General features: G+C 39.7%; 1 protein-coding gene, 1 long non-coding RNA gene and 1 pseudogene across 8 annotated transcripts; 1 reads left to right on the top strand and 2 right to left on the bottom strand.

Annotated features, from left to right (window-relative positions):
- Nucleotides 1–37,288: 37,288 nt before the first annotated feature.
- On the bottom strand, nt 37,289–106,260 carry LOC114108472 (uncharacterized). Its single transcript, XR_003585483.3, has 7 exons — nt 106,162–106,260; nt 89,353–89,440; nt 49,561–50,003; nt 46,661–46,737; nt 46,183–46,268; nt 42,704–43,142; nt 37,289–37,435 (listed from the first exon to the last, which is right to left on the bottom strand). It is a non-coding gene; the product is annotated as an uncharacterized lncRNA (long non-coding RNA).
- Nucleotides 37,808–38,762, bottom strand: LOC114108462 (dolichyl-diphosphooligosaccharide--protein glycosyltransferase subunit TMEM258 pseudogene; annotated as a pseudogene).
- Nucleotides 42,774–134,048, top strand: Shld1 (shieldin complex subunit 1). Of its 7 annotated transcripts, XM_071608768.1 has the most exons (5): nt 42,774–42,862; nt 45,315–45,467; nt 52,775–52,956; nt 117,611–117,653; nt 121,318–121,402. In XM_071608768.1, the coding sequence occupies exons 3-5, from the start codon at nt 52,776–52,778 to the stop codon at nt 121,328–121,330; spliced, it is 237 nt and encodes a 78-aa protein (XP_071464869.1). In that variant the 5' UTR covers nt 42,774–42,862; nt 45,315–45,467; nt 52,775; the 3' UTR covers nt 121,331–121,402. The 7 variants fall into 7 exon arrangements, with proteins under 7 accessions (XP_071464869.1, XP_027811860.1, XP_071464870.1 ...); XM_027956059.3 differs by lacking the exons at nt 117,611–117,653; nt 121,318–121,402 and adding an exon at nt 131,087–134,048; XM_071608769.1 differs by lacking the exon at nt 117,611–117,653 and having other exon boundaries at nt 121,318–121,430.
- The last annotated feature ends 10,131 nt before the right edge of the window (nt 134,049–144,179 follow it).

Below are 144,179 nucleotides of genomic sequence, written 5' to 3'. Positions count from 1 at the left end.
TTGAATCAATCAATTGTTGTTAATTATTTGGTAATACCAGTCCTATTCAGTAACAACAGAGAGATATAAAGTCAACATATGCTGACCAAACCCTTCTTGATTTCTTTTAATCCAAAAGTGATTTGCACATTGTTGTGAAGTTGATATATTGTCCTCTAAAAAGATGAACCAATCCAAGTTTCTCTTAAACTAAGTTAAAAAAATTATCAAACTATTTTTTTCTAAAAATTTATATTTTATCTTGATCAAAGGTTTGGGACTAGATTTTTTTCACTGTAGAAAAATTTTAAAGGAGTTCTTTAAGGAAGAAGGGAAAACGCAGGGAATGTTAGTGAACAAATAATCATGGGGCATGTCATGGTGCATGTTTGTAATCCCAGTGATTTGGAAGGCTGAGGCAGGAGGATCACAAGTTTGAGGCCAGCCTCAGGAATTTAGCAAGGCCCTATCTAAAAAATAAAAAAGTGAAAAAGAGCTGGGGATGCTGTTCAGTCTCTGGGTTCAATACTCAATGCAAAAAAAAAAAAAAAAAAAAAGAAAAAAAGAAAGAAACAAAAAGAAAAGAAATCCCTCTTAGGCTGTAGTTTCACAGAGTTGCCTAAACCAAAGTATTAAAACTTACAACTATAAAACTGGGTGTTTGAAACTATGGACAAGTGGACTGTATCATACTCATGGAGTGCTTCAAGAACAGACCAGGAAAGGTGAAGGGAGGGAGGGATTGTAAAACTAACTGTCTTAAAACTGTCCAGGGCAGCTCAAGAAGGTTTGAGATTAGAATTCTATCTCTTATATTCCATCCTGCAGTAAGATCTCACTCCTTTCTCAAAAGCAGTTACTCCCAGTCAGTTGATATTCACCTGATGTCAACTTAAAAAAATGTAAAAGAAAATATGCACTTTTAACGACAGGAAGTGCAGATTTGGGAGATACAGAAATCTGGTGTGCATAGGCTCTAGGACATTGTTGCTTGTCCTGAACACAGAGGGGGTCTTGCAGCTTTCCCATCACATGCTGTAGATATCCTTTTGAAGTCCAGTCCATTGACTGAGCAGATAAACCAGAAGGCCTGCTGTAAGCAAACCTATTGTTCAAATTGCAAAAAAACCCAACTGGGTTGGGGGTGTAGCCCCCTGGTAGAGTGCTTGCTTAGCATGTGTGAGGCATTGGGTTCAACCCCCAGCACTGCAAAACAAACAAATAGACAAAACAAAAATCCACCAAGCTGCTGCTCAAGGTTAGCCTAAAATAGAACACTCCAGTAACATGATGAGCCCAGAACAAAGTTCTGCATCAGAGAGGGCAGGACAGAGAGAAAGTGACACCTCTGGCCCGCAACCCTGCTGAGACTTCCAGGAATAAAAAGTAGCAGCTCAGAAATGCTGCTGATGTCCAGAGTGTCATCTATGCCTACAGCCCCTGGTGTTCCTTGAAACTCGTTTGGTGGTGGTTGTGGTTTTTGTTTGTGTTTTGTTTTGGTTTTTGGTACTGGGGATTGAACCCAGGGGCAACCTACAACTGAGCTATATCCCCAGCCCTTTTTATTTTTTGTTTTGAGACAGGGTCTTGCTAAATTGCGGAGGCTGACCTCAAATTTGCAATCCTTCTGTTTCAACCTCCTAAATCGCTGGGATTACAGGCATGCACCACCATGCCGGCTGTTCCTTGGTTCTCTACTGCTTTTTTGTGTTACTAAAAATGTATTTATATAGAACAAGTTTCTGAACAGAAATTGAATAGAAACTCGTTAAGTGGCAAGGGAACATGAATTGCAATTTACAGAATGTGGACTCAGTGAGGAATTGGCATCTATGTGAAAGAAGGGATGTGAGCCCAGTATGGGTACTCACTTTGTCTGTTGGGATAGTTGTTCAGTTGATATCCTTTTGTTCATATTGATGATGTGGACAAGGCTGTATGTGATCTTATTCCGATTTGAATTCCTAAAAAATTTGTCTTTTGTCCCCTATTTTTCTAAAAGTGGATATTCAAATTAAAAAGAAAAAAAAAGTTAAAAAGACTCAGGAGTCGTGGAGAGTACCTGTAATCCCAGCCAATCAAGAGGCTGAAGCAGGAGAATCTCAAGTTGAGGCCAACCTCAGCAATTTAGTGAGACCCTGAGAAACTTATTGAGACCCTGTCTCAAAATTTAAAAAAATCAGAAGAGTTGGAGATGTGTCTCAGTGGTAAAGGACACCTGGGTTCAATCCCCAGTACCTTAATTAATTAATTAAGTAAGTAAGTAAGTAAAAAGTAATTAAAAATGGTATATATAGGAAGTTAAGACACAGTTCTTACTTATGGAAAAAATATGTAATGTAATCAAATATGGATTTGCTCCTTGATTTTAGGTATAATAATATTACAGCTACAAATAAAATTACTTTGTAAAAAAATATTCCTGTTATAGAATTGCCTAACTTTGCTGGGTATGGTGGTGCATGCATCTAATCCCAGCAACTCAGGAGGCTGAGACAGGAGGATTACAAATTCAAAGACAGCCTCCATAATTTATCAAGGCCCTAAGCAATTTAGCAAGACTCTTTCTCAAAATAAAAAATAAAAAGGGCTGGGGATGTGGGGATGTGACTCAGTGGTTAAGTGCCCCTGGGTTCAATTTCTGGTACCAAAAAAAAAGCCTAATTTTGTAATTGCAAATCAGAAATCCTCAAACCTCTTTATCCCATTGAAATAATTGTTTCTTTTTACATTTTAGTTTCATATTTTTAAGATCATACATGACAGTATTGTTTTGGTTTTGTACAGAATGTTAATCTAAAATGACTCACATACAAATGTATGAAAGATGATATATCATGAGCTTTGTAATGTTTTGAACAACCAATAAAAAAAATGACTCACATAGAGAACTTTGCTTTCAGTACTTCTTTTATCTCTGACCTTCCATCTTAGATTATTTTCCTTCTGCCTACATGACACTTTTTAGAATTTCTTTTATTGCATGTTTACTGGTGTCCAGATGGTTCTTTTGACTTGCCCATAATGTCTTTTGTTTGCCTTTGTTCTTGAAGGACACTTATGTAAGAAATTTGATTCTGAATTGGTGGTTACATTTTTTCAGTCTTCTGAAGTTATTATTCCATCTTTCTAGCTTTTGTTAAATCTTTCAAAGATAACCTCTTTTTTCCCCCTATAAATTCACATAAGATTACTCTCTCTGGTTTCTGAAATTTGTGCACAATACATCTGCATGTAAACTTCTTTTTATTTATCCTACATGGATTTTTTTTGGTCTTCATGAACTTACACATTAATGTCCTTCATTAATTCCCAAGAATTCCTAATTATTTTTTTCAGATATTGCTTTTGCCTCATTCTTTATCTTCTTCTAAGAATTTGATTTAATATATATGAGACCTTCTCACGTTGTCTTATGGTTCTCTTATCAAATTTTCTGTACTTTATAGCTTTTTGTCTGTCTATGGTACATCTTTTACTTTATGAATTCTCCCTTCAACTGTATCTAATACATCTGCCATGAACTGGATTGCATAACTCAAAATTAATTTATTGAAGCCCTAAGCCCCAATGTGATTGCATTTGGAGAAAAAGTCTCTAAAGAAACAATTAAGGTTAAATAAAGAGCTGCTGCAGTGGCACAAGCTTGTAATTTTCAGCAACTCAGGAGGCTGAGGCAGGAATATCACAAGTTTCAAGGCCATTTAAGGCCAGCCTCAGCAATTTAGTGACATCCTAAAATTCAGCAATTTAACCAGATTCTCAGCAATTTAGCATGACCCTCTGAAAATAAAAAATGAAGAAAAGACTGGGGGAGTGTGACTCAGTGGTAAAACATTTCTGAATTCAATCCCTAGTACAAAATATGGATATTATAGTCATCAGAGTAAGGCTCTGGTAGGGTTAATGTCATTATAAGAGATACCAGTCAGGTACCGCAGCACACACCTGTAATCCCAGCAATTTAGGAGGCTGAGTCAGGAGGATTATAGATTCAAAGATAGTCTCAGCAATTCAGTAAAACTGTGTTCCCAAAATAAAATAAAATAAAAAGGTCAGGGAATGTAGCTCAGAGGTAGAGTTCCCCTGGGTTCAATCCCAGGTAACAAAGAAAGAGAGAGAGAGAGAGAGAGAGAGAGAGAGGAAGAAAATGCACCAAAGAATTACAAAAGCCAGACCCAGTGGCCTATATTTATAATCCCAGAAATTTGAGAGGCTGAAGCAAGAGGATTTTTGAAGCTAGCCTCAGCAATTTAGCAAGACCTTTTCTCAAAACGAAAAATCAAAACGACTGAGCTGGGGATATAACTAAGGGGTAAAGCAACCCTGGGTTCAATCTCCACTACTTCCCCCTTCAAAAAAAACAGAATAGGCCAATGTGTGAACTCTTTCTCTCCTCCATTTGGAGAAACAGTGAGAAGGCAGCTCTCTGCAAGCTAGGAAGAGAAACCCAACCCCGCCAGTATCTTTATCTGGGACTTTCCAGCCTCCAGAATTGTGAGGAAAGAAATTTACATTTTGTTTTGTTTTGTTTTTTCAGTGCTGGGGATCAAAAGCAGTCCTCACACATACCAGGCAAGCACTCTATTACTGAGTATACTCCAGCCCTAAATTCATGTTTTTAAGTCACATAGTCTGGTAGTTTGTTCTGGCAATCCAGGAAGAATGATATGCCCTCCACTCAATTAATTAATTAGCTAATTAATTAATTAATTTTTGATACTGGGGATTGAACCCTGGGGTACTTAACCATTGAGCCACATCCCCAGCCCCCCCCCCCCACACACACACACCTTTTTTTTTTTTTAGCTTGAGACAGAGTCTCACCAAGTTGCTGAGGGGCCTGTTAAATCTCTGAGGCTGACCTTGAATTTGTAATCCTCCTGCCTAAATTTTCAGATTCTTGGGATTACAAACATGCACCTGACCCTCCACTAGTTTATATATTTTTCTTTATTTTATATACCCAAATGCTCTATTGAACTGTTTTCATATCTGCTATGTTAGTTTTTTACAGTTTGTTTGCTCTTGAGATTTTCAAGGTTATCTCTTATGTCTTCAAACACAGAAAACAGATTATTTTATCATTTCTGATATCACAAATCTTTGTGGATCTATTTCTATTGGCTGTTGTTGTTGATCTATTTCTATTAGTCCTTGCTCATATCCTTTTGTGGCTTGTTATCTCTGTTGTGTGTTAAGTGTTGAATTGATCTGTGGGAATAATTTGAGGCCTGGGATGATGGTATCTTTCTACTAGTCATCTGGAGGCAACACTAGTCCCCTTTAACTTTAATTCAAGTTCAAGTTTAAAGTTTCCGAAGACTTCTCAAGTGACAAAAGCCCAGCTTCAGTTCCTCAGGAGTTTTGGTTTACCTTTGGTTCCCTCTTAGTTTAAGGTTGTAGTCTTGGTCCCAAGCCAAAGTGGAGCGTGGTCTGTCAGAATCCTCAACTTGGACAACCTCTGATCTTTGACACTTCACCTCTTTCTCTTTGAGACCATCAGAATTCATGTTCAGTTCTGTAGTTGTCACTTTCAGATCAACAGCTAATCCAAGGGCAAAAAGTGTTCTGAGTACCATGCTTACGTCTCTAGATTCTTGCCTAATGGATGGTTTAAAGATATGTTATTATTTCCTCTAACTTTTCAGTTTTTTCTCAGTGAGGGTGTTATAATTATTGGGTTTCCATTATTAGAAGTTGAAGACAAAAGAAAATATTTGTGTGTGTGTGGTATGGGGGATTGAACTCAGGAGTGCTCTACCTCTTAAGTACATCCCCACCCTCCCACCTTTTTTTGTGGTACTGGGTATTGTATCCAGGGCCTTGCACATGCTAGGATATCAAGAGCTACACTCCAAGCCCTTTTTATTTTTTATTTTGAGACAGGGTCTCACTAAATTGCTTAGAGCCTTGCTAAATTGTTGAATCTGGTTTTGAATTTGCAGTCCTCCTGCCTTAGTATCCTGAGTCGATGGGATTGCAGGAGTTCTCCACCAAGCCCAGCCCTTTTTATTTTTATTTTAAGTCATTAAGGTGCCCAGGCAAACCTTGAACTTGTGATCCTCTTGCCTCATCCTTCTTAGTAGCTGAGATTACAGGCATATGCCGCTGCCACCATGGCCCAGTTCTGTAGCCCTTTTCAAATTTTATTTTGAGCCCAGCCTGGTAGGGACACCGATGAACCCAGTCTAATTCCATTTTAAGATTGGGAGCCATCTCATCACAAAATCGTGAAGTTAATTTCTGTTTTACTATGAATTACTGTGATTTCTAAATGTTTTGGAATTCCTGCGTGTGCCTTGAACTCATCCCAGGCCTGGCTTTCCCTGACCAGATAACAACCCTCTCTGAAACCTTAGTGGTGCTTCATAAATTCTGATGTTGGGATCTAAATTTACTCCCTACCTTGAAATATCATGCCATGTAGATCATTAACCTATTATCTGCCTTTGTATTATGCTTGTCAAAATCCTGTTACCTGTAAGTTCTCAAGACACCCCCCCTTGCAAGTTTTTGTGCTATAAAATCTCATTTTTTAAGAGGAGGGTGCTGGTCTCTAGTGTTTGGGGAGACAGTCGCTGATCAGCTCTCTTTGTGTACACAAATACAAGCTTGTTTAATCTGATTTAAATTGAAGTTGGTGGTCTTTGTGATGGGGTTCAACAGCACATGCCTGAAATCTCAGTGACTAGGGAAGTTGAGGCAGGAAATTTCCCAGTTTGAGGACAGCTTCAACAATTTAGGTACACCCTCAATAACTTAGTTGAGATCCTGTTTCGAAATAAAAAATAAAAATGACTAGGGACGCAGCTCAGTGGTAAAGTACTCCTGGGTTTCAATCCCCAATACCTACCCCTTCTGTTGTGAAAGCTCAGTCCTTGTCCCCAATGCCAATCCAATAATGAGACATGGTTTTGAGAAAAAGGAAAGGACAAACATAGGGGACTCCTGTCCCAAAGGCTGTGATTCTGCCTATTAGCAGGAACTAGGGGTGTGGGGGGGGGCGGTGTTTAAAAAGGTGACTCAGAGAAAATGAGAATAGGGAGGAGAGATCAGGAAGGAGAAGCTTTAGGGAAAAGAAATCTGGTAGGAGAAGATCAGGAAGGAGAAGTTAGGGAAAAGAAGATCAGGGAGGGGGAAGGTCAGGGAGAAGAAGGTTGTGTGTGGAGGGGAACACATGTAAGTTTCAAAGCCACAAGAGATAAAGTCAAAGCATCCAGTGAACCCTTTATTCTCCTGCCAATTTTTTAAAAAATTTGAAAGAGTTTCTATTGTAAGAGACAGATGAAGCAGGGCACCAAAGATAGCAGGAAATAGTTTTATTTGGCTGCAGCCAGGTTCACAGGGTACAGCTTTCACAGTAATCAATTAATCTCCTGAACCCTGAGTTCAGGCAGTTCCAGAACTTTATACCCAGCATGTGAGGGGAAGAGCTCAGAAGTTCATTGTTTGTAGAAGTTCACACAAAAGCAGCTTTTTCTTTCACTCTTCTGGGCAAGTTAACCTTTCCAGGACAGCACCTGAGGAAGGGAGAGTTGCTTCTCTCTTTTTCCCTCTCCCCCTGCCAGCTGTTATCAAGGAGCCCAATTAGTAGTAACCTCTTCTCATCTTTGAAATGTATACATCTTTGTGAAGCTCCAGCCCAAGGCCAGAGGCCTAGTTAAAATAATCTGTTTTTTTTTTTTTTATTTTTTTTTTTTTTATCACATTTGACACACTTACCTTGAAAACTTTTACAAATTGTTTATATATATATGATAGTTCATAAATGTTTGTGAAAAAAATAGGAAAGAGGTGTTCAGCACCCGGAGTGCTGATCTCTCTCAAGCCTGTGGCCAAATTTAATTATTGTAAGATAGAGCAATGGGAAATAGGAAGCTTAACTACTACATTGAACTCTTTTATAGAGATTCTTTTGCTGATAGTCCTAAGATCAATTATGGTGAAGATTTATGGAGACGCTTAATTAAGATTTTCTGTGGAGGAGGGGGTGCCACTACAGTTCTCCCTAAGTTGCTCAGACTTGCCTTGAACTTGGGATCCCCCTGCCTCAGCCTTCTGAACAGGTTGAAGCATCTAGCTTCAACAACCCTTCCACCCTGGTACTGGGGATTGAACCCAAGGGCTATCTACCACTGTGCTATACCCCAAGCCCTTTATTATTATTATTATTAAAATATTTATTTATTTATTTAGGGTGCCAGGGATTGAACCCAGGGGCACTTAATCACTAAACCACACCCCAGCCCTTTTTATTTTTAAATTTGAGACAGGGTCTCACTAAGTTGCTTAGGCCTTCAGTAAATTGCTGAGGCTGGCTTTGAACTTTTGATCCTCCTGTCTCAGACTCCCAAGCTGCTGGCATTACAGGCATGCACCACCATGCCTGGTCTATTATTTTAATTTTGAGACAGGATCTCGTTAAATTATCTAGACTGGTCTTGAACTTATGTTCCTCCTCTGAAGCCACTAGGATTACATGGTATGCACCACCATGCCCAGTTCAGTTTTTTTTTTTTTTTTCTCAACACAAAATTTGAAAAAATTTTATCAGGGTGAGATGTTCAGAAATTTAAATATTTGAGAAGAGAATTCTCACTTAAAACTGTCCATATGCAACTCTGGGTCTGCAGGTTCTCTGACATGTTCCTCCCAAATTTTCCTGCTGCTAAATCCCTTGCAAGCTTCCTTGTGCTTTACATAGTCACCCCAATTCTAATTTGTCAGTAGTGGAGGTGACAACAAATAATGCTTCTCAACTGCTTGGATGTTACAGTCCTTCTCCCTGGTGGAGGAATAGTGTCTGTGGCAAAAACCTTGTAAAATGACTGTGGACCCAGGCAGAGATGAGAATACAGACACACTAAAACAGCACACTTGATTTTTCTGTCTCTGATCCCCCAGCTTCTGAGGGTAGGCAGGACTAACTTAGGGGAGTTCACGGACATAACAGTCATGCAGTATGTACTGTTACCCCACCCCCACTGTGGTTTCCTGGATTTTAATCCGCTTCAAGGGTCTTTGATGCTTATGAAGCTACTTTTTTTTTGAAGCTACTTTTTTTGCTAGCTTTGTTGACACTGATAGTGTTACCACGGCTACCACTGAGCTCAAGTCAAACCTAAACCAGACTACACTTAGATAGATTTCCTTCCTACCTCAACCTGGCCAAAGGCATCACAACTTTTTGAGATTTCTGATATATCCATGCCTCCGCTATAAAGATCTGATATAGAAGTTGAAGTTGCTAAAGAAGTGGAAAACTTCCTTTTCTTCACCATTGCCATATAGTTGATGACACAGAGCCAAAAGAAGTTTACACATGAAAATCATGATGAGAGACACATGTCTATTTAATGAGTTGGCAAGATCAAAATGTCTGACAAACTATTAGAGGGGGGATGGAGAAGGAGCTGCTGCCAGTGGACAATAAATTGATATAATCCTTTAGGAGAACCATTTGGTCATATCTGTCACAATTTAAAATGGCCATACCCTCGGATTGAATAAGTCTGTCCTGAAGGGTGGGGGTGTGGCTCAGTGGTAGAGCACTTGCCTAGCATGTAGAAGGACCATGCACAGTATCCCAAAAAAAGGTGGGGGGGCTGGGGTTGTAGCTTAATGGTTCTGAGCTTTTGCCTTGCATGCATGAGGCACTGGGTTCTATCCTCAGCACCACATAAAAAAATAAATAAATAAAAGAAAGATATTGTGTCCATCTACTACTAAAAAATTTCCTTAAAAAGGAGTGGGATAAATTAACAAATTTATCTCTAATTAATACTTCAGTATGTAGAAAATGGCAGACAAAGAACATCAATGCAACAGCGTAAGTTGGAGATTAGAAACAATGTTATAGCAGACGTAGTGCAGCCTTCCTATATTTCTTTGACTCAACTTCAAGTTCACGTGTAGCTAGGGACAAACTGACAAAACTTGCCACTTCTAGCCACCTTCAAAGCCTTCAAGGGAAATTTTCAACCAATGAGAATGGAAGATGGCACAAGAACTAGTCCACTTAGATTTCCAAAACAAAATGCCACCAACTACGGGGCCTAAGTAACAGAAATTCACAGTTTTGAAGTCTAGCAGTTCAAGATCATGGTTCTGGCTGGTCTGATTTCTGGTGGGGGCTTTCATTCTGGCTTGCAGGTGACTACCTTCTGGCCATGGTCTCACGTGGCCTTTCTTCAATGCATAGACAAAGAGAGAGGCAAAAATAACCTCTCTGTTGTCTCTTAGATGGACACTAATTCTATCCTCCACCCTCATGCTTTCAATTAACCCTAATTACTTCCTTGAAGGCCCATCTCCAAATACAGCCAAATAGAGAGTTAGGACTTAAACATATGAATTTGGGACAGAGGCACAAATATTCAGTCTCTCCACTCTTTGGTGTGATAGTCCCAAGACAGTTTCCACCCAGTTTCTCAGAGGGTCCCCAGTGGGATTCAAACAGAGTTACTTTAAGTTGTGACTTGCTTTTATGGCTTCTCTTTCCTCTTTCCAACTGAGCTTCCTGAGGTCACCTCCCAAGGAAAGGGTCTACACCTGGGTCCTTGTGTCTGGAGAACTCAGACTGAGCAATGTTTCAAATAACTAGTGAATATTGGTTTTTTTTTTTTTTTTTTTTTTTGGTAGTAGAGATAGAACCTAGAGGCACTTACCACTGAGCCACATCCCTAGCCCCCCTCCTTTTTTCCCCCTTAGGAATTGAACCCAGTGGCAATTTACTTCTGAGCTTCATCCCCAGCACCCTTTCCCCTTTGAGACAGGGTCTCCCTAAGTTGCTGAGGCTGGCCTTGAACTTGGTATCCTCCTGCCTCAGCCTCCCAAACCCTGGGATTACAGGTGAGCACTACCATGCCTGACAATAACGAGCAGTTTGAACTTGGGCCTATATGTATGTCTGTGTTCCCCACCCCAAGGTCATATGTTGAAGCCTAATCACCAATGGGATGGTATTTTGAAATAGGGCCTTGGGGAGGGGATTAGATTCTGAGGACTCCCCATCATGAATGGGTCTAGTGCCCTTATAAATGAGGCCCTAGAGAGCTAGCTCAACCCTCCCACCATGTGAAGACACAGCTAAAAAGTGCTATCTATGAGGCAGAAAATGGGCCCTTGATGAACCCAACCTAATTCTATCCTAAGATTGGGAGCCATCTTGTGACAAAGTTAAGAAAAGTTCATTTCTGTTTTACTAAGATATTTATTCGGCCTGACCATACTCTGAGGGCTAATCTTGTTTAACTCCAAACTCACCATACCTGGTTCTCCTTGACCAGATAACAACCCTCCCTTAAACCTTAGTGGCCCCTCATAAATTCTGAGGTTGGAATCTCAATTTACTCCCTCCCTTGAAATGTTAAGCCATGTAGATTATTAACCTGCCTTTGTATTATGCTTGATAGAATCCTGTTAGCTGTAAGTTCCCAAGACATCCCCATAGGTAACTTTTTGTGCTATAAAACCTTTTACCTGGAGAGCTGGGGTGCTCTTTCCTAGCCCGGCTTTGGGTGAGACAGTTGCTGACCAGTTAGCTCTCTCTGTGTACACAATATAAGCTTGCTTTAATTTGACTTAAAATTGGAGTTGGTGGTCTTTTCAACACCCTCACCTGACTCCAAATTTGCCAGAGCCTTGATCTAGGACTTCCCAGCTCTAGAGTTGTGTCTCTTCCACATCGGCTTCTCCATGTGGGCTCTCTGCATAGGCTAGTTTGGGTTTTCTCACCCACCACAATCCCCTGGAGTAAGCATCCCAAAGACAGAGCCAGGCAGTGGGATTTTGTGACCTGCCCTTGGAAATTACATAGCATCCCTTCCCCTGGACTCTTGGAATAGCCACAAACCAAGTGCAGGGCCAGGGGAGCCTTATCTGGGGTGGGGGGACAGCCAGCGTTTCATTAAGGGGTTTTTCTTTCTGCCCAAGATAATCCAAGCCACCTTAAGTCTTACAATCTCAAATTAGCAAACAACAAAGCACAAATACTCAGAAATATATTTACAGAGAGTGAAGCCCCTGATAGATCTTAGTCCACATAGGTTCTGGAACTAGACAAAGACAAAATGGCACCAGTAGTTTATTTAAGGGGGTACATCAAAGGCAGGGATAAGGTTTCAAGGGCAAAGTCTTGCTTCAATGATGTCTAGCAGTCAGCAGGTTGATTGGCATCTTGTCAGGTCACACCCATCTCAGGTGCTGTGTGGGATCTTTGGCAGAGCTTAAGGGGGACATTGACCACCTGAATCAGGTGGTCAATCCCTTTGGGGGTGCCATGGGGAGTTCCCAATGCCAGACTTATCCCCTTGGGAGGTTGCTATGCAAAACAGTCCATATACAGCCCACAGGTGGCTCGTGATACTTATCTACTCTTTGCCTTTGTTTCCTCATCTACAAAATGGGAGAATACCACTTTAAGATTAAAAGAGCTGGCTGCCATGGCACATGCCTGTAATCCCAGTTCAGGAGGCTGAGGTAGGAGGATCACCAAGTTCAAAGCCAGCCTCAGCAAAAGCGAGGCACTAAGCAACTCAGAGAGACCCTGTCTCTAAATAAAATATAAAATAGAGCTGGGGATATGGCTCAGTGGTCAGGTGCCCCTGAGTGCAATCCCTGGTACCAAAAAAAAAAAAAAAAAAAGAGTCAATGACTATTAAAATTCTTTGGGCAAATTGCATTTTCCAAGGATGTCTCAACAACAGATCCTGTCCAACCTATTTCTACACAATGTCACCTCATCATTCTCCTATCAAGAGATAATCTCTACCGGGCACAGTGGTGCATGTGCCTGTAATCCCAGTGACTCTGGAGGTTGAGGCAGGTGGATCACAAGTTCGAGGAAGCCTTAGCACATTAGCATGACTTTTAGCAACTTAGCAATACCCTACCTCAAAAAAAAAAAAAAAAAAAAGATTGGGGATGTAGTTCAGTAGCAAAATATCTCTGGGTTCAATCTCCAGTATATTGAGAGAGAGAGAGAGAAAAACTCATCCCCCCCCCCCAGTGGGCTGTGACAGCTCTAACCAATGGCATACATGGAAATTATGTGGTTGGGTTTCCAGATCTGGCTCAGAAAATATCAGGTAGTTCCTGCCCTGTTCATGGAACATCCACTCTGGGAGCCCTGGGCTGCCAGGTAAGAAGCCTGGAAATGCTGAAACTGCCATGCTGTAGCGCATCACAAGGTCACACGTAGACATTTAGTTAGCAATCCCAGTCTCTGAGCCATCCCAGCCCAGGAATCAGGGAAGAGAACAATTCCAGATGATTCCAGCTTCCATCTGACAAGTCCCCACCAGCCCTCAAAACTTTCCAGCTGAGCCTCCATACGTCATGGAGCAGAGACATATTCCCATTCCACCCTGTATGAAATTGATATTCACAGTGTATGGTGGAATATGCCTATAATCCCAGCAGCATGGGAGGCTGAGGCAGGAGGATCTTGAGTTCAAAGCTAGCCTCAGCAAAAATGAGGCACTAAGCAACTCAGTGAGACCCAGTCTCTAAAGAAAATACAAAATAGAGCTGGGGATGTGGCTCAGGGGTCAAGAGCCTTTGCGTTCAATCCCTGGTACCCCACCCCCCAAAAAATAGATATTGAAATTAATTATCTTACCTCTTTTTTTAGCCCAGAGGTATTTAACTACTGAGACACATCTCTAGCATGGTTTTTAGTTTTTATTTTGAGGCCCAAGTTTCTTAGGGTCTCACTAAGTTGCTGAGGCTAGCCTCAAACTTGTGATCCTTCTGCTCACCTGCTTCAGCCTCCCAAGCCACTGGGGTTACAGGTGTGTGCCACTGCACCTGGCTCTTTATTTTTTGAGACAGGGTCTTGCTATGTTTCTCAGGCTGACCTCAAACTCACAATCCTCCTGCCTCAGCCTCCTAAGTTGCTGGAATTAAAGATGTGTGCTACCATACCTGGTCTAGTACAGAGTGGTTTTTCTTGTTGTTTTGTTTTGTTGCAGTACTGGGGATGGAACCCAGGGTCTTGTGCATATTAGGCAAGGGCTCTACACTGAGACCAGTCCCTAGCTCTTTTACTTTCTTGCATTGCTCCAAACAACATATGATGCCACAGGAATCATCTGACAATGTTGGGGATCTAGAAGAACAACACATTTGTAAGTAACTACAACAAATATTACATCATCTATATGCCACAAAGAGAAGCCAAGGGAGCAGAGGTTAGATACTCATCCCTGGCAAAACTACTGTGGATTTCATGCCAGGAGGCAGGTGCCCAGAGTTCAGAGCTAGGCAAAGGATCAGGAAACGATCGATCAGCCAAGCCCAACATGTGACAGCTGAGCAAGGAATTGTTCCTGGGGTTTTCCAGTAGCATGAAGCACTTGGGAACAGGGAGGAACCTAGTGTTATTTAGTCCTGGGGTTTGGACTGTTGCAATGTGGTGATAATTAGTATGAGAGGGAATGGAAACTGATTGTATGATCCACCTCAAAGTGGAAAAACACCATAAACTACCCATTATCTCAGGGAACATGGTGCTAAGGGTTGTTGGTATCCTAGATAATCAAAACCAGTGGTTGAGACAAGGCAGCAAATCCTCATAGATGGCAGGTCTTCCTTCTAGTTAAAGCAGGTATCAGTCTTGTGATTTCCCAGTCTATTTTCCAGCAGGAAACCAATGTCACCAGCAAATGAAGTAATTGAGGAAATTTTCATAGACTATTTAGAAAGACCTTTGCAGGTTAAGGGAGGCCAAAATGAATAGGGTAATATGAGGAGGTTAGCAAGTGTGGGAGCCATTTATATTTCCAAGCCTGAAGGGCCAATGGGCAGTAGCAGTGAGTAGCAACTTCTTGGTAGCTCTGATTTTCAGCCGAAGGACACAGTCTACCTGTAGCAATCTGGGGAAGACTTCGGGAAAATGGAGTCTCTAGTCTTACTATTTGCTAGATCCAAAGGAAAGGCAGGGGGAGGGGGCCCATTGAAGCAGTCCATAGGTTAGCATCCAGTATACAAAACAGAATGGAGAAAGGTTGGGATTGGATTTGGAGGAGCAAAGGTAAGATATCAAACACACTTGTTATCAGAATAAGGTCCAGGCTGTTCACCACTCAAAGGTCAATAATCCATGAAAGGAGAGTTTATAGGAAGGAAACATGTTTATTCAAGGATTTTTTTTTAATTTAGTTGCAGATGGACATAATACATTTATTTTATTTGTTTATTTTTACATGGTGTAGGGGATTGAACCCAGTGCCTCACACATGCTAGGCAAGCGCTCTCCCACTGAGCCACAACCCCAGCCCTAGGACCGGGGTCTTGATTAGATAGAGGGGGTCAACCTCAACGCTCTATCTTGGGATAATCAGGGGCACAAAGGACTTTTATAGGAGGGAAAGGAAGGTCAGGACAGGAAAGCTATGTGCTAAGCAGAGTCTCAGTCATCTGGGGAGGTGTGTCTCCTTTTTCCTTCTTCTTTGTAACAATGCAATGGACTTCCATTTCCTGGGGCTAGTTCCTGTAGCTCTTTTTAGACATATTAGTTTTCTGCACGTCAAATCTCACAGTAATTTACATGCCTTGTGTCAGTTGATGCATAGAACTAAGGAGGGGTATGACTAAGGGCGCCAGATGTTCTGGGTTCTGTAAATCCAAAGAGAGATTATTTAGCAGTTAACATAATAACAGTCTAGGTAGGTCTTCTCTTTAGAATTTAGATTGCTGGGATAAAGAAAGGGGGATGTAATCATTTCAAAAGGAATTAGGGATGGCAAGCAAAAGTAACTCTGCCAAGGACAACTCCCAGTGTAGCAGCCCATCTGCACCAGGTCATCTGCACATCCAATTTAGGATAACAGTTCAATGCTAGAGCAGGAGTTAGCATCCCTGAAAGAGGTTGGTTGGCAAGAGCTAGGCATGGGCTAGCCTGGGTTTGTTTATATGGTGGCAGAAGATCTTCTAGCAATAGGAGGTAAACCTCCATGCACAAGTATTTTTCAAGTCTCTGTATCCTATTGCTGACATCCCGTTGGATAAAGTAATTTACATAACCAAGTCCAAATTCAAAATTGACTTCATCACTAAATGGGAGAAGCTGCCATGTATCCGTGTGGCTCCTCACTGTCTCCAATCTATTGCATTGTGTGTGTGTGTGTGTGTGTGTGTAAAGCAATGGTAGAGATTTTTAAGAAAACCACTGCAGACAAGCCAACAAATGTTGACAATACAAATGAACTGAATTTACCCTATAATTATCTGAGATTGCTCACTTGGCCTTTGCACTAAGTGCATAACCACCAGAGTGGTAATATGTAAAGTGGTAAATGTAATGAAACAGGATCTAGACTCTTCACTTTTGCCTGCAAATGTCCAATGGGTGGCTAACAGCAAGATTAGACTTGGCAGCCCTGCCTCCATTTTTGCATCTGTCTCCTTTGCTCCAAGTCACCTTGGATTCCAGAAACAGGGTCTGAATCAATAAACATCTTGTGATGAGTGGAAGCTACCCTACCCTCACCCTGCATTTCAGGCAATAGCAACTTTCTTATCCAGTAGGAGGCCTTGCCTGACCAATCCTGAGATAATGATGGACAGACCATACCTAATCAAGATCACCTGTTTTGGTCTCCAGCTTCTGGGCGTGGTGGCACACACCTATAATCCCAGAGGCTCAACAGGCTGAGGCAAGAAGATCATGAGTTCAAAGCCAGCCTCAGCAATTTAGCAAAGCCCTAAGCAACATAGGGAGACCTGGTCTCATAATCAAATATAAAAAAAGGGCTGGGGATGTGGCTCAGTGGTTAAGTGCCTTTGGGTGGTTCAATCCCTGATTAAAAAAAAAGAAGAAGAAGAACGAAAGAAAGAAAGGTCTCCAGTTGTCCAAAACCCCCACTGTCATTCCCATGGTCAGCCCCTCAGAAAGGGCTACAGTGTTTCCCTTATGGCTAAACTGATATAAACTGATAAAGTTCCTTTTATGCTTCTCACTTTATCTTTTCTGTTTGGTTTTTGTGATAAGAGGCTGGACCTGATTCATTGGATCCCCAAAGTCAAGCCCCTGGCCAAGGACCCCAGGATAAACATGAAAGAAAGACAGACTGGTCACCTAAGTGACCGATGAAGCCTGCCCATCTTGCCTTGAATATTCATGAGAAGTTAGCCACATTCACCTAAATATTCCTGGCGTGAGCATGATCTCAGGTTTTATTTCAGAAGCCTCTGCAGTTTCTGAAAACTGATTGTTGCACTGGAAAATGTTGTGCAAGCCAGATCCAACAGGATCTGGACGCCAGTCATAAACACGTCCCTTCCAAGAATGTGTTCGCCAAAACAATACGTCCTATTTCTCTTTGAATCAAAATTGAGTACAAAAGATCATTTGCTTCTGACTGTTGATTAGTGGGCAGGCAAGCTTAGAGCAGGAGCCAAATGCACCAGCAATTTGGTCTTCGAATTTTTGTTTTGGATTTTTTTTTTTTTTTTTTTAAGAAAAGAAATATAAACTCTCAATGGCAACATAGTTTAATGACTAAAAGCACAGACTCTGAAGTCAGAGTTCTGGGTTCAGACTCATTGGCCCACTCCCTGTGGACTTTGGATAAATTGTTTAACATAATCCGTGCCTCCCTTTCCTTGCCTTTATTTATATTATTGTACTTGGGATTGAACCCAAGCGTGCTTTACCACTGAGATACATCCCCAGACCTTTTAATTTTGAGACAGGTTATCACTAAATTGCTAAGGGTTTCACTAAGTTGCCCAGGCTGGTCTCCAACTTGTGATTCTCCTTTTCCAGCCTCCCAAATCACAGAGGATTACAGTCATGCAACAATGTGCCCAGCTTCTTTGTCTTTAAAATGAGCATGAGAGACTGGGAGTGTAGCACAACTGTATAGCACTTGCCTACCCTGTACAAGGTCTGGGCTCAATACCCAGGGACTGAACTATGGTGCTTAACCACTGAGCCATATTCCCAGCCCTTTTCATTTTTTATTTGAGAAGTAGTCTCTCTAAGTAACTCAGGGCCTTGCTAAGTGGCTGAGGCTGACTTCGAACTTGTGATCCTCTTGCCTTAGCCTCCAGAGCCACTGGGATTACAGGCATGAGACACCATGCCCAGCCCCCCTAATGGTTTTTTTTTTTTTCCTAATGGTTTTTAAAAGGACTAAATAAGTTAATCTTCTGGAAATTTTGAAATTCTGACATCTGCTTTGGATAAAACTAATGAAACACAATTTGAAACTTTTTTCTTTTTTTTGTACTGGGGATTGAACCCAGGGGTGCTTTACTACTGAGCCACAGCCCTTTTTAATTTTGACACAGGGTATCTCTAAATTGCTGAGGTTGGCCTCAAACTTGAAATCTTCCTATCTCAGTCTCCTGAGTTGCTGGAATCACAGGCGTGCATGGGGGCACCTCACCTTGCCATCAGCTTTTTGAGGCTGATAGGAAAGAGGTGACAGTGTCAACAGTGTGGCTAGAGAATGTCAGAAGATTTCAATCATCCATGCTTTTTCAGTCATCTGTTTCCTCAAGTTGTGCTTTTCAGTGAAGGAGAGTGCTAATAAAGTGTGACAATCACAGTCTGTAGACATCGACCCACACACATAAGCTTGCTTTGGCTCTTGAGCCACCCAATGCAAAAATTGTAAACTGGGCACGGTAGTGTATACCCACAGCTCCAGCTATGTGGCAAAGTAAGGCAGGAGGATTCCTTGAGCCCAGGAGTTGAAGTCCAGCCAGGGCAACATAGGGAGACCCCCCATCTCAACAAACAAACAACGAAAGAGTAAAATTCAAAATAATACGTAGCTGCCATTAAAAAAGAACAAATATTTGATATGCAAAATTATTCAGGAAATATGAGTAAATTCTAAAAGAACTTCAAGGAACACAAATTGAGATTAAATGACTCTAGGGCTGGGGATGTGGCTCAGTAGTAGAGTGCTTGCCTAGCTTGTGTGAGGCACTGGGATTGATTCTCAGCACCACATAAAAATGAATAAATAAAACAAAGATATTGTGTCCATCTACAACTAAAAAAATAAAATGAAACATTAAATGACTCTTCATGCAGGGCATGGTGACACATGCCTGTGATCCCAGTTGACTCAGGAGGCTGGGGAAGAAGGATTATATGTTCCAGGCCAGCCAACAACTTAATGAGACCCTGTCTCCGAATTTTAAAAATTAAAAATAAAAAAGGGCTGGGGATGTAGTTCAGCAGTAAAGCATCCTTGGTTCAATCCCCAGTAAAGGAAAAAAAAAAAGATTAAATGACTCTATAGAAGAATGAGTAAATTCCTTGGGACTGGTGTTGGAACATTTCATAAAATCACATAGCACTTTATTTTAGGTTGATTAAATCAACCGTCTGTCCTACCCCAGATTCTTGTCTCACACATCCTCTCTTCTTGATGTCCTTTCTTTCCACAGAGACAACATGAATATTTTTTGAATGAAAGAATTAATAGTTTTCTCAATGTAACTGATTTTTAAAAAACGCTCTATCAGGAAACGATTACTCTGTGAAGTCTGAGTCAACAGATACTGTTGAAGGGTAGGCAGAGAGTTGAAGGATTTATGCTAGCAAAATTGATGATAAAATTATCTCAGAAAAAGATTCTATTTCAACAGCATTGCTGATATTTTAAGGATGGGGAAGCCTTAGATAAGTGAAAATAAGGATTTTTTTCCCTCCCAAATGGATTATTATTTGCAGTTTCACTCTCAAATTTTGTCATCTGGAAACCCTCCCAAAAGAGGGTTTCCTTCTTGTTTGATGCTTCATTTTATAAAATATATATACACTGGTACTGGGGATTACATAACCTCGTGCATGCCAGGCAAGCACTCTACCAACTGAGCTATGTCCCCAGCCCCAAAAATAAATTTTAAGGAAAAATCTCCATGAAATTATGTAAAATCTCTAAGAGCAATGAATTTTGGCCACATCAGTTGCTGGGAAAAGATGAATTGAATTGGGGGAAAGAGGAAAGGTTAGCTCTGGATTCTATTAGTAGGGTTGAGACATTTGTTATTAAGAAACAAGCCAGGGCTGGGTGTGGCGGTGCATGCCTGTAATCCTAGCAACTCTGAAGGCTGAGATAGGAGGATGCCAAGTTTGAGGCCAGCCTCAGCAAATTAGCGAAACCCAAAGCAACTTAATGAGATCTTGCCTAAAAATTAAAAATAACATGGGCTGGGGTTGTGCTCAATGATAAAGTGCCCCTGGGCTCAATCCCTAGTACCAAGGAAAAGAAAGAATGCTAGGAAGGAAGGAAGGAGGAAGGGAGAAAGAAAGAAGGAAGGAAGCTGGGGAAAAGCTTCAGATATCTTGTTATGGTTATCATGTTTGCTGGGGAAAAAGCGTGCCTGCTATTTTTCAATACTTGCATGTACCTGAGGATTCTGGGAGGGAGTGCCATAGCAAAAAACTGTTCCAAACTTGTTAGCATAAAACAACCAGCTTTTATTTTGAGTGTGTATCCTTGGGTGAGAAATTCAGAAAAAGAACAACAGGGACACATCCTCACTGCCTGGTGATGGGTGGGACCTTATCTGGGCAGGCTCATGCAGCAGGGAGTGACTTTGCAAGTTTGGCTGAAACCGTCTGAAAGTTGCTTACTCACAAGCCTGGCATGGGTCCTGGCTGTTAGCTAGGAACTCAACTGGACTTTTGTCTGGGACATCAACACATGGCCTCTCCATGCTACTGCTTGGGCTTCCTCATGGCACAGTGGCTGGGTTCTGAGAATGAGTTTCCCAAGAGAATCCCAGGGAACCTGTCCTCTTTTATAATCTGGCTTTGGAAGTCCTGTAATGTCCCTTCCACCAGTCACAAGTCCACTCTGATTCAAGGGGAGAGAGCAAGGCTGTACCTGCAAATAGGAGGATGGCCCATTACATTGTAAGATGAGGTAGAAGGCAGGTATTGTGTCCATCTCTATAAAATGTAAATCGCAACATTGGGCATAAAATACACTTCAATTTTTCTCATATAGTGTAGAGCTGATTTTTTAAATTTTATTTTTGGTACCAGGGATTGAACCCAGGGGTACTTAACCACTGAGCCACATCCCCAGCCCTTTTTGTAATAAATAAATAAATACTTATTTATTTATTTTTAAAAATCTTTTTTGGAGTTGTAGATGGATACAATACCTTTTATTTATTTATCTTTATGTGGCGCTGAGGATCAAACCCAGGGCCTTATACATGCTAGGCAAGCACTCTACCATTGAGCTACAACCCCAGCCTCTTCTTCATTTATTTTTATTTTGAGACAGGGTCTTGCTAAATTGCTTAGAGACTTGTTAAGTTGCTGAGGCTGGCTTTGAACTCATGATCCTCCTGCCTTAGCCTCCCAAATCACTGGGATTACCTGCATGGTAATTACTGCGTGGGCCACTGTGCCTGGATCATGTAGTATAGAGTTTAACAATGTCTTTAGCCTTTGTTTCTATTTGTGTAGTTTGAACAAAATTAATTAATATTCTTTTCTGTACACTGGTAAGGGGGAAAATAATCTTTTGTTAACACAGAGCCAAGATAGAGACTGTGAGAATCACTGGTAAATATCCATAGTTCCATAATAATGGGTCCTTTTTGGAAACTAAGAATATAATAGATCTAAGCAAAAAGGAGTTATAGTGAGCAGGGTTTGGTGGCACACACCTGTAATCCCGATGACTCAGGAGGCTGAGGCAGAGGGATTGCAAGTTCAAGGCCAGCCTCAGCAATTTAGTAAGGCCCTAAGCAATTTAGCAAAACCCTATCTCAAATAAAAAATTAAAAAGGGCCTGTGAATGTGGATCACTGGTAAAAATGCCTCTGGGTTCAATTCCAGGTATTAAAAAAAAAAAAAAAAGAAAAGAAAAAAGAAAGAAAAGGTGTTATGGTGAATAGGAGAGGAAGTTTGATTAGATAAACAGCATCCTGGCATGAGAAAAGCCCAATCTGGCAAAGCCAAGTATCAATGAAGCAGGAGCTTCTCGGAAGAATCAGCCCAAACTATAAGAGAATTCTTGGGTTTAAGGTAGCCCTGAGGCCTGCCATCTTTTCCCTCCTCCTGAGAACCAAATTTCCTAAGTGTTAGGGAAGGTCAGTGTAACCCATTTTTGCAAATAGTCCAAATAAACTCCTCTGCCCTAGTATTTCCTCCTCTTTCTTATTGTGCTTTCTGCAGCACCCAATTCTAACTAGATGCGAGTTAAGTTTCAACTTCAAAAGCGCAAATTTCTCTGACAAATTGCTGAGAGAGACTGCTCTTTTGCCCTGCTGCATTTCCTATAAATTTCTTCTAACGACAGACTTGAGATCCTTCCTCGGTTACTATGAGGGGTTCCTACAACCACCTGAAAATGTGCGATCCTCCTTTTTTTTTGTACCAGGCATTGAACCTGGGTGCTTAACCACTGAGCCACATCTCCCGCTCCCTCCACCCCTTTTAAGATTTTATTTAGAAACAGGGTCTTGCTAAATTGCTTAGGCCTCACTAAGTTGCTGAGGCTGGCTTTCAACTTGCAATCCTCCTGCCTCAACCTCCTGAGTTGTTGAGATTACAGGCATGCATCACCGTGCTTGGCTAGAACTCTTCCTTCTGAAACAGTTTGGGATGTTCATCAATTGTCAAGGGAATAACCCTAACAACAATGCAGTAGACAGACTTATGCCCTCTTCCCACCCAAAGGTATTCACATTCATATTCCTGGAATCTTGAGTATATTACTTTACCTGGCAAAGAGATTTTTCAGAGAGAGGTCACTAAGTGAATGAGATAATGCAGAGATTATTCTAGATTCTCTGGATGGGATCAAGGCAATCACAAGGGTCCTTATAAGAAGGAGGCAGGAGGTTTAGTGTCAGAGAAGAAGATGAAATAACAAGCAGAAGTGGTACTACAGGGAAAATGGGAAAGCAGAGAGAAAAAGAGAGAGGGAGGGAGACTTGAAGATAAACTGCCATCTTTCCTTTTTTTTTTTCTTTTTTGGTACTGGGGATTAAACTCAGAGGTACTTTGCCACTGAGCTACATCCCCAGTTATTTTTATTTGTTTTGAGACACGGTTTCACTAAGTTGCTGAGGCTGACCTCGAACTTGCAATCCTCCTGCCTCAGCTTTCCCAGTTGCTGGGCTTGAAGACCTGTGCCATCACAACTGGCTGTCTAATTCTTTATGGGATGAAATTGGTTCATTATTAGGGGAGTTTAAATGAAGCTCTGGACATTGACTTCTGAAAGTAACATATTAAGATATGGAGAAGAGCAAAATTTCTAAGTTTACTGTTCTGAAATCAACACTTTTCTTATTAGGACACAATTACTCACATGAGGTATAATGTAGACATATCGTACCAGCCACCTGCATTTGTGACATTTGTTATGGCAAGCCTAGCTCCTAGTTATATAAATCTAAATATGCTTAAATTCCAGACCAAAATTTTTTGGCACATCTGACTCCAGGTTGTACAAAACAGTGATGAATGTCGTATGGACAGACCATTCCAATCTCATATATGGTAATTGTGAAAGTGGGTGTGCCTAAATGTTACAATTACCTACAATTTAAAAAAATGGAATGCTTTATTTTCCAAATGTGTATTAGGAGCAGGGAACAGTGGCACATGCCTGTAATCCCAATAGCCAGGGAGGCTGAGGCAGGAGGATCGCAAATTCAAAGCCAGACTCAGCAAAAGATAGGTACTAAGCCACTCAGTGAGACCCTGTCTCTAAATAAAATACAAAAATAGGGCCAGGAATGTGGCTCAGTGGCCAAGTGCCCCTGAGTTCAATCCTCAGTACCCCGCCAAAAAAAATGTTTATTAGGATATGATTCTCTTGAGAAAAGCATGCATTATATCTTCCATTTGCCCTTCAGACTTTGGCAAATAGAGAGACCCAGCAGGTGATCAGAGGGAATGAGGAGGGTCCGGTGGGATTATATGTTCTTTCAACTTCTTTCCAATAGACCACTATTAGTCTAGTAGTAGACTAGTACTGATACTTGGATCCTTTAAAAAAAAAACATATTTATTTTTTAGTTGTAGTTGGACACAATACCTTTTTTATTTATTTATTTTTATGTGGTGCTGAGGATCGAACCCAGGGCCTCGTACGTGCTAGGTGAGCACTCTACCACTGAGCCACAACCCCAGTACCCCGCCCCCCGTACTTGGATCCTTGATGTAGATTCTGCTTCTGGGGGAGCCCAATCTAAAACAGCATGACACCTATGGCATCTGAGAATTGCCCCCGCCCTTAGGATGAACCCCTGTACGTTGTTAGTACTACACAGAGTTGGCTGGACCCAGGCTGGGCACCTGATTCAAGCAGAACCCACCAGATTCTCTCTTTAAATTCTCACGTTGGACTGGGAGAATGTCGGTGTCTGCAGGAGACTGGGGCTCTCCCACGTGAACTCAGGAACTTTGCAAAGTCATGGTGTATCACTTGAGGAGGAGAAGCAGAAAAAGGTGGTCTGGGGTGAGGAGGTGATAGAAGGATGGGTGGGAGGATTGGAAATGAGAGCTAGCTTCCTGTCTTCCCAAAGCCCTCCTACTCTGGTCCTGGTCTATGAATTATGTCCATATACCTTTAACAATAACTTGTCTTTCAAGCTAGCTCAACCAACTTTTATTCCATACTGCCAAAGAGTCATCGTGAAGAACATCATAAAATTACATCCTCACTCAGTGTGCCAGAAAGTTCTGCTCCACTACACTCCTTGTAAGACTTTCTTTCTCACTGCCCTGAAAGCACAATGAGTGTTAATCTCCCCACAGGTGAATGAACAACTACCCTCAACTACCCTCCAGCATTTACAAGACCTGACCTGAAAACCTGGCTGGCACCTAAAGCAAGGTGCTTATGGTTTAAGACAGTCTAGAATGAAACAGTTTATTCCCTAATTACCTTAGCTGAGGCAGCACAAGCTCACCACCTGCTCCAGATTTAGAGATATGTAGCAGTAGGAGTGAGTCAGGGAAATCAACTATGCGGGAACAGGAACAGGCTGGGACGCCAGTTCTGCAAACTCTCTGACTCCTACTTGCTTTTCCACCAGAGTTCCCAAATCCTCATTTCTCTGCCTTTGCTATTGAGTCACTTGGATATGTGGGTAGAATAGGCAGCTCCCAGTAAGATGCTGTTATTAGCATCTGTCCTTTGACCAGAAATATCTTTTTTTTTTTCTGCCAGTCTATCCTAGTTCATAAAATTCTCATTACTGAGTTGTCTTTTGATTGATGTATTATTTATAAAGAGGATTGCTACAAAGAACATAAATATACTATAAAAATGCAGAAAGAAGACTGGAAGCATGGTCACTGCCTTTAGGGTACTGCCACTCTGGTGGGTCATGGAGTAGTTCAATGACCAGAGATCTTCCTGCTACTCTAACATCCATAAACATCGATCTACAGATCTGTCCCATGGAGGTCCTGCCACCTTGCAGGAACTCTCATAGAGGCAGGTGCTAGATCTGCCATAGGCCTTTCCTCTCAGTGGGAGGGTGGGGTGAGTACAGTGGAAAATGTAACATCACCTCTCCACACACACTCACCCATACACACCTTATCCTGGAAAAATAAAACCCTTTTCTCCTCTCTCTCTGGAACAATTGATGCAATTCTCCAGGATGGACCAGATTTTTTTGAACAAAGGCCTGAGACCAGAAATGTCTTCGGTTCCTATGTTCTTGTCCAAAGAAACTCAGGAGTCTGTCCTTTCTGATCATGGTAGGGTGGTGACAGAGAGATTTCTTTTTATAATTTTTGGTGATGAGAGAAAGGATATAAGAAAGGAAGAAGAAATCATCAAAGGGCCTTCACTGCTGTTGGAATTAGATGTATTCATTTATTAAACAAGTCGAGTGCCTACCTGTGGCACTGAGAATACAAAAACATTGTGAAATTTAGAGATTAAAGAAGATACACAGAAATCAAAGGGTCAGCAGGGGATGGTGGTGTACGCCTGTAATCCCGCAACGTCAGAGGCTGAGGCAGGAGAATCACAAGTTTAAGATTAGCCTCAGCAATTTAGTGATATCCTGTATCATACTAAAAAACAAAAAGGGCTGGAGATGTAGCTCAGTGATAAAGCACCACTGGATTCATTCCCCAGTTTTAGAAGAAAGAAAGAAAACAGAAAAGAAAAAAAAGTCATTTCATAACAGTGGTTCTAAACAAGGGACAATCTTTCTCTCCAGGGAGACATTTGGGAATAATCTGAGACATTTTTGTCATAATGGGAGGGGCCACTGACCACATCTAGTGAGTAGAGGAGAAGGATGAAGCTAAACATCCATTAATGTACAGAATAACTGCTCCACAATAAGGAATTACTTGGCTCAAAGTGTCAATAGAGCCAAGGCTAAGAAACTTTGCACTAAATCAATGATTCTTGTGTGATCCCAGGACAGCATTATCAGCATTACCTGGGAACTTATTACACATGCAAATTCTTAGGTCTCACCTAAAGCCACTGTATCAGAAACTCTAGAGATGGAAGCTAGCCATTTATGTTTTAATGATCCCTCTAGGGAATTTGGAGGCACACTAATGTTTGAGAATCACTTAATTAAGGAATAGAAGGTATCTGTCAACAGATGGATGCTGAGACAAATACTCTGAAGGAAAAGAACTCCAGACCAACACTTCTCAAAAACGATTTTCCCACTATCAGCAGCTCAGTGCCATTTGAAAGTCTGTTAGAAGTACTACTGAAGGGCAATCTAAGTCATTAAGACTTTACATACTGGGCAACAGTGGCTGTAGGAGTCGGGTTGGGATTGGCATATGCCAGTAATCTCAGCAATTTAGGAGGGTGAGGCAGGAAGATTGCAGATTCAAGGCCAGCCTGAGCAATTTAGCAAGATCCTCAATAACCTAGCAGGACCCTGTATCAAGAAAATAAATAAATAAAAAAAGATAAGTACAACCAGAGAAGTGAAAAATTGTGATCCATTTGTGTACAATGAATCGAAGAGCATTCCACTGTTATGTATAACTGATTAGAACAACTCCTCTAAAAAAAAAAAAAAAAACAACTCAGCCAAAAATTTAAAATTTTAGGAGCACTGTATTTAGTGGGGAGTGGACTAGCATTAAAAGCAAGAGCACAAAGGAATTTGAATGAATTAAAGGGAAAAATGTATTAGTAAAAAATAAAATAAAATAATTAAAAAAATAAAAATGGGGTGTAGCTCAGTGGTAAAGTGCCCTTGGGTTCAATCTCCAGTACTCCAAAATAAATAGATAAATAGATAGATAGATAGATAGATAAAAACTTTGCATACTTGGAAATCAGGAGTCTCTGAATGATTCAGATGTTGGCAATAAAAAGGATTTGGTTGAAAAAAATATTACAGGTAGAGAGACCATTTGCAAAGCTACTGAAACAACTCCATGGGGTTATGAATCAAGGTTGCAGAGATAAGCTGAAGGAAACAGAGGTGAAAAACCTCGGAAGCTAGAGTGAACGGGATGCGACAACTGACTAGGGAATGGAATGAAGGCATACCAGGAATTCTTTTTTTTTTTTTTTTTTTTTTTTACAGTGCTGGGAATAAATCCAGGGTCTCCCACATGCTAGGCAAATGCTCTACCTCTGAGTTACATCCCTTAGCACATTTTCTTTTATTCTGAGACATGGTTTTGTTAAGTTGCCACTCACTGACCTCAAACTTGCAGTCTTTCTGCCTCAGCCTCCCAAGTAGCTGTGCCTAGAATCTCAGGAATTCTTTTCTTTTGGGTGAGGGGCGGTTACTGGGGATTGAACTCAGGGGCACTTGACTACTGAGTCACATACCCAAACCTATTTTATTTAGAGACAGGGTCTCACAGGGTCTCACTGAGTTGCTTAGTGCCTCGCTTTTCCTGAGACTGGCTTTGAACTCACCATCCTCCTGCCTCAGCTTCCCTGAGCCATTGGGATTACAAGCATGTGCCACTGAGCCCAGCTAGGAATTCTTCTGATTGAAAATCCCAATCAAAAATAACAAAGAGAGGGGCTGGGTGGTGGCTCAGTGGTAGAGTGCTCGCCTAGTATGAATGAGGCACTGAGTTGGATCTTTGGCACCACATAAAAACAAACTAATGTATTCACCTAAAACTAAAGATACGTAAATAAATAAATATTTAAATAAACAAATAAATAGTTTATTTTTCTTCTATAACAAGAAGTTTGACTTGAGGCAACTGCTGCCTTTGGTTCAATGAGTCAACACTATTAAGGCTGATTTTATATATATATATATATATATACACACACACACACACACACACACACACACATACACACACACTAGGGATTAAACCCAGGGGCATTTAACCACTGAGCCACATCCCTAGCCATTTTTATTTTTTACTTTGAGACAGGGTCTTGCTAAGTTACTTAGGGCCTCACTATGTTGCTGAGGCTGGTTTTCAACTTGCAATCCTCCTGTCTCAGTCTTCTGAAACACTGGGATTACAGGCACGTGCCACCAATGACCAGCTGCTGACCTTTCATAATGTTTGTCATTTAATGGTCATAAAAGGCTGCTGCAGCTTTAGACATCTTGTCTATTCAGGAATGGAAGGAGGAAATAAAGGCAGAATCTGTTCCTTTATTAAGAAAGCAAAAAAGAATTCACTAAATCAGTCACAGAGAGCTGAGAGTATAACCTAGTGATAGAGTGTTTGCCTAGCATGCTCAAGGTTCTAGGTTTAATCCCCAGCACTGAAATAAAGAAAAGTTGCAAACTTCTATGAGTTGGCCAGTCATCACAGTAGCTTCAGAACTGTGTGAGAAAGGCACATCTATTTAATATCTGCATAATAGAGAAAGGAGATGGGAACTGATATCAAGTTCTCCATCCTATGGTATCTGCTGCAAAGAATGAGAGAGCAGACCTAGAACAAGTCTGGCTGGAGTGAGTGAGTGGTACAGAAACAACACTGGCATGTTCCCAGGGATAGAAGAGACAGGTCTGGAAAAGGAAGAATATTGTGCGTGGAGAGCCAGCCATGGACTGTGTGTGTGAGCTATGCACATTTGAGCATTTTAGGGAACTGGACTGATGTTGCTGCTTTGACTGAGCTACGTGACATATGTGTCCTTTTCGCTGTCTCTGCCTGTGATCCCCACACAACACCTGAGATGAGTGTGGCTTTCCAAGATGTTAGTCAATCTGCCGACCACAAGACATCACCAAGTGACCCCCTGAAGCCCAATCATGCCTTATTCGGGTAGAACTTTCTCGAATGTCTTTCCCCCCCAATAAATAGTAGAGTTTCAGGCATACTCGCTCTCTTTTGCTTCCTTTGTGGTAGCTGAGGTTGAGGAGCCACCACTGAACCCCTGTTTTCATGAGCTTTTTTGTCACTGTGACCAAAGACCCAATAAGAACAATTAGAGGCCAGGTGCGATGGTGCACGCCTGTAATCCCAGGGGTTTGGGAGGCTGACACAGGAGGATTGCGAGTTCAAAGCCAGCTTCAGCAAAAGCGAGGCAGTAAGCAACTCAATGGGACCCTGTCTCTAAATAAAATATATTTTTAAAAGGTCTGGGGGTGTGGCTCAGTGGTTAAGTGCCCCTGGGTTCAATCCCTGGTATGAAAATAAATAAATAAATAAATAAATAAAGTTTGGCTCCATTTATGGATTTTCTCCAATTTTGTTCCCTACAAACTAGCTCTTCTTTTAATTCTTCTAATTATATGTTGGGGCAGAGACTGTTTCTTATACCCCGTAATTCATGCTAATGTTTAACTGGGCACATAGCTCCTTGAATAACGGTTAAACTTCCAAGTGTGTCTTCCACCTAGAAGACAAGGCTTCCTGTTTACCCTGCCTAGAATGCAGGCACAATAATTTTAATTCAAGCAATCATTTTGGATGAAGGAGAAGACACGTGTTTAAAGCAACAAAATGGGAGTTTTGGTCTCATTATCATCTTGGAGCCAGTATATAAACACTAGATCAGCTGCCTCTGGATTTCATTGCCATGAACTTCTATCATGTTTAAGTTTTATGTTATATGTAACTGAAGCTAATTCTGAGTCATTCATACTCATTGATATTCTGTTGATTTCAGATGCCTACTTCTTCCTCAGCTCACACTTCATCTTCCTCTAAGGTCTTTTTGAACATCTACTTTAAGGTTTAACCTGATGTCAGCTCTGCTTGTTTAAATCTCTGAACATAGTTTTGTCATGTTTGCCTTTGGGGCATCTCTGCTTGTATTTTATTTCTGATAAAACTGCAATAGAAATTCTCCACGGTATTCTTCAATTATTTTTAGTGTGATTTTCATAGTGTTATTAATAACAATTCCATCATATATTATGCATCTGTTAATTCATTTATGCACTATTGATTGAATATCTCCTATGTGTTTTGAAGTAATGGTCCCCACAGGGACCCTAAAATCAATAAGACATAAAGTCATCTGTTGAGAATCTGATAACACAGGTGGGAGGAGAGGCACATACCTATAAACTCAGTGACTCAGGAGGTGGAGGTAGGAGGATGGGAAGTTCATGGCTAGCCTGAATAATTTAGGGAAACCCTTTCTCAAAAATAAAAAAGGACTGGCGCTATAGTTCCATGATAAAGTGCCCCTGGATTCAATTCTCAATACTGGAAAGGAAGGAAGGAAGGAAGGAAGGAAGGAAGGAAGGAAGGAAGGAAGGAAGGAAGGAAGGAAGGAAGGAAGGAAAAAGAATCTGAGAACCCAGTAGAAGAGAGAAATACTGAAATAACTAATATAATGAAAGTTAAAAAGAGGCAGCCATATTTTGAATGCCTTCAGGAAGTCCACAAAATTTAAAATCTTTTTGAATTCACCACTGTAACTTATGACTGGTGTTAGAAGTAGAGTTCTCTTATTTTCAATATCCTGGTCACAGTATCAGAGTCTGACTTGCATTCCACGTCTCTTAAAAACATTTAAAAGCCAGGCACCATGGCACAGCGTGTAACCTTAGAGACTCAAGAAGCTGAGGTAGGAGGATCACAAGTTGGAGGCCAGCCTGGGCAACTAATCGAGGCCCTGTCTCAAAACAAGGAATAAAAATGCCTGGGGATGTGACTCAGTAGTAGAATGAGTGTGCACCTCTGAGTTTAAACCCTTGTACCAGGGAAGGAAGGAAGGAAGGAAGGAAGGAAGGAAGGAAGGAAGGAAGGGAGGGAGGGAGGGAAGGAAGGAGATTGATTTGCATATCAAAAAATACAATAAACAAGCAAACAAAAAATCACCATAAACAAAGTCAAAAGTGGTGTAAGCCACCCATGAAATGTGCGCAAACCCAATTGGCATTGAAGCCATTGGGTAGGAAAGTCTGATATCTGGGAATTCCCAGTGGCGCTCCTGCTAGTTCAAGACTGCCCAGTACAAAGCTCTGTCAAGTTCAGCACTGCACAGTAATTGGGGTGACCTGCTGGAGCCACATAGTCACACAGCCTCTCAGAGATGGGTGTGACTTGCCAAGATGCCAATCAACCTGTTGACTGCAAGACACCATGAAGCAAGATTCCACCCGCTGAAACCTCATCCCTGCCTTTGATATATTCTCCCTTAAATAAAGGATCGGAGCCATTTTCTAGCCATTCAGTTCTAGCTTCTGTGTGGACTGGATTTATCAGGCACTTCACTTCCTTTAAATCTAACTCTGGCTCTGTCTCTTATTTCTTTACTAAATTTTTCAGACTTTCATTTTGTCAGGTGGCTCATCATCTTCTGAGCAGGAAATGACCCTGGTGGGCTGCTGGCTGCTCTGGTGGGGTGCTGGCTGTCCCAAAATACAAAAGAAAAATAACAAACTTGAAGGCAATAGATGCAATGCATTGTATCTATTTTTAAAACTTTATTTCCTAATTTTTATTTGTTCTTTTTAGTTATCTAAGACAATAGAATGTATTTTGACATATCGTACATACATGAAGTATAACTTCCCATTTTTGTGGTTGTACACAATATGGAGTTACACTGGTGGTGTATTCATATATGAACATAGGAAAGTTCTATCGGATTCTTTCTACTTTCTTTCCCATTCCCACCCCACCTCCCTTCTTCTCACTCTTCCTTATCCAATCCAGTGAACCTCTGCACCTATTGTGAGTCAGCATCTGCGTATCAGAAAGAACGTTTGACCTTTGTTTTTTGGGGTTTGGGTTGTTTTACTTAGCATGATAAGTCTCCAGTTCCTAAATCTCTAGTTCCATCTGTTTACCAGCAAATGCCATAATTTCATTCTTCTTTATGGCTGAGTAATATTCCATTGTGTATGTGTACCACACATTATATCTATTTTTTTTTAAATAGATATTTTTTAGTTTTAGGTGGACACAATACCTTTATTTTATTTTTATGCGGTGCTGAGGATCAAACCCAGTGTCTCATGAATGCCAGGCAAGCACGCTACCACTAGAGCCACATCCCCAGCCCTGAATCTATTTTAAGTATTATAGATTCAGTGGCTTATCTATCTATCCATGGACCAGATGAGAGGGAGAAATTGGCAAGGTAACAGAAGGGAGGACCAGTAGTGTGAATGTCCTGTGAACATGCTGGGGCAGAGATCAGGCAAAGAAAGACAAGAAGGGGCTGTCTGTTACTTCTGAGATAAAGGAGGGAAGGAGGAGGTCATGGTCTGGATTTGAATGGATTAGGAGGTTAATGGCTTTAGGAAGCAAGTCAGCAACTGAGACGGAGAGGAGGGAAATCTGAGATAATCATGGTGGAGGGGAGAAGCTTATGCTGGCCAAAGTCCCTGTTGAGTGAGCACACCCTGGTGAGAGAACAAATTTACAAAGGAGCTGTTGTGCCCCGTGAGTGATTTTTCTCTGGCTCTTCTCAGAGAACTGAATTTGATTTTTTATGGTCTTCTTGGGAAAAGGAGTGCCTTCTATTTGGACTACCGTCATGGGAACCTGCCTCCTGTAGATCTACCAGGAGGGAGGAAAGGAAGGAATGGCCAGCAAGAAGCACTTGAATTTATGTTAGAAATATCATGTCCAACTCATTAAATTTCTCATATAAAACAGGTGAGCAATGTCAGACACACAGAGAGGCAGAGAAACCCAAAAGATTCTGAGAGGAAGGTTACTGCCAGGAGAAGGCTGGTGATATTAATCTTGTCACTTTCATTCAGGGAATGTATTCACTGCTCTTTGTAACATGATGGGCTACTAACCCCTTGTTCAGGGTGCAAAGTCTGAATGCTATTAATTTCTGAGATGAGCCCTGGAGAGGCGGGGTGTGGGAGTGTCTGCCTCCAGACTCTGGATGTGGCAGATACCTAAACATCAGCAGCTTGTGAATTTCTTCTTTGCCACACCCCAACCCCATGAAGATTTGTTGTTGTTGTTGTTTATTTGTCTTGAGACCGGTTCTCACTAAGTTGCCCAGGCTGGCCTTGAATTTGTGATGTTTCTGCCTTAGCCTCCTGGGTTGCTGGGATTACAGGTGTGCGATATTGTGCCCAGCCTAGCACAGGCTTGCCTGTGTGTGTGTGTGTGTGTGTGTGTGTTTGCACATGCATGCTGGAGATTAAACCTAGGGCCTCACACAAGCTGAGCATGTGCTCTATCATTGAGCTACCCACTGGAACTTCTTCAGTCTGTAGACTACATATGCATTAATAGTTTTCTGTTATGAAAACCTCTTCACATTCACGGTTGGTGGAAATAGTTCTTAGTTTTATGTTGTTGGATTTTAGCGGACAGTACAGTACATGGTAAGAGCAGGAATATGGATATAATTAGTTCTTTTGCAAGAGGGAAAACACATTAAGAACTTGGGATTCTCTCTCTCTCTCTCTCTTAGTTGTAGATGTACGCAATACCCTTATTTTATCAATTTTATTTATTTATGTGGTGCTGGGGACTATACCCAGTGCCCCATCCATGTGAGACAAGCGCTCTACCCCTGAGCCACAAACCCCATTTTGGGATTCTTAATCAGAGCAGAATACTGACTCATTCTCTATGGAAAAGATTAGAAAATCTGTAGTGACAATTTAATAATAGTAATTAAAGAAAAGTCAGTCCTTTGGGATGCAGAGGAAGGAAAAATCCCTAGGTTTCTTGCTTGTCAACATCTAATCTCTGCCAGAGCCCAGCCCCAGGAGTCTGCAGGGCCTCAAACCAGAAGAGAGAAATTATGTCAGTGAGTCTGCTTTGACTGATGGCTGTTTGCTGGGAAACTGCTTTTCAGTGTGCGGAGGGAGGTGACATCAGAGGGAGCCCAGCCTGAGTTGAGGTTTTCATGCAGTTGGAAAGTAGACCATCAGCTTGGCCTTGGTCATATAATGACCTAGAAGTGTGATAGTCCTCAGTTACAGGGTTTGTCCTAAGCAAAATAGTCTGTGTCTCCTGTCTGGGGAGGCTGACACCCTCTAAGTCTCATGGGGCTTTTGAAACACCATTGTCTAAACCCAATCTAGAACTCACTACCCACATATAGGGCTGAAGTGAGACCTTTTGCATTTTGAAGGGGACTCTACAGAATTCAGAGGAATGCATTTCTAATGGTGAAACTTCAATACACACAGTGACAAAAATAATTTGAGGCAGTACCTACCTTGTGCTATTCAAAATACCAGATAGATTGCCATGAACTTCACCCTTTTTTTAGGGGGGGGTAGTGTGGGTTGAACCCTGGGTTGCTTAACTACTGAGCCACATCCCCAACCTCTTTTTAAATATTTCATTAGAGACAGGGTCCTGCTGAGTTGCTAAGTTGCTGACACTGACTTTGAATGATCTTCTTGCTTCTCCTGGGATTACAGGTATGCGCCGGACTTCAAACTTCACCCTTTTCAAAAAACAAAATTACAATAATTTAGTTCACTGTTTTAGTCAGCTTTTTCGCTGCTGTGATTAAAAGACCCAACCAGAACAACGGAAGAGGAGGAAAAGTTTATTTGAGGGTCACGGTTTCAGAGGTCTTAGTCCATAGAAGGCCAGCTCCATTCCTCGGGGCTCGAAGTAAGGCAGAACATAGTGGCAGAAGAGTGTGACAGAGGGAAACAGCTCATGTGATGATCAGAAAGCAGAGAGAGGGACTCTACTCACCAAATACAAATATATACCTAATAGCCACGCCCCCCAATGCCTACCTCCTCCAGCCACACCCTACACTTCAGTTACCACTCAGTTAATCCCTATCTGAGGATGAATTCACTGATTGTGGTAAGACTCTCACAACCCAACCATTTCTCCTCTGAGCCTTCTTGCATTGTCTCACATGTGAGCCTTTGGGGGACACCTCACATCCAAACTATAACAGTTCAGAGATCTTAATTGGCTTTTTTTTCAATTATAGAATTGGGCAACAATATGTTCCATAAAATAGAATAAGTATTCCAATGAGCCAAGCAGAGGAGGTTGATTTTATTGACAAAAAAGAGCTGAAGAAAAATAGAAACAGAGAGCAAAAAGCAGATTGGTTGTTTAAAAAAAAAACTTTTTTTTTCTTTACTGCAATGTCAGGGATTGAACCCAGGGCCTCACAAATGCTAGGTCAGTGCTCAACTCTGGTTTACTTTTCTTGTAGGAAGGGAGATAGAGCAATAGGAAAATAACTGATGGGTTGACATCAGGTTACTTTTTTGGTGTAAGGATTAAAGCAGAGGCAACTTCATTATCTTGACAACTGAAACTGGTCCACTGGGGAAATTTAGCTCTGTCTCTCTAATCCTGATTTCTTGGAAGGCCAGATGAGTGGCTTAGTTATAGCTTAATGATGGGAACTTAAACATGAGTTGACTCCATTTAAATTTTTAGCCTTGTCTGTTAGGGCTTAATAAAGGAGCTTAGTCCAAAATAATGGTCTCCTGTAATTTTTATTAACACTCTCTTGAGAGGTTGGCTCTGCCTTTTGGAACTCCAGAAACATTTGGCTGGCTGTGCTCCTGAGAAATTCATTGATTTCTGCTAGAAACTGCAAGAACTTATTGATAATGAGTATTTATAAGAGATGCTATCAGTAGACAGTAGGTCATTGCTTCTCTCAGAGAAAAGAGAGTAGCAAGAGCAGTGCCTTTGATGACTTAGGAAGACTATGCTTCATGCGCAGGTCTCTACCTTCAAGTACTTGGTGAGATAGTTTTTATTACCTCCATTTTATAGAACAGGAAGGAACATCTGAAGCCATGGGAGCTGCCCACTCCAAGTACCACTGAGGTTAGCACTTTGCCTCTCTCCCGAGTCTATATGGCCATCCACAACAAAGGAGGGAGCCAATTTAAGATAATAAGCCCATGGGAAGGAAGAGCTGTCTTGGTGTTTATTTTCTACATCAATCAGCATGGGGCATGTAAGATTCATAATTACACATTTCTCCTCATTTATCCTTTTATTAGTGATTTTCCCCTCTGTTGGCTTTTAAGCAAGCCACTTTAGAAATGAGACAATCTGACATTGGGGGTTGTATAGCACACACGAGTGATGCTTCTAAAACTCACAGAGAGCTGGGCTTGGTTGTGAATGCCTGTAATCCCAGCAGCTCAGGAGGCTGAGGCAGGAGGATCACAAGTTCAAGACCAAGCTCAGCAACTGGTTGAAGACCAAAGCAGCTTAGTCAGACCCTGTCTTAAAATAAAAAATAAAAAGGGCTGGAGATGTGGTTCACTGGTTAAAGCACCTCTGGGTTCAATCCCTAGTACCGTCCCCATCCCACGAAAATCCTCACAAAGAAGGGGTTGGGGATTTAACCAGTGACAGAGTGCTTGTCTAGCATGTGCAAGACCCTGGATTTGGTCCTCAGGCCTGAAAACATACACACACACACACACACACACACACACAGAATTTGGGTCACAGATATTCAGAACAGGGTTATATGATATATCTTTTTTTTTTTTCCCTGAAGTATTAGGAACCCAGATCCTTGTGCATGGAAAAAAATGCTTCTACCCACTGAGGTACATCACCAGACCTACTGTATCTATTTTAATAATATTTTTAAAAATTCATGAGTTCAGTATGCTCTGACTCAATTGTTCTTCAATTAAAACTTACTTTTATTTTAGTCTTTGGTACTGGGGATTGAACCACCACTGAGCCACATTTTCAATCTTTTTAAAAATTTTTCCTTTTGAGACAGGGTCTCTCTAAGTTGCTGAAAGTTTTGCCAATTTCTGGGGCTGGCCTTGAATTTACCATCCTCCTCTCTCAGCCTCCCAAGTCTCTGGGATTACAGGTTTGTGCCATCACACCTGACTCAAACTTACTTTTAAATTATTTGCTAAAGCTATCAACTTCAGGTTCTTGCAGGTGCCTGAAATCTGTGAATTTCTCACTGTATCAACTTTCCATCACAGTGACAAAATACATGAGATAATCAGCTTATAAGGAGGAAAGGTTTATTTTGGATCATGGGTTTCAGAGGTTTCAGTCCATGGTTGCTTGGCCCTGTTGCTTTTGGGTCTGTGGTGGTACTGTATATCATGGCAGAAGCACATGGCAGAAAAGTTCTGTTAACCTCATAGTAGCCTAGGAAACAAAGAGAGAAGAAGGGTCAGAGTTCCAATGTCTCTTTCAAGGGCACACCCACCCAATGACCTAACTTCCTTCCACTAAGCCCCACCTCCTAAAAATTACATATATATATATATACATATATATATATTTGTCACACATCTGTCTTTATTGTGAGCAGCAGATGGGACACTTCTAGCAATTGTTAAAACATTGATCTACATGGGGCTGGGGTTGTGGCTCAGCGGTAGAGCGCTTGCCTAGCATGCGTGAGGTACTGGGTTCCATCCCCGGCACCACTTAAAAGTAAAAACAAATAAAATAAAGGTATTGTGGCCATCTACAACTAAAGAAATATTTGAAAAAATTAATTTACAAAAACAGGGATTTAGGTGAAGCTACCTGGTGGGTACCTTGGAGAGTTCATATATAGATGCTGACCCAGAGCAGAAAGAAGAGAACTCCATTGCCCTTGAAGGTTGAGGCCATCAAGGAGATGAGGAGCTCTTTGTAGCTATCCCACGTGTACTTGGTGGAGGTAATACCATAAATGAGGAGCCAGGTGGTAAAGAACATGCCAATAGCCAGTAGCACCATGGTCAGATGAGGGGGAAGAGAGTGTTACTGCTGGTTATCGGTGACAAGTCCTGCTTCCTCAAATATGTTGAAGTCTGAACATTAGAGAAGCACGCCGAGGCAAGCATATAAAGCAGGGTTTATTTAAAAAGGGGTAACATAGACTTCTCCCGGGAGGGAGAAGGGGGCCGTAGCTGGTATCCTGGTATCCCAAGAAGCGAGGTGTTCTGCCCTTTTTCTATGTCCTAGGCTTCCTTTGTTCTCCTGCCCTCTTCTCTTTATCTTTCTCCCTCCCGCATAAGTGACTAGGCCCAGGAATGCTCAGTGGGGTGTCCAAAAGGTGGGAAACAGGTGGGCTGAAGGGGGAAGGGCAGGATGGTGCAGCCCAGGACACATTAACAAACTTACAGCTCCCTGTAGGGAGCTGGGACAGGTTACCTTGGCAACAGGTTGGAGCAGGGAGAGATTCTTGATAGAGTGAAGGAAGGGATCTGAAGGAATTAATACATGAGACAATCAGCTTATAAGGAGGAAAGGTTTATTTTGGATCATGGGTTTCAGAGGCACAGTCTCCAACTTATAGGACTCACTCAAAATTGGCCTCCTTGATCTGACCTGACTTGATTTACCTATCTATATTGACTGCCTTTCTAATTCTGGCTTCAAGAGCTGGGTTGACTGGGCTGGTATATCTGCTCATGGTTCCATTTTGCACACAGTAAGCCACTGCTTTGGCCCCACCCCCACCCAAGCCATCACTTCCCATTGAAATCAAATTCTTTATCATCTGAGCTTCTGGGGAACATTCAGGATCTAAACTGTAGCAGTAAATATCATTCTTTTTGGATAATAGAATCATTACAGTTTATATCTCTCATCTAGTTTGGCTATTTATGAGTTCTGTCACAAGTTATTATAATCTCTGTGCCTCAGTTTCTTCATCTGTGCAACAATATAACAATAGTAGCATATCACAGCATTGTTATGAAGATTAAATAAGGAAATTCACATAATTAGTGCCCTTAGTACAGTTTAGAGCACTCTACCAAGATTAGCTATCATTAGCATTATTATAATTGTTTTGAATTACAAAAGTAACATAGGCTTATAGAAAAATACTCTAGCAAAATAAATATAGAACTTTTAAAGTTTTTTAAATTTTTTGGTACCGGGGATTGAACTTAGAGGCACTCAACAACTGAGTCACATCCCCAGCCCTATTTTGTATTTTATTTAGAGACAGGGTCTCACTGAGTTGCTTGCTTAGCACCTTATCCTTGCTGAGGCTGACCTCGAACTTGCAATCCTCCTGTCTCAGCCTCCTGAACCACTGTGATTATAAGCATATACCAACACTGGAAAGCATTTATTGTTCCCTTTTTGCAGATGAGAAAATCAAGGCTCAGAGACAGGTTAAATGGCCTTAGTCATACAATTGGTTGGTAGGAGAGCAGAACTCAACCACTTGAATCCATATTGAGTCCACTTCTGACTCCACATTCAGGGCATTTGCTGCTTTGCTGTTGAGTGTAGACAGTTGAGGGTGGCTCTGGACTGGATCAGACATGTCTGCCCCTAATATCGTGAAATGTTGTGCTCTTTATTAAATGCTTGAATACTTGAGCTGCCAGGAAAGTCTTCTTCCTAGTACCATGGAATGTCCATCAAGTAGGATTTTAAAAGTCTTTACTATTTGCCTAGCATTGTGTTAGTATTGATTTTAGTTTTTACTGTCGAAGCTTTTTGTTCTTTGTAAATATACAAGAAGTTACTGACTGAAACATTATCCAAGTGCTGGGAATTTCTTGGGAAATAAAACCCACACTTCCTTGTAGACCTTTAAGTCTAGCTGGGGAAGTTCACAGTCTAGCTGACAGCTAGCCTGTTCTTTCCTTTCCTGCCCACTGCCTCGGCCTTTCTTTCTTTCTTTCCTTCTTTCTTTTTTGGTACTATGCATTGAACTCAAGGGCATTCTATCACTGAGTTATTTCCCTGGTTCTTCATTTTTTATTTTTTAATTTGGGACCGGATCTCAAAGTTAAGTTGATGAGAGCCTGGCCTCAAAATTGCAATCCTTTCCCCTCCATGTCTCCAGTAGCTGTGATTTCAGGCTTGTGCCACTGCACCCATCCATATTTTTCTTTTGATTGTCAGTTTATTAATTATGGCAGTAGAGTACTGCATGATTGAACAAGTAATAAAATATCTTGAGGCTTATTAATTTTTCAACCCTTGAACTTTTTTTTAAGTATTTGTTTTTTAGTTGTAGTTGAACATAATAAATTTATTTTATCTTTTTATTTTTATGTGGTGCTGAGGATGGAACCCAGGGCCTCACACATGCTAGGGGAGCACTCTACTGCTGAGCCACAACCCAAGTCCCTAACCCTCAAACTTTTGCTGTTTCCTTTCTCATTTCTTAAAGTCAAGTTCTCAAGTAAAAGAGCAATTAGATAGATCGAGGTTCATCATGACAAAGAGTGACAAGATAATTGCAAGTAACCTTACCCTATTTTGAAAAAGCTATTTTGGTTTTTCAACTAAAATGACTTCTTTATGCTGAAAAGAGATTTGTTTGAAGTAGCTGGCTTAGCTGATGGCAGAAAATCAACCGTGAAATATAAAGAGCTTCATAAAATTGTGACATAACTCACTTTTACAACCTTTATATAATCAATGACAAAAGAGCAGGGAATCCAAAATGATTTATAATTTACATTTGGAATGCAACAAACTCGATTTTGCTCTCTCTGCAGAGTTAAGATTTTGTTTCCATAATTACTTCAATTAGTTTTCATTTTTTGTGTACTGAAATCAGTGAGAGAGGATGGTCAGAGGTGTGCTATATGGCAAGGAAAGTCACTCTAGACTAAGAAACATGTTCCCAGAAGCTCATCGGAAAGACAAGCCCCATTATGGAAAAACCACCAGAGAATACCTGAGAGTTCAGTTAGACACAGTTTTTTCCCTCCAGCACAGGTGACAATGGCAAAAAGGCTTCAAGGTTTGTTTCACTGTTAACAAGGTTATGAACAAATCATGTCTTTGAGAGTTCTGGGAAGGTATAATGGTTGAGTAGGGTGTGTATGGAAAATGCCTGGGTGAGATCTATTCATTCATCCACGCAACTGCAATTTCTGAGCAGTTATATGTGAGTCATTGAGCTGGGATTTGGAGTACAAGATAGACCTGATCTTTGCCCCTGAGACAGGTACAGTTTGGCAGGGAAAGTGGAAAGGGCAAAGGAATATAGAATAATCAGGATAAGTAGAGCAACATGGACAACTAACTCCTGTTTGACAAATCAGAGAAAGTTCCAGGAGGCAGAATTTTCTAAAGTTGAGATGTATGAAAAAGACCAAAGAAGAGAGGAATGTTTCTAAGGGAGGAAAGTTGTATGAGAGAAAGATAAGAGAGGGCAAACATGGAGTTTTTAACCAGAAAACAACAACAAAATCCCCCAAACCCAGTCATTGTATAGGTGGAGGGTTGGGAGATAGTGATGGGAATATCTCCTGTGTATCTTCATGGCAGCTGGCATGTGGTTGGCCAAACCCCAGCCAGGGTTGTTTAAAAATATTCATCTTAAATTCAGGACTCCTAATTTGTGGGGTCTTATCCCAATTGTAGACATCTCTGGGAGGCTATGAGTATTTAGGACTAGCTCAAGAAGATACTAAAATAGAAAAATTGCTGTCACTCTTGTTAAAGTTTATGTAAGGCCTTTAATTTGGACTGGACTCTGTAGTGGGCCCCAGCAGGCCAAACTAAATCAGAACGGTATCACCTGTGCTAAGTGCCACATAAACCAACTTGAAAACTTGGAAGTCAATTTTCCCTAAACTGGAAGTTCTAGTCAGACTGTCAGGGTAATAAGGAAGTCTTCTGTTTTGTTTTGGTACTGGGGATTGAACCCAGGAACGCTTTGTCACTGAGCTATAGCCCCAGCTCATAAAGATATATAAAATTATTTATTTATTTATTGAGACATGGTCTCACTAAGTTGCTTAGGGCCTCCCTAGTTGCTGAAGCTGGCTTTGAACTTTTGATGTTCCTGCTTCAGCCTCTCCAGCTACTGGGGTTACTTGTGTGTACCACCTCTCCGGGCTGTCTTGTTTTAGCCCAAAGATAAAAGTAACTCTGAACCCGACAATTCGCAATTTTTTGTTCTTTCTGCTTTCTTCAGTCCTTTTCTGTTTGTAAAGCCAACCTCCTCTGCTTAGCTCTTCAGAACACTGATTAGACTTTGTTGTCATTTTGTCTTTTACAGTCCCTTTTCTGATCTCTTTTGATATGGTCCTACAATTCTGGCAGTTGTGTCCAGCTGTCTGCATGAATTAATGTATTAAAATATTTTCCTACTCTTTATTTAACTTCTAGTTTAAAATTTCTTTTAATAGTAAGAATTTAACTCTTTTTTTTGGGGGGGGGGGGCGGTGCGTGGGTACCGGGATTGAACTCAGGGGCACTCAAACACTGAGGCACATCCCCAGCCTTATTCTGTATTTTATTTGGAGAGAGAGTTTCACTGAGTTGCTTAGCGCATTGCTGTTGCTGAGGCTGCCGATCCTCCTATCTCTGCCTCTGGAGCTGAGGAATTTAACTTTTTAAAGACTTTAAATATTTTTTCCGTTCCCCTGGTATCTACCAAGCATACTTAAAAATAAGCGTCCTCTCCAAATCACCAAAGTGCTGTGATCTGCTTACCTCGGAAAATGCCCTCAGTTAAGATGGCCGCGCTCCCTTCTATTGCCCTCGCCTGCCCATAGCAAGGATGGTTCCAGTAACCTCCTTTCACGCCTCGGTTTTCCCGTAACAAAGATGGTGCCGCCACTTCCGGATCCGGGCTCTGGCTGTGGAGGGGCGGTGAGTGCAACCGGGGCCCCGCTGATTTCTTTTGCGCCACTTTTCTTCATCAAATTTGTTGCGCTTTGGGAAGGGCGCAGGAAAGGGGCCCAGCAGCCTCAGCCACTTGTTCGAGCATTCCAATTTCACAATTGGAAAGCTGTGACGATTTCCGTAGGCCATTACCATTTCTTCCCCGCCCTCTCGCTCCTCTGCCTCAAGGCTAGGCACTCTGTGGCTGCCTGGGCTTTGGGAGTTCCCGAAATGTACAGGCCTCCGGGATGGATGATTTTCGGTTCTTCTGATTTAAAAAAAAAAAAAGGTTTTCTTAAGAAATTTCACATACTGTAAAATTTGCTCACTTACAGTGTAAGATTAATTGGGTTTTGTGCGTTTACAGCCTTTTGCAGCCATTATTACAAGCTACTTTTAGAATAGTTTCATCACTCCAAAAACTCTGTATCCGCAGGACTATAGTGCATTTCTGCACCCAGTAGCATCATTCTTCATTTACCATTAACCCCCAGAGCTAGGCAATTACTGGTGTACTTTATACTTTTCTAATTAATATAAGTGGAATCATATATGTGAGTACGTATGTTTTCAAAGCTTGTCCGTGTAGCTTGTATCAAAACTAAATTTCTTTATTGCTCAACAATATTCCATTGTATGCATATATCATTTTTTCTGTTAATCATTTGATGGATGTCTGGGTAACATTTTGGGGCCATAATGAAGTTGCTATAACATCTGTGAAAAGTTCTTATGTGGATATATGTTTTTCTCTGGAGCACATACCTAGGCATTCGCCAGATCAAAGTGTAAATCTATGTTTAACCTCTTGAGGAACTGCTAACCTGTTTTTCACATTGTGTCATCTATTGCCCATAAATGTATGGTTTCACTCTTGATCTTGCAGTTCTGTTCCATTGATCTGTATGTCTGTCCTTCTGCTAGTACTACACACCCTTGACTAATATATATTTTTAGTAAGTTTCGAAATCAGAAAATATGAGTCTTCCAACTTTGTTTTTCCTTTTCAAGATTGTTTTGGCTATTCTGAATTCCTTGCATTTTCATATGAATTTTGGAACAATTTTGTCAATGTTTGCAAAATAGCCAGCTGGAATATTGATAGAAGTTGTGCTGATTTTTAGGTCAGTTGGGTAATATTAAAATATTAAGTCTTTTGATCTTTAAATATTAAGTGTTCTGGTCCATGAACATGGTATGTCTTTCCCTTTCTTCAATTATTTAATTTCTTTCAACATTTAAAATATAGGTTTTAATGTATGTGCCTTACACTTATTTAATATGTTTCTATTTTTTCTTTTTATACTAATTTAATATGTTTTTATTTTTTCTTTTCATACTATTATAAGTGGAAATGTGCTCTTTTCAGATGTTTATTGCTAATGTATATAAATGCAAATGATTTTTCTATATTGATCTTGTATCCTGTAACTTTATTTAATTCTAGTTTTTTTAAAAAGCAGATTCCTTAGGGTTTTCTATACATAAGATTATGTCTTTTACTGATAAGAGTTTTGCTGCTCACTTTGCAATCTGAATGCCTTATATTTTATTTTTTTTGTTTGATTGTCCAGGTTTAAGCTTCTAGTTCTCTGTTGAATAGAAATGATGAGAGCAGACACCCATATCATGTTCTTGCTCTTAGAGGGACACAATTTAGTCTTTTACCATAAAGTAGTATGTTAGCTATGTGTTTTCAAGAACATCATTTATAAGGCTGAGGGGGTTCCCTTCTATGCCTAGTTTTTTGAGGGCTTTGATAAGGAAAGGGTGTTTGACTTTGTTGAAAGTTTGTGTGTGTGTGTGTGTGTGTGTGTGTGTGTGTGTTGGTTTTATACCTTATTCTTCGAATATAGTGTATTACATTGATTTTCAGATATGAAAACAATTTTGAGTTTCTAGGATTCCACTTAGTTGTGGAATAAATAAATAAATAATCCTTTCTATTTTTCTTTTCTTTTGAGGTGGTGATTATTAAATCCAGGGCCTTGTGCCTGCTAAGTACAACTCAACCACTGAATTATACCCCCAGCCCCCGGAGTGTAATCCTTTTTATATTTTGCTAGATTTGGTTTGCTAGTATTCTATGGAGAATTTTTGTGCTGTTGTTCATAATATCAGTTGGTAGTTTTCTTTTTTTTTTTTAATTTTTATTTTTTATTAGTTGCTCGAGACAATACAATGATCTTGACATATCATACATTTGATTCAAATGGCATATGAATTCTCATTGGTAGTTTTCTTATGGTGTCTTTTTTTCTACTTTTGATGTCAGTGTAATTCTGAATGCATAGAGCCCTTGACTATATCATTGTAATCCCAGCTACTTGGGATGCTGAGGTAGGAGAATCTCCATTTCTAGGCCAGTCTGGGCAACTCAGCAAAACTCTTTTTTTTTTTAGAGAGAGAGAGAGAGAGAATTTTAATGTTTATTTTTTAGTTTTCAGCGGACACAACATCTTTGTATGTGGTGCTGAGGATCGAACCCGGGCTGCACGCATGCCAGGAGAGCGCGCTACCGCTTGAGCCACATCCCCAGCCCTCAGCAAAACTCTTGACTCAAAAAATGAAGAAGGCTGGGTGTCTCTCAGTGGTAAAGGACCCTGGGTTCAAACCCCAATATTAAGGGGGAGGGGAAGAGAAAATATTCCCTCTTTTGGTCTTATTTATTTATTTATTCATTCAGTACTTGGAATTGAACCCAGGGGCACTATACAACTGTGCTATATCCCCATCCCTAATCTTTTTCTTGAAACAGGGTCTCCCTAAGTTGCCTAGGCTGGCCCTTGAATTTATGATCCTGCTGCCTAGGCTCCCAAGTTGCTGGAATTACAGTCCTGTGGCACTATTCCTGGCTCTCTTCCAGTTTTTAGAAGCATAATACAGGAGAGGAAGATGCACTCCTGATGGAAGGAGGGCAAGTGTAGGGGGAAGAAGCAGGATGTATGGGAGAACCTGAAGGAAAGCCATTATGCCTGAAGCAGGGAAGGAGAGGGGGACCGACATGCAAGGAGGATTGTGCTAGAGAGAAATTTACTCATGGTCATTACTGTCCCAGAGGAGGAAAGGAAAGGAGAGAGCTTTGGAGAATAGGAACAGGCAACAAGGTGGGAGAACAACCAAGAGAGAGACTTTGAACTTGCCATTCTCCTGCCTCAGCTTCCTGAGTTGCTGGTATTACAGATGTGTGCTACCACATCCAACAACAACTTTATCCACCATGCGGCCTGCGCAATGGTTTCATTAATGAGGTTCTTGGCATAAAGTTAGCTAGAAGAGATCGAAATAAAACACACAGACTCAGTTACCTTATTTCTATTGCCAGGTCCGAGACGGCTCCCCTCTCTGGCTCCAACCTCTAACCTCCCAGCAGGGCAGCAAGGATTACTCAGGGCTAGCAGGAGAGAGAGAGAGTGAACACGCCAGGGAGTAGCCTTTTATTGGGGAACAAGAAATTCAGGGGATAATTCCATCCAATGAAGGTTGAGGGGGGACTGCACTCCAAGGTCAGGGTCAGTGATTGGGCCCCCGGGGTCAGTGGTCAGTCACACCCCCACACGGACGGGTTCTCTCATCAGGAAAGGGCCGGGAAAATTCCGACACAGCTAGAAGCCTCAGACCCTTAACGGGAGCCGCCCAGTCACGTGTCAGGATGGCTTCCCACAACTTTATATATATATATATATACACACACACACACACACACACACACATACACACATATACACACACATACATACATACACACACATACATACATACACACACACACACACACTTTTATACCTTAACTATGCCTGGAGGCATAGTTCAGAGGTAGAGTGCTTGCCTAGCTGTGTGAGACTCTGGGTTCACTTTCAGCACTACAAAAGAAAAATAAAATTTTCAAGGAATTCCCAAACAACATTTTCCAAATTTGCTAATTGTCTACATTTGCTCTATTTACTTTATCTTTCTCCCTCCCTTCCCCCATATATGATAATAACAATAAAGTATTATTATTATCACACATAATATAGTCGCATTTGTTAACTTTCTTTCCCCATATGTATCTATATTTATATATGTATCTATCTATATATGTATCTATCAGTATATATATATATGTATATATCTTTCTATCTATATATGTATATGTAGGTATATAACTATATAACTATATATATATATATATATATATATAGAGAGAGAGAGAGAGAGAGAGAAGATTAACAAATATGACCATATTATCTATGATAATAATACTTTAAATGAGCAAACTGAGGAAAAGTTGCCACAGGTGACACAGTTAAATAGTGACAAAGAGGGCTTGAGCCTGACTCTTAAACTCCAGGGATGTTTAGGATCTTTCAGTTTGTGTTTCATTCAGCTAAGAGTGAGCATTTGAAAATTCAAATTTGTGGGCTGGAGATGTGGCTCAAGCGGTAGCGCGCTTGCCTGGCATGTGTGTGGCCCAGGTTTGATCCTCAGCACCACACAAACAAAGATGTTGTGTCTGCCAAAAATTAAAAAAAAAAAAAAATAATAATAAAAATTCTCTCTCTCTCTCTCTCAAAAATAAATAAAATTAAATTAAATTAAATTTAAAAAAAAGAAAATTCAAATTGATCATATTACATGCCAGCTCAAATTCCATTATTTTAAGATTCAGTGAAAATATCTATTAAAATAAGATGGATTAATGAATGAATAGAGTTGAAAAGATGGGTAGTTATGAAATAAATTATAATAAAATATGAGGGAATTTAGGTGGTTGCTTTGTGGTGGTTGTTCATTGTATAATTCTTTCTACTTTGTGTGCATGTGTGTTCCTGGGGATTGAAATACTCAGGGTCTTGTTGCTAAGCAAATACTCTACCACTGAGTCATATCCCCATCCCTTCCCACTATTCTTTAAGTTTGAAAATTTTCATGCAAAATATTAGGAGTGGCCGGATGAGGTGGCATAGGCTGTAATCCTAGTGGCTCAGAAAGCTGAAACAGGAGGATCATGAGTTCAAGACAGCTTCAGCAATTTAGGGAGACCCTAAGCAATTTAGCTTAGGACCTGTCTCAAAATGATAAAAAGGGCTAGGGATGTGATTCAGCGGTTAAGTGCCCCTGGGTTCAATTCCCAGTACCAACACCAACACCAACAACAAAATAATGGTGGGGATGTAGCTCAGTGGAAGGCATCCTTGGGTTCCCCAGTACCTAAAAATATTGGGAGGGAAGTGACTTAATTGAAAAAAAATGTAAGTCAAGTTAAAACACTTCTTGTATGTGGACCTTATGGACTTGTGTTTGTAGGTTGTAAGAATCTATAAAGTAATAGAATAGTGGCTGCTTTCTTCTGGTAAATAGGCTTTTATGTAATTAGGGACTTCTTATGCCCAACTCCGGGACAAAGTAGACTTCTAGTATTGAAAAATAATATTTATTTAGATTGTGTAATTAGGGAAGTTTTTTTTTAAATATATTTTATTTAGAGACAGGGTCTCACTGAGTTGCCTAGGGCCTCACTAAGTTGCTGAGGCTGGCTTTGAACTCAAGATCCTCCTGCCTTGCTGGGATTACAGGTGGGTGCCACTGTGCCTGGTGGGAAGTTTTAAGAGTGAAAGATAAGTATTCCTGCTGGGAGAAGTTGAACCATATCAAAAGATTTGGGTGAGAAAGGGCTGAGCTGGGGATTAGCTCAATGGTAGAACATTTGCCTAGCATGTGCAAGGCCCTGGATTTGATACCCAGCCCTGGGGGGAAAAAGTTTTGGTCCAAGGATAATCATTGTATCCTTCTTGTTATCAGGCTGTTTCAGACTACAGGAAGGGGCTCATCTGTCTCACTGCTTGCTTTTTCCTGTACATATACACTGCTTCCCAAACAATATATTTAGAAGAAGAAGATGCACAGATACTTTTTTTGCATTTAAAAGTATTTACCTTTCAGCAGAATTTTCCTCCTCTTTTGGGGGGCCAGTGCCAGTTTGTTTTTATTTGGCTTTTTCGGCGGTGGGGGGTGGGTACCAAGGATTGAATCAGAGGCACTTAATCACTGAGCCACATCCCCAGCCCTATTTTGTGTTTTATTTAGAGACTGGGTCTCACTGAGCAGCTTAGTGCTTCACTGTTGCTGAGGCTAGATCTGAATTTGCGATCCTCCTGTCTCAGCCTCCCTGAACTGCTGGGATTACAAGTGGTTATATTATATATATTATATGCCACTGTGCTTGGCTATATTTGGCTTTTAATGTAAGCGTTTCTAAAAGCAAAGAATAGATATCACTGTGCTAATTGTTGCAGAAAGGATTCCTTTTCTTTCTCTTTACTTTTTGGCTCAGGGGTGCTTTACCACCAAGCTACTTTTATTTTTACTTTGAGATAGGGTCTTGCTAAATTGGGAAGGATTTTGCTAAATTGCTGAGGCTGACCTTGAACTTGCTGTCCTCCTGCCTCAGCCCATCCCCTCCCCCCAGAGTCACTGGGATTGTAGGCATGTGCCACTATGCCTGGCTGATTCCTTTTATTTCATCACACTCTCAGTTGATGGTTTACTCAAGGCAACTTTTTTTTAAAAACTTTTGGTTATATTTTTGTCATTTTTTAATTAAATTATTCTAATTTGTTATACACGATGGCAGAATGCAATTCATTTCATATTACACATATAGAGCACAATTTTTCAAGTCACTGATTGTATACTCAAGGCACCTTTGAAAGCAGGCAGGATATGCCAGTATCATTCAGTGACCTGTTTGTGCCTTTCTGGAAGTCTACAGAGCAGAGTGTTAGGAGGAGAAGCGGGAGCCAAAGGTGCCTGCCGCAGAGGTGTTTGCTGAAACTTCAGAGTTGGTTGACTAATACAGCACGTGTGAATAGACAGGACGTTCTGGCTTCTTTGGGAACCTTGATCATTCCACTGGGTTCAGGAGAAATCAGCTGATATGTTGGCTCCCTCTCTGAGTGAAGGCATGTCCACAACAGCACATGACTGGGTGACCGGGTGTCCGCAAACAAGAAGGATCTCCCCAGGTTTCAGTGTTGATTTGTTTCTGTATGCTTCCTGTCTTTGCTGTCATGTGGAGTTTAGGCTACAGCATTGGGGCTGTACCTGCAAGCAGTGCTCATCCTAGTGTAGCTGTTTCTAAGTCTGGCTGTAAATGAGAGTAATAATAGGATTACTTGCCTTGTAGATTTATTGCAGGTGAAGCTCTTAGGACTATGGCTGGAATTTAACAAGCACTCAGTAAATGTCAAGTACTCTTATTATGCTGCTCACTGTTGGGGCTGCCCTGAACAGGAGCTAAGCACCTCTTTAAGTCTGGAGTAAAGGGGTACATGCAATGCATGTGGGTTTGCCCCTGCTCCGCACGACAGTTGCAGCTCTGGAGTGGGCGTTACCCAGTGAGATGGGCGTGGCCTTCCAAGATGTCAGTCAATCTGCTGACCTAAAGACATCCCAAAGCTAGACTCAACCCTCAGAAACCTGACCCCGTGCCTTATTTGGGGTGGAACTTTCTTAAGTGTCTTCCCCTCAATAAAAGAGCTCAGAACCTGCTCCTCCCTTTTTTTTTCCTTGCCTGTCTTGCCCCTCTTGTGGGTGCTGTGGCTGAGGAACTATCATTGAACCCAAAGAAAAAGGTATTTTGTTTGTCTGTGTGATTATTTCGTGCCAGCCCAGTTCACCTGGAGTCACCCTGACTGATTTAGTCACGTGTCACGGCAGCTCACATTATTCTGAAATTGCTTCTTTTGTTCAAACATGTCTTTGAGATCTTTTAAGTACTGATTAAAAGCCCTGCCCCATGTCCCGTGTTGGGGACTGAACTCAGGCCTCATGCTAGGTGAATGTTCTGCCCTAGAGCTACTTCCCCAGGCCCTGATTATCATTTTTAATAGCAGTGTAATATTCCTCAATTGGACCACTGCATCCTCCCAGCCTGAACCTAATTCAGTTGATAATAAAACCAGCCACTGAAATTGTCTCTCCTCATTAACTCAGTTTCTCTTTAACCTCTCTGTTCATTCAGTTATTAAGTTCTATTCTATGATTGATTTTTTTTTTTTTCCGTACCAGGGATTGAACCCTGAGGTGCTTAACTACTAAGCCACATCAAGTTGCTTAAGGCCCCACTAAATTGCTGAGGCTTGCTTTGAACTTGTGATCCTCCTGCCTCAGCCTCCCAAGCTGCTGAGATTACAGGCTTCAATCACCATGCCTGGCTTAAATGTATTCTTAATCTCCCTCCTGTTCTTGACCTATAGGGCTCTGACCTGGTTCACATGGTTTTCTTCTCACCTGGACTGTATGGGTGAATGATTTCCTATTACAAGACTGCCTGCTACCATAATTAAGCAGGCTTAAATCTCAATCCATCTGCTGTCCAGCTACCAAACATGAATATTATGACTACATAAATTCTCTGCATGATTCAAGATAGCTGGTAGCATTCATGACACCTGGTACTGGACATAATAAAATTATTGATGATAGCAGCTTATGGGGCAGAGAGTAGCAAAGGTCCAGGATCTGCCCAGGCCTGTAGTTACTTCATAGAGAGGTAGACTGGGATGGATACACTGCAGAGAGCCCTCTAGTAAGAATCCAGTGCCCCACAAGTAAACATAGACTAGGAGTGGTATGGAACACAAGAAATGCTAAATACTGAATCCAACAATTCACCTTCAAAGCCTCAAGAGCTCAGAAAGTTTTTGTATTCCAGGTTGCTGGCTGACAGCAGCAAGGCCTTACCTCAATACCAGGAGGAGGGCTCCTTGACAATTCAGCTGAGACAACAGTGTTTGTCCCTACCCACTCGGTGCATGATCAATACTTATCTCTCCCTTGAAACTCCCAATACCCCATGTCACATGTGGTTGTCCAAACTGGTTCTTTTTGAGTTCATGCTTGCTTCTGATCACAGCCATAGCCTGGACTGCCCCATGGTGGTGATAAGTTCTTCCAGAAAGACTATGGCCCCCTTCTGGGCCTGCTCTGCCTTGACTCACTATGTTAACATAATAAGTCTCTGTGTTTGGATCACCCCAAACTATGAGCTCCTTGAGAGAAGTGTCTGTTAAATTCACCTTTTGTATCCTCCATGCTTGGCACCAAGCCTGATATGCTAACTAACTGACTGACTGCATGTTTGAATAAGCCACAGGGGAGCATGCAAATTGCCTTCATGGCATTGCACTTAATTTGTAATATATCCTTCTGGACTTTTTGCCCCTAGCTTTACATCTCTTTATCACACACACACACACACACACACACACACACACACAATATTTTGTTTTATAAAATTCAGATCAAACTTTAAAACCTTTCCATATTTACTATATTATGAACATTTCTCCTCATCAAAGAATTCTTTTTAAAAAAATTTTAAGGTACTAGGGATTGAACCCAGGGGTGCTTTACCAGTGAGCTATATCTCTAGCCCTTTTATATTTTATTTTGAGACAGGGTCTTACTAAGTTGCTTAGGGCCTGGCTAATTTTCTGGGGCTGGCTTTGAACTTGTGATCCTTCTGTTTCAGCTGTTCAAGCTGCTGGAATTATAGGCATGCCTCACTGCACCCAACTATCAAATATTCTTGTGGCCCTTGAATCAGTCCTATATAGTATTTCAGTGATGAAGTGGTTTGTGATTGAACCTTTCCCATTTTCAAATATATAGCCTGTTTTCCAGCTGAAATGATTCATGGTGTCTTTTAGCTGAGAGTGTTTCTTTTCCATGATGACAAAAACATGGTAAACAAATGGTGGGTCTGAAGCAAAAACAAGGAAGACCATTAATAACAGGCAAAAAGAGATTATTCTGGTTTTACTGTTTTTGACTTTAAGATTCTTCAAGCAATAGCTCTAATGAAGGCTTCTGCTATTAGTGCCTTTTGTGTTGAATTGTTATTTTTTTCCCTAGGATGATGGCAGCCCAGGAAGCCAGTCCAGGCAGCCAGTCAGGAGAGAGTTGTGCTTTGGACTTACCATCAGCAAGCGACATAAGAGACTATGTGCTGCAGAGACCCAGCCAGGAGGCCAACAGCGAGGCTCTTAGTTCTGTGGAATGCCATTCTTTTCCTTGCTCTTCTGATGTGGATCCAGGTAATAAAAACAGTTTAAAACAAACTAACATAAAAACAATTTAGCAGATACACTGGTGTGTGATTGTTTCTCCTTCTTCCAGTAGCAGATCTTAGAGAAATATTTATTGTCCTACGTAGAAAAACATCATAACCCAAGCAAAGCTGTAGGGAGAGACTTCAAAGGACAGCCTCCCCGATGTAACAATAAGGAGTTGGTGTTTCCTGGAATTCTTTTTAATCTTGGGTCCCTTTCTGATCTCCATCCAAATGCACTCAGAGACAAACACTTAGTTCAAGAGGGAGAGAGTAGAATTTTTTTTTTTTTTTTTAAATGTGTTACCTTTAGTAATACAAACTATTATTCCTATAGTGAAGCGTACTCTGGACTTAATCTTTTTTTGTGTATGTATGGTGCTGGGGATCGAACCCAGGGCCTCGTGAATAAAAACTAGGCAAGTTGTTACCACTGAGATACACCCCCAGCTACTCTTGATTTTTTAAAAAATATGTATTTATTTTATTGTTTTGTTGTTTTGTCTGCTGCATATGGGTGCTCATACTATGTTGTTTTTGTTTGACAGTGGAGTGTATTTTGAGCTACACTGTATTTGAATAACAACTTTTCTATAAGTTTCCCTGATTCTGACTGAATTGTCAAAAAGTCTATTTTAAGCTTAACGATAATTCCCTGATGTAGCTAGTGACCATCTCTAGTTGAAAGCTCATCTTTTACCCATTCATTATCCAACCCTGAAGGTCTGCAGACCTGTCAAGTTCAGCTTTGCTGCCTACTGCTATGTGACTTGGGGTATTTTTCTTGATTCCTCTGAGTTCACAGTCCTCTATAAAATGGTAATCAGAATGCTCAAGGAATAAGGTTTGACTCAAGGAATAATGTAAAGTACTTATCCTGGTGTCTGCTGCATATGGGTGCTCATACTACGTTGTTTTTGTTATTGCTGTTATTAAGAAATCAAAATATATTATTTTTAATTAATTAGTTATTTCTAGTACTGGAGATTAAACCCAGGGGTGCTCTACCACTGGGCAACTTCCCTAGTTCTTTTTGTTTTTTGAGACAGGGTCTCACTAAATTGCTAAGGCTGGCCTCAAACTTGCAATTCTCCTGCTTCAACTCACAAACTGCCTGAATTACAGGCATGTTCCATTGCACCTGGCTAAAATATCTATTTTTAAAGAGAATTCATTGGATATGAAGAAAATGTATGGCTTTTGTGATGAATTCATTGATGACAGTCACAAGGCTATGTGTATTATTAGCTTTCTATTGCCATAGAACAAATACCTGAGTTAATCAATGATAAAGAGAAAAGGGTTATTTTAACTCATGGTTTTAGAGAGTTTAAAGGTTCCAGTTCACGATTGGGTGCACCTATTGCTTTTAAGCCTCTAGTGAGTGGTTGGGGAGCATAGTATATCAGGATGGGAGTATGTGACAGGGCAGAACTGCTCACCTCATAACCAGATAGTGAAAGAGAGAGAACAAGGAAGAGGCTGGGGTCCTACTGTCCTCAGGGCATGCCCTCTATGACCTAAAGACCTCTTACTACGCCTGACTTCCTAAGGTTTCCGCCATCTCCCTGCAGCACCAAGCTGGGACCAAGCCTTTATTTACCACACGGGCCTTTGAGGGCTATTTAAGATCCAAACTATAGCACATGTGCTTGTCATTGTCTTGAAATATTCTATGAAAAGAATTTTAAACTCCCTTGTGGTTCTATTCTGATATAGAGTAATAAGGATCAGTAAGCTTCCTATTTAATTTAATTCCTGATCAAGAATTAGCTTCATCTTATTTCCTTTAACCTTCTCTCTTCCTCCTCCTGTACTACTGTTTCTACTTTAAACCTCTAAAACTGATTTTATTAATCATCTCTGATAACAGTTTTTCCTACAAGTTAATGGATGTAATTGAACAGAACTTTAGAAATGTTGGCCTATTGAAATACTTCAGGGCAATGATTCTATTCCATATAAAGTACTGCATAACCTTTATGCTTAGCCTCCATAAAGTACCAGGTTTTATGGTTTGGTGATGAGGTGTCCCCCAAAACTCCCGTTAATGCAGGAATGAGGTGACATGATCAGATTAGGAGAGCTATAACCTAATCTGTTTCATTTTAGCTTGAACAGACTGGGTAGTAATGTAGGCAGGTGGGGTGTGGCCAGAGGAGGTGGGTCACTGGGGTTGGGCCTTGGAAGGGTGCATCTTCCTTGTGGCCCTTTCTTTCCCTCTCTTTGTGTCATGAGCTGAGCAGTTTTCCTTTGCTGGCTCTTCCCCCATGAGGTGCTGTCTCACCTTGGGCCCACAGCAATGGAGTCATCTGAATATGGGCTAAGATTTCTTGAAATCCTAAGCCCCAAACACACTTTTCCTCTTCCAAGTTGTTCATGTTGGGTGTTTTGGTCACAGCATTGCAAAATCTGATAACAACATCTCCCATCTTTTAAAAAATACCCATCCTTGACCCTAAATCTCTCTCTAGTTATAGTCTTGTTTCTTTGTTCTCTGTAGACTCTCAAAAGATCTTATCTATGCCTGCAGTCTCCAATTCCTCTCCTCCCAATTCCTTCCTAAACCCTCCAGCCTGGCTTTTATCCTAAGTCTTCTACAGAAATAGCTCTTGTCAGGGTCACCATTGATCTCCACATTTTAAAATTCTTTGGTTACATTTTAGGCCTTATCCTTTCAATACATTAGTAGGGCTTATACAGTTGACTTTTTCCTTCTTTGAGTTTTTTCTTCTTGTCTCCTGGTTTTCTTAATACTTTTCTGGTTGTTTCCAGTCTCCTTTGCCAATTTCTTCTTTCTTATCTCTCCAGCATTTAATGATGGAAAACCCAAGGCTGAGACCTCAGAGCGCTCCTCTTGTTAGCATCACTCACTCCCTGAGGGATCTTATCCAGGCTGGGGTCCTTAGATGCCCTTGGTACCTTGCTCCATTCTGAATTCCTGTCTCCAGCTTAGACATTTAGACCATCTGCAAACTTGATGTCTTCATCTTGTTCTACTTAGACTCATTAAATCTGACATATCCTAAACCAAATTAATAATTCATCTGCCTCCTTCCCAACCCCTTCTGAACACACATACATATTCACCTGCTCAGAAAAGGATTTTCATCCTTCTTTAAACTTAGCCATAAAACCTAGGAGTTAACATAACTTCTACTTCTTTTTTTCCTCTTAAACCTCACATCCTATTCTATTCTACCATTAAAATAAATCTAGAATCTAAACAGACTTTGCCCTCTCCACTTTTTTAAAAAAAATTTTATTTATTTATTCTAATTAGATATATATGACAGCAGAATGCATTTTGTTCATTGTATACAATTGCAGCACAACTTTTCATTTCTCTGGTTGTACATGAAGTAGCGTCACACCATATGTGCAGTCATACATGTACCTAGGGTAATGATGTCCGTCTCATTCCACCATCTTTCCTGCTGCTATGCCTCTCCCCCAACTTTGCCCAATCACAGTTCCTTGAACTTGTGATCCTCTTGCCTCAGCCTTCTTACCTGCTAAAATTATAGACTTGTGCTACCATACCCAGCACAAGCTCTTCTTTATATATATATATATATATATATATATATATATATATATATATATATATATGTGTGTGTGTGTGTGTGTGTGTGTGTATGTCAGATCATGTTAGTCCTCAATACAAAGCCCCTGTGGCTTCTCATTTAATTCAGAGGAAAAGCATCTTAGATCACCTTTCCCCACCACTGACCCTCCTTCCTGGTTTTATTCTTTTCTATAGCACTTACTACCATAGCACCCTATATATTTGATTATTAACTTATTTGTTTGTCTCTTCCCATTAGGATATAAATTCCAGAATAGCAGATACTCAATAAATACTTATATGAGGAATAAACAAGAAAATTTTAACTGCTATTATTATGTCAGTAAGGGATAGGCCTAGGTGGATGCAGTGGTACACGCCTATAATCCCAGCAACTTGCAAGGGTGAGAAAAGAGGATCACAAGTTCGAGGCCAGCCTGAGCAATTTAATGAGGCCCTAAGCAATTTATCAAGACTGTGGTTCAAAACAAAAAGGGCTGGGGATGTCACTTAGTGGTAGAGCACCCCTGGGTTCAATCCCCAGTACCACCAAAAAAAAAAAAAAAGAGAGAGAGAGACAGAGACAGGTATACAGATTTAGTGCTGAAGTTGTTCACAGCAAAAAGTTTCCATTCTTTTCAACCCCTTTACATAGTTTAGGGCTGGTGTGGATAACTTAGGGAAGTTTCATGTAGAATGAAAGAGAATCATATGCAGCACTGAATTACATGAAGCCTGACTTAGTCCCCTAGTATGATCTGTGTTAGAAGAGGAGGTTATCGGGCTGGGGATGTGGCTCAAGCAGTAGCGTGCTTGCCTGGCATGTGTGCGGCCCGGGTTTGATCCTCAGCACCACATACCAACAAAGATATTGCGTCCGCCAAAAAACTAAAAACTAAATAAAATTCTCTCTCTCTCTCTCTCAAAAAAAAAAAAAAAAAAAAAAAGAAGAGGAGGTTATCAGGTTTTCTCTACCTCCTAGAAGTCAAGACATGTGGTTGCAGTAGATATGAAACAGAACTGTGAGCCATTTTAACATGGACAGAGTGAGTCATGAAGCATGCTGCCATAGTATAAACTCTATACCGCTTTGTCAACATAGAAAATTTATCTAATGTATGCTCCTCAAATAGGTGAGTCACTCTGCCTACGTCCTTCGGAGTCCTGGTTCTTACTTTCCTTCTCCCTGCTTGGGCCTTCTCCCCAGCTCTAGGTGGCCAGTGCCTTCATGTGTCTCTTATTAAAGTTTCTCAATAAAGTTAGAAACTTATTCAGAATAGAATACAAAGGACTGACTATGGCTTCAAGTGCTAGCTTTTCCAGGCATGTGTTTATTGATGAGTATCTAACCTTAACCTAAAAGAATGGTTAGATTTCAGGAATCAAGAGTCAGGTAGAAGACATATTTGCAGAGAATGGCCTTTCTGGTGTCTTCAAAAGGCCTTCTATATTTTCTACCCCACATATTCTCACTCTTCTCTCTCTGCCCATCCTCCAACTTGATCTTTCAAGGTGGGATCATTCTTGAGTAGCTGGGATTACAGGGGTACACCACTATGTCTGATCTAGGTAGGATCATTCTACTTCACTGATCATCCAAGCAGAGGTGGTCTCTATTCTGTACAGCATATTTAATATAGTTTTTTTTTGGTACTGGGTATTGAACCCAGGGTATTTTACCACTGAGCTACATCTCCAGACCTATTTATTTGTACCAGGGATTGAACCCAGGAGTGCTTAACCACTGAGCCTCCTATCCAACCATTTTTAAATTTTTGTTGTTGTTGTTGTTAATTTAGAGACAGGGTCTCACTAAGTTGCTTAGGGCCTCACTAAGTTGATGAGACTGGCTTTGAACTTGTGATCCTCCTGCCTCAGCAAGGAAGATTCTATATATAATAATTTTCTCTGCATTCTAGACACTGGATGTTTTAGAGATCATTAACAATTATCACTTTCAGTTATCGAGAACCTACTACCTCTAAGTAGTAAGTAGAGTTTTGTATTTCCAACTCAGTGCTACATATTTGATAAACCCAAGGGCACTCAACCTCTGAGCCACATCCCAGCCCATTTTTATTTTTTGTCGAGACAGGGTCTTGCTAAGTTGCTTAGGGCCTCACTAAGTTGCCAAGGCTGGCTTTGAACTTGGTGAGCCTCCTGCCTCAGTTTCCCCAGGTGCTGGGATGTCAGGTGTGTGCCACTGCGCCCTACACCTTTTTTTTTTTAATTTTTAGTTTTTGGTGGACACAACATCTTTATTTTATTTTTATGTAGTGCTGAGAATCGAACCCAGCACCCCGTGCATGCTAGGCGAGCACGTTACCGCTTGAGCCACCTCCCCAGCCCATCCCTGCATCCTTTTAAAATTCTTATTATAGTCCTACTAAGTGGGAATCATCCACCTTTTGTAAATGAGAAAACAGGCTTGGAGACGCTAGGAAGCTTGTCCAGTGTCATTAAGTAGTTGACAGAGGTGGGTGAATGCAGAGGCAGTATTTTTACTTTTTGGTACTGGGATTGAACACAGGGTTGCTTTACCACTGAGCTACATTCCAACCCTCTTTATTTTTTATTTTGAGACAGGGTCTCACAGAGTTGCTAAGGATCTCACTAAGTTGTTGAGGCTGTCTCAATGAGCCTCCTGAGTCTCTGGGATTACAGATGTGTGCTATGGTGCCTGTCTGAGGCAGAGTTTTAAATTACATTTTTGTTGGGAAAAAAATTACATCTCTAACTTTGGGGATGACCAAAGGGATGGTACAACTAAGATAAGGAACTGCTGAAAATTTTAGGCAAGTTTTATTAGCTTGAAAGAGCAAATAACTCATTTGGGATTAGGAGGAATTAGTTAAGTTTTTGATGTATTTTATTCAGACTTCATACTTAAAAACAATTTTGATTTTGTTGTACATTCTGCCATTCTCTATTAGTTTTGTGTATTATGCCATTTGTTACTCATAGGTGTGATTACTAGGTGTGTTAAAAAAAAGAAAAAACGGACTAGCTCACTCAGCTTTCTCAGAACTAAGTAAAGACGGCATTTTTCAGTCATGATGGGAGCCAGACATTAGAATCAAATGGAAGACCAGCCACCCCGTTTATTTAATAATATCATCTCTAATAATAATTTATCCTAAGCAGAAATACATATGCTCAGGTTTATCTACCCCAAGGGGAACTTTGTGTACATAGCATGGGGACATTAATTTTTGTCCTAGAGCTTCTGTCTACAAAGTTAGTACTGTCTTAAAGACTGTCTGCAAAGGTCATCACTGGAAAGGAAAGGTCACCACTGTTAATATGACCATTACCAAGCAATGAACTTGAGATGGACAACCCTGAACTATATGAGAGTGGCCACTGTCCCAATAGCCCAGCCTGATTTACTTAGATCTGACAATTTGCCATCTCTAGTTTCTCAAAATTGCATAAGGGCCTGGGTTTTTCATTTGCCATTTGCACTCACAGTCTACTTTCTCTCCCATCACTGCATGTTCATTGGTAGTCGTAATTACGTGTTCTCTCCCCTGCAGCTCCTCAACAGACTTTTGCCAACATTTTAACCTTGCTCTGACAACTCTGACTCTTGTCTGCTCAGAGGCATGCCGACCTTTATTTACATTGATCTCCGGTGGTGTTCTGATGGCTACTGTTCTATCTCAGATTCTTAACACATTCAGGTTCCCAGGCCAATCTGATATTCTTGGTTTATTTGTTTGCTGTTATGTGTTGTTAGGAAATTAATCATTCAGGGATTGGTGAATACCAAAGCTTACAGTTGGATAGTTATTCATAGTAACTCTGCATTCGTCTGTACCCACCCTGGTACTCACTCAGTGAGGCATACTCTTGGCTACATTTGTGTTGCCTGTGCTTGGCTCTAAATAGAGTTGACTGTCTCAAGAATTGGCAGAGTATGACAGATAGCTTACAGTGGAATGGGGGTGGGTCTAAGAGTGAACCTAGTGTGTGACTCTCCTAGCTACTAGGTGAAATATGGGCCAGGAATCCACTATTAAAATTCATCCAGGTCATCCCAGTTGTCAGAATCTCCAGTCACAAACCAGACACACAGTTGGCATAGAGTGAGGTGGTCAGGTGAAGTAGCCTACTGACCATAGTGTATAGCCCTGCAACAGGTAAGCTATCAAGAGAGCACTCAGAAACCCAGGCAGGTGGCAGATAGTATGCAGGTGGATTATCAGTGGGTAGTAGGGGCCTACTTTCAGGGTTGGAGTCAGTGTCACAGTTTCTAATCTCTGGAGGGTAGTAGGCAAGAGAAGAGTAGCCTCAGCTTTATGAGGCAGCAGGGACACTGCAAAAGCTTGGTTACAGTAATGTGGACCCAGGCTTAAGCCTCACTTCGGTAAAGAATTTCCTGTTTCATCTCTAGCTGTGGCATTCCTCTACCTTGCTTTTCTCAGCCATGCTTTGTGAAGGGGCTGCCTGCACTTTTTAAATTTTTGGTGCTAGAGATTGAACCCAGGGTCTTGTGCATGCTAAGCATGTGCTGTTCCCCTGAGCTACACTCCCAGTTCTACTCCTTTCTGCTTCTTCATCTTATGATTGCTCCTCTTTCCCGGGCACATGCCCTCCACCCCATCTACCCACTGGACTGCTCTTAGGAGCCAAATTTAATGGACATTTCCCTGTCCTTATCTTATGTGTCCAACTACCATGTCACTGTTCATGCCCTGGAGGAGGCTATTAGTGGTAAGAAACATGAGTCTTAAGAGCACTTTCCAAGAAACTAATGGGTTGATAAGAATCCCAGGCTATTAGTCAGAAAAACCTCAAAAGTCTTGATCATTTCACTCTGGTATGCAAAGGCGTAAGGCTGGGCTGTGAGATGTCTTAGTAAACATATATCCTTCTGAAGTTATGAGGCAGCCACTTCTCATGAAGCACTGGTGGAGGAAATGACTTTTCACTGGAGCCAGGCACGGGATTATGAAACTCCTCCCAGCTGCCCTTCTTGGTGAGATAAGGCAGAAGACCCACTGTTGCCAAAAAAAAAAAAAAAAAAGTCTTCCTAAGATACTGCTTCCATTGCATTCCTTGTTTAAATTACTTTGAGATGTGTGTACTGCTTCTTAACTGCCAGTTCCAATCAAAATTTCTCTGCCTCATTTTCAGGACTCTTTATAATCTGGTGTCTAGGTATTTATTAAAAATATTTAACTGATGATATAACAGTTTTGCAGTATTTTAGCAACTGGCAGGTTTGTGTAGGTGCATGTAAGCTGCATATGGGCCCCTGGAGGTATCTAACTTCTAACTAACACAGGCCCAATACTCTTGCTTTATAGCTGAGCCAAATTTCATTGTCTTTGTTCCTCTCCTTGGAATGTGCCCTCTTTTCCCTGATCAACTCTAATCTACTCCAGAGTCTACTAAATTGGGTCCATCAATTAGTTCTAAGACTAGATGGACTTGAACTCCCTATTAGGTATGTGTTCCCTTTCTCCATTGCTGCTGGACTCCAGGGAAGCGGAGAGTATACAGAATGGGAATAGCCCAGTTAAGCCACAGATACTCTTGGTTAAAGTGACCGCAGAAGCAAGGTCACAAAGGTTTCCTGGGAGCACAGTCCTGTTTATACTGCTGTGGCTTCATAAGCTCCTGGTGGCTTCTGTGGCATAGCTTATGAGGGTCTGTGGAACCTTTGTCCTGCAGAGCACCCAAGGTGAATTCTAATATAGGACAAACAGTTTCTCTGAAGTTGTTGTTTAGACATTGCAATACGGATATAGGAAATCTCAACCCTTTCCTTAAACGTGAACTTCTGTCTAAGAACAGTGTTGGGGAAATTAGTTGAATGTGTGCAGCAGATTTGAATGTTAAACACAATAAGTCTTTGATGATTAAAGGCCCTAGCTGGTGGGCAGCTATAAGTTTAAAGTAAATAGTGGTTTAATGTCCCTTTGTTCTTTTTTTTATTTGGAATTTGTCAACATCCCAGTCTTCAAAAGCCCTTTATAACCTTTATCTTTAGATATTTCATCCAGGGCATTTAATATTTAAAAATGAATAAATATAATTCATATGGTTTCTCTTTGTAATTCTATAAAACTCTATTCCTGTATAAAAGCAATTATAAGCTCTTAAGAGTCAAAAACTTAGTCTAGAAGTTTTCTAATAATTACAATATTCTGGCTATGTTTTTGCTGTTTTTAAGTAGGAATCAGGGTATATTTTGGACATGTAAATAATGTTAAAGGCATCTTTTTATAGATATATGCAGTGATATCCAATCTAGTAGCTAATGATCCAGCATCTTCTACACTGGACCCAAGATGCAATGAAGAAAGGAAAGAACAGGACAGTAATCATTAAGCCAATTCTTTGAGACATGACTGAGCTTAAAACTGAGTATTTCCTATCATATACTAAATTGATGAGTTTTATATGGAAGATTCAGGTATTTTGTATGGCAGTGCATTTCTTCTTCCCCTTCTTCCCTTTCTTCTCTTTCCCCCCTTCCTTCTCCTCCCCTTCCTCCTCCTCCCCTTCCTCCTCCTCCTTCCTTCCACCCCAGGTTGAGTTATGCAGATTTAACTGTCTAGAATGAATTTTCAGATCTAAAACAGGATTCTTTTTTTTTTTAAAATTTTTTTAGTTGTAGATGGACATAATATCTTTATTTATTTTTATGTGGTGCTGAGGATCGAATCCAGTACCTTATGCATGTGAGGCAAGCGCTCTACCACTGAGCTCCAACCCCAACCCCTAAAACAGGATTCTGAACACATTGCCTGCTGGTGGTGGAAGGCAACAATAGTGAGTCCTAATTGTGTGGCTCTAGTAGTGAAAGAAACCGTAAGTGTATATGACTGAGCATCACACGGTTAGAGCTTCTGGCCTGGTGGGTGCTCTAGACAGCCCTTTAGGAAATACAGATTTGGGATTAGGAGAAAGTTGTAAGCTTGTAGGGGCCCTGGACTCTCCACCTGTGCATATCTGTATTAGCTTGTTTACAGTGTGGGCTTCCAGGCCAGCATTCATCCAAAGAAAAACTTCCAGGAAAAAAGGAGTTTGGAACTACCAAGCTTCAGTAATTCTCTCTTTTTCCACATGGTGGAAGCTGAATCTCAGGATAATGAAGAAAATTACCGAAGGTCACAGCAAACTGGCAAGTCCTATTTCCTGAGTAACTCGCTATGTGCACAATTTATGTAACTCTGATCTCCCCCACATTTTTGGGCGGTACTACGGATTGAACTCAGGGGCACTCGACCACTGAGCCACATCCCCAGCCCTGTTTTGTATTTTATTTAGAGACAGAGTCTCACTGAGTTGCTTAGCACATTGCTTCTGCTGAGGCTGGCTTTGAACTCAGGATCCTTCTGCCTCAGCCTCCCAAGCCACTGGGATTACAGGCATGTACCACCATGCCTGTCCCCACCCCCACCCCCTTTTTAAGTAAAAAACAATGTAGTTCTCTGTTTAATTTCCTTCCTTCCTTCCTTCCTGGGGACTTAACCCAGGGGCACTTGACCACTGAGCCACATCCTTAGCCTTTTTAAAAATTTTGCTTTGAAACAGTCTCACTAGTTTGCTTAGGGCCTCACTATATTGTTGAGGCTGGGCTTGAACTTGCAGTTCTCCTGCCTCAGCACCCCCAGTTGCTAGAATTACAGGCATGCACCACCACACCTGGCAGTTCTCTGTTTTAGACTGCTAAATTGTAGTTCACATCAGACAGTCATTGGAGATGGTGATAGTTTAGAGAAGAATTATTTTTAAAAATTCAAGAATACTACTTGCTAATAAAGTATTTCTCTAAATAAATGAAAAGAAAGAATTCTACTCTCCATCTGTGACATCTTTCATTGCTCCTCACTTTTTAATTTCAAGGACACCTGCTACTGAAAGAGAGACTTGTTTACTTCTGTGTACCTTGACTGCAGTTACAGTTTTATTTAAAAGAAATCCTAACCAAGTTGAAAAACAGGTTTGTTGTGCTTCTGTCACCAGTCACAGCTGCAGGGCAATTATCTGTAGAGTCCACGTCTACAGCAGTGACATCATGGTCTGACCCAATAGCTTTCCTCAAAGGCTTCTCCAAGTGAACATTTACCCGTGACTTGTCACTCAGCTGTGACTTGTCACTCAGCTGTATCTTTTTAAAATATGAGAAAATAATTTGATTACAGTAGCCAGACAGACACCACTCCTAGTTTAAAAATTCATTGTTACATATCTATAGGACAAACAAGACCACCTGTAATTAAGGGAAGACTGAAAGATTGATCATTTCTCAGTCATTGTGCACATACACTGTGCCAAATGCATTTTATAGGCATTGTCCCTTTTGAGTCTACAGCCACTCCCAAGAAGTAAATACTGTTATGATTTCCATCTTTCCCATGAGGAAATAGAGCCTTAGAGAGGCTGGTTACATATTAATATATTACCCAAGAGTGGTAGAAAACTGAGACAGTCTGGTCAGGCTGACTTCAAAGGAAGGACTTTAAAGAAATGTAAACATTGGGTATACTTGTGTACTATGTATTCAGCAATAAACTTTAAAACATTTGCAGATACCTCTTCAGTTCCCTGCTGGCTCTTTTTTGCTCACTCTGAATATCTTTAAAGTGATATCAGTACCCTCTCAGGGGCCACCATGCCTCCTGGCTCAGTTGACCAGCCTTGCGTCCACTGTCCACAGAACTCTCAACCTCTAATCTTTCCACTGTGGAAGAAGCTCTAACTTGCAGACTAACTGGAGAGAAGGCATTGCCTTCCCAGTTCAGTTCCATACCAGGTAGGATTCAACTTTTGTTAAAACCTATGGAAGAAAATAGGAATTTGAACTCTGTGGCAATGAATGAAACCTTTTTCTACTCAAAAGGAATTTTTCATCTGGCTCCAAAACCTTTGTATTTATTTATTTGGAGATAGGAGTTGAACCCAGGGGCTCTTTACACTGAGTTACATCCCTAGACTTTTTTACTTTTTATTTTGAGACAGGGCCTCACTAAGTTGCTGAGGATCTTGCTAAAGCTGCCCAGGTAGCCTTGAACTTGTGATCCTCCTGGCTCAGACTCCCAAGTCGCTGGGATTATAGGCATATTCCACAGCACCTGGCTTGTGGCTCTAGAACTGTTTTTATTCTTCCTTTTGCCCTTTGAAGTTGCTCTCTTTTTTTCTGAGTGGCTGCCCTTTTGTTCCCTGGAGTTTTTGATAGCTGGGTGCTGACATACTTGAAGTTACAAAACCCAGCTTATTGGAACATAATTCCTCAGGGTAAGTGCTTTATTCATTCCTGGGTTCCCCATGCTTGACTGGCAGGATTCATGTTTTGCTTTCTGCCAATTCTGATCACACAGTGCCTACAGCTGCCTTCTGCCAAACCCAGACCCTGGTGTGTGAGTAGAGAATAAGGGGACAGTGTTTGGTGTGTAATAGGTGTTCAGTAAAGGCTGGTGGACTGAATAAATAAAAAACACATATAAATGAAATTTGATAAGATTTTAAAATAGATAAGTAGCATTTATCACATGCCTTCTCATCATTTTGTAACTTCATCAGCAAATTTCAGCTGTATTTGTATAGAATGGTATGAAAAAGTTTTTTTTTTGAGTTAAAAACTAAATATTCCTACTTAGGCCCTGCTTAATTGTTTAACTCTTATTTATATAAAAGTCTTATTTAGAAAGTCTGGACTAGCCCAAACTGGCCCCTGACTTTTTTCTGTGAAAATAATATAGGAAAATGAACAACTGTAAGTAGAGACAGTGCTCCTGAGAGTAAAATTTTCCTCTACTTTCTGTTCATGAAGAAAGTATGTATATTCCTAGTGGATTATTTACTTATTCTGCAGAATTTCTCTAGTCACAATGTATGAGGTTATGGCTTTAAGGATATGCAGAAAGATTGCTATTAAACCTACTTTCTTGGAGCTGGGCTTATAGCTCAGTGGCAGAGCACTTGCCTCGTGAATATGAGGCACTGGGTTCGATCCTCAGCACCACATAAAAATAAATAAAATAAAATAAAGATATTGTGTCCATCTTTAAAAAAATCTTTTTTAAAAAAGACCTACTTTCTTAACTATTCTTATCACATTTCATAGCACTGTGAGTTTTTTCCTAATTAAAAAATAATACAAGCTGGGTGTGGTGGCACATGCCTGTAATCCCTGTGGCTCAGGAGGTTGAGACAGGAGGATCATGAGTCCAAAGCCAGCTTAGGCAAAAGCAAGGCAGTAAGCAACTCAGTGAGACCCTCTTTTTAAATACAATACAAAATAGGGCTGGGGATGTGGCTCAGTGGTTGAGTGCCCCTGAGTTCATTCCCCGGCACTTCCGCCAAAAAAAAAAAAATACAATTGAGGTGAAAATTTAAGTAAATTCTAAAAATCAAACAAAATAGAAACGTTCCCATTTGTATACAATATATTCATATTTTTATTCACTATACCCCTGATTTTATATAAATATTCATTTTATACAATATATATTTTATACTATATATTGTATATGTATTGTATATTGTATATATTTTATACAATATATTCAGTATATATTCAGAATCTTCTTTCACAAAGATCTTGAAAAATATTAGAGAATTTAAAATAAATACAAATATAAGGAAGTTACTTACTGGCCAATACCATTTTAGAAGTAGAGTTTTAGGGGAAATTGGTTCAAATAATATGCTGTGTTTTCAGTCAATAATTTCTAAACAGTATCTGTGGAGATAGGGCCTGGCTTTCTTGCCGTAAGGCAGTACTTGCATCTATTGCCCTCTAGTGGCTACTTGTTGTACATTCCTGAACCTTACAGAGAAAAGGAATTTAAATGTACTAGATGTTAGACCTTTGACATTTATTCTTTGCAGAGTTCTATGCCTACTAGAGGTAAAATTAAAAGTTGTTAGAGATTACTTCACTGAAATCTAAGAAGCTAATTTCTCTTAAGGTCACCACTATTAGGTATATTCACTGTGCATGTGTTCTATGATTTGAGGAGACCTTTTCATTTATCCTGTTTGGTTGATTGCAGACTAGGATGCAAAGTATAGATAATGATGTCTGATTTTTATTTGTACATTTGCCAAGTAAAAGTAAAGGTTGTGGGTTTTTTAAAATTGTTGTTTGTTTGTTTTGTTGTTGTTGTTATTTTGACAAGACCAAAGGAATTTTAAGTTTCTCCTTCTTTGATGAAATTACAATATCATTTAAGGGCAATCATGCAATTTAAAAACTCTTGGGACTTCTAACCCAACAAAATAGCAAGGACCTGTTACTCCTTGCTTTTCCCTGCTAAGTATAACTATAAACAACTTGAAATGCAAGAGGCAACCAAAGGAGATATGATAAGAAGAAGGTGAGGGCTGGGGATTCAGCTCAGTAGTAGACTGCTTGATTAGCATGTAAGAGGCCCTAGGTTCAATTTCTAGCACTGCCCCTACCCTCCCCCCCCCCAAAAAAAAAAAAAAAAGAGTTTAAGAAGAAGATGAATTGGTCTGGGGCCCTAGGACTAGAGGAACAAAATAGCAGCAAGATGTCTGTGTCCTCTTATCCAACTGAAGAAGGTGACCCAGACCTTGTGCTTCCTGACCGGCAATCTGACAACAAGAAGGTGTCCCAGTAGGTTTGTTTCTCTCTAGGATTGACTGGCTGTCTACCTATCACTCAGAAAGCCTAGCACCCAGCAAGGGGGATCCAGTGGCCAAGGGAAGCACTTTCCTCTGCTGGGCCTAAAACATCCTTCCCCTGCTAAGCGATACCTTAGTGACTAGTAGACACAAAAGAGGATTTTTTTAAACAGAGGATTTTTAAAAAGAGGATTTTTCTAAACAACAAATGATCCAGCCTAGCAGGTCTCTTTGTCTTTAGGACCTGAGACTCCTATTCTCCAACCACACACACTGGGGCAGCCAGGGACACAGGCAAAGGGAACTCCAGCACAAAAAGCCGCCTGGTCTGGGAAAGCCTTCACTCTCAGGGGGCTTGAGATCTCCTTTCCCCACTAAGAGATACCCAGACCTTGAGGCTAAGGCCTGGAGGCCACACCTAGATAAATGACTTCGGGTGGCACCAGTACCCTACTGTGCCAGATAAATCAAGCCAGCCAAAATAAACATCAGATACTCAGAAAATTTAATTGTCATTGAAACTACATCCCTCAAAAGTAGGCTAGGACCTGTGTACTAAACCTAAACAGGATGACTAACAGCCCAAGTAAACGATTTACATAGGACCCATACTCTGTAAACCTCATAGTTGGAAATGTTCAGGGTACAACCAAAGATCACCGTCACACCAAGAACTGAAAAATCACAATTTGAGTGTAAAAACACAACCATAGAGGCCAACACTGAGAGGAATCAGATGGACTATGGCAAGGCATTTACAGCAGCCACTGTAAAAATGCTTAATCAATTATAAATTCTCTTGAAACATGAAAAAGATACAAAATCTGCAAAGAAGTAAGTTATAGAAAGAAACAGATGGAAATGATCAAACTAAAAAACACAGTAGTCTAAAATTAGTTTATCTGGCCTTTTCAAATTAAAGACTTTTACTTTGTAAAAGCTCACATGACAAGAATGAGAAGTTATGGATCGGGAGAAAATATTTGCAAATTCCATATCTAGATAAGGACTATTATCTAGAACATATAACTCAACTCCCCCCAAATTTATGCAATCCAGTTTTATAAAACAACGCCCCAGTTCAGTTTTTCCACATCCTCACCTCACTACTTATTTTCTATTTTTTAATGGTGAAGTCCTTTGCCATTTAAAAAAACTGAGTTATATGATTTTTTTTATTGTTGAATTGTAGGCATTCTTTATATATTCTAGTTATTAACCCCCAATTAAATATATGACTTGAAAATATTTTCTCCCCAGCTGGGGATGTGGCTCAAGTGGTAGTGCGCTCGCCTAGCATGCGTGAGGCACTGGGTTCGGTTCTCGGCACCACATGAAGATAAAAATAAAGATATTGTGTCCACCTTAAAAAAAATTTTTTTTTCCTCCCTTTCGCTCTGTTGTGTCTTTTGATATGTAAAAGTTAAGTTTTGTGGTCCCATTTGTCTGGTTTTGCTTTTGTTGCCTGTGCTTTTGGTATCATATTCAAGAAATCATTGCCAGTTCCAACATCATGAAGGTTCCCCCTATGTCTTCTTTTAGGAGTTTTATAGTTTTGGGTTTTTGTTTAAGTCTTTAATTTTTTTAAAAAAATATTTTTCTTTTAGTTATCAATGGACCTTTATTTAATTTATTTATATTTGGTGCTGAGAATCAAACCCAGTGCCTCTACACATGCTAGACAAGCGATCTACCCCTGAGCCAAAACCCCAGCCCCAGGTCTTTAATTTTTTTTTTTTTTAGTTAATTTTGGTACATGGTATAAGATAAATGGTCAACTTTATTCTTTTGCATATGGATATCCAGTTTCCCAGCACCATTTCCTTTCTTCATTGAGTAGTCTTGACATCCTTGTCAAAGATCATTTGACCATACATATGAGGGTTTATATCTGTTTTTTAAAAATTTTATTTGTTCTTTTTAGATATACATGACAGTAGAGTGTATTTTGACAGATTATATATACATGGAGTATAACTTATTCTAATTAGGATCCCATTCTTGTGGTTGTACATGATGTACATACAGTGAAACTGGTCGTGTTTTCATATATTCATAGGAAAGTTATGTCAGTACTGGGGATTGAACGCAGGGTGCTCTATCACTGAGCCGTGTCACCTTTTAATTTTGAGACAAGGTCTTGCTAAGTTGCTTGAACTTGTGATCCTTCTGCTTCCTGCCACCATCTGGTTTCCTTTTGGTTTTAAATGTTCCCCTTACTTAACAAAACAAAACATAGTCCACATTTTTATTTTCAGTTTTGTCTGAACTTGAATTTGCCCTTGATTCTGTACTGATTAGCTTTCTGACTTTGGGCAAGTTGCTACATTTTGCTTTACTCAATTTCTTCATCTGTAGAATGAGATTGATAATATTGCCTGTTTCATTGCTTTCAGTGAGACACCCAGACAGCACGGTACACATAGTAAAGGCTAGCTGTCGTTACTGCTGTTGTTATAACTAGTAATGCTGCTAGCATTGGTTTCTGGTCTGCACTTCTTGGTTAAATTCCTTTATGTTGCTTAGAATGAGACAGATAGATAGATAGGTAGATAGATAAAGGATTTGTACTGGGACAGAACTTCAGAAATTCTGATTAACACTGACCCAAAGTATCTATAGAAATACTTTCAAGCATTTGCCATTAGTTAAAGCTGGCCCTCTGTATGTGTGGGTTTCACATATGTGAATTTAACCAGCTGTGGATTGAAAAAAAGGGTTTTTTTTTTTTTTTTTTTTGATACCAGGGATTGAACTCAGGGAACACTCAACCACTGAGCCACATCCCCAGCCCTATTTTGTATTTTATTTAGAGAAAGGGTCTCACTGAGTTGCTTAGCACCTTGCTTTTGCTGAGGCTGGCTTTGAACTCATGACCCTCCTGCCTCAGCCTCCCGAGCCACTGGGATTACAGGCATGCGCCACAGTGCCTAGCTTGAAAATATTTTTTTTTTTTTAATTGTGTTGGAACTGAACATATACAGACTTATTTTTCTTGTCATTGTTCTCTAAATAATATGACAACTACTAACATAGTATTTACATTGTATTAAGTATTATAAGTAATCTAGAGATGATTTAAAGTACATGGGAGGATTGCTTAGGTTATATGCAAATACTATGCCATTTTATGTAAGGGTCTTGGCACCTGAGGATTTGGGTATCCATAAGGGGTGTAGGGGTGTTGGTCTTGGAACCAATACCTCAACAGTATTTTCTGCTAATATTGCATATAATTGTAGGCAAATTATGTAATCCTATTCTCATATAAACTTGTCATTGCATAAATTTTGTGTACTTGTCAAGACATGTTTCTCATTTACAAAATATTTTGATTTGTATTTAAAAGGTGTTCCTATATAGTCTTTACAAATAATCCTTTTTTTAAAAAAAACATCTGGTTTTGGATTGGGGGGGCATGCTTAACTACTGAGCCACATTCCCAGCCCTTTTTTTAAAAATATATATTTTATTCAGAGACAGGGTCTCATGGAGTTGCTGCCTCAGCCTTCCAAGCCGCTAGGATTACAGGGATGCCAAGGGTCTCACGAAGTTGCCAAGGCTGGCCTTCAACTTTTCATTCTCCCACCTTAGCCTCCTGAGTTCCTGGGATTTCAGGCATACACCACTGCATCTGGCTGCATATCACTTTTCAAATATTAACTCAACCTTCAACGGGCATGAGAGGTTGAAGTTGTTTGCAACTAGACAGAAAAATGAGAAGATTTATCAAATATCTCTCAGCATATTGAAAACAACTGGGAAGAAAAACAGAAACAGAGCTGTGGGTTCTATTTTTTGCTCCAGTAATGACAGGAAACTTTATTCTTTATTGGTGTGTAATGTAGCTTAAAATTACTTTTTTTTTTTTTTTTTTTTTAGTACCTGGGATTGAACCCAGGGATGCTCTACCACTGAACCACATCTCTAACCCTTTTTACTTCTAATTTTGAGACAGGGTCTCATTAAACTGCTGAAGGCCTAAATTACTGAGGCTGACCTTGAACTTGTGATCTTCCTGCCTCTGCCTCCAAGTCACTGGGGTTACAGGCATGTGCCACCATGCCTGGCTAAAGCTACCCTTCTTGATGAAAGAAGGAAAAATAAGGAAAGAAGGAGGCAGGAAGGGAGAGAGAGAAGGAAAGAGGTAGAAAGAAATGAAAGATATAAGTCTGTTTACATCTTAAGGATGATGCACACTGCTTCCTTCCTGTAGTAGTCACACTGTTAATTTTGCCTCAAACCACCATGTATTATCTCTCACAATTTTGTGGGTCGACTTGATTCAGTTGGGTGGTGTTTATGCTCCATATAATGTTGAGCTACAGTCAGCTGGGGGTTGAATGGTCTGGGAAATTCAAACTGCTCATTCACATGGCTGACAGTTGCTGTTGGCCATCTATGGAGCCCAGTTGGACTGTCAAATGAAGCAGCCACCTATGGCTTCTCCATGCCCCTGAGGCTCAGGCTTCTAACAATATGGCAGCTGAATTCTGAAAGGGAAAATCCTAAGAGTGAGTCTTTTAAGAGAAGGAAAGCAGAAACTGGCAGTCCTCTTAAAGGCCCACCCTTCTTCTCATGTCTTCTATAGGTCAAAGCAGTCACAGGCCAGCTCAGACTCAAGGATGAGGGCATTGATGCAACTTTTTTTTTTTTTTTGGTACCACGTATTGAACCCAGGACTGAAGAAGAGCTAATCACTTAGGGATGTAGCAGCCATCATCCCAAATGTTGTTATGACCATGTAGAGGGGAAATGAGAACTCTAGGGGGCTTTACATGGGCAATTAAATTATCTGCCCTAGAAATGACAAGCATCAGGTATTGATTCTATTCACAGTTCATTGCCCAGAACTATTTACATGGCTCCATTTCCATAAAGGAATGAGGAAGTACAATCCTGACAATGGCTGGAGAGGGGAGGATTGGAAATATTTGTCATACAGCTTTATTGCCTCCTTCAAAAAGGTAAATAAAAGAAGAAGCCACTGTTGAGAGCCACAGTGGAAGGGGCCCCAGCAAACTTCCAGCTGCCAGCAAACTTCTAGCTGCCAACTGATTGGCTCCTCTGCGGTGATGCTCATTGGGCTGTTTCCCCGCCCTTTTAGACCATGGAGCTGCTCATTGGGGGACTTTTTTGGCTCCGCCCATGCGACCCAGCCAATCGGCTTCAAGAGCAGGAGGAGTGGGGGAGGTTGAGAGGCTTGTGGGAAGCTGGTGGTGGCGGTTGGGCTCTGAGGGTTTTTCCTGAGGAGCTGTGTGGTGTGGTGTGTGTGTTCTAAAAATAAAGTTCGTTTCTTTTGACAAGTGGCTCCTGAATTGTGCCCAGCCAGACTGCGGCAAGCCACAGCTCAAAGTTGCATAGAGCAGGACTACTGTAGAAGTTGGCAGTGTTTCCTAAAGTTATAAGGAGGAGGAGAGGACCCTGTACAAAACACAGTAATTTCTTAGAACATTGTAAGGGGAATTCCTATGAGATTGGTATCCACTTGTATCCCAGAGATGGGAGAATTAGGATATGTGCTCTATTTTAATTTAGAAATTTCTTAATATTTGATAAGTTTTTAATATGCTATGGAAGTTATACCAAGTCTTCGCAAAAAGGTTTTGTGTTCAAAATTACTGTGCCTTGTAGCCTGGTACCTAGTATGTACTCAGTTAATACTTATTGAATTGAATGATGGCTGTAAACTTACCATACAAAAAAGCAAATGCTAGTTTTAAAAATTATTATTATTATTATTATTATTATTATTATTATCCTATTATTCTATCTTACACACAAGGTTTGTTTGGAAACAAGTTAGAGTCCTTACCCCTGTGATAGGGTAGTTCTTCAAGGAATTGCTTCTGCCCAGCCGGCTACTGCTAGGATCCAAATAAATGTCTTTTCCAGCATGAGGATTTAGACTCCAACTTCCCTTATTTTATAGCTGAGTTCTTATTTTTCCTTGCAAGTCCCTTAACCCTCCCACCATGCCCCCGCTCTTCTCACCTTCTCAGCTTTGCAAAAGGACGTCCTTGTCCTTCAAGCCCTACTTTCCTATTGGTGGCTTCTGTCTGCAGTAGATTTCTGGAGACAATAGGTTAGGAATGGGTTCAGGAGTCAGACTGACTCCTGAACAGGCCAAATCTGTTACTCACTAACTGACTTATTTTTCTGGGCCTCATTTTCTTCATTTGTAAAATTTAAATATAGAACATACATCATAAGGTACTATGGTGAATATGAAATGAGGTAATGCTTAGAAAGTGCTTGGAATGGTACCTGGTACTTCGTAAATTTGGTCCATGTTAGCAGCCCTCACTGTTGCTGTCGTCACTAACTCCCCAGGCTACATCCACATCCAGCTCCTAGGACTTCTCCTAGGGAGGTCCTTAGAAGAATCCTCATTTCTCCATCCCCACTTTATTCTGGATGGTAGTCTCTTTGGCTTCATCTCTTTTTTTTTAAGTCAATTTCTCAATACTTTAAATTCCCAGGATATCATTTTAAGGGCTTGCTTAGTATAAAGTCATTGTTAGCATTTAACCTCATGTACCTTCAGAAAATTATTTAGTGACTATGTCCATTTTTTGCTCTATGAAAATGAGAAATATCTTTTCTTCCTCTTGCCCAGGGATTTTCAGTCCTTGTTTCTTTCTCTAGATTCTATTTTTATCATCTTGTAGACTTCTGTGTATCCTTAAAGCCACCTTCAGACCTGATGGGAAAAAATAGGAGTATGTACAAATTGATTAATCAGTTAATTAATTTAAAGAGTTATGAAAGCATTGAAAAAAGTGGAAAGCACCATACATATTTATATATAAGACATTCTTGGGTAGTGTTATTGTTGTAGAGGTTGGAAAACCACTTTGTCATTATGTCCTTTGAGCTTAGAAATATCTAAATCACTGTAGACCTCATGTCATATCTACATAAAATAGAATATAAGAAAAATTGTGATGCTTAATATTATGGATCAACTTGACTGCCCAAAGGGATGCCTAGGTAGCTGGTAACATTATTACTGGTAGCAGAACTAAGAACATACTTTAAAAACATGTGGCCACAAGATTCTGAAATAGAAGAGTTAGCTTAGAGATCATAATAAATCTCCTTTAGTATTTACTGCAAAGGTCATAAAAATTATTACAAAGGGATTATTAAATCACCTGATAATAGTAATCATGATATTTGACGTTATTAAATATCTACTAGGCATTATCTCTGATAATCCTTCAGAAAGTAAAGGAAAAGATACTGTTTTTATCCCCATTTCACAGTGGACAAAACTGAGGCTCAGCTTGACTAGTTTAAAGCTATAAGGACATGGTAGAATTAAGCAGTCTAAGTATCTAGAGCTTTATCAGAGACCATTATATGCAACACTACCCCTTGATTAAGCAATTTCTCTAAGCTCATACGCTAATATGCAGCAGTGCTTCTGGAGATTTCTTCTAATAGCTGTGCCACAGAATTCTCTGTTGCTCACACTGCAGGACCAGGGCCAGTTTTGGAATAGTGTAAGAGGGTTTCATTTTGGTCTGGCTCTCATCTGGCTTGATTCCCAGTCCTGATTACCTTCTCCCCATCCTAGTTTTATTCTCACCTATATTTTAATATGGTCTTTTTGAAGACCAGATAGCCTTTTGAAGACATTTGATCTTCACCTTGTGTGATTGCAGATCATTATGAGACTCTGATAAAATAAAACTTTTGGGTTGGTGGGAATTTGCTTCAAACATGGAGGTGTGTGGTTTTAGGGGAGTCACCAGAAACCTAGCCCTTGGATTTAACATTTAAAGGAATAAAACAGAAATGAGAAAAGAGCAGGTGGGTGGGCTTGCTGTTTGGGATTTGGAGGCCTGGGTCCTGACTCTTCAAAGGGGAAGTTGCCTACTCCTGTGGCTGGATCAATATAATTAGTGTAAAACATTAGTGTAGTTAGAGGTAAAAATAATATAGTTCCTGTATATTTTTTATATGACCTTATAGTCCCTATAGGTCAGTTTTGTTTGTTCAGGGTCTGCTATATCCTGTGATCTTTCATTATCTCAGAGCTGATTTGTGACTATATGAGAACATTTAAATTATGGCCTAAAATAGTGTGTTTCTCAAGAATTTCACTGCAGAACTTGCACTTGGCAAAGTGGCCACCTGCTATTTTTGTCACCTAATCATGTATGCCAGTGCCCCATACATTTGAGACTGGCATGGAAACTTGTGCATATTCCCCAAGACAGGAATTTACTTTAAGATGCAGGATCTCTTTCAGTTTTACATGCGGTGCTCCTGTTGTAGGAGTGGAGTGGGGAAAAGTGGTGTTGGGGAGAGACAACCAAAGAGATTCTACATATTCAGACTCCACTGCAATTTGCTTACGGAACAGAGAGTTGTCTGCTGGTAGTGAAATAAAGCCTTTGCTTTGTCCAGGACTTCTTGGTGGATGTCAGGAAGAGGAGTCCTGATAATAGTCCATAGTGATCAGCTGAGGAAAAATAAAAAACCAGGCTGGGGATATAGCTCAGTGGTAGAGTGTTTGCCTAGCATGCCCAAGGCCCTGGGTTTGATCCCCAGTGCTAAAAAAAAAAAAAAAAAAAAAAAAAAAAAAAAAAAGAATACTCCCCAAATCTGACAACACTAACTTTCCCTCCCAGAAGATAGTCTTGCCTAGGAGAGTTGTACTGCCTGCCTGCCCAACTCTTGGTCTAACAGTCATGACGCTGCAATAAATATGAATATGGTCCCTTTGTCCACCCCTCCCCCAGGCATTGAATCTAGGGGTATTTTATCACTGAGCTATATCCCCAACCCTGGAGTCAATCCCTAGTACAAATAAATAAGTAAACAGTAATTATTCACAATATAGGAATGTAAATTCTAGGACTGTCTGCTAAATTTGTTATCAGGCTGAGATGAGCTTAAGGTGGTAGGACTGATGGCTGGGCCTGGTAACCTCCATTGCTCTGTTGAGTGGAGAGAAACTGTGGCCTTTGGAGTTGGAAGGGGCTTTATCACTTTTTACTTAATGTACTTAGGCAAGTTATCTGAACTCCAGTTTTTTTTTTTTTTCACCTGTCTTGGACACATAAGAGGTGACACAGATAACAGTCCTCACCTCCATGCTATTAAACTCTGGCAAAACAATCACATTCAGGGCTCCTTAATGTGTGGGTTTATCTTTTTCCTCCGTGGTAAAGATTAGACCATTTGCTTGTCTTATTTGTTTCTGTGACTTTCCCGATCCCTTATGACAGTTATGAAGAACTGATCATTTTCCTATATAAGTGGTTCCCAACTTAACAATGAATTAGTTGTGATTTTTTTTTTTTGACTTTGTGATGGTGTAAAAGTCATACACATTCAGTAGAAACCATACTTTGAATTTTGATCTTTTCCTAGACTTGCAATGTGTGGTATATACTCTCTTGTGACACTGGGCATGGCAGTGAGCCACAGCTCCCAGTTAGCCTCACAACCACAGGAGGTGGGGGAGGACCCAGTAGTTCATAGAGTACTGTATTGCTGAGCTATGATGTGGAGTAGATTCGGATATTAAATGCGTTTTTTTTTATTTCCTCATTTTTTATTGGTGCATTATAGTTGTACATATGGTTGGGATTTGTTGTTGCACACAATGTAACACTATAATTTGGTCAGTATCACTCCCCAGCATCTCCCCCCTCTCTTCATGCCTCCCACCCTTTCCTCTGTTCATCTCCTTTGATTTTTAGGAGATCCATCCTCACCTTTGTTTTCCTTTTTCTTAATCTAGCTTCCTCATATGAGAGAAAACATACAGCCTTAACCTTCTTAATTTGAGTTATTAAATGCATTTTCAACTTAAATATTTTCAACTTAAAATAAGCGTATTAGGCCATGATCTCTTTGTGAGATTACAGTAAGAAAGTGGATTATCTTCAATAAAAGCCTTTTTGTTCATTTCTACTTTTACCAATGAAACATGAGGTTTTGATAAACCGCCTCCCAACTTTTGAAAGAATTAGGAATAGCTTGAAAGAAACCAAGCAATAGAATTTTGAAAGAAGTGGCAGAGGCTCACAGTGCTATCTCAGTAGCTCTTGACCATAGACAGAAATTCTGGCCATGGACAGAAATTCAGCATCACCATGTTGTTGCAGAATGATGGCAGAGTTGGCTTCAGCCATCTTGTCTGCCCATGGCATGCAGATCAGTTAAGACACCAACATTTTGTATTTACATTCTGTGGTTTTGTTTCTGTGCACCCAGAGAGTGTGTAGGAGGTTTGGAGTGGTGGCAGTGAGGGCTGCCCCCCTCTTCACTAGAATGCCACTTCTTGTGTCTCTCCACAAAAGACCTGATTTTAGCACGTAAGAGTGAGTGAATGGTCTTGTAACCTTTACCTATAATTTTTCTGCCTTGGATTCTCATTTTATTCATGAACACACTCTGGCTTAGAAATTAGTTACCTAGTAACTGTGTGCTAGGATTGTATCCAGTGCTTCCACCTGAAGCCCTGCAGGGCTGTGCCTCTCCATGATCAACCTTTACATCATTCCCCTCCTATGCTAGGCTGAGTGCTGCTCTTGGCTATGTTTGATTATACTTGAATTGTAATTCAGAATCACTTTCATTAAAAACAAATAAAATTTGGGAAATACAGTATAGACTCCTCACTTCTGAGAATATTTCTGACAATAATACCCATCCCAGTCCTTTAAAACAGTTTCATAAGTTACAGAGTCCTATTTCTGTGGAATGCTCCTAGTTTGCTAAATGAATTCTTAGGAAAGAAGTACCACTTACATTCCTTTGTCAGGACTATTTATTAAAAGTTATAAATAGAACAGAAGAGAAAGAAATGAAATATTGAAGTCCTGGGTCTCCTCAATGCTTTTTCCTAGAAGTAATCATTATATAAGTCCTATATATCCTTCCAGATATTTTCCATGTGGGATGGGGGTATAGGTCAGTGGTAGAGTACTTGTCTAGCTCATACAAGCCCTAGATTCAATCCCAAGGACTGCCAAAAAGCCAAAAACAAAGCACCCAGGTATTTTCCATGCAATTATAAGCATATAAATATATATATTCGTATACATGGACATATATACCTAGGCACATGTATACCTGCACACAATTTTACACAAACAAATAGCACACACATCTCTTAAAAAAAAAAAAAAAAACTACAAATGGAATTTTACCACTCTACCATCTTGTATCTTGTTCTTTTCTTTTAGTGCTTTATCAAGGCCCCTTGCTATGTTAGCACATGTAGATTGCTCAATTTAGGAGCTTCATGGTTTTCCATTGTATGACTTAGCCACATGTAGTTAATGTGATGCTTGCCAATGGATGTTTAAATTACCTCCGACATTTTTACTCTTATAAACAATATTGCAGTGGGTCTCTTACCCGACATATTTGGTGAATGAATATCCTCATTAATGTAGTCAAACTTGAATACTATATTGCTGTATTTTGAGTATTAGCAATTTAGTAGATTTTAGCAGAAAATATGTTGAAGCCTAATGACTAAGTAACAAATGATCTTCCTAAAAATGTATAGAAGACATATTTCCAGATGGTAGAGGTGTTTAGGAGTCAGGTTAGTTAGGTTTATTAATTTATTAATAATTTCAGAAAAATATTTTAGAGCATCAAATTAATAGTCCATGCAGGAATTTAAAAGGGTTACAATTTTTATGAGTTGCTGTAGTGGCAGATATAGTGCTGTGGCACATGCAACATTAGACTGTACTTCCAGAGATGGAACTGAGAATGAGTAATAACTCATAAGAGGAGGTGAGAAATGTTGAGGGTGGCCTTTTCTTTCTAAGAGTGTATTTATACATGATTAAAATAATAGCATTTAAAAATTACTTAAGAATTAAATATGCACTGAATGTATGTATTTGTACAAAAATAGGAAAGATTTTAATTACATGAAATGAATACTAACTGTTGTTTACAGTGAATCTTGAAAGCATTAATAGATATGTCTGGGGTTTTTTGTTTGTTTGGTTAGCTTTTTTTGGTACCAGGGATTGAACCCAGGGGCACTTAACTGAGCCATACCCCAGCACCACCCCACTTTTTTCCTCAGCCCCTCCCCTTTTTTGTGATGCTGGGGATTGAACCCAGGGCCTTGTGCATGTGAGGCAAGCACTCTACCAACTGAGCTATATCCTCAGCGCCTTTTTAAATTTTTTATTTTAAGACAAGTTTTCACTAAGGTGCTTAGCGGATGCTAGCTTTGAACTTGTGATCCTCTGCCTCAGCCTCCCAAGCTGCTGGGATATGACTGTTTTTAAGTAAATCCTTAGAATTAGATTTATTTGCTGTGAGTTCACAGTTAAATCACATTTCCCTTTATGTCACATCCCTACAGTCAGGTGTCTGATTAGCAGCCTCCAGGTGGAAGCTATCTCATGTGAGGTGGGCCCCATTAAAACAGTTCAGCTTGTTCCTAAGGGGACTGCCACTCTGCCACCACTGATTGCCCAGTGCAATTGGCCTTCAGCAGCTCCAGCTCCAGCTGGACTGGTTTTTCTTCTATCTGCTCTTATCCAACATCTTACAACAACTGCTTCCATCCTCTCTCAGTGTAAGTTAATTCAAGTATTTCCATCAATGCTTCTCAACTGCAGGCAGTTTTGCCTCTGGGGTATCTGACAACATTTGGACTTAACATTTTTGGTTGTTATGGCCTTGGGTGTGCTAATGGCATCTAGAGGGTAGAGACCCAGGGACACCACTAAATATCCTACAATGCACAGAACTGCAACCCACACATAACTAAGAATTATCTAGCCCAGGAGTGTTGGGGTTATGAAACCCTGTTGTACACAATGATGCCATATACTGAGGTCTCTGGCTATTTTAAAATTACTATTTTAATTTTCTGGCATCTAGTTTATTATGTACTGTGCTTTTGACAAAAATTGTGTTGTTCAATAATGGACCACCTTAGACTCAGAGTAACTAAGGGGACTGATACTGTGGTGGAGTGATATTAGCATTAGGCTAGATGGCAATTAGGAGATAGGAATTCTAAGCTCATTGTTGCTTCTAATTAGAAGCAGGACCTTTGGCAAGCCATTTAATTATTTTTATCTGAAATGAGGGCATTTGCCTGAGTTATCTGCAGAGTCTCTTTAAGGCTTACAATATCCCATCACTCTACCATTGCAAATGTAATTTCCAAGGTGGGGTGAGGATGAACAGTAGGTACATACAGATGTGCTGTCCCATTGATTCTTTGAGACATAGTTCTGTCATCTGATTCTTTGCTAACTCTACAGATATCCTGGATTTTAAGATCAACCTGTTCATTGACTAGATCTCCAACTCTAAGAAGCTCTGATGACCTAATAATAATGTATCACACTTGACTCTTAGTTTTCCTGCAACAGTAACACAGCATTAGTTCATTCAACATTCATTCTTTGGACACTTACTGAGCATTGATCTCTGCTAACTATTTGATCCAAAACAAGGCTGAAGGCAGGTAGGAAAGGGCTCATTCTTCTATAATTAGGGTGCAGAAATCCAGCTTACAGAAATGTCTCAGGTCATATGGCCTCCTAAATGATAGTTTCAGGATGGCTATCTCCTAGATCCCCTTAATTCTTAAAGGGAGCGTGTTTCCCCTGTGGTCCTATCAAGTCACAGGACAGCAGAACCATGGCCAGTTGCATCTGAGTCAAGGTCTTTACTGATCAGGTTAGAAAACATGTGCCCTCCTCAAGCGGTAGCGCGCTTGCCTGGCATGCATGCGGCCCGGGTTAGATCCTCAGCACCACATACAAAAAAAGATCTTGTGTCCGCCAAAAACTAAAAAATAAATATTAAAATTCTCTCTTTAAAAAAAAAAAAGAAAATGTGCCCTCAGAAAGATGACATCTCACAAAATGGACAAAAGTCTCAAGTGTTTAAAATTTCCTCTGTAAATAATGCATTCTAAATAATGCATCTTTAACATTAAGGATATTAGCACTAAATGGTCTCTCTGTGGCAACAGAATTGTAGACAAAAGAACATGTATTTGGCCAGGTGTAGTGGCACATGCCTGTAATCCCAGCAACTGGGGAGGCCAAGACAGGAGAATCATAATTTCAATACCAGCCTTAGCAAGCAACTTAGTAAGACTCTGTCTCAAAATAAGAAATAAAAAGGTATGGGGATGTGGTTCAGTGATAAAGTGCCCACATATTTTGGAGTTGGAGTCTTGCATTGAATTCCATCTTCTCCACTTACCAGCAAGTTACTTTACCTCTGAACCTTAATTTTTCTTATCTGCAAAATGGAAATTAATAATATTTAATTTAGGGAGATCAGTATAGTAAAAGAAAGGGACCAGTGGAGGGAGGAAGAGAGGGAAAGGAGAAATACTGGAGAATGATATTGTCCAAATTATTTTGTCACATTGTGCGCATATATGAATATGTAAAAACAAATCTCAACATTATGTATAATTATAATGCACCAATAAAATGTGGAAAAAACAATATTAATTTGTAGGGTTACTATGAGGATAAAGTTAGGTAATGTATATTTAAGAGTCCTAGACTTTTTCTTCTCCTTTATTATTGTTTTTTTTTTTTTTGAGAGTCCATATAGATTAGCCCAACTTTTTACTTTGCCAAGGAAAGATGTTAAAAATAGCGTATACCATGGTCCCCACAAATCACCATGATCTTATAAAAGAAATTAATTTTAATATTGAAAATGAAAGTAAAGCCTAGTTAAAGGTCAGCTTTCTGTAGTTCCTGGTTCTTTCACTTGACCATGGCTGGGAAGAATTTCATCATCTGTAGACCAGTGCTTGGGAAAGAAACTATGGTGTATGTAGCATATATAGCACTGTTTTCTGTACTGGGGGCTTACTGGAAGATGGTAAGAAATATTAATAACTATATTGCTTAAAGATCATGATGCGTAAAAACTTAGAAGAGTCCTTCCTTTCAGTTCTAAAATTAACTACAATCACTGAACAAGTGAATGGGTGGCCTCTGTAAGAAAACAAGTTTAAAAGTTTTGTGGATCATATTTTTTAGATTATGTAAGTCTTTAAAGAGCTCATAAAAGTGTCTCTCTGCTTTATAAAGTAAATCATGAGGTTAATGAGCAGTGGCTTGCTGTGTGTGTTACTTTTCACTGGGTCTGTGTCTCACCAACACACTGAGTTCTCTTCTGTTTTCTTCTTATCATATTGTTTATTTGAACCCCTCATAACTGGATTCTTTCCAGTGCAGTTGATGTTGTTCATTCAGCGTCTCTTCTGTTCCAGGCCCTAGCTTGGCTCTGGGGACACACAGTGAACAGAGCAAAGACCCTGATGTCAAAGTGGCTTTTCTATTCTACCCAGGATTGGAGTGGGGTACTGAAGCCGGGATGGACTATTAAGCAAAGAGCTATATGAGCTGGTGCTATGAAGAAAAGGAAAGCAGTATTAAAGATGGGGATGTGATTAATACAGGGTCTCCAGGAAGGTCCTCTGTGATGACACATTTGTAGAGCCTAGAAGAACTCTGGGATTAAGGGAGTACATTCATATGTTTTCCTTTGCTTATGACACTAGTTCTGTGATAAAATGCCTCTCTTCTGTGGAGGAAGAGAATATGCAAATATTAAATAAGAGAACAAGAAATGGTCCTATGTTTATAGCACTATTTCTGCATATTACAAAGCAAAACACACACACACACACACACACACACACTCACACACACATGCAAACTGAGTTAATTGGTTGTTTTAAATTAGAATTTTTTTTTTTTTTTGGCTAAGAAATGAGCCTGCTTTTTTCAAAATACATTTTTTTTAAAAATAGATTATTTCTTCACTGTGACTGCCTGGGTATAATTCTGAAACCATCTTTAAAGGCATTTAATATTTATTAACACTGGGTAAAGTAAGTCTCATGTGTGAAATTGTATAGAATCCAAGGATCTTGAAAAAAATGTACCGACCACTCATTGGTGGCCTATTTAGAAATAACTGAATAGTTTCAGTTAAATTTTCCAGAATGTAAATATTTTTGAGCACAACCCTAAAGTATTGAGCTAGATCCTTTAAATAGTTCCAAAGTTGAAAATGATGAATGTTAGGGAATATATGTTTAAGAGTCCTAGACTATTTCTTCTCTTATATTATTATTTTTTTGAGAATCTATATAGCTTTATTAGGTAAATGTTTAACTTTTGAGGCTGAAATTGCTAGCATCCTTTTAAATAAGTTCTATGTTTCCAAATTGCTTTTTCTAGTGACACATACCACTAGAGCCTTGGAAGGAGATAGTAAGAATCTTCTCAATGTTCTTTGTCATTATTCTTGCTCCTTGCCAGACCTTGTGGCTCTGGAATCCATTCATCCCTGAAAAGGAATAGCCCCAGCAGAGAATTGGGCTGCTTTCCCTACTAACCAGATAAGCTTGATGATTGATTTGATTGTACTAAGAGAGAGAGTGTCTTTCTCTCTCTCCTTCTCTCTCTCTCTCTCTCTCTCTCTCTCTCTCTCTCTCTCTCCCCCCTCATCTCCCTCTCCCTGTTCCCCTCTCTTTTCTCACATGCAGTACTAGGGATTGAACCCAGGGGCACTTAACCACTGAGCCACATTCCCAGCCCTTTTTATTTTACGTTCTTTTTTAAAATTATTATTTAGAGACAGGATCTTGCTAAGTTGCTTAGGACTTCACTAAGTCACTGAGCCTGGCTTCAAACTTGAAATACTCCTGCCTCAGCCTTCCAAGCCACTGGGATTACAGGCATGTGCCACTGTGCCTGGTCACTACATTTATTTAAAAAAAAATTCTTTAGTGGCCTGGTGCAGCTGCACACACCTGGAATCCCAGCAGCTCAGGAGGCTGAGGCAGGAGGATCACGAGTTCAAAGTTAGCCTTAGCAATGGCAAGGCACTAAGCAACTCAGTGAGACCCTGTCTCTAAATAAAATATAAAATAGGGCTGGGGATGTGGCTCAGTGGTTGAGTGCCCCTGAGTTCAATCCCCAGTACCAAAAAAAAAAAAAAAAAAAAAAAAAAAATTTGTGATTTTATTGTAAATGTAACACCCAAAAGACACCTTCTCTTTGAGTGATGATTTTCTGTATTTATACACACATCCATCCATCCATCCATCCATCCATCCATACATACATACTGGGGATTGAACCCAGGAATGTTCTGCTTCTGAGCTATATCCTCAGCTCTTTTTATTTTATTTCAGGAGGGGGTCTTGCTAAATTATCCAGACTAGTCTAGTACTCATGATCCTCCTGCCTCAGCCTCCCAAGTACAGTTATATTCTGCAGCATCTGGTAATTTTCTGGTTTTAAATAAGGGTTCCCAGGGAAGAAGGATTCAAAAATCACTGAAGATTTCTCTCTGGATATAAAAAGTTCCAGTATTGCAAACCCAGGATTTGTCAAACACAACCTGATTGAAAAATGAAAAGTGAAAATCAAGCGAAATGCTGAATAAGTGAATTCTTGTCTTTAGGAATCCATTGTCTGTGGGTGAACAGGAGGCAGTATGAGTCTAAAAATAGGAAAATTATTAAGGTCAACATCTACAATTTACAGATAGGGAAACTGAGGAAACTAGCTCTTAAAAAATTCAGGTAAGGATCTGAGGACCATAGCAAGACATTGGTAGAACTGGAACTTGATCTCCTGGTTTGACTCCATTTCATACTTTTTTTGCGACATCACATCCTACTCAAGAGTTAATTTATGACTAAAATGTATAACAGTATAAAAGGCCAGTTTAAAAACTTATCATGGATATTCCTATTCCTTTGTACATTATGTTCATGCTTTTCTTTAAGTTTTTAAGGATATTTATAATAGCTACTTTGAAATCTTTGCCTGCTAATTTCATCATCTCTGTAATTTCAACATCTGTTTCTACTGCCTGATTTTTCTTCTGGGTATAGATTGTATATTCCTGCTTCTCCTATCTAATATTTTTATTAGATGCTGGACTTAATGATATTACATTGTTGAGTGTCTGGATTTTGTTCTCTTTCTTCAAAAAATATTAAAGTTTGTTTTGGAAGGCAGTTAAGTTACTCACTCATCATTGTGATCCTTTCAAGGCTTGCTTTTAAGATCATGGGGGAGATTTTAGAGTAGCACTTACTCTCTGACTAGATGCCATACTGATGTGTGGCATTTCTGGGTCTTTCCTGAATAATCCAGGTTTTCCACCAATCTCTCCACTCTGGCTGTCAGGACATGTGTGTTTCCCAACCCTGTGAGAGCTGTGGGAGCTGTTCAGTTCTCAGCTCTCCTGGCTTTGACTGCTTTTATGGAGTTTCATTCTAAACATGAACAGTTTAATGCTGAGGAAGACTCAGAAGAATCCCTTTGCTGATTCCTGAAGCCCTTTCTCTGTGTGGCTGTCTCTCCCCAGGACTCTGCTGCACACATCCAAGTATCTGAATCTCTGATCTCTGTCTCAGTGGGGAGATTGGAGACTGCTGAGAGTCAGTAAGACTGCTATGCTCTGCTTAGATTCCCTCTCCCTACACTGTGGTCTAGATAGTGCTTTCAGGCAGAAAGGTAGGGCAATTGTAGGCATACTTTACTTGTTTCCCTTTGCTCAGGGATGAAAGTTTTATACCACCAGAGTTCAGTATCTGAAAATAATTGTTTTATACATTTCACCCAGTTTTCTAATTGTTTACTGCAGAATAAAAAGTCTAGTCCAGTTATTCTGTCATTGCTGAAGGCTGTTTAATTAGATTTTTCTTTTGATATATGTATATATTTGGTAGTGGGGATTGAACCCAAAGGTGCTTTACCACTGAGCTACATTCACAGCCCTTATTTTTTATTTTGAGACAGGATCTTGCTAAATTGCTGAGGCTGTCTCAAACTTACAGTCATCCTGCTTCAGCCTCCCAAGTTGCTGGAATTATAGGCATGCACCACCACACCCAGCATCTTGATATTTTTCTCTTGTAAGTAAATTCAGGATCCAGTCACCATTTTGGGGGGGAGGGTACTGGAGGATTGACCCCAGGGGCACTTTACTCTGAGCCACATCCCTAGTCCTTTTTACTTTTTATTTTGAGACAGGGTTTTGCTAAATTTCTGAGGCTGACCTAGAACTTACAATCCTCCTGCATTAGTCTCCAGAGTCACTAGGAGTACAGGCGTGCACACTATGCCTGGACCAGTTCCCATTTTATAGGTTAGATAACCCAGAGTTGCCAAGAGTGAGTAAGAGCTTGACAGCACATACTGGGTTGGCAAGATGGCAGGAGCCCGGCCCTTGACTAAATCCCATGTCCTTCCTTCAGCAGACCTAAGCACACTGTGGGAATTACTGGTTTCTATTGGTGGAGACAAAGCCAGTGGAGTAAAAAAAAAGTAGAGAAGAAAGAGCAAAACAGGTGATAGAAGAACAGAGCAGGGGAAGGCTGTATAGCTATGTATTAGGAAGTAGTTTCAGGGCTGATAGAGCTGCAACAAATATTACTCCCATCACCCATAATGATATAGATATAGTAGGCACCTTTCTCAGTATGCCAAGATCCTTCATTGTTTCATCTTTTCAAATCCTCATTCTCTATCTAAAGAGCACCCTTTATCACTATTTCACAGATCAGGAAACTGAGCCTAAGAAAGGCAAAGTTATCCGCTCAGAGACCCAGCTAATATGCAGCAGAGCTAAGATTTGAACCCAGATCTGCAGACTTCAAAGCTCATGCTTTTGATCATATGGTTAACTATCAGGTATTATCTCTCCATGTACTCATTTTTATTGATTTGCCCGAATACTGTTTTCCCCCTTCCACCCCTGTTGGAGGACCATTTATTTTCTTCTGACTTTAAAACCAATCCATGCTAAATATAGAAGAATCTGAACAGATATAGAACATCTGAAAGAATATAAAGAATCATCTATACTCTTATCTGTATCTATTATTTCCAATCCCAACTTTGCTTATTAACTATAATGCTCATCTTCATAATTGCTTTGCCTCCATCAAATATAGGAAGTACTCAATGAATGCCTTTTGATTTCAGGTACCAAAGGAATGGTATAGAATATTTAACTATTACATAACTTGCCAGAAAAGCCATATTTTTATGTTCATGCCTGAAAACCTATTGGGTCCAAGTGGACAAACAATGAGGACTTGAGAATCTTTCTAAATACTTGAAGTAATATTCTATATCAAGTTTTATGGCCCTGGCAGCATTTGTACTATGCTATAGTCATAAGCACTCAACAGATATTCTTTGGTAGGCTTTCAGAAATGGAAAGCAAATTCAGTGCATTTATTCAGCAGATATTAATAAGCTAGCACAGTGCTGGCACTTATTAGGGGGGGATGAAGTGTGAGTTAAATGCAATCAGTCTCTGCCATTTTGTAGTTTACTGCCTAGTGATGAAACAATCAACAAACCAGCCCCCAAAATATTGAGATTAGCAAAAATTCTCCCACAGTGATATTTTCACCTGGGAAAGTTTAAAAATGAATCATTGCAAAAGACAAGGGAAACTTTATAAAATAAAGAAAAAAATATTACTTGAGTCTGACCATACTATCTCACAGGGAAAGATTTTATTTATGTTCCCTTTGGTCTTGTCTCCTTTTCATCACCAGGTTTGACATATAGGTTTAGCTTGGGCCTTTGATTTATAGTGTTTTGAAGAAAGAGAAAAGAGAAGACAAATTCAGCCAGGATGTACCTAAACCCCTGATGTGTTGTCCTAGATCCTGAAATCCTTAGCTACCTCAGGGAGAACTTGCTGGGAAGGTAGTTCCCCTAAAGCCCCATAAAAGAAAGAGTTTCCCAACCCTTCTTTGATATTTATAATTTGCTTGGGTATTGGATAGTCCAGTGGTGATTTTGTAGTCCTTTGAATTATCTTTTAGCATTTGAGTTTAATTAGCTCCCTTCTCCGCCCACCCCTCTGCCCTATCTAGAGTTCGAGTGACCAACACTTTTTTAACCTGTAAATACAGTTTGGTAGAGACTTCGTTTATAGCATACTAGATGTGGAAGGATAGGGAGTTTGATTACCTGTTGGGAGATATTACAGATTACCCCCAAAACCAGAGGCTTAAAGTGACAAACATTGACCATCTCCAAATTTCTGGATCAGAAATCCAGGTGGCTTAGCCGGATGCTTCTGACTCAGGCTGTCTCATGGGATTGTGGTCAAACCTGGACCAGCGCTGGAGGGTCTGCTTTTATAAGAGCATCAGGTGACCCTTACCTGGAGTCTTTGGTTTTTCTCCAGAGGCTTCTCCCCAGGACTGCTGAGCATCCTCAATACATGGCTGTCAGTGTTCCTGACAGTAAGTCTTGAGAGAGACAGAGAGAGGAGACAGTGAGCAGGCTTCACTTCTGCCATATTCTGTAAGTCACACAGACCAGCCCAGGTACAACGTGGAATGCACAGGGTGTGACTACCAGGAGGTGAGGGCCATCTTGTAGGTTGGCCACCCCATGGACTATTGGACAGGCAGAATTTCACTTAGGTAATTGGTTTATTGTGTTGGCTCAGGTGAACTGACATTTACTGTAGCTACTTTTTCCCCCTCAAGAGCTGTATGGCTATGTGTCTCTGAGTCCCAGCAATAAAACCAATTGTATAGTTTTCTTATCATTCTAGGGGGTCCAAGAACTAACTCCTGAGGGGCAGGGATGAGTCAACAAGAAGACTTCAAAAGTTTTAAATCTCATCCTGAATAAGAACAATGCTTCAGGTCTAAGGAAAACCCCTTCTCTTCTATGCTTTAGTTCACTGCAGGGGGCACTGGCCAGGTTCACCCTGTGGGAAATCTGAGGAGGGAGCCTTTTTTCAGTGGAACTATTCTGGGAACACCTTCTCAAACGTGGCCTGGGTGCCTTTTCATCTTCACTTTTCAAAAAGGGAAAAGCAAGAGAATCCAGTCCCAGGCAGCTGGTGGTGCCCGTTTCCACATCAGACCTGGGGTTAGGTCTTCGGCAAGACACATGGTTACCCTGGATCTTAATTTCCTCAACAGTGACCAAGTAGTTGAACCAGAAAGGTGATCAGCACAGTCCTTCCATTTGGCTTGGTCATTTTGCAGCTGCTAGTTCACCAGTATTCCATGGAAGAATTCTACTGCAGTTACCTGGGCACTCGAATGTGAAAGCTACTGGTTCCCACATGACATTTGATACCACCTCAGAACCCTGAAACCAGTCAGTCTTATCTCATGCAAATGGAGATACCCAACAACACTGCAAAGTAGTTGGAGGGAATCTCCAAAGTCCCTGGGCATAATAAGCAGTGTGCAGACCAATTGCTTATTTATATCCAATGTTGGTTTTCTTTTTTAAAAATTTGTTCTTTTTAGATATACATGGCAGTAGAGTATATATTGATGTATTATACATGCATGGTCAATGTTGCTTTTAAAAAGGCTTTAGTTGTTATAAGAGTAAAGACTGTCATTGGGACATACTGAAAAGCTTAAAGAAGGAACTTCAAGATATAGCTCAATTGGTAGAGTGCTTGTCTCACATGCACAAGGCTCTGGGTTCAACCTCCAGCACCACACACACACACACACAAACATACATATATATATATATATATATATACATATACATACACACACATACGTGCGCAAACGTGCGTGAATGCATGCACAAAAAGGAACCTCAGAAGAAAAGGATGGAAAGATTGGATGGTCTTCAAATGTATCTACTGATTTATTTCCCTGTAACCATCAATATTTGTCAATGATGCTGGGTGAGCCTTGTGGGCACAGTGGCTGGCGCCTATAATCCCAGCAGCTCAGAAAGCTGAGGCAGGAGGATCACAATTTCATAGCCGGCCCTAAGCAACTCAGGGAGACCCAGTCTCTAAATAAAATATAAAAATGGGCTGAGGATGTGGTTCAGTGGTTAAAGGCTCCTGAGTTCAATCCCCAGTCCCTCACCCCCCAAAAATAATAATAATGGTGGGTGGTGGGTACTTAGAGGTTAAGTAAATTTGCTTTTATTTGTATTCTAGTTGTTTTAAGGCATCTTCTTCTTCTTCTTTTTTTTTTTTTTAATTAAGGAATGAAGAGAAGAAAGTCTCCTTTTTAAAGGCTGGAGATAATAATTGTTACCATTTTTGTGATTTACTTGTAGCTTTTTAATTAACCTAGTAAGGATTATGTTCTCCATGAGATTTTATACCTGACTTTTTCAGTCTGTGGAACAGATTTCCAAAAGTGGACTCGATGCATCAAAGGGCATGCACATTTCCAAATTCATTAGAGAACTGCTGATAAGTCTGAAAGGCAGTACCAAAATGTCTGAGAATGCCTGTTTTCCCACATCTTTGCTGACATGGGTAAAAAAAACAAGAACTCATTATTGTTCTAATTTGCATTTCTCTCATTAGTGAAGTTGATGATTACTCCATGTAATTTTGTTAGACATGTTTATTTTCCTGTGAGTTTCCTATCCATTTCTTAGCTCTTTTTTCCCCCCCAAAGTTGGGTTATTGCTTTTGTTAAAAATTATAACCTCTACCAGATTCTCCCATTGTTAACATTTTGCTTCATCATTCTCTTGATATATTTTTTTTTTCTTGAAATAATTTGGGAGTAAGTGTATTCATGATCTCCCCACTTCCTTTCCTTTGGGTACTTTGAAGTCTTGTACTGTATATATTCCTAAAAACAGGGATTTTTTTTTTTGGTGCTGGAGATTGAACCCAGGGATTTTTTACCACTGAGCCACACCCTCCAGCCCCAGGATTTCACTAAGTTGCTTAGGGCCTCACTACATCCCTGAGGCTGGCCTCAAACTTATGATTCTCCTGCTTCAGCCTCCTGAATTTGGGATTACAGATGTGTGCCACCATGCAGTGTTACTTTCTTTTTTAACTACTGCATGATTATCAAAATCAGGAAGATCAACATTGATACAGAATTATTATCTAACCCATAGACCTGATTCAAATTTTGCTAGTTGTCTAAATTTTTACCATTATACTGTAAGCCTTTTCTTAAGTCATTTAGATTCTGAAATATAATAATTTTTAGTGACAAGTAATATTCCAACACATAAATGTGCTACAGTTTATTAACCATTTTTGCTGCCTATTATTAATATTTTTGCTTTCAGATACTGCCACTGTGAACACAACCTCCCATATATCTTGCATTATGTCCTGCTGATACACACATTAGAGCTGGCAAGTCTGAAAAGATGTGTGTTACAAAGTGTGTTAGAGACACCTGACTCAGATGTTCTGATCCCTTTAAATAATATACAGATGGACTGCTGACCTCCTTCTCCACTCTTTCTCTTTCCAGCTCCTCTAGTTTCTGATTTTAGGGTGATATCAGATTTCTGCCAGGAAACTCACAGTCTTCTTGGAGCTGGACAGGGTGGTGGGGTCCTGGTCTCTTGTCCACTGTTCTTTGTATCATTCAGACATTTCTCCCGGTTGTTGTCCACTGGTGGTACCCTCTGGCCTTCCAGCATGCAGTGGATCAAGGCATATGCATTTAGTTATTCTGAGCCTGGCTACTATTTCTTTAGAATAGATTGCTGACAGATAAAGCACTCAAAATATTTGAGTCCCATGGCTCTCTGGGAAAATGACATCTGCTTAACCTGCACCCAGCAGGTTGGGAGGGGGCTCATCCCCCACCTGTCAACCCTAGGGGACATTAACTCATTCCGCAGATCTCCTTGCCTACTATGTGTCCTCGCCAAAGACATAGCTTACATGCAAAGTGTCACCCTATTGTTTTAATTTGCATTTTTTTTGGCCAATAAAATGTAATTTTAAAGAAAATTGTGTTAAACTACATTTAACAAAATGCACCATATTACTCATTTTTAAGTGTATAGTTCAGTGGTAATAAGAACACCCATTATTGGGCTGGGGATGTGACTCAGTGGAAAAGTGCTTGCCTGGCATGCATGATGCCCTGGATTCAAATTCCCAAGCATACATACACAAAAAACAAACAAACAAACAAAAAAACCCAACCATATTGTATAACCATCACCACTATCCACCTTCAGAACTTTTTCATCTTCCCAAACTGAAACTCTGTTTCCATTAAACACTTAATACCCTGCCCCTCCCCTGTACCCAGTCATTGGCAGCCACCACCCACTTTCTGTCTCTATGGATAAAATACAGCTTTTTTTTTTTTCAATGTATTGGCCATTCACATTTTTTTTTAAACATGTGGATTCTTTGTAATTGACCTTAGCCTATTTTTTCCTATTGAAACATTAGTATTTTTTTTCATTGAGTAGGAAGAATTCACTGGGAAAATTGAGAGCAAATGGATCAAAGATTTTATTTTTAAGGCATTGTTAAAAGGTTTTGAGTATTTCTCTGCCTGGTCCTGATTCCCCAAAAGGTTTGCCTTCTTTTGCCCCCTCCTGGCTGCAAAGTAGGTATTTCTTTTCTTAGAAATGGGCTTGGCAGGTCCCTTGCTGAGAGCTGGGCTGCCAGGTGGGCTCTGGCATCCCCATGCATCCAGCCTAAGGCTTGTTATTGTCTCTGTCTACAGAAGCTGTTTCTGCCTTTTCTAGGGATCACCCCATAAGGCGATTCCCTTCCTTCTTTGGCTCTTGTGCACCCCTTTCTCCTGCTTCTCCTCCCACCACACAAACCTTGCTTCTTACTTTTGCTGAGAAAACTGAAAAAATCTTTCTCATCTCCCTACCACCTGCATGTGTCCCTAGATACCCCCAACTGTTAAGGAGGATGCACTGTCTGCTCCTATTGAAGGCAGTTGATCTACTTAATCCTACATCCTGTCCCCTGGTCATGAACATAACACCTGCAATAATCTCCTCACTCCTACACTATTGATTTTTTCCCTCTTGACCTGCTCATTCTTAGCAACATACAAAGATGACGTAAGAGTTTCCATCTTAAAAAAAAAAAAATCCTTCCTGACCACATATTTCTCTTCAGATAACTGCCCCGTTTTTGGTCCTTTTTATAGCAAAAGGCTGTGAAAGTTGTGCCTGATTTGTCTAAACCCACTCTTCCACCTCTTCCCTTCCCAGTTTCTCTGCAGCCCACTCCAGTCAGGCTTTAGTCTTCGCCACCCCTAACCTTCTCCCCCTCACCTCTCCACCACTGTTACAGCGTTGCTGTGGTGGGTTTTGTCTTCCAAAATCCAGTGGACAGTTCTCAGTCTTCACCATGTTAGACCAAATAGTGGCATTTGATGCGGTTGGTGACTCCCTTCCTTCTTTGGCTCTTGTGCACCCCTTTCTCCTGCTTCTCCTCCCACCATACTGGCTGCTCTTGTTCAATTTTTTGGTTGGTTCCCTCTACCCTCTGTCCTCTGTCCCTTGGTATTCTCTTTCCACCTCTGTGGTGCAAGTCCTCTCCTGAGAGCCCTAGACATGGGCTACCAGTGACTACTCAGCATCCCCAGATGGGATCTAATAAGCACCTCAGACTTGGCAGGTTCACACATAGCTCTTGATGCCCTCAAACAGCTCTACCTCTCTCTTCATTATCCTCTCTTCATCCAGTTTTGCTTGTTTGTTTCTGTTTTTGTTTTTTAGTACTGGAGAATGAACCCAGGGGTGCTTTACCAACACTTTTTATTTTTTATTTTGAGACCAGGGTATTACTAAGTTGCTGAGGCTGGCCTCAGTCCTCCTGCCTCAACCCTCATTGCCAGCCCCACCTACACCACCTGACCTGCAGTTGCTGGGATTACAGGTGTGTGCCACCAGGCCTGGCTTCATCCAGTTCTTTAGGCCCCTCTTTCCTCCACTCCCTGTACCCAATCTAAGCAAGTCCTATTGGCCCTAACTCCAGATGTGTTCTGAGTAAGGTAACGACTCCACCTCCTCTATTCCATCCAAGCCCAGGCCACACCAGCTAGCACAAACTCCCATAGAAGCCTCCTAACTGGTCTCAAGTACTATTCTTACCCTCCTGACTGCTTCCCAGCAGCAGCCAGCATGATCTTTAAAACTGCCAGATCCTCCACTTTTCTCCCCTGCTTCCAGGGTACTTAGGACACAATCCAGTGCTTCCATCAGCCCTCAGGACCCCAGGTAATCTGGCTATCCCTCCCGGACTATGACTGCTCTTTCTGCTTGTCCCCAGCCACATTGGGCTTCCTCTGGTTTTCACACACAAGCTTATTCCCACCTCTAGGATTTTGTGCTCTGGACCCTTATCCTAGGATGTTCTTCCCCGAGAGCATGGAGTGTTATCTCGTGTCTTTCAGATATCTGCTCAAATATAACTTCTTCCAAGAACTCTTCCTGGCCCACCCATCCAACATGGCCTTCCCATTCATTTGTCTCCTATCCACTTTTTCTGCTTTATCTTTCATCAAAGCATTTATCACTGCCTTCAGAGATAAAATTCTCTTTTTTGTATTTTGTCTGTTTTAGCACCAGGAACCTAAGCTCCATGATATCAAGCACTTGTCTGTCTCTCCATTTTTTATCTTTTGGTAGCTGGGATTGAACTCAGGGACACTTTACTACCTAGCCACATCCCCAGCCCTTTATACTTTTTAAATTTTGAGACAGGGTCTCGCTAAGTTGCTTAGGACCTTGCTAACTTGGTCTTGTTCACTGCTGTACTGCCAGCACATGGAATAATGCCTAACACGAAGTAGCTACTTAAGAAATTTGTGCTAAATATTGGATGAATAAATGAATATTTCTTTTACTGTAATTGAAAGGCTGTGTTTTAAAAAAATAGTACAGATCTCTGGGTGAATTATTTGCTTATGTGTCTACTTTTTTGCCTTAATCTAAAGTATTATTTGTCATGTGAAGGAGTGACAACATAGAATCTGCAGAATTCTGCTTATGTGAGGGATCTAAAGCCTATTGGTACTAGCATCTACTTTTACCTTTTAGTGAAAAGGATTGGAAGTGCCATTTTTTATGGTAACTATCAAACATAATTTGGAGTAGACTAGAATTTTGACATGACCATGGCTTAAGTGAAATGAGACATTTCCTTCCTGGAAAAGGAGGTGGCTTAGGGAATTGAGCAAGATGAAAACAAGAGCTCACTGGGGGAGAAATATTACCAGTCACTGGATAAATGGCATTAAAAGGAACCTGGATTAAATATTTTAAAATAGATCAGCATGTGTGATTACACTACCTGTGTGACTCTGCACCATGTTCAGCTAGAGGAAGGAAAAGTTGTGTTCCATTTGTGTCCAACATGTCAAAATGCATTCTACTATCATGCACAACTAATTAGAACAAATTAAAAAATAAAATTAAAAAAATAGACCAGAAACTTGGTAAATATATTTAGTTAAAATTATAAACATTTGTATATAAATTGACCATATTTAGTCTCTCCAAAATTTATTTTTATAAATCAGTTGTTTAAAATGCAGGGGTTTTTTTCTTCCCCCTGTAGAAACTGTTTCGTATGTAGCATTTAGATTTCCAAGCATGCCTACACTCAGAAGTTGGTTTTGCTTACCTGGAGCCTATGGATCATGATAGGGAGATTGCTTCTCTTAGCCTTTGCCTCTGTAGCTGCTTCAGCAGTTGTTAGCATAACAGCTCAGTCCCACCCTACTTTCAGGGGAATCCCATGCTGTGGGTTTGAGGAATTCAGAATTGCTATGATGTTCAACATGCACCCATGGTGTGTAGTAACTGGCTATGCAGGCTATGCAACTTCTGGAGAACTATAGGACAATGTAGATGTGATACAATGATGTATCAGTGTAGCTCATTTCACTCCCATGTAATTCTGATTATAGAAAGTAATTTTTTTTATTTGTTAATTTTTTGCCTTTTTTTTTTTTAACCATACTGGGTACCACTTTTTTAACTTTTTTGGGGTCGGGGGTACCAGGGATTGAATTCAGGGGCACTTGACCCACTAAGCCACATCTCCAGCCTTATTTCATATTTTATTTAGAGACAGGATCTCACTGAGTTGCTTAGCACCTCACCATTGCTGAGGCTGGCTTTGAACTCAAGATCTTCCTGCCTCAGTCTCCTGAGCTACTAGGATTACAGGTGTGCGCCACCACGCCCTGCTACTTTATTAACTTTGTTAACCTTTCAAAGTTGTATTGAAAGCTTTTGTATTTTAAATGTTAACAAATTTTAATTTCATAGGAATAACCTGTAATTTAATTTTTTAAGTTATCTTTTTTTTTTTTTTTTGTACCGGGAATTGAACTCAGGGGCACTCAACCACTGAGCCACATCCCAGCCTATTTTGTATTTTATTTAAAGACAGGATCTCATTGAGTTGCTTAGTGCCTCCCTATGTTGCTGAGACTGGCTTTGAACTCACAATCCTCCTCTCTCAGCCTCCTGAGCCACTGGGATTACAGGCATGCGCCACCGTTCCTGGCATAATTTTTTAAGTTACCTTAATGTTAAGACTATGTATTTCAAATGTGGGACTTTCTAAAGTTTTAAGATAAAACAAGGTACTTGATTTTTCAGGCTGCATTAAAATAAACTATGAATCTTTTATTTTTGTTTTACAATTAAGTCATTTGATAAAATACTATAAAAAACATTCTGTACCAAATATATTATCAACACAAAATTTGTTTTGTAAGTATTTGTATTGCTGCTCCATGGCACATCACTCATGAATTAAAATGATTCTTGCCCTGTACAGGCCTTCTGTCCAAGGAATGTCTTCCCACACACACATCTGCCATTTCTTTCAGTTATAATTAAACAGTAAAATTATTTGGACAATATTTAAAGAAAAGTACACTGAAATGCACACAAACCTAAACAGTGATATTGAAAGAAAATATAAGTGTAATGTAATTATTTATATTATCTGAGATAACAGGTAATAATAGTTTATGCAGGAAGATTTTTAGCCATTTGCATATAGGAGCATTTAGCTCGTGGTGGATTTGAGACTTGGTGGTTAGGACAGAAGCCATTGAAATATCAAGTATTGCCTCTTTCTTAAGTTTTAGAGATTAAAAATGTAGATGATATTTTATATGCCAGATATCAGAAATAGAATCTAGGTCATCCAGTCCCCATTCTGAGTTGGATAACCATGAGATTATGGGGCAGTCTAGAACAGCACTATTCAATATGGTAGCCAGAAGTTATATAAAGCTCCTTAAATTAAAATGAATTAAAATTAAATGAAGTTTAAAATTCATTTCCATAGTTGTACTTGCCATATTTCAAGTGCTCCATGATCACATGATCTAGTGGCACCACATTGGATGGAACAGATAGAAAACATTTCCCTCATGGAAAGTTCTGCTGGGTAGCCCTGGTTTACAAGAAGGAAACAAAAATGAACTTTCCTGCTAGTGGCCTAATGGCTCTTGCAGAGTGCTATATAAATAGTCTTATTTTGTTTTCAGTGAATTTAAAAAATATCTATTTTTTTGGAGCAGTTTTAAATTCACAGCAAAATCAAGAGGAAAATATAGAGGTCTTGTCTGAACACATGCATAGCCTCCACTGTTACCAATATCTGCTCCCAGAGTGGTGCATTTGTTGTACTGATATGTCGTTATCACCTAAAATCCATAGTTTACATGAGGGTTCATTCTATCACACAGAGTAGTTCCACTTTCCTGAAAATCCCCTCTCCTCTGCCTATTTCTTCTTTTTCCTCAAATCCTGGCAACCACTGATCTTTTTATTGTCTCCAAATAGTTTCATCTTTTAGAGTTTATATATAGGGAAATTGATAACAGGATTTTGAATTGTCAATTGCAAACTTTTTTAGGTGACATATTTTAATATTTTATTAAACTTTTGAATAACCTTTCTAAGAATAGGATGTAATACCACACTCTTTTGCTTACCCTAATAGAAATTTATTTATTGCTCATATAAAACTCTTTGGCGGGTCAGCAAGGTGGTTTTCCTCCAAGCAGCCACGCAGGGGCCCAGGTTCTTTCCACGATGTGGCTCCCCAGGCGTTATCATTATTCACATCCGTCCATTCAAACCGGAAAGAGTGTGAAGTAGTGAACACAATATTTTTTATGGGCCACTCTTGGAAGGGGAACCCATCACTTCTGATCTCATTCCAGAGGAGAGAACTTAGTTATATGGCCATACTTGGCTGGAAATGCAGCCAAGCTGTGCACGCAAAGAAGCAAAAGTCAGATTTGTAGGGGACAAGTATACTGGAATGTCATAGTGAAAAGGGAAACGATCTCAGCGCTACTAGATATAGAATGAAGCAAAATGTGAATGTACACTCTCATCCCTGTCAGCTGTAACTGGAGGATTTCTAGAAGAACCCAGGTAGTTCTGCGTAACTCAGGCCCCACCCACAGAGGCAGGGCTGCCTTTGTACAGTCAGAGCAGCAGACCAGAAAGCATGCTTCCTGCCAGCCCCGGGTGCCCAAACTTAATTTTAGATTAAGGAGATTAAGGTTGCATTTTTAATCGGGAAAAAATGTACCTGGAGCAACTTTATGCAAAATCTCCAATTTTCTGCAATGTAGATTGAAGTTTGTTCTTGTCAGTTTCATTTGAATATCTTAAAATTGAGATTGCCTTTTCCAATACTTAATGTTGAGGTTAATACTTTAAAGTTGTGGATTGATTTCTGTGGCTTATATGAACATATTGACCATTGTAATCATTAGAGACCTTACTTAGCTTTCCTTTCAGAACCACAGGATTGCTTAGCTAAACAATGTTCTTTTATTACTTTATCGAATCCCTCCCTTTACCATACCCGAAGGAGAAGATGTACTCCTTTAAAACAAATTAGCAGTTTGCACCTGCTTTTGTGGGGCTGCTGTTAATATAATTTGTGGAACATCACTGATTAACAAGTGTCATCCGCCCACTGCCCTTTCTTGCACATGAAAACTAAGTGTGTGCGTAATCATGGCAACGTGCCTTTGATGCTGGGTGAACAATTGCAAAAATGGACCTTTTGCACAGTGACAGAACTACTGTGCATGAGACCCTGCATGAGAACATTCAGGAAGAGCAAACTGAGGTCAAGGCCAGTCAATAGAGTCAGTCACTGTTATCGAAAGCCCACCACACAGCTGAAGTTCCCTGGTGATGTTTTAAAGAGCCATTTATTAAATTCCTCATTGCAGTCTTGGCTGAGCGGGTATGTTTGGCAGCCCACAGGACAAATAAGAAAGATATGGGTCTGACTAGGGAGTATTTTCCTTTTCTATCTTCCTCCTTAAGGAGAAGAGAGTGCTTGCTGTGGTAGTTATTTCTGGTATTAATAGGCATGTTGGCTGGGCTCAGAAAGCCTGAGTTAAGATGGTGAGATGCCATTTAAAACAAGTAACAGGAAGTGTCTTGCTGTTGTTACACCTATCGAGCAGACCTCACTTTCCAGAACACTGTTGTTTTCATGATCTTATCTGCTGTAAGAGACCTTAAACAAACATAATTAATTAATATTTTCCTTACAGTGTAAATTTTCATTCTGAGAACTGGCTATTATCCTGAGAACTGGCTGTTATGTAACTGACTGGGCTGGGAGCAGGGTTGGAATATTCTGGTTGTGGTTTCAGCACCTGAGGGAGCCTTGGGCCTTCAGGAAGGAAGCAGTTGCCCGTGGGGCACAGGGCTCACCTCGCACCCTGTGCCTGGCGGGAGGCCAGCTGGCAGCAGGGGCTTTTTTGGTATTCGTGGGTGTGAACTTGGCTCAGGTTTTCTGTGCTATCCATGTATAATGGGGGGATTTGTTATTACATATTCATACATGCACATGATATAACAATATAATTGGGCCAATATTATCCCTTAGTATTTCCCCTTTCCCTTCCCATGTCCATCCCTTTGGTCCCCCTTTGATTTTTATGAGATCACCCCCTCTACCTTTCTTTTCTTTTTGCCTCTTTAGATTTCATATGTGAGGGAAAACACAAGACCCTTGACTTCTTTGAGTTTGGCTTATTTTTCTTAACATAATGTTCTGAAGTTCTGTCCATTAGGTATGCATGCATTACTATAATTTGCTGACTTAAATTCTTTAGGATAAATACCAAGGAGTAGTACAGCTGGGTTTTGTTGTAGTTCCATTCCTTATCTTTTGAAGACCCTCCATACTGACTTCCACAGTAATTCTACTCTTTATTGTTGAAGTTCCTGCAGGAAAAATTATCTAGTTTAACTCTCTGTAACACAACCCTCCTTTTCTCAAATGGAAATAGCTATTTATTAATATGCTTTTTAATAATGTGAGGTTTCTTCAGAACATAATTATGGTATAGCAAAACTAATTAATTTATTTGGCTACAGTAATTTAGTTGAGCATTCTGCTACCTACACAAAATGATGTATTGTCATTTAGCTAGAGTTTGTATAGGACAGCAAGATTGTCTCAAGTAATTCTTCTTCAGCAGTCTATATGGATGACCAAGAGGCCAAGACTTCTCTGTCTCCTCCTCTGCCATTCTGCCCATTACAGGTTACTTACCAAATATACCATGACCTTTGCACCTCTTTTTAACCTTTTATGTCTAGTCCCTTTCCCAGGAGTTCTCTGTCCTCTTTCTAGGCCTGGAGGAATGCTAGAAGAATCCAGCATTGGAACCTCCCCTTGCCTCCTGACTTCTATAAAGGTGGTACATTTCATGTTGTGGTCTTGCTGGTCCTTGTAGGACTGCTTCCCCTGTAGACTAGATCATCTATTCCTTGTGACCACACCATAATCATCTCTGCATTCCTTTGTGTTGCTTCCAATTATTTGATATAAAAATGAGTGCTCAACAAAATTAGTTGCATTCAAATGACTAATGGAAAGATATGAAGAGTATCATTTACTAGCTGCAATGGTGTTAGTTATGGATAGTAGATCCAGCACATTTTACTCTCATTAACAGTATCACCTATTGTACATAACCTAGTTACTCCCTGACATACCTGCTATTCACCCACATTTAGTTGATGTCATGGCCTCAGAGAGCACTTTGCATGCGACTTATTTTAGAATTTATCTGTGAATTACTTATTCTGTTTTTCTCCCTTCTTGCATCGTTAGCTCCATGAAGGCAGGGTGATTTCTGTATGTTTGTGGTGTGCATCCTGAACTCTCCAGGCCTTAGAACAGTGTATGGTATATAATAAATCTTTCATAAATGCTTTATTTTAACTTCTCATTTGTCTTTCCTAATTATGCTTATTTGTATTTTCTTAATTTTTGGTGCCAAGTAAAATATGTTTAATTGTAATTTGGACTACCTTGAACCAATTTAGTAATTTTGAAAATAGATAATAGGCATTATTACATCTTGTTATTGAAAGTTGACATCATTTTATATTATTCTCTATTGTGATAGTCAAACCAAATTTTATTATTGATGAATGACTTCAGGGAGTTCTTTCTAAAGGTCACAAGTGATGTTTAATAACCTGAAAAAAGATTACCTTGTGGAAACAGGAAGTAGCAACATAGCCTAGAAGCCTTAATTTATTTAAGCCCTACCATTGCTCAATGGTCTTTTCATCTGCCATTTTCCAGAGGCTTAATAATCTGAAAAAAACATTCTGGAAAGGAAATTAAACTTGCAGTTTGAGATAACAGAGCTTTTAGAAACTTATAAACTGAAAATATTAGAAAAGATACTGATCAAGGAAAAAAAAGCAAAAAGCAATTTGTTTGGAGGTACTAAGTAAGATTGTCTAAAGTGAAAACTTAAAAAAGAAATGGGCAGATGGTTGTAATAAACTTGGGGAAGATTAACTCTGGAGCTGTGTTCTAACAGGTTTTTACTGATGCATCTGTTGCTAACTAATTTCCCCTTGCCTGTCTGATAAGCTAAGCTTAAGTTTGGAGGTTTTGTAATAGAAGCAATTAAATGTTCAATACTGTCATATTTTTCATTAACTTACCAGTAAGTGGTTGAGTTTATATGGATAATTTGATTTATTTTGAAGTGAATAGTAATTACAAGTTGTGTTTTATTAGGCAGCTTGTTCTTTTGTGATATGATTTGCTTTTAGCTACAATATAATTTCCTTTGCACTTTTTAGTTCATAGTTCTTTAGGGAGAAAAAAATAGGCCTAGGCAATATCTGCAAATATAGTATTTTTAAGGTAGATGAAACAGATTGATTTGGGGGACTCTCAATTTTGGGTGGTAGATTGGATTTGTCACAGACCTGGTATATGATGCCATTATTATGATGCAGAAAAAAGTAGAACTGGACCCTTAATACTCTGAGAAGCTGTCATATGTTTGCAGTATCTCCAAAAGCTGAATATATGTATAACTGCAGTGCAGTAGTTCTACTCCCAGGTAGTTATCTAACAGCAGTGCATCCATATGTTCATGGAAAAACATGCCCTGAAATGGTCAAAGCAGCCATAGCTAGAATCTACCCAAATGCCGGTCATTAGTAGAATGGATAAGTAAATGGTGATGGTTTTCCACAATGGAAATCTGTCATTGCAAAGGAACACTACTGCTGTATACAACAGGGATGAATTTCACAACATAAGGATGAGTGAAAGAAGCCAGGTACCAAAGAATACATAGGGTGTGGTTTCATGTATGCAAAGTATTTTAAAAGACAATCTAGGTGTTCAGAATCCTTTGAAGTACCTTAGAAGAGTAATAACTAGAAACAGACATAAGGAGGGTTTCTGGGGTTCTGTTTCTTGATCTCATTGCTGATTATCCTTAGGTATGTTCAGTTTGTAAAAATTAATAGAGCTTATAATGATTCAGAGCTTATGATGTTATATGCATATACATGTGTTAATATATAGTCATTATTTCTTTTGGTACTTGACTGCAAATTTGTTGACGCCACCAGCCACATCTTTCATTTCTCTATCCAGGATCACGAATGTGGTGGATGTTTAATAAATACATAATAAGTGATTGTTTTTGCCCTTGAAGAAATAAGATGAATGGAGGCAGTGCCTGAGGCAGGAACAAGCAACAGCTTTTGGCAATAGCTTTGTTGTTTCCCTTGAACTGTCTCAATTTGATTAATCCCTTTGACCTCTCTTTCTCTCTCAAAATTTTTCTGTTAAGTATTCATTGTAGAAGATTAGGAAATATGAAAAAAAAAAACCTATAAAAACAAAAAAGACAAACACTATAATCCTTCTATACAAAGGGAAACTCATGTTGTTTTGTTATATTTTTTCTTCTTTTGCTTTTCCTATAATTCCAATGGTTTCATGCCCTCTGTTCTCCTCTCTCCTGTCCCACCGCTGCCCTTATTTTCATTTCTTAAGACAAGTTGAAGTAAATTCAAGAGAGAAACTTCTCTACTGTTGTAGGGTTCTTGGGTCAAATGGGACCTGCATATATTGCTGCCTCCATTTTCTTTCTACCACACACAAAGGTGTAACTCAGAGTAGGATCTGGGCTTTCATGTCTTGCTGGAAAATAGTATCACATGACATAGAACTCATGTTCCTCCTGTCCACAGCTTAAATTTTTGAAATTATGTTGGTCATAGTATATCATATACTCCAAACCTCTGAGAAAGACTTAGAATTCCTCGAGGATAGAACCATGCTGCTTACTAATGCTATTGTCCTCAGTCTCATCTAGAAAGCAGGCCTGGATCCAACAGCTTTTAGACTAAAATCTCATGACTCCTGGTTCCCTGCCTTACAACCTGAAGATTTGCTTCTCTAGGTCCCGCCTGGATTTCTGGGCAGTTGTGCAATGCTGCACTGTTCTTCATGTTTCTGGAACCACATGGAGGCCAGCCAGTGCTCTGTGGCTGACATGGTCCCCTTGTTCTGACCTGGAGCTGTCAGGCTCCTGGGTGCACACAACCTACAGTGTTTGTACTCTTGCTCTTGCCTCCTAAAAATAGAGTCCTAAGACAGTCCTAAAATATACTCCTAGGCGTCTCTCCTTCTTGACTTTCTTCAGATTTTTCCTTCCAGACTCCTCTGAGCTTTGTCCCTAGTTTCTCCTTTGTCTCCTGAAGTATTTGAATGATCCTATTTTAAATTAGATTATTCATCTTTGTAACACTGATAGACTATGTTTCTCCTGACCTTTAAAATACCTTAATGGGTACATTGTTTTGATTGTTCTGTTCTGCTCTGGTTTAGGACAAAGTGACATTTGCATTATCTCTAGACCTCTGCTTAACCCGGTTACTATAAATTATTGCCTGTCCTGAGAACAGTCCATCTAAGTGAGTACCCTGCTGTGCGGTGGTGGTGGTGGTGGGTGTGTCTATGACTGTGATATAGAAACAAAGGGAGAAGTTAAAAGAGAGAATTGTTCAGAAAAGAAAAGCAGGCTATAGTTTGGATTTGTATCTTTATCATTTCTGTTTTATCTAACCCTCGGCCTATGCTAAGTTACCTTAAGTGGCTTGGAACCTCCCATTCATCTGCAATATTTCTGCTGTCCTTTGGTGCTAAGGAGCCAAAACTTAAGGTGATTGTTTATATTTTATTCCCTTAGTGGCCATCAGGGTCCAGATATCTGCATGAGGGTGAGTTTGTAGTGGTGATATTTATGTTCTGGCTGTCAGGAAGGCAGTGCTCAATTTTTTGGGAAAGCAAGTTGGGAGCTGTCATTCACATCCACGCCTTCTCCTGGAGGCCTGGAAAGCCTGGGGAGCAGCTGCCTGCAGGAGGAAGGTTTATGGTAGGGTCTTCATGTCTTAGGGAAGTGGTTCACTATTCTGAGTCCTTCTCTTCCAAAGTTTTTGTCCATTTGTTTTTGAGAAAGTAGCAATGTGGAACTTTCATGCAGAGGAAAAACTAGGAAAGGGGTCATTTATATAATACAAGCAAAAAATAATACAAACTCACCCTGCTGGGTTGCATTCTAATTTGACTAGTTCTTTCAGTACATTAAAATATTAATATTAAAAGTACTTAATTGTTATTGTGAAAAGTACTTAATCTACAGAGTTTGGTGGGGGTGAAAAGTAATAATGGAAAACACAGTTTGCATTTATCTAACTGTTGGTTAGCACTTCTGCCTCACTTCATCCCATCCTCCTCTAGTCCTAGGGGCAAGATGTTGTTGTGCAGAGGACTGCTATAAAAAGATCTGTTTGCTGTCTTAGTGTCTTTGGGCTACTACAATAAAATATCATAGACTAAGTGGCCTATAAACAATAGAAATGTATTGCTTACAGTTCTGGAGGCTGTGAAATCCAAAATCCAGATGTTAGCAGCTTTGGTGTCTGGTAAGGACCTGATTCATGGTTCACAGATGGTGCCTTCTAAGTATATCTTCACATAGAGGAAGGGACACCAGGGCTCTCTGAGGTCTCTTTTATAAGGGCACTAACCTCATTCATAAGGGCCCCTCCTACATGGCCTAATCACCTCCCAAAGGGCCCACCTCCTAAGATCATCAGCTTGGGGGTTATGATTTCAACATAGGAAATTGGAAAAGACACAAACATTCAGACCATGAGCACCCTGCTATTCTCAAACTTATTAGAAAATCTTGTCCTTATTTATTTATTTCTTGGAACACTTGCTAGCATCTCAGAGGACACAGATAGTATTCTACAGACACATTTTGGAAAATAAGAGGTTCAACAGTCAAACCTCCAGCTAGGGCTGAGCTAGAACCAGACGGCATTTTCCTCCCGCTGCATTACCAGCTTTCCAGAGTCTTCCTGCTAGTTGGTGAAAACTAGGGCAGTACATTATAATTCATTATTTCTTATTCCGTCATATACATTTACCTTAGCACTGTGCCAGGGCATTACAGATAGGACAGGGTTCCTGACTCTAAGAAGTGACAGGTAAGAGACACATGTGAACATTCAGTAGACATAATAGTTGTTGATATCATATACTGAATGCTGTGGAGTGTGGGTGAGAGCTGGCCAGCTCCACCTGGGGAATTGGGGAAGGTTTTCCATAGGAGGAGGATAACAGAGTCCCCAGGAACTGTGGAGGCTTCCAAGTGGAGAAACCAGGGAAGGGGAGAGTCAGGAACGTTTTTATAGCTCTTTTTTTTTTTATTTTTATTTTTTTTTAGTTGTAGATGGACACAATCTTTATTTTTATGTGGTGCTAAAGATCGAACCCAGTGTCTCAGGCATGCAAGGCAAGCGCTCTACCACTGAGCTACTACCCCAGCCCTTTAGGAACCTTTTTGATGGCATTTGAGTACTAGGATTTTTGGCAGAGTGGTTGGTAGAAGAGCACAGATGGCGTTTAAAGTCAACTTTGAGTCACTCTGAAATTACAGACATTCAAGGAGAAAGATCTGGAAACCCTCCAGCAAGTTATTTGACCTTCTGGTCTCTCAGTAACCATTTGGTGTCACACTAATAAATGGCAGTTCTCTGTAAAATTGTGCCATGCAGGAAGTTACAGAATCATTTTTAAATTAAAAAAATAAAAGTTCTCGTGACTTAGCCTACAAACTATGGGACTCACTTTTTATTTTCATAAGTGACTTTTTACTAGTAAGTTTCCCCTGTGTTGTGGATTCTTCATTCACATCCCATCTTCTAAAATGGCTTATTAAGGGTAAATAAAACTTTAGCTTCTGAACACGATAGTTAATGAGTTGAAAACTTTTTGTAATTATTTTTCTTGTTGCCTTGACAACTGCTTTTTTTTTTTAAGCTTTTGGTGTTTTTCAACAATATGAGCTACTTCCTTTGGTTTAGCTGAGACCTCTGTGTAGAGATTTGTATCTTATTCAGAGAGTCTCTAATGTAAGTGTTTATGAGGCATGAATTTTTTTATTTTTCAGAATCTTAATAGGTTGAATGAGATAAAAAATATCACATAACTGTTAGCTTGCCTGACTCATCAAAGAACAAATATTGATGAGTTTCTATGTCTGATGTCAAACATTGTTAAAAGAATTTGGATTTATTTTCATAAAATGTCATAAAATATTTTAATGTTTGGCTTTTTAATGTCCCTGACAAAATCTATTTAAAAATTGTTTGCAGATATCAGAAATGCACATCCTTCCTCCTGATCTCCTTTGCTCACATGGCTGTGGCCTCCTGGCTGGTTCTCATCCTTGCCAACCTGTTCCCATCTCAGGGCCTTTATCATTTTCTCTGTTTAGAACCTGTCCCAGATCATTGCATTGCTCCAACCCTTGTTCAGTTAGTTCTCTGGTTAAATGCTGTCACCACAAAGGGGACTTTTTGAACCTCTCTGTCCGAAACAGTATCCTTACCCATCTTTCTCTGGTTAGTCAAGCAGTAGGAAGATCCATTTCTGGCAAAACAGTCCAGACATACTGTACAAAGCCCCTCAATCCATAGCCCTACCCACAGCAAGAGCTTCCAGTTAAATTTTAATGCCTCACCCTTAACTATGAACCCACAGCCAAAGATCACCAGCTACTTGAAGAGATCCTGTATTACAAAATACAAAGAACAAGACTAATAAGAAATAAAGAACATGAAAGAAACAGGAACAATAATGAAGGAGGAATAATAAACGAAAAACAAAAGACAAGGCAGAGGAAATCATCATAGAAATGATACAAGAAATTTAGCAGAGGCATAGCGTGTAGTCCCAGGTCAACAACTGTGGAATAGGCAATGCAAATGCAGAAGAGAAAAACTACTTACCTTAGAAGCAGCAATATACTAATATGATATTATTATATAATAAAAAATATTCTTAGGCTATTTAGCAGTGATCAATATTTATATGTTTACAATAATATAAACACTACATATTGTTTTAATAAAAAAATTGACCTCACCATATTTAGAAAATGGGGAAGGAAGCCTTTGTATCTGCACATATATGTATATCTGAGGCCTAAATTCTTTTTTTTTTTTTTTTTTTTTGGTACCGGGGATTGAACCCAGGGGTGCTTAACCACTGAGCCATGTCTCCAGCCCTTTTTAGTTTTTATTTTGGGACAGGGTCTTACTAAATTGCTTAGGCCTTGCTAAGTTGATGAGGCTGGCTTTGAACTAGAGATTCTCCTGCCTCAGCCTCTTGAATTGCTGAGATTACAGGTGTGCACCACCACATCCAGCTTGAGGCCTAAATTCTTACCTACCATAATAGGATACCAATATATACTATCTAAAAGTGATGCATTATTGTAGGTAAACATATTAATCAAATACATAATGATTTTAAAAACTAGAATGGCAAGTTTCTGTAGTAGACTATGAGGAATGGGGGAGAAGATGATAGAAGGGAGAAAGGAACTATTGTTTTTCACCTTTAGCCTCATGTGATTTTTAAAATCTATGAGCATATATTACATTGATAGAACTAAAAGTTAGTTATTAATCAACATATAAGTTTGTTTTTTAATACATTTATTTTGTTTATTTATTTTTATGTGGTGCTGAGGGTTGAACCCAGGACCTTGCACATGCTAGGTGAGCGCTCAACCGCTGAGCCACAACCCCAGTCCCAACATATAAGTTTTAAGCAGCTCTTCTTGTGAGCACATCATTGATAACAGTTTGATGTACGTTTGATTAATAGGAAATTCTGTCCAGCATGTGGCTGGATGGACTTGCCTGGCAGACTAATTTATTTAACCAAATCCATTTTCACTTGCATACAGAATAATTAACTCAGACTCACCTTGTTGGAAGTCATGCTAAGGATATTTATCATTTCCTTCTCCACCATGGAGACAGATTGGGCTATGGTCAGTGGAGGCTATAAGCTTATTAAAAATGGAATAGGTGTGTGTGATATTAAATGGAGCTTTTTAATTACTTTTGATATAATGACGTACCTTTGCCATGTACTTACTCTTTAGCAAATATTTACCTTCCCAAACTGGCATATTTACAATTTATAACTTGCCATGTCAAAGGAAGCATTTTATCTTTCGTCCACCCTCCAGAAGGATCTCTGTTCAAAATTATCTTTTAAAAATAGCTGACAAATTCTCTTTTGTGGGGAACATTCAACATTTCCATCCTGTGGTTTGGAACTTACTCTTCTCTCTCCTCAGAACCATAGTATACACTTACTGATATGTTTATTTGGGGTATGGTTTAATGTTTTTATTTGGATATCTGAGTCATAGAAGGAGGAATGAATAGATGGATGAATGGATGAATAGATGGATGATGAATGGAGATTGGTAGATGAATGGATGGATGGATAGATGGAATGGATTATTAGACAGGCAAGACCAAATGTATGTAAATACAGCTTCAGATAACAGAGAATATGTTGCGAGTGTTAGTGTTAAGGTTTTCAGTTCATAAAAATCTATATAATGGTCAGCTTTCCAAGCAAAGGCTAAATAATGATCATTCTATTGAAAACCCAAGAGTTACTGCTGAAGGAAGAATCAGTAATATGCTCTCTTAGAAAGTTTTAAAATAACTAATGGGTATTTTTTATTTGTACCATGAAACCGATGTGAGGATCTAGAATTGGAAATGGATATCAAAGTCTAGGTATGGATGTCTTCAGTAACTGTGTGGTGGAAGAATGATTTTTGGATTCCCCTCCCTCTTCCCACAATACTTGAAATCACTTTCTAGACCATAGGTAAAAAAGCCACATAAATTAATATCTTTTGAATTTAGGAGATAAGAAACTGTGAGATTCAATTCCTAGAAGTACTATTAGAATTAATGAATACAGTAAATTACAAGTTGCTATTTATAAGCTGGGCATGGTAGCACACACCTGTAATCCCAGTGACTCAGGAAGCTGAGCCAGGTGGATCACAAGTATTGCCAGTCTGGGGAACTTATCAAGACCCTATCTTAAAATAAAAAATAAAAAGGGCTGGAGATGTAGCTTAGTAGTAAAATGCTTGAATAGCATGCACAAAGCCTTGTGTTTTAAGTGGGGCAGACAAATTTTATTCAGTACCATTCTAATGAGGAAATTTATATGAGAGGAATGGAAATTTCCTACCTATGAGTTTATCTGTGTGCTGTATTATTGTTCTTTTATATGCTTAATCTCTGGGGACATACTTTTTGGGTTTGCATACTGGCTCTGCCACTTACTAGTTGTGTGTCTTTGAACAGTTTCTTAATCTCTGTGCTTTGGTTTAGTCATATGTGAATCTCTCAGCCCACTCAATGCCTATTCCAGTTCCCTTCTAGCATGATTTCTTGTTTTACAGAGGATGTGAACTTTCCATTTCCAGAATCTCCAATAGCTAGTGTTCTGGTTATAAGTCAAGATCTGCTAATCAGGGGCTGAGGTTTTTGCTCAGTGGAAGAGCGCTCACCTAGCATGTCTGAGACCCTGGATTCAATCCTCAGAACCACATAATGATAAATAAAGATATTGTCCATCTACAACTAAAAAATATTTTTTAAAAATCTGCTAATCAAATGCATTCCCATAAACCTTTGAATTCAGACCTAAATTATGTGGGAATAGAGATATGTGGCATGGAGCCTTCATTTTTAGCTGGTAGCAGAAAAAACAACATGGTTCTAGAACTAGCTGCTGTATTGACAGTTCCCTGATTCAGCAGACAATTTCCTGATGGGGAAGTTTTCTACCCCCTTCTATTTTTTATCAGTTCCTTTTAGTTATACACAACATTAGGGTTCATTTTGACATAATTATAAAAGCATGGAATATAATTTGCTCTAATTCAGTCCCAAATACTTCCTCTCCCCACTCCCTTTTCTCCCCCTGCTCCTGTCCCCTCTATTGATATTTTGGCTCTTAAAGTTTTGTTTTGTTTTTTACTTAGTGTCTTGTGGATATACATATATACATATATGTACATAGGAAAGTTAGGTCAGATTAATTCTTCTGTTCTTCCTTTATCCTGTCTCTCCTCCCTTCCACTCAATCCCCTCTGTCTATTCTACTGATATTTCTCTGACTGGGAAGCTTTGGTTGTAACAGCAACTGTCATAGTTTGGAACAGCATCTGTAGCAGCAGCTTCTTAATCCTTTAAGTTCCTGATAGTGATGGAGGCAGCATTCCCTTTGGCTATCCAGTTCTGCTGAATGTTTTGAGCAATGTTTTCTACAAACTTATGCTATAGGCTATTTCTGCAACTCTCCCAACAGTAAAATCAATCGTATTACATTTCTTTTTTTTTATATCTTTATTTTATTTATTTATTTTTATGTGGTGCTGAGGATTGAACCCAGCTCCTTATGCCTCGCAAGTGCTCTTCCGCTGAGCCACAACCCCAGGCCCATTACATTTCTTAATATATTATCTTTCTGCTTACAGTAGCTAATAGTGATTTAAGTTGGTTGTAACCAAAAGCCCAGAACGGTTAACTTACCTCATAGGGCTTTTGAGTTTTTTATTAGTCAGCTTGGTGTTACTGTAATGAATACCTGAGACAATTAACTTACAAAAAGAAACTATTTGTTTTAGCTTATAGTTCTGGAGGTTCCAGTATAATATTGGGTGGCCACATTGCTTTGGGCCTCTGACCACAGCAACATTTCGTGATGGCAGCAGTGGAGGACCAAACCATTTACATCTTGAGCCAGGAAGCTGAGAAACACTGGAGACCAGGGTCCCACAGTTTCTTTCAAGCTCTTGTCCCCCATAACCTAAGGACCTCCCACTAGGCCCCACCTCCCAAGGTATCACTACCTCTAGTAACACCACCCTGAGAACCAACACTTTCAAGACATTTGAAGAACACTAATCCAAACTACACCAAGATTTAATAAGGCAAGACATTTAAAGTGCTTAGAACATTATCCTGGTTGCCCCAGTTCAGTTACTGAGCATTGGAAACATCTGGAAATCTTTTTGAAAATTTCATTTCTGTGTTATCTCCAAGACTTACTGAAGACATGTAATATATGTGTTTGTAGTTATATTTTTAATTGAGGTATAATGTACATAAAGTACACAAATGTGTGTTATACTTTGGTGAATTTTTACATTTGTATCTACCCATGTGACCACTACTCAGATCAAGATGCAGAAAAACAGAATGTGCATGAAAGATGGCTTCTGAGGGTTCCTTTTAGGAGCTAAAGTAATGCACTTGAAGTTTTGCCACTTAGAGGTTAAAAAAAATTTAGTCATTCAGAATGACCAGTACAACTAAGCCATTTTTAAATTTTTTTCTTCTTCATAGTTCCCTTCAAGATTTTATTCCTTTTTAGATTTATGCATTTATATGTGAAATGAAATCAATTTAAGGATGGTATTAGGTAACAAAACATTCTAAAATGTCAGTAAGGTAGTAAATGTTACCAGCAATAACTTCATGATGCTTTGTCCCTGATTATTTTCTTGTCTTCCCCCGACCCCCTGTGGTGATGGGATTGAACCCAGGGACCTGTACATGCAGGGCGAGCAGTCTACCAACTGATCTGTATCCCCAGCCCTGTCCTTATTTGTTTTCTGATGATTAGTTTATTGGCTAAAACGAAGCTTCTTCAAACTAAGCTGTATAACTTCTTTTGCATGATCTCTTCAAAGAGAGTGAATATCATGAGAGGGTAAGTATAATTATTTCCCCTTTTTTCCAGAAGAGTGTTTGGAACAGATATTTTGGTCTGAGGGCCAAAGGCTGAGTATTGAAGTACAGAGCAGTAGGTATCAGCTGAGTCAGAAAGATAAAGTTAGTAGTTACTTCAAAAGCAAATGAAAACAGTTGAGTACAGAGAGAGAAAATATCATCTGCAAAACATCAAGAACATTTTTTTTTATAAAATCAACTTTTAACAACTTTGAATTATTTTACATAATTGACTTTTGGAATGAAACTTTTAGAGCAAAATGTAGAATGGACATGAATTATACTTTAAGATGATCACATACGATTTGGAATCAAAGTCTAGGTTGGAATACTCTTTCAAAGATAGCAGGAGCACGTTGGTAAATTAAGCAGACTTGTACCCACTTAATTAATAGTCCTTCACAATTCCACATGGCTCTTTCCTCTGCCTTCAGGCAAAATCTCCATAAATTGATATAAGTGATACGAATTTTGAACATGTTAATCTCTTAGTGAGCCAAGGGCAATCTGACTCTGACATTTATGATTTTATTGGCGGCCACTTCTGAATCTGATATCTTAATTTCCTCACCATTTCCTGCTTGGCCTTAGGTTAGTAATTATTTCCATACTACTTTGAAGGCATTATTCCATTGCTGTCTGCTTGCAATGCTGCTATGGAGATGTCTCATCCAACTTAATTGTCATTCATTTTTGGGTAATTCCTCCTTTCATTGTTGTAGAATTTTACCTTTGCCTTTAATAATATTTTGTTTTATCTAGTGCCTAGCTATAGATTTTCTTTTATCCTGCTTGCAAAACATTGCGATTGCTAAATCTGAGAATTTATGCTTTTCATTGTTCTGGAAAATTCCCATCCATTAACTCATTGTGCACTGCCCCCCATATTCTGTTTCTGAAATTTCAATTAGATGCATATTAGACTATCTCACTTTGACTAACATACTACTTATTTTTTCCTCCATCACCTTGTATCTATGCTAAATTCTAAGTAATATCTTTAATTTCTGATTTCTTTTTTTTTAAAGAATTTTTTAATATTTATTTTTTAGTTTTCGGCAGACACAACATCTTTGTTTTTTTTTTTTTTTTTTTTATGTGGTGCTGAGGATCAAACCCGGGCCGCACGCTTGCCAGGCGAGTGCACTACTGCTTGAGCCACATCCCCAGCCCTTAATTTCTGATTTCTATTTTTAATTTCTTCTTCCAACTATGTCGAGGCTTCTGTTTTACCCATTTGTGTACATATCTAGTACTGTAATTTTTCACTTTTTCTATAAATTGCATTTTAATTGTTCTTTTTGTTTCTTTTTCTCATATACTTCTTCATTTTTTTGTAGTTTCTTATTCCTTACTCAGACTTTCAATTCTCTATTTAATTTCTTTAATATATAAAGTTTCTATGGGTCTCATCCTGGTGTTGGCTCTTTTTGCTTACTCCCTCTCAATAAAGGTTTTTTAACAGTGTAGATTTTGTGAGTATTGGTTTTATTGTGAGCTCATGATCAGTGCAACTTTTGTTTGTAGGGTTTTTGAGCTGTAGGTTGGGAGCACATTCTTCTAAGATTAAAATTTGCTCTCAGGAGACATATGAGGGCACATCAATCTGAAATCATGTTAAAATAAATACCTGGCTTGGAGGTTTTTAGACCACAATTCAGTCCACAAACGTGAGTTCTGCCTTGTGGTTAAATCTCAGGGGAGGTGTTTCTTTTTTTCTCTCTCTCCACCTAGATCAAGGTCAAGACAAGTTTTCTTACTGTGACCTTTTGCAAGATCTGTTTTTTCTAGTTCACCTTTTCTTTGAAGGTATAACTTCAGGGCTCTTGGCTTTATGTATCAATCTCTTTTAAGCACCCTATCTTGCCATGCCTCTAGACTTCGCATGTTCTGAATCCTGTGAATCTGTTGAAGTTGACATGTTAGGTCTGAGTAACCTCTTGGAAATCCCACTTTCATTTTGCTTCTTAATGGTCTCTAAGGACTGTCTTTACTTTATTGCCTGTTCAGTCATGTATCTTTAAGGACATTTCTTTTCTTTTCTTTCTTTCTTTTTTTTTTTTTTTTTTTGTACAGGAATTGAATCCAGGAGCGCTTATCCACCGAGTCACATCCCCAGCCCTTTTTTAATATTAATTTTGAAACAGGGTTTCACCAAGTTTCATAGGGTCTTGCTAAGTTGCTGAGGCTGAACTTGAACTTGTGATCCTCCTGTCTTAGCCTTCTGAGCCACCAGGATTATAGGCATGAGCCACTGCATCTGGCTTGAAAGACTTTTAAACATATTTTATCTAATACTTTTAGATGTTCAATAAAGTAGAGATTTTTATAATATCCACCATATTTGTAAAAAATTTATAACATCTCTAAAATCTTGCTAGAGTGTCCTTTTCAAATGTAGAAATTCAAATCTATATTTGAAATCCTCATTAGAAATGTTTCAACACATGGGACTGGGGATGTGGTAACGCGCTCACCTGGCATGCGCGGGGTGCTGGGTTCGATCCTCAGCACCACATAAAAATAAAATAAAGATGTTGTGTCTACCGAAAACTAAAAAATAAATATTAAAAAAATTCTCTTTCTCTCTCTCTTTAAAAAACAAAAGAAAGAAATGTTTCAACACAATTACATCCCAAACTCATCCTGGCTGGTACTTCCAGTTGTTTAGTCAACCTCCGTTTGTACTGCTCTGCTCTCTATAATGAGTTTCTGCATAGGTTGTTTTATAGAAGTTTTAAATTTGTTTGGGGCTCCCCCCAATCCCAATTTCTCTAAATTTTTCATGTTATCTGCAGTTATATGCTTCAGAAGACAAGGCTCAAAGACTTACTCGCCTCAGATTTAAGAATAAATGGGGGTAGGGGTTTAGAATTGACTCTATAACTATTCTGTATTTCCCAGTCTCATCTTGCCTTTTTATATGTTTAACTTCCCTGCATTTCTGACTCAGTCTGCAATCATTCTGTGAACCCTAGATCTTTCCTGCCTAATTGCACAATCTTTTTTGTTTTGTTTTGTTTTGTTTTTTAATATAGCCTATTCTCCTTCTTTGGTTTATTTATTAACTCAGACTTTTCCCTGAAGCTCTTTACCTGATTTATAGTTGCCCTCAACTTACAAAAACTGCTACTACCATCAAGCTCTGGAGGTTGAATCATTTTAGTCCCACCCACACTCTGGTGCTAGTCCTCCTCGGGAGGATGTCTTTGGGGACAGCTGGAGGGCCCCACCAGCCTGGGCTTCAATATTTGACACTCCCACACATTGAGGCACCTGCTGTTTCTACCCACACTGAGATCATGTTTACTTTGTAGTGGGTGCACTTGGGACCTCTCTGTAGTTACAGTCCCACTGCTGTGAGATGGGTGGTGTTCACGGTGATTCATCTCTTCATTTGTGTTAGCAGGGTGGGGTTGTAGCTATTGATAAAGATGATGTTCCTTCCAGTCATACTAACTGTTTGTCCATCTGGACCTTCCTTATGATATGCATCTATCACTGTGTAGTAGAAATACAAAAGCGTTTACAATTTATTTTCTTAAATCCCAGATGTTAAATGACAAGCGCTTTAATACCTAGATATAACATCTCTGCTATGGGTACTGCTCTTGTTACTATGGTAATGATTACAAAAATATTTTTTTATTTATTGAGTGTTTACTATGGGCTAAGCTTTATGTTAATAAATCATTTAATTTTTTCAATAGTCCTATGAGATAAGAGCTATTAGTATAGAAATTATATAGAAGAGGACATGAGATTAAGCGATGTTAAGTTACTTGCCAGGGGGGCTGGGGTTGTGGCTCAAGCGGTAGCGCGCTCGCCTGGCATGCATACGGCCCAGGTTCGATCCTCAGCACCACATACAAAGATGTTGTGTCCACCGAAAACTAAAAACAAAAATAAATATTAAAAAAAATTCTCTCTCTCTTAAAAAAAAAAAAAAGTTACTTGCCCAGGTCACATAGCTCAATCTTCTGAATCCAAAATCATTATTTTCAAACATTCAGAGGAAACTTCCAGAAGGAGCGAAGACATTTCCTAACAGGCTGTGAACAGTGTTAGCATTTTACAAATAAGAACTGGCCCCTAGGGTGGTGATTTTGGAGGGGAGCCCTGAGCCATATAAGTACATTCTGGTAGGTGGAGGTTTTGATAATTTTTCTTTTTGTTTGCAGTGCTGGAAGTCACTCTACCCCTGAGCTATATCCCCAGTCCTTGGTATGTTTGTTTACAATTTAGTCTGTGATTTCTTAGATCAACATGGAGATCCATTGCAAAAATCTGCAAAATCCTGCTAGCAAAAATCTCACAAAAACCCCGCTACAGGTAGAAATGTCAGACTTCCCTGTCTATCTATTCCCAAGAGAATATATGTATTCTCAGATATAGTAGATGTCAACACTGGGATTGTCTGTGTTGATTTGGAATTTTGTTCAGTTTTTCTTTAGGTTTTAAAATTGCCAAATATTGACTTGTTGATTTGGGCAGATTGTGGGAGGCCCCCATTCCTCTTCAATAAAGGGTCACGTTTCTTTCTGCTTCCTCAGAAAACAGGAATGATCTTCTTGCTAAATGTTATGTATCCATCAATGTACTTGAAGCATCATTTTTAAAAAGCTTATATTTTTCTTACAGTTAAGGTTAAATTTTCAAGCTTCATCTTAGTTGGCTGCTCACATTTAACTTAATTCTGCTACAGTAAACAGTCATAATCAAAATAGCAGTGTTGCCATAGCAACCAAGATCCAAATCACTGGCTTTTCCTTTCTGCTCACAAGGGCTCCTTACTCATCTAGGCCAGGATATTAAATGAATCTGCAGAAACCTCCTATGTGAAATGAAAGTTTAAAAACCATTTGAGGGAAAATATTTTTAAATTATTGTTTTAAGTGTTTCGATGATGTTCTGAACTCCAAAAGACTCCTAGAGGAAATTGTCTCTTTTCTCCTTGTTTGACAGCCTCCCTCATTGTCTCCTCTTAGGACATGAAATATAGAAGCACCCAAGAATTATTCTTCAGCATAAGGCAGGGTCTGGGGATTGTAATTCTTTGTCTCAGCTCTAGCTATAAGGTTCTAGTTCAGAAGAGTTGAACCAGATAATTCCCAATGCCTTTTCTAGATATAAAGAGGTCAAATTCTGATTCTTTAGGGTTGGGGGCGGAGCTCAGTAACAGAGTATGTGCTTTGTATGTGCAAGGCCCTGGATTCAGTCATGTGCACCACAAAAATAAATGTAGACATACATACATACATACATAAATTCTGATCCTGTAACTTTATGACAAAATGTAAAACCAAGTAAATCAAGTTTCAGGCTAAGCTTCAATCTCATAACAAAGAAGAGAATTGTTAAACATTTTTATGATCCAAGCCAGTAAGTCCTAAACTTTAATTAACTGAATCATCAATGTGAAAGGGTGAAGTTTCTAAGCTGCTTCTAAACTGCAAAGCCTGAGTTAAAATGTAAAAGACCGGGCATTGTAAAGTTTCTAAGCTGCAAGGCCTGAGTTAAAAAGTGAAGGACCAGGAATTGTTAAGTTCCTCTGCTACATCCAGAACCTGAAATTCCTGAGGCAGTTAAGACAACGCCCTACTGGCCATTTAGTTGATTAATAGCCTAGGGCTCTGTGCAGCTTGTCTCGTAGGCATACAGGGCCCGAACCAATCAGTTTGAATGTAACCCCCTCCTTAGTAATGACCTATCACTCCAGCCTGCCCTGTTCCTGCCAATGTATGTACTAATCAAGTCTAAAAATTGTTGTTTGACTTTCCCATGGTGTATGGTGATTTGTTAAAGGAGACTGTGATGTATGTAAAGTCCCCGCCCTCCCCAAAAAAAGTGTACTTAAGCATTGTTCAACCCCAGCTCTGGGCTCTGGGCTGCTCTCCCTTCTCGAGTGGGCACGGAGCCCCAGCATGCTGGAATCTCAATAAACCCCCTCCTGCTTATTGCATAAAGTCAGTCTCTTGGTGGTCTCTTCCTCCGGTGATAGCTGGGCCCTTACAAATGGAGGCCCTGTCACTCCACTGCCTGGCCCACTACTGCCAACATGTAAACCTGCCATGGGTTCTTATGATGACAAATGATAACCATATGAAGTTTCCATGAATTAGAGAAATTAATGAGCAGATAGAGTTTTTTATGTTTTAATTGCCCATCCCTTCATCCAGTAAGTCTGGAAACTTGATCCTTGTCTCAGTTTTCTTTTCTGAAAAATCAGACCTTGTTGAGCCAGATATTTTCCCAGCCTTGGATCCACTTGGTACATGACTTTTTTATTAAATGGAGCTGAAACACAATATCCTCATCTTTTGGTGGTAATAAGCTGACACTGTGTATTGCTTGAGATTTGTCATTAAAACAAAAACTAGTATTTTCTCAGAAGTCTTTATTTCTCACATTCTTTTTATCCACTTTCTTGTAAGAGACTGGAGTAATCTATTTATGAGATTAATCAAATAAAAATTAGACAAAAAATGTCTTCTTAATAATTCATTTTGTATGCTATTAGAAAGAGGATATAAAAAGAGAGGAAACAAAAAAAAACAATATAAAATGGTTAAAAAAATATGAATAAGCAGTTCACAGAATAGGAAATTGAAAGGGCCCATAGTGTGGCAAAAGCAGCTCAACCATAGTAATAATCAGGAAAATGCAAACCAAATAAGGTGATACAATTTGAAATGTCTGACAATATCAGGGTTTGGCAAAGATGTTGAGAAACAGGAAAACCCAGACACTGCTGGTGGGAGTGTAATTGCTACAACCACTTTGGAGAGCAGTTTGGCAGGGTCTAGTAAAACTGAAATGCATATTCCCCTTGACTCAGTAATTCCATTTCTGGATGTATTTCCAGAGAAAGTCTTGCAAGTTTACCCAAGGAAGTATGTGTCAGGAATTAGCATAAACTAGATACATCAGTCAACCAATAAGGAATCTCCACACTTAATGGCTTGCTGGCGTTACTTCACAAACCACTCCCTCTGGCAAAATGCCAGGTGCCATCCTGACTTGTTTACAGACTCCAACAAGTTTACCCAAGGAAGTATGTGTCAGGAAACTCACTGAGTTTGTGATTATGAAAAATCAGAATCAACCTATGTATCCATCAGAAAGAGAATGGATGAAAAATAATAGTATGTTTCTATATTAGAATAACATAAACCAGATTCATATCTGTCAACAATGGCTAGAAACAAAAAATTACAAAGTTGGAAGTAAAAGTTTGTGTATCAAAAGCAGGATGCAAAACTTTGCATATGGAAAGTAAATTTAAAATAAGCACTATACATAAAGCAGTTCTGTATGGCTGATAGATAGATAGATAAAAATGGACTGGAAGGAAACATTCATATCCGTGAGAGAGCAATCAACTTTAATTGAAATACTTAATGAGAAAAAGGTTTGAAGCAAATGTGACATTATGTAAATTGTCCATTTGGGGAAGTGTGAGCTTGTTAGTTCTCCATAATTTTTAGAACATTTTAATTTCTTACTGGGGAACAATATTGACCAAATTATATTGTTATATTATGTGAATATACAAATATGTAACAATGAATCCTACCATTGTGTATGATTATAATGTGCCAACAAAAATATGGGAAAGAAAAACATCTTAATTTCTTAAGAAAATATAAAATTTGCAAAAATAAAATAACTTATTACTCAGACCATTGACATCACTAAATGGCCCTGGCACCTGATTTGAAGGGTCTTTACTTGCCCACATGTGTCTCTGGTTTTTTCCATCATTCATTTTATTCCTCAACAGTGTCCTCTGAGAGGACCCTATCCTCTGTGCATTGCATCTGTTTGTCATTAGGATGAAGGGTAACAGCATATGCCATTTCCCTCTGGGTGATTCATCCACTTTTAGCTTTCAGATGTAAACAAGTACAGACAGAGACTGGCTTCAAAAGCACCTGACAAAAGCATCCATCCTTTTGAAGTGTTAATTTGGATTAAATTATCTTGATATCCACACACCCTCTCTTTGTGAGTATGTGGTTTTTGTCCTTTAAAGGAAGAGTTGCAAATTCTAAAAGGTGTAAACTGTGCTTGGTAGGGTTGCTATCACGGAAAAGCAAGCTTAAATTTATTGATGTTTGGATCATTAATTTTATTATTAGTAAGAAAGGATATAAGGTGCCTTAGAGTGCCAATGCTGCTATTTTTGCACTGCAGAGAGTGGCAGGGTGGGGGTGGGGGCAGATAAAACGAGAAAGAAGAAACCTTTGAGGGACAGATGGGTAGAGTGAATGGGTCCTTCACTTACTGGCAGTAACCAGGTTCTCGGACAGCAAGGGAATACAAGAAATACCAGTTATGAAAACAAATACCACATTTAAAAACATAAAATTCATAATATATTTTATGAAAAGAGGAAAAAGAAAAGGAAGATTGTGTTGGAGTAGTAGAACAAACCCAAGATCTATCAGAAAGTAAAATCTGTACACGTTATATATTTACACATGGACTGGGATTATTCCAGCTTCAATCTCAGCCCCCTGTCCCATCCCATGACATAGGATATGGGGTAAGAATGTGCCACTGTTAACCCAGCTGTATCTGCCCATCAATGTGTCATGATGCTTGTACATACGTTATGAATAATGTAATCTGGGGCCCTTCCCAGAGTGAAAGAGGGCACCATTAATAACTAATTGAGACAATAGGCATCCTGGATAAACCTCCCAGAAGCCCTAGAGAGTACTGGTTACCTTAATAATAGCATGCTTTTACAGTAGGGAATGCCTGAAGCTGGCTGGTTATCAAAAGTGCTTGCCTGGCCTCTCTGCCTGGCACATGAGTCTCTAGAGCCTAACCTGGCCTCTGCTGTCTTGTAAGAATTCTCTGCCCTCATCAGACCATGCATATGAGGCTCTTGGACATCTTTCTCTCTATACCTTGCTTCTGGCCTTCCCCCAACTGGCATGGCTTTCCTTCCTCTGAAAATGACTCATCTTTCCATCCCAGTATTACCTGTTCATCCTGGACATTAGCAGCCATCACTGGGCCAAACTCTGTGCCTCTAGTAGTAGATGGTCTGTAATTATTGAGTCTGAAAGACAGAGACATCTGGGCCACTTTAGAAAGCTGGGCCTCATTTCCTTGTAGGAGTGTTCTGCAGGGGCAGCTAGCAGAGGAGGACAACACAGCACTGACCACCTGGGTGTGGACATCTCATGCTTCCCTAGCAGATAAGACAACACATTTGCTATGGTTTGAATGGTTTTTGAGTTTGTCCTCCAAGGGTTTGTGTGTTGAGATTCAGTTTCCTTTGTGGGTTAAAAGGGTAGAATCTAAATCCATCTATGGTGTTTAGAGGTGAGGCCTTTAAGAGGTGATTAGGATTAGGCAAGGTCATCAGGGAGGAGCCCCCATGATTGAATACTGATGGCTTTATGAGAAGAGGGAGAGAGAACAGAAGAGAGTCACACACATGAGAGATGTTCACTGGCTATTCTTGGCTCTTTCTATGTGATTCCCTGAACCAACTTAGACCTCTGCCAGCAAGAAGGCCATCATCTGATGTGAGCCCTTTTAACTCCAGAACTGTGAGGTAAATAAACCTATTTATAAAGTTATATAGCCTCAGGTATTTCATTATACTAAGGTAAAACAGACTAATACAATGATACTGCAAATCTTTATCCAGGCTGCCTTAGAATGTCACCTGATCTCCAAGAGCATCAACAGAAGCCTTCAGGAAAGATAACTATGGAGCCAACTTCTTCTTAAATCACAACTGTAAAGAATGGGTAGACCAACCAATATCCAACAGAAATGTAATCTGATGTCATTTAAAAATTTCTAGGGCTAGGGATATAGCTCAGTTGGTAGAGTGCTTGCCTGGCATGCCCAGGACCCTGGGTTGGATCCCCCACACCACACACACACACACACACACACAAAAAAAAAAAAAAAAGAAAGAAAAGAAAAAAAATTCTAGTAGCCACATTTAGAAACATAAAATTCATTTATTTGTTTAACTTAATACATCAAACATTACATCATAGTATTTTTAAATTATTGAGCTATATATTTTTTCATATTAAGTCTTTAAGATCTGATATGATTTTATACTTGCATCTCCATTTAGACTAACTGCTCTGCAAGTGCCCATTAGTAGCATGTTGTTAGTAGCTAGTGTATTGCATAGCACAGAGATGTGTATATTTTCAGATCACACTTTATTACACTGTGTGGAATTCTATCATTTCCTATTGTAAACTGTTTCATATTTTTCCTTATATTGTGCCAATCTTTAGGAAGTGTCCTTGAATTGTAGGTATGTTGGGAATAGAAATTCAGCTGCTCATATTTGTTCTGCTTACATGTCTCCTTTAGAATTTTGTTAACCTTAATTTCATTCACTTGCTTATTCATTCCACAAATGTATTAGTGGGGGGGCGGCCTTTGGATTTATTAAATATAAAATAGATAGGTCTTTGTATGCCCAAGGTCAATTATGTCTTTGAAAATGGAACTCATCAACTAAAAGGAAAAATATTTTAATGAACTGAGTATTTACCATGTACTAGGCACCCATGTTAGGCCCTCAGGATATAGCAGGTAACAAGAAACAAGAGAGTTTAAAAAAAAAAAAAAAAAAAAAAAAACCTTGAATAGGGAAAAATAGAAAATCAACAAATATAAGGCAGGAAGGGGAGGGTGGGGATAGCCTGATTTAGGGAAGCAAGAAAAATGCAGTTACTAGATATTGTGGTAAAATATGTGTAACAAGAAATTGACCATCTTAGCCATTTTTAAACATGCCCTTTGTTATTACGTTCACATTGCTGTCCACCACTCTCCAGAGCTCTTTTCAGCTCTCAAAACTGAAACTATACCCATTAAATAACAACTCTCCATTTTCCTCCCACCTAGCCCATGGTAACCACCACTGTACTTTCTGTCTCTATGAATTGATTCCTCTAAGTAACTCATCAGAGTAGAAACATGCAATATTTATCTTTTTACAGCTGGTCTGTTTCACTTAACATGATGTCCTCAATATTTATCCATGTTACAGTTTGCATCGGGAGTATCTTCCTTTTTAAGGCTGAATGTTATTCCATTGTATGCATATACCACACTTTGTTTATCATGGGAACATGATTCCTTCCACCTTTGGGCTATTATAAAAATGGGAAATGAAATTTTAAATAGTATGCTCAGAGAAGGTATGATAGACTGAATTGCTCTTCATCAGTATTCTCTCCCTATAGGATAATTTTTCATGCTCATCCTTTTAAATCAGGTTTGGCCATATGACTGCACATTGATCACTGGAATGTGAATAGGGCTTCCTCACTCACTGCCTGCTTCCACGTGCTCTTTTAGCTCTGTTACATACAGTCACTGAGCAGTTAGTATGCTAACTGCTGCTCCATCAGACTGGTTTCTAGGTTAAAGGTAAGGTGAATAGGTCTATTTGTATATGTGTATTCTTGTGGTATGATACATTTCTATAGGTTGTGATAACTATTCCTTTGTTATTTCAAAAATAAGCACCTGAGATTTGGTGCTTATTTGTTATGCAGTATAACTTAGCCTATTATGACTGATACGGAAAATTTACTGAAAAATTCACATCTGAAAAGAAACCTAAAGGAGATAAGGGAACCAATCATGCAAACATATGAAGAAAGCATGTTGCCTGAAGAGGAACTGCAAATGCAAAGGTTCTGAAGGGGAGCTTGCTTAATGCATTCAAGGGTCAGGAAAGAAGCCAGGTTTCTCAAAGTGGTAATGCAGTCAGAGGTGTGAGTGCCAGTCAGACATTCATGCAGGCTTACAGGGCTGGACTTAAGGTATCACTTAATTGTGTTCATTCTATGATTCTTTCCTCCCTAGAGAATGGAGTAGGGTAGCAGAAATAAGAGGAACAGAAAAGGGTATGAAGGAAAAGAAAGCAAAGACCAGAGCAGGCAGATGCAGTGTAGCAGAGCAGAGCCCCTGATCTGTGGGCCATAGCCCCTACTGTTGTCCAGGGCAATGTGAGGCTTCTGAAGTTTAACATCTGTCCCCAAAGATAAGTGGTGTATCAAAGTGTACTAATAAATGACTTGACTTTCAGGAAGTGCACCCCACATCCCTATTCATCTTGTTCTTATGCCTAGGACTTCCTTTTAGAGCCACATAAAACCCAGGGAGCCTCCATCAGAAAAACCAAGGTATCCAGGCCTGGGAACTGGGGAGTGTGCCAGTAGCACCCTGAAATGGGTAGATTCCCATCGAGCAGCATAGAAACAGACTTAGAAGCCACATAATCCTTCTTTTCCTGGATCCTCATGCTTTCCCAGATTTTTAAATTGAGTCTTAGATTCTGTACAATCTTGAAACTACAGATCCTCCTAACAAGCTGTTGCTAGTAAAAGAAATGGGGGAAAGGATGGCTATTGATAAAGACGTGTGGAGACAAAATTCTAAATATCAAATGTATTTAGTAGAAACTTGTTAAAGTTGAAGGCTAAAATGTTTTACAGAGATAAAATCCTGCTGTGCATTTATCGACCACAGATGTAGCCATGGAAGTTTCTCTGGAAGAATTCCCCAATTAGACATTGGGGCTTCTGAAGGCAATGACATCCCTCACAGTACACAACTGTGCTAAATGATTGTCTTGAATTACTGAATTCAAATTATCATTGGTAATTCCTAAAACTATAAAATATTTTTTCTTTTAAAAGAATCTCAAACATCTATATGTTCTTCCCCACACTTCCAAGAGAAAATTTAACAAATGGACACTCTGGTAAATGGGTTACCTTGAAACAATGCATGCAAAGACATTGTGATATCAAGTCTTGATGACCTCCTTTTCTTCTTATAGTTTTCTAAAGAAATCTTGCTCATGATGGAAAGCATGTCGAAGTAGAAAGGAAAGTTTCATCTAATTTATATAATGCCAATCATTGGGAATGGGGTCCTTGCTAAGAAAGAAAGAAGAAAAAGCCATCTCAAGGTCAAAGAAGGGAAGAAGACATAATGTGAATGGGGACCAGCAAGGGGTGTTGTGCAGCAGAGGAGGAGCAATGGCAAAGCTGCCTTGGGAGCTCAAGGCCAGCCAGTCTGTTACAGTGCAGTGGGATTCAGCATGCACTTTCTCTCTTTCCAAAACTCTGTCCTTTGAGTCAATGTTCCTCTTCAGGGTAGGAGTAAATAGAGGTAGGGACATTATTGGCATTCTGAGGACGAACACTTCTCTGTTGTGTGGGACTGACCTGTGCCCTGCAGGATGTTTATGTCCTTGAGCCCCTTCACTCAATGCAAGCAGCACTTTGCAATCACTAACACCCAAACTTCCCCAGACTCTCCCTGTGGTGGTTTTCTGTCACCATTGAGAGCCCTAAAATTTTGCAGCATACCAGCATGTAGAAAAAGATGGGATTGGAACACAGCTGGGAGGATGGACCACTGAGCAGGAACTGACCAGGTTATAGAAGATCCACCTTTTCCTGACATAAAGAAATCAGGAAGGGATAGGTGATAAGCTCCAATTTTGGCAAAGAAACAGTGACATTGGAAAGACCACAACAGCAACATGACTAGAGAGAAGGCTTTGTAGCTGTAGTAAAGCACATTTTAAAGGAAATCAAAGACCGAAATGAGGCACATTGGAAAGAACTGACACAGTAAATGACTCAAACCATATGTCGTTCTTTTAAAAGGGGAAGGCTGTTTCTTTGAAGATGGGTCTCATTCTGCTTGACATTTTTATGAAAAATTCAGGAGGCAGGCTAGTTTTGAGGCTTTTTTTGTAGACACTGGATTTCAGAAGTTAAAATAAAATTAAACCTAAAAATGAAACTCTGGTGAATATTTGACATCTTGTATATGAAAGTATGTTGACCAATTACTTACCAGGACATGCTGGGCTATTTGGAGTGTCCTGTATATGTGACTACCATGGGTGGGCAGATTTCAAGAATTCTCCAAATTCCCCAGAGTTCTTGAGGATCTCCTTGCTCTTAGACCCTTCTCAGCCCCCTTCCTCTTACCTTCCTACCTAAAGCCAGATCATCTGTGGGGAAGAAGGTGGCAAGGGACACCTATTCCTGCCATGTGGACCCTCATCCTCCTTCCTTCTTGGTTCATTAATAGCAATACCATTTGTTAGGCAAGTGCTTTTTAGCCATGTCCCTAGGCTTTTTCCATTCACTTGTTTGTTTTAATTTTAAAGTAGAACAACAAAGAAGTTTTCACAATTATCCCTCCAAATTTAAAAAATTTTGTTAAAAACAACCTCAAACTCATAGAAAATTTGCAAATACAATACAGATAACTTTTTTGTGAATTATTTGAAAGTAAATTGCTAACCTGATATCTCTCACTCCTGGTTATCCTACAAACAAGGACACTCTTGGACATAATGAAATTGAAATATCAACATCAGGAAATTAGCAGTGATAACTTCCTACCACCTAATCCACCAGCCCCATTCACAGTGCTTCAGTTGTTCCAGTAGAGTACTTTATAGTAAAAGGATCCAGTTCAGAATCACCTGTTGCTTTGAGTTTTCATATCTCTTTTTAGACTCTTGCACTCTTGGGCAGTTGCTTAGTATTTCCTTGGTTTTCATGAACTTGGCACTTCTGAAAATATAAGCTATTGCTGTTTTTCTGACATCAGGTCCAGCAAGAGGCCAGTACCTGCCTCCCTCTCCTTCCATCCACCCAGGACACATCAGTTCAGCAATGGGGTTGTTGGGAGAAACAGACAGGAGAACTGGGTAGAAGTTCTGGGCCTAGCAGAGTCAAGGGAAGTTTCTTTAGCTGCTTCTTCCTCTTTCTCCTTCTCCTCTTCTTCGCTCCCTTCCTTCCATGATTGAGGAGCATACAACATGGTTTTAGGCTTTCTGGGAACCAGTGTGGTGGGCATACCATCCCTTACTAGTGAATTCTTTTAAAAACATGGTTTCTGTCGTTGGTCATACTACCTTGTCTGGCCCCTCTGAATTCTTGCTCTCCTGCCGCCAGGCTGTCTCAGGGTGCCGGGAACATGGTCAGCTGGTAAAGGAGATGAACTCGAACCAGTTATAAGTAGTTTTTGTTTCTTTTTGCAACTTGGTCTTTGTTGGCCCTGCTCCTCTGTTTCTGTGATCTCTGATTTTTGGTTCTTTCAGGATAAGTTTGCAAGTGGCCTTCTGTTACATGCTAATCCTTACCTTATACTGCATTTCTCCATTGAATTCACACTGTTCCAGTTAATGTCATCACATTGTTATGTATCTTTGTATATCTTGTGTTTAATTTTCAGTTTGATGTCTAGAAGTATGTCAGTCCGGATTCAAACCACATCGCCAACCTTTGCTATATATTGCAGCAACTCACAATGATTAATTGCCTTAGTATTTGCTTTCTATAAATGTGTATTGGATAGATAAATGCTTGTTCATGTGTGTGTGTCTCAGGACATGTATCCACATTTTTTTTGTATAATCTACTTCTCTCATCCTTATAATACCATAGACATTCTAGAAAAGAGAGAATTGATTTAGTAAAACTTTGCTTTGAAGATGAGACTACTGAAGACCAGAAAGGTTGAATGTCGTGGCTAAGGCGACGTATCTAACTGTTGGCAAAACTAGGGCAAAATCCCAAACCCTCCCTTTTCTAAAGCTCCACCCACTGCAGCAAGCACTTTCCTTTATCATTAATTAATGCAAATATCTTAATCATAGCTGTTAATTAAGTTAGAAGCAGGGAACTTTCAAAGCTAATGATTTATGAAAGCTTTTATCCATGTACAAAAAGGAAAACATATTGATTCATAGTATAAAATGTTATAGAATAAAACAGATATATAAGGAATTCTACAAACTAAATAATTCAGATTAATTATTTGTACAAATCTTTTCTTGAACTCATTGATAGGAAAGAAAGCCCTGTGTTTCAGAAGACCTAAGAGATCCCTATATCAAGAATCCGAGTGGTCTGAGAGGTTCAGAAAGGACTAGGATTTGGCTTCAGTTCTGATTTCTTATTGTCTGTGGTTAAATGACTCAGTTTATTTTTTACTCTGCCTTTGAAAACACACGAAGGTGGTGATTTTAATTTAGAAATAAATAGTTTGTAGAATTATTATAGGACATCAAGAAAGAAAATGTCTGAATTTGTGTAAATACTAAGAACTGTTTAATCAGGTGGCTTCACAGTGTTTATGCCATGGGCCCCTTTAGTGTCTGCTGAAGCCTATCAACCCTTTCACAGAATAATATTTTTAAATACATAAAGTAAAATACTGAATATAGGATTACTAAGAAAAAAAACACTGGAATATTTTTAAAACAAATATATGCTATTGTAATGAATGTATGCTTTTTAATTAATGCATAAACCATAAGATCTAGTATCAGCTATAATAACTGTGGTAATTTCTTCTTTTTTTCTTTCTAAAAATGCTTTAATACTTCCATTGTTGTTTTTTTTTAATGGTGTATTTCAGTTGTACATAGTGGTGGTATTTGTTGCTACATATTTTTACATGCACACGATATAAGAATATAATTTGGCTAATATCATTTCCCAGTATTTTCCTTTTCCCTTCCTTCCTTCCTCTCCCTGGTCCCTTTCTATGAAATCCACTCTGCCATTCCCCCACATACTTTCTTTTCCTTTTTCCTCTCTAGCTTCCACATATGAGAGAAAACATATGACCCTTGATCTTCTGAGTTTGACTTATTTCGCTTAACATAATGGTTTCTAGTTCCATCCATTTTCCTGAAAATGACATAATTTCATTTTTCTTTATGGTTAAATAAAACTCCATTATGTACACATTTTCTTTATCCATTCATCCATTCATGAATGTAAAATGATAATTTCAAAGTAGTGTGTCTTAATCTTCTTAGATTGACATAGAAAAATACCATAACTAATAGTACCAGAGGCTGGAAGTTTAAGATCAGGATGCCAGCATGGTTGGTTTCTGACAAACGCTCTTCTCCTGGCTTGCACATGGCCACCTTCTCACTGAGTGCTCATATTGTCTTTCCCTGGTCTCTTTCTTCTTCTCTCTTCCTCCACCTCTTCCTCTTCTTATAAATCCACCAATACCATTGGATTAGAATCCCATCGTTAAGGATTTCATTGAATCTTAAGTACCTCCTAAAAGTCCTTTCCAAATACAATCCCATGAGGGGTTGGGGCTTCAACACATGAATTTTGTGGAACACAAACAGTCTGTAGCATAATGATAAGCATAAATATTTCAAAGCATCTTTTACACATTACAGTGTGATATGAAAATAGATGTGATCTCTTGGTGACAAAGCCATAAAGATTGCTGTTAATATTGTGGTTTGTTGCCTACATTCATCATGGAAGGCGATGCTTAATTTTAGGTAGTGGTTAATAAAAATAAAAACGACTTTTTTTCCCATCCAGATTCAAAACCACCTTGCATTGCCATGCAGGTTAAGACTCTGATACATGCAAGTAAGGTGCTCTTATGATGAGCAAGTAAGTGGCAAGGGCTGAGTCTGGTGAGAACAAATTCTGAAATCAGCTGATTCTGCCATTGCCAGTTCCCTAGGAGCAGTTGTGTGTTGAACTGAAAAGAGACATCATCTGCTCTTGGCTTGCTTTCCAATATTTTTTATTGTATGCTTGATTATTGGAATGTATTTTGTCTTGCAGACAGCAGTAATCCAAATACTGAACAAAAAGACTCCTGGACTTCTGAGAACATCTGGTTTGACATTTCTATGAAAGGCCAATCAGAGATCACAGAGGAGGAGGATGAACTTCGGAAATCCCTGGATAGATTCTATGAAGTGTTTGGCCATCTGCAGCCAGTCTCTGGGAATCTTCTCTCTGCATCTGTCTGCCATTGCCTGTCTCAGAAAATCACTGAACTGGGGGGCCAGGAGAGCCAAAAGTATGCTCTCCGCTGTTTCCAGATGGCCCGGGTCATCTTCAACCGGGATGGCTGCTCAGTCTTACAGAAGCATTCCAGGGACGCACACTTCTACCCACTGGGGGAAGCGAGTGCTTCTCTAGATAATGAAAAGCCAACTCCAGGACTTTCAAAAGATATTATTCATTTCCTGTTGCAGCAGAATGTGATAAAAGATCCATAACTGGTGCTGGCAGTGAGAACAGGCAGCAGCGTAGGTACAGCACTGTGGCCGTGCTGTTGGTACCTCCCCCTGCCCCCCGCTCCCAACCTCCCCCCCGCCCCGGGTCCTTTGGGGTCTCTTGACAGCTGTGTGTGCCCAGCCCGCAGCTAAATGCTTTGCAGTTACACACTGGCACCTGCAATCTGTCCTGAAGTCAGTCAGCCCCTGTGAAGAAACCTACCTCCCATGCCACCTCCCATTCACCCTGGCCAAGGCTGACTGGCAGGGTTAGGAGTCAGAAGCCTGGCTTCCTTGCCTCAATCTATGCTCCAGAGTTCTCTCTTCCTAGGATCAGGCCAAGACTGAGACTCTGCAAGGCATCATAGCCTTGCTCTGCTTTACCCTTTCCCCATCTTCTTCCTGCCATCTACCTACAGGTGTCTCTGAGAGTCTTTCCTTAATACACCTCTTATATCAGAATCCCTGGCTCAGGGTCTACCCCTGGGAGAGTCCAACCTAAGAGAACAGGCTTTAGTGTGGTAAGTTTTGTGAAGGGACAAAGCTCTATTCTGAATCAAGTATAAGAATTAAACCAAGTTGTAAGATGGAGACCACGTGCTTGAGATCATAAGTCCTGAAATAATATAGGGATTTAAATTTGGTGTTTTTTGGTTGTCTGTGTTTGGTATCAGGGATTGAACCTAAGGGTGCTTAACCACTGGGCTATATCCTCAGCCCTTTTTATGTCTTATTTAGAGATAGGATCTCACTAAGTTGCTTGGGACCTCTATAAGTTACTGAGGCTGGCTTTGAACTTGTAATCCTCCTGCCTCTGCCTCCTGAGTTGTTGTGATTACTGGAGTATGCCACCCTGCCCAGCCTTTAAATATGGTTCTAAAAAGTATGCCACACTAGCCTTGACTCTTCTCCAAGATCCAGAATTTCCATTTTATAATGAGGAATGTGGAAGGAAAATTTGGACCATCTAAAATAACAACTAAAATTCACAAATTAAAAAAAAAAAAATTTCTTTGTCTCCATCCTATTGCAATGCGAAAGGTGAGAAGAAATAAACACCCACCAAAATATGTATAAGTGCAGTTATGATCTTCTAGCCTGACACCATGTGGGCTTGTCAGTTTGTGCTTGAAGAGAACAGGAATCCTTTGCCCAGGTGGAGGGTCATCCTTCCTCTTGTTATTTTTTTTTCTGCCTGCCTGCTGCCAGCATCCTCTGTCATCCTCTGAACAGTCCCCTGCCCTCACCCTTTCCTGTCCTTGCCTCCAACACCCTGAGCTCCATTACAAACACTTGCCCAAAACGGGGCCTCACTGCCACCCTGCCCCTGTCCTCCAGGCCTGGAGCTCTTTAAATAGCCCTTGCAGGCTTGCACTAGCAGATGCTCTGCTCTGCAGGTCATGTCCTGGAGGCTGGTTTCAGACTCCGTTGGTAGAATTACATCACCTGGCACAGAGCTCTCTGGAAGTATAATTGGAAGCCTCATACTAATCCCTGCCTTGACAGTTCTTCAAGCAAATTACCTTGACAGAAAGGTTTATATCATTTGTTTTGGGAAACAACAAAAGCTGGCAACCTGCTACAATTGGATTTTGAGAAACTTGAGGTGAAATTTAATTGGCATAAGGCTCCAAAAAGCTTTCCAGAAAGCAGATTATGCAAATGAGGCACCCTAAAAGTGTACATTAAAAGTGAATGCACCATCTCAGGAAGGTCTCTGGGGGACTCTTGGATGGAGAGAGGAGCCTTTTAAAGGTTAACAATGACATACATCCTCAGAGGCTTCCAGTTCAGGGAAGATCAGAGGTAAGAAACTTCTAAGTTGAAGGGCAGAGACACCAGTGGAAGCACACCTATGTTGTAGAAAATTGGAAATGAACAGGCCTTTGAGAGGAACTCAAGAAAGTAAGACTAGAGCTTTTCCTTTGACAAGCATCATCTACCTCTTTCTCCTAATCAATGGGCTCCCAAATAATTGTGAAACCAGAGGGACTTATTGAAAATCTGGCAGTGGAATTTAAGGTTGCTAGCTTTATTGTTTTTTAATGTGAAGCATATTAATAGATGCCCTTGAAGATTGTTGTCATTTTTAGTATTATTCAGCCACTGAAATATTTGCAATTAGTCTCCATGGCTACCAACAGAAGGAAACTGGGTTATTTTATACTGTTTTAAAGGACAAAAAAATAAAAACTAATTGAATCTCCATATTAGAATCAGCAGCTTCTATTTTACAGGGAGATTTTAGTATTAAAAGTATGTGATCTTTATGACTATCAGTGCTGAGGATGCCCAGCAAGAAGTGGACTCTGAAAGCAGAGAATGTGGAAGTCTAAAAGCCACAATCACCTTAGGGTAAAACGTCATGGGACATGTTTGCTTGCTTCTAATTATTTGTGACAGGTCAGTGTAAGATATTTGATTACCTGCAATCATGCTCCTTAATTTGATCTCCAGGAGGTTAGGATAGAATTTTCCATTTATCTCTGTAAACCTTTAATAAAGACTAACAGATAAGAATATTGAGGCTCTGGCCTTTGGCATTATTGTCTAATTCCGTCTTGCAGATAAATTCACTGACATCTTTTCATCCCACGAACATTGTGACTGGCCTATGATATCATCTATGGCCCTTTTCAGACCTACCGGGACCTTTGTGAGGATGAATCTGCTTGCAGAAACATCAGAACTCTAAAGAAGAAAATTTCTAATGGTGTTGAAGTTTGTGTAGCATCATTCCTTTTGTTAGTCTGATTGTATAATCAGTGCTGGGGGTGGAACCCAGCTGGAGTCTCTCCCTGCTAAGCCTGCAAGCTTGCACTGAGCTACCAGACCCCCAAGTCTGTCTTTGTATTTAAGAGCATATGCAACAGGTTGTATTACCAGTAATTAGCACAAAACAGTACAGCGGTACTTTTAAAACTTTTCAAAGCTTGGAAAACATTTCATTAGATGATAATTATTTGGAAAAAATACATATATCATATCACTGAACCTCTGGGTGATTTTCACAAAGTCAGCCCCACTGGGCAACCAGCATTCTACTCAGGCAACAGATCAGATTACCAGCCAGGCTCCATGGCCTGCTTCCAAGTGGAGGTTTTCATCTGGAGAACTGATAGCAGTGCTCTGACCAATTTCCTCAAACTGCTATTAGCACACAAAATCACTTTTGGTGCCACACAGACGCTGTTTATTTAATTGTTAATTTGTTCAGTTCCATATGTTGAAAAATACAACTGCTGCATCTTACTACATCTAATCCATGCTTTTGTAGATACTATGAAGGATAAAGTTAATATGTTTTTAAATTTTTTAAATAAACTGAATTAATCCAAAAATTAATAACATGAGGGGAGCATTTCAAATCTATAAGGAAAAGATAGTGTTTTTAGCAAATCATCTTAGAGAAATTGGTTTCCCACTTTGGGGAAGGGAGAGTAAAAAAAGACTGGATTCTCCATCTTGCTCCCCATATCAAAATGAATGCTGGATGGGTTAAAGATTTCAAAGTAAAAAAAAAAAAAATCATAAAAATCCTAGATTAAAACATATGTATGTAGGGAGAGATCTGGATATCTTGGCATAGGGAAGATCTTTCTAAGAATGGAAAAGCCTAAAAATTGTACAGGAAAGATTTGCTAAAGTTGACTGCCTAAAAACATAAAATTCTACAGGCAAAAAAAAAAAAAAAATGCTTAAAGCCATAACAAGAGCAAAACTAGGAAAAACACTTGAAATGCATATAACAGACTTTTTCTTCAACAAAAAGAATTCTTAAAAAGCATTAGAAAAAGAAGAAAAAAAATGGCAAAGGATATGAACAGTTAGAAAAAACTACCGAGATGCTCCTCAATTTACACTGGATCTTTTGTGTGGGGTGGGGAGGGGGTTGTGGAAATGGGGGTGCTGGGGATTGAACCCAGGGCCTTGTACATGTGAGGCAAGCACTGTACCAACTGAGCTATATCCCCAGTCCTACAGTGGATCTTTTTTTTTTAAGAGAGAATTTTTTAATATTCATTTTTTAGTTTTCGGTGGACACAACATCTTTATTTTATTTTTTGTGGTGCTGAGGATGGAACCCACAGCCCCCGCGCATGCCAGGTGAGTGCGCTACCGCTTGAGCCACATCCCCAGCCCCTACAGTGGATCTTAATATGACCTGATAGGTCCATTAATTTGTGATATGCCCTGATAAATCCATTGTTAAGCTGAAAATACTGGAAGTCAGAAATGCATTTACCATACCTAACCTACCAATCTTTATACTTAACAACACAGTATACTGTCGAGTATACTGATTGTTTTCCCTTGTGACCACTTGGTTGGTTGGGAGCTGCGATTAACTACCTCTGTCCAGCATTTCAAGGGAGTATCATATGTTGTTGGTCCTGCAAAAGACAGAAATTCGAAATTTGAAGTTTGGTTTCCAATGAATGTGTATGGAATGTGAATTAAATACCATTTCACTTTTGCACCATCAAAAATTTAGAAAATTGTTAAGTCAAACCATTGTAAGTTGGGGATGATCTGTGTGTATGTGTATACACACACACACACACACACACACATGTTTAATAAATATGAAATCATGCCTAATTACACTTAACTGTAAAAAACTGAAATGTAGAAAACAATGACACACTTTGTTGTTTGTTTTGTGTCTCAATTTTAATATTTTAGAGAATGACTAAAAGTTGAAAAGAGCCAGGAGTGATGGTACATGCCTGTAATCACACCTATAATCCAGCAACTGGGGAAGCTGAGGCAGGAAGATTGCAAGTTCAGACCAGGCTCAACAATTTAGAAAGACCCTCAGCACTTAGCAAGACCTTGTATCAAAAAAAAAAAAAAAAAGAAAGAAAGAAAAAAAAAAAGACTGAGGAGGTAGCTCAGTGGTAGTGAGCCCCTGGATTCAATCCCTAATACTGGTAAAAATTAATACATAAATTTAAAAATAAATAAATTGAATATATTTGGAAAAATAAGAAAAAATTAAAAGTTGAAAGATATCTAGTGCATGAGAATTTTCAGGAAAACAGGTGCTCTGGTTAGCAGCAATGGGAAGGCCAATTGGGCTAGCCTTTCTCAGGGCAATTTGGCAGCCTCTATCAGAATTATAAAACCACATCTTTTTTGCCCTAACAACTCATGTATTCCACAGCTGCGACTGAGCAACTATAGTAGTGAGGCAGACCCAGAAGTTTTCCTGCTCTCATGGCACTTAGAGACAAAGGCAAGGTGATTTTGAAGAGTGAGAAGTGCTCTGGGAGAATAAAGAATGATGTGGTGGCTGGAGTGGGCACTCTGGACTGAGTGGTATGAGGAAGCCTGAAGAAGGGGCAGTCAAGGTGAGAGCTGCAGGAATCGCAGGAGCCTCGGCAAGTGACTGGGGAATCCAGGCAGAGGGAACAGCGTGTATAGAGTTAATGTGAAAGAGCCTGGAATGAGCTGGAAGCATCTAGACAGAAGAAAGTCCCAGGTGTCTGGTGCACAATCTGCAGAGGGCAAGATGAATTTTAGAATCATAGTGGCCCTGTAGGTCAGGGTAGAGAATTTGAATTTTATTCTAAGGGCAATGGGAAATTATTAGAAGAGTTTAAGCGAAAGAAGAAGATAAGTTGCCATATTTGTGGAAATTTAGAATTTGTTAAGGATCACATTTCAATTGCTCATAAAGAATGACTTACTTAAGTATCCAATAAATGATGAGAGATCCATCTCAAATGATATACCAAAATAAATTGCAGATAGATTAAGGATCTTGATATAAGAAATAATAGTATAAAAGTTACTGATGATACTATGAATAACACTTCTATGATTTTTGCATGAAGAAGTTCTTCCTAAAACAGATGGCCCTGCAAAACAATAGAAGAAAAGACTGACAGTTTTGACTATAAAAAAATGAAAAAACTTGGACTCAAAGTTATAAATCTGTGATAATGGCATTATGTTTTGTGAGAAAATATACTTATGATGTATTTAGGATAAAATATCTTAATATCTGTAATTTCCCTTAAAATACTTTAGTCTACCAGTGCAGTGGCACATGCTTGTGATCCTAGCAACTCAAGAGGCTAAGGCAGGAGGATCACAAGTTTGAGGCCAGTCTGGGCAACTAAAGGCATTTTCTCAAAACAAAAAGTAAAAAGGGCTGGGGATGTAGCTCAGTGGCAAAAAGTCCCTGGGTTCATTGCCCAATGCCAAATAAATAAAATAGTTAAAAATAAAATAGTTCAATAGAAACAAGATGATGCACATATAAAAAAAATATCCACAAGGTACTGAGTCCAGATGATGAGTATGTAGAGGTGTGTTTTCTTTTTAGTCTTCTATTTATGAAGTCTTAAAGTAAAAACAAACCAAAAAACAAGGTTTTTTGGTTTGTTTTAATTTTTTTGTTTATTTGTTTGTTTGTTTGTTTTAAGGAAGAGCAATGCTGAAAGATAGAGCCAGACTGGGAGACAAAATTTTGCTACAGGCATTAACAAACAGAAGTTCAATATTACATATGAAGAGCTTCTGTAGATAAATATTAAAATAGCTGACAAATTGAAAAATGAACCAAGAGAAGGAACAGGCATTTTATAGAAGAAGAAAGGCAAACTGTTGATAACTATGAAAGCCACTCAATCTGTCATCAAGAAATAGAGTTTTAAAATTCATATGGTTGGCCAAACATTGAAAAGTTCAGTCCTATCCAATGTTGACAAAGATGTGGACATGTGGGTACTCTAATGTGAAAGTAGACATCACCTTTGTAATTAGGTAAACCCCTGAAAAATTAAAAATGTAGAACCTGACTTGTCACATAATCCCTTCCATGTTTTTTGATGCCCTTAGCTACTGGCATCCTCTGCCCACAGGCCACTTCCTTAACCAACATGACTTAGGTTAGGATGGTTGAGTGTATGCCAAGTGTCAGCCATCATTTCAAACACCATTGTTAACATGCCCACTTAGAGGTGGGGAAATTGAAACATGGAGAGCTAATAGGTAGTAGAGGTGGCCTCAGAATCCATACTTAATTCTCTGATCCAAGATGCTGCCCCTCCTCACCCCTCAGGGCCATACACATGTAGTTCCTTCTGCCTGGAGGGTCCCTTCCTGAGAGAGGTCTTTCCAGACCCCCTGGGAGGGGTCTCCCTTTTACACACTCCCACAGCATCATGAGCATCACCTTTGTAACTTAATTATACCAAAACCTTGCATCCCCCACTCCATTGAAGGAACATGAGCTCTGTTATGTTCACCCATGCCTTAGCAAACCCAGTCCAGCAAATGCTGATGCTCAACCATTTATCAAACAAAATGTAGGAAGATATCCTTATCTTTAGAGATATCTACTGAAAGATTTAAAGGTGAAATACCTTAATGCAATTTACTTTAACATCCTTCAACAGAAGAAAAATGAAGCAGATATGATCAATTTCATATGTGCATTGGTCTGTGTGCATCCAACTAAATGACAGACTAGCTTTTTTTGTTGTTGCTTTTTTTTTTTTTTTTTCTGCATGTGGACTGCATCTATTTGTATGTTCCTTTTCCTCTCCCCATTCCTGTTCATACTCAGGTCATTTCACAGTGCTTGGCTAATCGTCTTCCCTGCGTATCTGAGAATTCAATCCTCGCAAGAGCAAGTTCACATTCAGAGAAAAGAATATATTAAGGCAATCCGAATGACAATCCCTCCAGCATAAATGATTCTCTTAGCAACTATGCCTGGGACCAGAGCAGACCTTTTTGATTGTCTGAAACCCACTGGCTTTATTCTTTCATTGCTTTTTTTTTTTTTCTTAATCCCTGAGAGCTGTGCATCAGAGATAGTGGTGCTACCAGCAACGGATCCAAGAATTCTCCAAATCCCCCAATTGAACCCTTTCCAGCTGCTGTCCCAGTGGGTAGTACATTCACGGAAGACTAATTTTAGCATCCCTGACCTCTGTTATTTTCTCTTCTGCTTCCTTCAGGATTTGCAGCTTACTGTCTGATGCCTTAAGTGCCCTGTATTATTTCATGAGAATGTAGTTTGTGTATATTTAAACTTTGAAAGTTTCCTGGTTGCCTTTCCAAGTTCCCCTAAGATTCTGATTCATGCTTGCCGCATTGCCTCACTGGATGGTGTGGGAAACATTTGGTGTGCAATTGTTGGATGCTCTGGTTAGAATCCTTGGCAGTAAGGATGGAATAATGCCTCTGATTTGTGACATTCTAACCCCACCGTTTTATAGCCTAATCCTTCCCCTTTGTCATCTCCCTTTCCTATTATGTATTTACAGATCTCTCTTATTTAAAAAAATAATAATAATTGTACACACACACACACACACACCTGTCCTTCAAAAACACTCTTTAATCAAATTTGCTTCTCTCCAGCGTTTCTTCTTCCTTTTGTTCCCATCTTCTGTAACAAGGAAATCGCTATGACACAACAAGGCACTGGAATTTGGAGGCAAAGACAACATAGGTTGGAGATCCATCTCTGTCACTGTGCATCCTCAGGCAAGTCACTCAGCCTCTCTGAGCCTGAGTTTCCTTATCTGTAAATTATAGTTATGAAGTTAATTGCTATGCCTCAGAGTCTTCATGGGGCTTTCATATGTTAATGACTGTGTAACATGTATATAAGCAAAATGTGCCTGAAAATCCTTTGTAGTGGGGTGCAGTGAAATTGTGAGGTGGCCCCATTTGTTCCATGCTCAGTAGCTTCTTGTCCTTTTCTACCCCAGCCTCTGCTGCCACTGCTCCTCAGTTGAAGCCCCTCTCATCCATGACAGTGACTAGTCGACGTCTTCCTTAAAAATAAGGCCTTCATGAGCCAAATCTTCAAATCCCAACAAGACTTTTTAAAGAAGTAAGGAGGAATCAAACTGAAAATCAATAACAGAATATCAGGAATATCTTCAAATACTTGAAAATCAAATAGAACCTTTGTTAATAAAATAAACAACAACATCGAAACCTACAAGTCAGGCACAAAATCTCAAGTACTGCTGACAGGGTTGAGTGGGAAATGCGTGCCAGTAAATGCTTATTCTAGATACCAGGCAACAAATCCAAAATCTAAGTTCCTACTTCAGGAAATTAGAAAAAGCTGGGCATAGTAGTGCATGCCTGTAATCCCAGCGACTTGGGAGGCTGAGGCAGGAGGATCGCCAGTGTGAGGGCAGCCTCAGCAACTTAGTATGATCCTGTCTCAAAATAAAAAATCAAGAAGGGCTGTGGATGAAAGTCAATGGTGGAGCACCCCTGGGTTCATTCCCCAGTACCATAAAATAAATACATACATACATAAAAGAAATTAGAAAATGAAGAACACAATAAATCCAAAGTAAGTAGAAAGTAGGAAATAATTCAATTAAAAGCAAAAATCAATGAAACTGGAAACAATAATGTAGACAATCAATGAAACAAAAAAACCCTGATTCTTCAAAAGTATCAAAAGAATTGAATAAATAAACTTTATAAATCACCAATATCACTTTTTGGTGTGGTAGTGGACACATGGGACAAAACTGCATAGATATGCTGGGCACAGTGGTGTACATCTGTAATCCCAGCAACTCTGGAGGCTGAGGCAAGAGGACAACAAGTTTGAGTACAGCCTCAGCAATTTAGGGAAAAGCTATCTCAGAATAAAATAACAAAAAAGGATAGGGATGTAGCTCAGTGGTAGAGCACCCCTGGGTTCAATCCCTAGTACCACAAAAACAAAACAAAAGCTAAAGAAAAAATGCATAGAACTAAATATATAGAAATGAGTAAAAGTCAAATGGAGAGATCTGAGCAAAATCTGTCTGTCTCAATGATAATATCCTGTTTGTGGTATTGTACTATAGTTTTTTTTTTTTTTTAAAGAGAGAGGGAGAGAGAGAGAATTTTTTTTTTAATATTTATTTTTTAGTTTTCGGTGGACACAACATCTTCGTTTGTATGTGGTGCTGAGGATCGAACCCGGGCCGCACGCATGCCAGGCGAGCGCGGTACCACTTGAGCCTCATCCCCAGCCCATGTACTATAGTTTTTTTTGTACTGGTACTGATGGAAGCTGGTAAATGATATACAGGATTTCTACTATTTCTTATAACTGCACATAAATCTAATACCTCAAAATTTAAAGTTTAGTTATTAATTTTTGTGTGTGTGTGTGTGTGTGTGTATGGTGCTGGGGATTGAACCCAGGGCCTTGTGCATGCAAGGCAAGCACTCTACAAACTGAGCTATACCCCCAGCCCTTAGTTACCAATTTTTGAAAGTATCAACTTGTGCCAGACTTAGTTGAGGAGTTAGCTGGAGGCTACTCATGTTGCTTCAGTCACTTGGCTGGTCAACTGGTGCTGAATGCTCTAAGATAACCTGGAGTGTCTAGCAGTTGGGGCTGGCTGTTGACTGGGGTATTACCTGGAGGTAGAGTTCCAGTCAACCATCAGCCCCAATCGCTAGACATCCCAAGATCGTCTTAGAGCATTCAGACCCCAGCCCCACTGCACAAAGCATTTTTCAACTCTCTGCTTGCATCACATTGCTGATGCACCATTGGCCAAAGCAAGTCACATGATAATGATCAGGGTCATTGTGGGAAAGGACTACATCAGGGCAAGAACATACAGGGGCATGATTTATTCGGTGCCATTTTTGAAATGACCTTCCACCAGGGTGAACAGGATTTTTCAACTGTATTTCTTCCTGGACAGCTATCATTTGCATATGCCCAAATATCTTTGAATACCTCTCTATATTTAGAGATCGCATAGCTTTGAGAATACACCTTTCCCAGCTGCTCTTTCTGTTGTGCTACAGGCATGTGACTTGGGTTCCATCAGCCAGACATAAGTATGAGACTCAAAATGACTTCTGAAGAAACAGGCAGAGCATGGAATATCCATTTTGTTGAGAGTAGAGGAAATGGAGACAGCAAATTTCTGAGGTTAAAAGGAATGGCAAGGGGCTGGGGTTGTGGCTCAGTGGTAGAGCGCTCACCTAGCATGTGCAAGGCTCTGGGTTCGATCCTCAGCACCACATAAAAATAAATAAGTAAAATAAAAGTACTGTGTCCAACTACAACTAAAAAATTAGAAAATTTAAAAAAAAAAGGTGGCAATATCTTCTTGACTGAGGCAGCTGCAGTTGACTCTGGGCTTGCTGAGGGTAAGGGGAGAGATTTGCTGACCATGGTTGAGAAGCCTGGCACAGGAGTGGGACAGCCATAGCTCCCTAGTTCTCCCTAGTTCTATGGTATGAGGAGAGGGATGTTGCTGGAACCCCAGTTTATAGCTTATCCCCCCAGGCCTTGCTCGATTTTGATTCATTTGTAGCAAATCCCATTCTGCTGAAACTAGCTGGAGTGGGTTCTGTTTTCTGTACCTTGTAATGCTAATGGATAAAATTCCTTTTTGAATTTATCAACTATATGGCCATCTTGCTTATTCAAAAATAATCAAAAATGCAATTTAAAAATAAATAGTGTAAAAGAATGTGAACACATGCTTTTTCATCAGCTTCCCAGTCCCCAAGCATTTCCTCTCTCTCCTGACTTGAACCTGTCCTCTTGCCCCAAGGCACAATCTTGAGTCCTGGTTGATCCATTTGGAATCATCATTGTCATTGGTCCAAATAGCCACATTCCTGCAATTCCATAGAGTTCAACTTCACACATGCCATTCTGAACTGATCCTTTCGCAAAATTTCAAATATCATCTATCTGCCAATTTTCTGGTCTTGAACAAGCTCCTGTCTGATGGCTCTAACTTCCAATGAGACATTCTACTCAGATGTGTCCATACCACCTTAAATAAAATGTATATAAAAGCCAAGTGTATCCGCTTTCCCACAGGCTGATATTCTCATCGGATGTCTCTAATTTATCACAGACATTAATATTTCCTATGTCACTCAGGCTGGACCAAGTGTAGATTCATTATGACTGACTTCTAAGTATCTCACCATCTGTAGCAGAGTGGTGGTTTAGAGCAGAGACACGGGAGCCAGACTGCCTGGGTGTGAATTTTGGCTCTGTCAGTTATTAATGTGTGTCCTCGGGCATGTTACGTCGTCTTATTGTGCCTCAGTTTACTCATCTGTAAAATAGGAATGTCAGTAGTACCTAATCTAAGAGGTACAGATCAGTTCAGATTTGTTTGTCACCTGGCACGTAATGGTGTGATTTTTCACATCTTAAGAAGACAAACCTCTTGCGTTTGTCTTTTCTTTCCCTTCCAACTGTTATCACCTGCTTCCAGTTTCCCTAATTTTCTCCCTGCCTCCAGCTCTTCCTATTCCAGCTTCTCCTACACACCGTTGCTACTACATTGACCTTCCCAGATCACTGAGGGGACCCCATCCAGTGTCCCACAGAAACCTCCAAAGCTCCTTAATGCCAACAGCACGAGGCACAACCCAGATATGCATGGCTGTAACCCAGGTGATCTGTCCTTTCCACATTTCTGGGACCCAACCTTTCAGAACATTCCATTCTTTAATCCCCAGGGCTCTCACCAGTATTCATTTGCATTTTTAGTAGCAGGATCACTAGCTATTCACATGTGTACGCTTTCCTTCCCTGAATAGACAGAAAGTTCCTGAAGATCAGAGAGCTTCCCCTACAAGGCCAGGCTTGGACCAGTGCTGGGTAAATATTGATCTTGACT

This window comes from Marmota flaviventris, chromosome 2 (assembly GCF_047511675.1).
Source record: "Marmota flaviventris isolate mMarFla1 chromosome 2, mMarFla1.hap1, whole genome shotgun sequence".
In the NCBI taxonomy this organism is placed as follows: Eukaryota; Metazoa; Chordata; class Mammalia; order Rodentia; family Sciuridae; genus Marmota; species Marmota flaviventris.
The sequence above is the reverse complement of the archived record's forward strand: the minus strand, read 5'-3'. Positions and strand labels throughout refer to the sequence as shown.

Bases quoted from the DNA above. Each gene is read 5' to 3' on its own strand.
- Shld1 (XM_027956059.3), top strand. From the start codon at position 52,776: ATGATGGCAGCCCAGGAAGCCAGTCCAGGCAGCCAGTCAGGAGAGAGT. The intron at 52,957-131,086 runs GTAATAAAAACA...TTTGTCTTGCAG, and splicing joins CTCTTCTGATGTGGATCCAG to ACAGCAGTAATCCAAATACT.